We start from the raw sequence: 144179 nt of genomic DNA on the forward strand, positions 1-144179 counted from the left end.
CAGGAGGGTCTTGACAGACCCTCTGGGAGCTCTTACTTTTTACTGGACACCCCTACCTCGTGAGAGGCATACCACTTACTATGGCGATTGTAAACAGTCTCCAAATCAATCACACAAAGCCTAGATTTTTTGGAGTGCTTTTGTGTTGCTGTTTGTGTTTCAGCAACACCGGCTTCGCGTAAAAGGCGATTGTTCGTCAACTAGACGAATGTGACTGTTCCGGAGAACAATCACAAAGGGCTCCAATGAGAGGCATAACTACAGGGGCCCACTACAACTTGTTACTATTCCTTGTACCGGTTCAACACGGTTTAGAAAGGGCCGTTCTGACCTGGACCGCACCAGTCTAGGACGGAAGGGCCCTTTCTAAACTATTTTGACCCGGCGCAGGGAGAAAGGAATGTATTGGGGTCCGAGGCAGACTGCACGACGTGCGAGCAGCTGGAGGCGAGAGAAGCAGGGGCATTTATGTATGTGCCTGCACGAGAATGGCTGTGTAATGCGTGTGAACATTAAGTGTGTTGAAATGAATGTGTACATGTGTTAGTGAGTAGGAGTATGTGTGTGTAATTTGTTCTTACATGTGTGTGTCAGAGTATGTTGGCAGGGGCAAGTGGGCAAAGAAGGCAGAGACAAGTTGTTTGGGGGCAACAACAACACATACAAGCCAAGACAATGATGGCACAGAGGCTGCATGGGGGCTAGGATGGCATTGATAAGCTGATTGGGGCAAAAGCACTCAAGCTGTTTGGAGCAAGGGTGGCGGTCACAAGCTATTAAGGGCAAAGGTGGCACTGTGCCACATGTTGCTTGGTGAAGTTGGGGTTAAACTGAGGAAGTATTTTGCGAATAAACTGATTAAGTCAACAGGCGGGCTTTTTGCCAAGATCAAGTGAGTACCTGTGAAACAGAAATCCTTTGTACCCTAGGTAAGCCTGAGGTGCTTACAGAGCCCCAGGGTATGGTCCACTGAGAAGCTGAGCACAGTGTGGTGTACAGTGTAGGGCAATTGGTGTGTTTTTGGTGTGGGGCTTGGCTGTCATCCCCCATTGAAGACTTTAGTGTGTGTCTCTTTTATAGGGAGTAAGCTAAATCTGGTGCTCCCTTGGTTTCAGCCAGGGAGCGAAGAAAGGTGCTTCCTATTAGGAGCAGAACCCCAGAAAAAGATTGGGGACCTGGTATCCATCATGGCTCTATCACTGCACCGGTATTCATTATTTTCTAACAATGTGAAATACAAGGCACCTCAGGCTAGAGCCTAAACGTGGCTTCTGTCTGCCTCCCTCTAGAAGCACATCTGCACACTACAAATGCATTATCCCATAGCAGCAGGGTTCAGGGTTTTACTAGTGTGCTAGCCTGTTTAATCAAGGCTAACACAAAGTATCAAAGTCACGTTGCATAGTTACACATGGAAACATAGGGGGTAAATAAATTTAGTATAAATCATCATCTACATTAGCTTGCTTATCAAAACAGAGTTAATATTCTTTAATCAAGTTTTTTTCATATGGAGAAACACACTAGATCTCCTCTAGACACCCCCCCCCACCCAACACACACAAAATTTAGTACTATTTAGCCTGTAGCATTGAGATCTTCCCAACGATGTGTTGAAAATTATTACCGTCTTCCTGTTGGGCCGATAAAGCATGACAAACTAGCACTATGAAAGCTGTTCCCACTTCTTTGCTACAATGCTTGGCTAACCTTATCTTATTTAATGATTCACAGATCCCATTCCTCTGTTTCAAGTGAAATGTCATCCATCACAGTGGCTTAATTTGGAGAAAAGATTAAAGTACCACACTTTAAAAGCTTCCTGTGACAGCCTTGCATATTTCTTTAAAAAAAGGCACCAGTAGTGTGAGATACCTTGTTCACTCTTGTATATGTACTTTAACGTACTACTCTGTCAACAGAATTGACTATATACACAGCTTTTACCATAACTAAATTCACCCCCCCCTTTTACTCCCAAGCTTGTACATTTCTTAGATATACCCGTGGTTGCCCAAGTACACGCATGTTACCTGCCCGTGCAGAAAGCATTGCCACTGACTGATATGAATGATTTCTTGCCACTAACAGGAGCCAAAAACTAAGCCACGGGAGGGGCAGTGAACTGCAGCTTCTACTCAAGTTTTGTACGTTATCGGTTTCTTCCCTACAAATATGGGACACTGGACTGTTCCTTTACTGAGCTGGTATAAATCATCAGGGGTGTAACTAGACGCCTCAGGGCCCGGGTGCGAGAATCTGTTAAGGGCCCCCCACCCACCCCCTCACCCCCCCCAAAAAAACATGATTTTTACCCAACAATTTTTTTTCAACAAATTCAATTTACATATTGAATCATATCTGTAAAAAAATCAGAGAAAAAGGGGCGAATGTACAAAGGGCATAATCCAGGGGCGTCCAAGTTTTTTCTGCAGTGGGCCACTTCATCAGAATTGTATACGTGCGCGGGCCGCACTCATTTTTCACTCTGACCTTTATTAAATATGGCCTTTAATAAAATATGCAGATTAAAATAAAGTAAAATGACACAACCTTTACTCTTCCTCTCACTGATTTCTGGGCCTTGAAAGTTTTGCGACTACAAATTCAGGATTCCCTAGATTTGTTCTAGGGATGAACTAAAATGAAAATTCTGGACCAAAACATTCAGGGTTCACTTAGCCAAAACCGAAAATGACCCCCACCTTTAAAAATAATAAAAACTCACATGTTTAATAAAAGTAGGTAACACACAATTGGACAAAATTAGCAATATGACTTGGCATGATAGGAGTGTGATTGCTAACAGCAATCACAGTCCCATCATGCCTAGGTTCCAGCACTTACACATCCATCCAGTAAATGCTGGAACCTAGGCATGATGGGACTGTGATTGCTGTTAGCAATCACACTCCTATCATGCCAAGTCAGCCAGTACATGCTGGTACAGGGTGGCTGTAAGTGATGTGCAGACCCCATACTGCTGGCAGCATCAATACACAAGGGGGGCAGCTAGCTAGGTTTCAGCATGTACTGGCTGACTTGGCATGATATGAGTGTGATTGCTAACAGTAGTCACAGTCCCATCATGCCTAGGTTCCAGCACTTACACATCCATCCAGTAAATGCTGGAACCTAGGCATTATGGGACTGTGATTGCTGTTAGCAATCACACTCCTATCATGCCAAGTCAGCCAGTACATGCTGGTACAGGGTGGCTGTAAGTGCAGACCCCATACTGCTGGCAGCATCACTACACAAGGGGGGCAGCTGGCCAGGTTTCAGCATGTACTGGCTGACTTGGCATGATAGGAGTGTGATTGCTAACAGCAATCACAGTCCCATCATGCCTAGGTTCCAGCACTTACACATCCATGCTATCACACTCACACACACACTCATCTATTCATATAATCATTCATTCACAGATTCACTCCCTCAATCACACACACTCATTCAAACACCCTCCCCACCCCCTTACCTGCACTGCAGCTCCTCGATGCCGCTCACAGACTTCAGCAGGGGGCGCGGCCTCCCTCTGCCTTCTCTGCTAAAGCACAGAGGAAGTAGGATGTCACGTGAACTCCACTTCCTCTGTGCAGTCCAGAAGACCCTCCCACAAGTAAGTAGCAGACCTCGAGGTCCGGCCCGCGTAAGATCGGCAGCCGGGGCAACCGATCTTACGCGGGCCGGACCTCGAGGTCTCGCGGGCCGCATGTTGGACGCCCCTGCCTTATTTAAAAAAAAAATAAAAAATAAAAAAACGGTAAAAAGATTTCGGGCGGCCCCTTGGCTTGGGCCCCCCTGCCGCCGGGGCCCGGTCGCAGTCGCGACCCCGGTAGTTCCGCCACTGTAAATCATATAGGTCCTGAAGTCAATATAAGCTTATGAATATATGATGGTAAAAGGCAAGTTTTATAAATATATTGCTGATTTAAACATAAGCCAAGATGTGTTCTGTGTGGCCCATCCATATCGCATAACCTGTGTGGATACTTCCATTCGTGCAACAAAGCACACACAAAAAGTATTCCGTCTCTTCAATTTTCTTTCAAACCAGGGGAAATGAGGAAATGTCTACTAGTCATTACTACTGGCTACACTAAAAAATGCTCATAAGAGACTGCTTCTCATCTAAATTACTCACAACTTAATTTTACCCCCAAGAGACAGACCCCCAATGGTACAAGTTAGATACAGGAAGGAGTTCCTAAACTCATGACACTTTCTGGTGTAAACCGGTATCCAGCACATCGTGTTATCCAATCAAGTGTGGATGCTTACTGACCCAGGCTGATTCTCCTTGTTTTCCTGTTCATTGCTTCTCTCGGACCGGAAGCGCTTAGATGCCAATGCCTCTTCACATCTCTCCAGCTCTTTCCTGCGCAATTCTCTAATAGCTGAACGTATCTCTCTGCGCTCTGTCAGATCCAGGGTAACCTCCAGCTATGAATGAAAAGACAAACAAAAAAAACAAAAAAGATAAATGGGAGGTTATGGGCGAAGCTAGATGAGCAGCAAAGTCATGGTTGAGGCAGAACCTGTGTGGGCTTCATGAGGATTTTTATATATTTTATGTTATTAAGCATTGCAAAATAAACACTCAAGATTTTCCATGGCTAAAACAAAGGACTTTTAAATTTCAACACAGATTTGTTTATGGAAAACTGCATTTTCCCTAGTGCAAAAAAAAAACAAAAAAAACTTGGGACCCTTAATCCTTTTGCATCTGGACTGAAATACCATGTGCGCCAAACTAGGTCTGGAGTTTATATTTTCTACATTAGTTAAAAGACTGTCAGCAACCAGCTGAACAACTTACTGATCTTAATATGGATTGCAATCCTAGCAGCAGAAGATAGCAAGCTGTCGTTGGTCCTTCCTGCCATAGATGGCTAAACTAGGTTTGAGGAGCCCAGGTATAGTAACATAGTTCATAAGGTTGAAAAAAGACCAAAGTCCATCAAGTTCAACCTATATACATATTGTGTCCCTTCTGTGTTGATCCAGAGGAAGGCAAAAAACCCTTATGAAGCAGATGCCAATTGCCCCATACCAGGGGGAAAATTCCTTCCCGACTCCAAATATGGCAATCAGAATAAATCCCTGGATCAACGTTCTGTGCCTATTAATCTAATATCCATAACTTGTAATATTATTGCTTTCAAGAAACACGTCCAGGCTCCTTTTGAACTCTTTTATTGAGTTTACCATTACCACTTCCTCTGGCAGAGAGTTTCATAATCTCACCGCTTACTGTAAAGAACCCCCGTCAGTGCTGCTGTAGAAACCTTCTTTCCTCCAGTCGTAGAGGATGTCCCCTTGTTATAGATACAGTCCTGGGTATAAATAGGTCCTGGGAGTGATCTCTGTACTGCCCCCTTATATATTTATACATAGTTATTAAGTCCCCCCTAAGCTGTCTTTATTCCAAACTAAATAACCCCAATTCTGATAATCTTTCTGGGTACTGTAGTCCTCCCATTCCCCTTATTACTCTGGTTGCTCGTCTTTGAACCCTCTCCAGCTCCACTATATCTTTCTTGTACACTGGTGCCCAGTACTGTACACAGTATTCCATGTGTGGTCTGACTAGTGACTTGTACAGTGGTAGAATTATTTCCTTGTCGTGGGCATCTATGCCCCTTTTGATGCACCCCATGATTTTATTTGCCTTAGCAGCAGCTGCCTGACACTGGTCGCTACAGGTAAATTTACTGTTAACTAAAACTCCTAAGTCCTTTTCCATGTCAGTCGTCCCCAGTGTTTTCCCATTTAATACATATTCCCAGCCTGGATTTTTCTTCCCCATGTGCATAACCTTACATTTATCTGTGTTGAACCTCATCTGCCACATCCCAGCCTAAGCCTCCAACCTATGCAGATCCATTTGTAACCGTGCACTGTCCTCTATTGTGTTAACCACGTTACAGCGCTTAGTATCGTCTGCAAAGATTGATACTTTACTATACAATCCCTCTACAAGGTCATTAATAAATATATTAAAAAGAATAGGACCCAAAACTGACCCCTGTGGTACCCCACTAGCAACAGTCACCCACTCAGAGTATGTACCATTAATAACCACCCTCTGTTTCCTATCACTGAGCCAGTTACTTACCCACATCTCCCCCAGCCCAAGCATTCTCATTTTACGTACCAGCCTTTTATGTGGCACCGTATCAAATGCTTTGGAAAAATCAAGATATACGACATCCAGCGATTCACCCCGATCCAGTCTTGAGCTCACCTCCTCATAAAAGCTGATCAGGTTAGTTTGACAGGACCGATCCCTTGTAAACCCATGCTGATATGGAGTCATACATTTATTTTCATTGAGATACTCCAAAATAGCATCTCTTAGGAAACCCTCAAACAGTTTACACACAACAGAAGTTAAACTAACAGGCCTATAATACCCCGGGTCACTTTTTGTCCCCTTTTTGAATATTGGCACAACATTTGCTATGCGCCAGTCCTGGGGAACAGACCCTGTCACTATAGAGTCCTTGAATATTAGCAATAGGGGTCTGTCTATTACATTACTTAACTCCCTTAGAACGCGAGGGTGAATGCCATCTGGACCTGGTGATTTGTCTATTTTGATTTTTTTTAGGCGGCACTGCACTTCTTCCTGGGTTAGACAGGTGACATGTACTGGGGCAGTTATCTCATCCTGCTGTATATTGCCTGGCATTTCATTTTCCTCTGTGAATACAGCAGAGAAGAATATATTTAATAGATTAGCTTTTTCATGATCCCCATCTATAACTTCTCCCTCATTACTTTTTAAGGGGCCAACGCTTTCATTTTTAACCTTTTTACTATTTATATAGGTAAAGAACATTTTGGGGTTTGTTTTACTTTTTTGTAAAACAATTGGCATTGTCTAAAGAAGATTTGAGTCCCTAGCAATGTTGATACCCCGTTTGTAAAAGCACTACACAGAGCCGACTACGTTTTCACTCCACGCGGGACAGAGCCTTTTTTTTTTTCTTTAACAAATGCTTATTGCTAACCTTTAAGATAGAGAGATCATGGATATACATTGCATGGAAATGTATTGCTGTGATAATAGTGTAGTAGCACTGGCTGCAAATGGCAGCACGTAACATCTTAAGGAAGACAATTAAAAACATGTTTAAGCAGTTTATACTTCTGCAGCTGTTTGCAACATATAAGAGGGTCCTGGCATCAGAGGAGTTTTAGTTGATGTATATTACGCTAGTTACTGTTTGTCTTATTTTTAACCAAAGCAGTAGGAAAACAGGACATGTTATTAGCATGATAGATGGATGGAGAAGATGTAAGTATACATGTAAGCAATATGGCCATATAGTGTGATGGAATCTGGGTTTGTCTATTCGATGAGTATGCACTGAATTTTTTGCTTTGTGTACTTTTATTATACATTATTATATTGGCAGCAACCAGGGAATCTGAATGTGTATGCCGTTTATGTTATGCGCTCACCTATTTTTTAATATTTTATTATGTTATGCATATTTGCAGGTTACAACAAAATCTTAGGGTAGAGCAATCCCTCCTGCCACACAGGTGCCTCATTAATGTCAAGAGAAGGCTTTACATAGCTTGAGTCTTTTGGGTTAAAATGCAGTGCAGTCCCACTGTTTCGTCTCCGTGGTAACCAATATAGCAACGAAAAGATTAGAAAGGACCAAACTTGGGGTTGCTTTGATGGCCGTATTGTGTGACTAAATGCCCAATAGTTGTGTGTGATAGGCACTCACTAGGCATGCGTGGAATTCGTGCTTAGTTTTGTGTAAAACATGTAAGTTTTAGAAAGAACAGTCTTAAGAGTATAACGCAGGGGTGTCCAACATGCGGCCTGCTGTACATCAAGGTACGGCCCACATGAGACCTGCAGCAGTAACCGCAATGCCAACCATTGGCAGATCCTGGGAGTAAGGATAAAGTCCCAGCACCCAGACTTACCTCTTTCTCTCTAATTTCTAAGAGGCGGTGGAGCAAAGTCATACAACATTGCATTGCCTGTCCCCAAGTAAGCAGTACGGCAACACGCCAAGCAAGCTGCACTAAAGACCGGCTGAGGCTTCGCAAGGTAAGATGCATGCATGTGTCTGTGAAAGTGTCTTTGGGTATGTTATTGTCTGTCTAGTTGTGATTGCGTACCTGGCTATGTTTGTGTGTGCGCATGTGTGTTAGTGCCGAGTGTCTAGTTGCGTTGGTGTAAGTGACTGGGTGCGCGTTGGCGCCAAGAGTCTAATTGCATTGGTGTGAGTGACCCTCCCGAGGTCCGGCTCTAGATCCGCTCTTGCCTTCAACTGCCAACCACATCCGTTAGTTGGAGAGCATGCGGTACTATGATACACTCATACAGATTATTACATAAGACAATTTAACCAACTCTACCTTACAGTATTATCCCCTACCACCCATTATAAAACTATGCCAAGCTACTGGTAATTAGTAAGGTATGACTGGGCAGAACCATCAAGCCTCCGCTATAATTGCCTGCCCATGTTCCCTCCGCAGTTATAAGCGGAAAAATAAAAGCAAATACAAAAAGATTGCGAAGCGAGCAAGATTTTTTTTTGTTTGTTTTTGCCAGCAGGTTGTTTTCAATGCTACTTATAGATCAGTCGAGGGAGAAAACCTACTTGGCAATATGTGCAAAACATGCCAAGGCTATGAAAGACAGAGGTCAGAGTTGATCTGACATACAGAAATGTGTTTAGATTATGTCTAAAACGTTTATTGGCACTTTTTCGCAAAGTATAAATAACCGCAAATCAGCTGTCAACACAAAAACTACACATTTCTACCGAAACAACAACGTTTTCCCAAGTCAGGAAAATGTCTAAATGCAGCCACAGTAAAAACCCTTAAAAGGATTTTTTCCCCAGAACTGTATTTAGTTGTAGTTTTATTTTAAGAGACTCATGTTGTTAAACCAAAAAAAACACAATGCACATGGATGTTTGCAATTTCAAATCTATCCCTTTTCAGAGTCTCAGTACCTCGTCATGTAGCTGTGGCGGCTCTCTTAACAGTAGTTAGGGTTTAGCATTATCGGACGTAAGTAAAGTAAAATGGCCTTTATGTCTTGCCAGCAGGTGAGGTGTAGTGTTTACTAACCCAGGAGGTTGTAAATGAGGGAAATATTTTAACTCCTAGACCTCACAATGAAGGCCAACCCAGTGAGCTCCCCAAAGCAGACATTGCAATGAAATGCCTCTAAACTCTGTTTACTGAACTCGCCTCATATTCAGAGACCGTAGCTATATGTACATTGTATATGTACTGTACATTGTATCAACCAGCGACGGACACCACAAGAGGAATTTCTTGCAACTTAGTGACGGGATGGTTTTCAACAATGTGACTATGGCAATCTATATGAACTGAGATACCGATGAGAGGATACAGTAGCAACAAGCAAACCATCCACTAATGGTGGACTGGTGGATGTGCGAACAAACTGAAGAGACCTAACGGATTTAAACTATGCCAGCCAAGATGTATAGCGAGGTCAAGAAGGTGAAACCACAACTCTTCTGTCAACGCTCCCTTTAGTCAAACCACAATGTGTGAAATTATGATCTCATCGCACAAATATATCCACATGAAATACGGAAAAAATGTCTTGGTTGTCCGTTTGTGAACTCCTTTAAATTTACCGTTGCAAATTTAAACTCTACTTGAAGCCATTTTATGCGAATGGGAAGAACATTGTTTATTTTATATGAGACCAGACAATTAACAATGGTTAGCATTACCCCTATTAATTATTACTATCTTGACCAACTTGTGTGCTGCATGCTGGAAATATTTAAGCTCCCTGCTAAATTCCTTTCTGTAGGAGGGATACATCGAGGAAGAGTGTGATGAGGAGGCCTTCTCATGAAACGGGAATGTGACCCATATGTGCAATGAGTGAGCGTTGCAGGGGGCGCAAGTCTTGCAACACAAAATGTCTTTGTATTGTGAGGAATGCATAAAACTCCTGTACATTGATTAAAAGGAGAGAAGTGAAATGTCAGACAATGACCTATAAAAATTGGAATGAGCCCATGAAAGTTCACTGCATCAGATGTAATTAAACTGTTCGCTGCCAAAGCAAAATGACAGGCAGGAATCTTTCCAGGTATTAAGAGTCCTCTCCTTTCTGTGGAACAGATGTTACACATTTGGAGGAGAGGGTGCAAGTGGATGAAGGAGCAATGGAATATTTCTCACCATTTTGAAGTATTAAAAAAAGTTTGTTTTAAATACTTTAAAGGCACGTAATGTTTGCAACGGCCTTAATATAGAAACAAACCAAATGTATTTTCAGCGGGGAAAGCAAAACCCCATATGTTACGTTGTCTGGTACTGCTCTCCTGGGAGGCTGTTTGGGAACACTTTCCACGGGTGGGAAACTGACTTTCCAGGTGTACCCTTTACAAGCCTGACATGGTACATGTGATATTTTGTTTATCCACCAGCTGCACTGCTGTGCATGACACGTGTCCACGTGTGATTTCTGTTTTAACGCCCCATATCATTATGCGTCAAAAGAGAGCACCACAGGATTAAACACTGACAAAATTAGCAGGTAATTTTTCTTTTACGTAGTAGATTTACAGAGCAGTTCACCTGCTCACACCATTGTGCACTGTGGTAGTTATATATCACATTGTGACACCCATAGGCAAGAGTCTCAAAACAAGAAATTATTTCCAGGCGCCTCGTGTGACAGGTGAGCACGGGGTTAACTGTACAATTTAGCACTTGGGTGCGGATTGTACTGTGTCCAGCGGGTGCAAACCAGAGCCAGAAATGCTGACCCCCCCCTCAGTGTGTGTGTGTATAAGTGTTACTATGTGTATGTAAATGTTAGTATTTGTGTGTATGTTATTTGAATGTGTGCGTAAGCTTGTTTGTATGAGTGTTAATTACCACCCTGTGTAAAATAAATAAATGGATTGCAATTTCCTATTTTATATATTTCTGGTCTATTAAGAAATACAGCTGCAGATAAGCCCCCACACACTGCCAAGGATTAAGGGGATTCCAATACACATTTAGATGTCTGCACCACAATTAACTATTGCAATGCAGAAGTTATGAATCAACATAATACACTTTTTATTACCAGGCTTCTGCTGCTAATAATGGTATGCAAAGAAAAACCTTGGAGGGGGCAAATACATATGGGGGTAGATAAGCATTTCTCTTAAATAGAATTATACCAATGTTTCCTTTTCTTAGCTCATATGTTCTGTAAATATCTGTCATAGATAAAATCTGCAAAGATATAGTCAGAGATCAACATTGGTAAACACACTACTAGAATATATCCCGTGAGAAGACGACTTAAGAGTCGTTACCTAAACTATTCGAGTAAAATTAGGTTCATATACAACTCATTTTGGGATTTGTTTTCCTGGAAAGATTGCAGCCTATGCCGGGATATACTCCATTTTGCACTAGATATTTGCAGGCCGAGCAGTATCCTGTAACGTTCATTAGCAAAGGACGCACCGCAAAAATGAAAGGACCACACAGCTATAACCTGCATTAAAGTGTGTATGATGGCAGGAGAGTCCCTTTAAGATCTGCTTTAAGAAAATAAAAGAATGGTAAATATTTTATATTATATATATATATATATATATATATATATATATATATATATATATATATATATATATATATAACACTTAGTAGTGTTCTTTAAAATCCAGAACTCCTTCCACCAATACACCGTACAACAGTCATGTCCAATATATTTTTTCCATACCCATTTGAACTCAGGTTCACATGCAGACCCTTTATGTTAAATAGCTCCTGACAATTTAAAAGGTATTTGCAGGGTGTTCATGATACCCTGGAGTAATTCACAAAGTTCTGATATCACTTGCTTATTAGAAAATCTGTATACTTTGGCTTTGCGTGCACCATTTACACACCAATAATCACAACCGATGGATTCCAACAAGGCAAGCTGTAACAGATCTGAGTTAACTTCATTGGATGAACTTATATGTATAAACTGCAGGCCTTTCCAGACATTACAGGCTCTCTGGCAGTGAAAGGGACTACACTGCAGACCTGTTAGGACAGCTCCAGAGTCATTACTCTAATGGTACTCCATTATAACTATTAATAGGAAACTGTCATCTAAATAGTATCGAAAAGTCTGTAGGTTCTAAAAAGTGATATATATGTATATGCAGAGCTAGCAGAACTATTACTAAACAATATAGCTGAGGGGGGAAACAAGGTTCTTATTTGTTGACCCCACCATTAAGAGACATCACTGCACAGTGGTTTACATTTGGGGTAACTTAGACAAAGCACCATTTAACTTATGTTCTTTATTCTTTGTCTTTGAAAGTCGCTCGAGCATAGCCATCACGTTTGTTAAACTACCTTGAATTAGGCAAGAAGACATATTTCATGGCCCGTTTGCAGCTTCCGTAGACTGGAGCTATGCTACCCTGTTCTAGAGCCACTTCATTCTGATTCAATACTTTGGGTGTAGCTACTTTTGTTCTGATCCTATACATTATTCAAGCACTGCCATAACCTCATTTCCATATCCTGTGACTTCATACCACGTCATTACCTGGCAAAGGAAACACTAATAAAAGTAAAGCAATCAGCAGTTTAACATTAGAGTCTACCATTAAGAGACATCACTGCACAATGGTTTATGTTTGGGGCAACTTAATGTACGTAGACAAAGCACCATTTAAATATGTTCTTGAACTGTAGAAAACTCTCTAAACAGTCAAAGCTGTAAATGGCAGGAAGGATTTTGAATTCAATATGAACCACACAATTGGATGTACAGCAGAATTAAATGGGAATTTCAATACGAAATGTAACGTTTCTCCATAAAAACACTTTTATGGCTCTCATTAACCCCTTAAGGACAATGGGCGGTCCCAAAACCCATTGAAAACAATGCATTTTGAGCCTGTACATGTACGGGCTTTGTCATTAAGGGGTTAAGCTATTTGTTGCTGCATTAGGTTAAATAGACTGACTGCTTTAACATCATTCCCATCCAAACACCAGTCAAATTATTTGGACAAACTATCAGTGAATCTGATGAGGAAAGAAAACACCCACCTTCCCTATGATAAAATCCATCATTAACAGAATGTGCGCTCCATTTTCTGGGCACACACATGCGCAGTCCAATGTGACCACCGCCATGACCAGGGTGCTTTCCTGCTACTGACTGGCTGGCTGCTATTAGTCAGGATCTGTTAATGAATCTGTTCAGTGAGCGGCACCGTAAGGCAACAGTAAGAAAAGGGCAAAGACATGAGCCCCAAGCTTATAAAATAAGTAATATCAAGATAGCTCCTAAAACTGTATGCCTGGCTCCTAAATTGTAGGTGTGTAATAATGATCAATTAGCCTTTTGAACTTAAACTTGGATTTGCAAAGACAACTTGCCGTTTGAACACAAGAGTGATGATTGCGGCTAAAGGGCCTCTATATGCATATGAAGATATTCCATAAAAGTGAAAAACCGTTTTATTTACAACATTACCAGTGTCTCAAAAACTAGGAAATTTCTAAGTGACCCCAAACTTTTGAATGTTTATACACACACACACTGTGGGAAGGGAAAAATAAGGTTGTATTTATATCTGCCACTCAAACAGAAAACATTTGGTTGAGTAGTTGCGTGTCCCACATCACTTTCTCTGAGGTCAGACAGTACTCTTGGCAGCACATGTGGTTCACATCTGGATGCTGTTTGTGGTGATTATTTTTATTGAGTATTGGAAAAAGCAACAAGGGACAGAAAAACAGCTTAAAGTCTAGTATCCACAGTCTACTTACTGGAAAAGGAATATATGATAGTATATATCACAATATTACATAGCTACGTAATATCAAATGGCATTCTCATAAACACATACTAGGGGCAGGATGAAAGTAGTCCTGCAAAGCCCAACCTGCGGTTTCGGGGAAGATTCAGCTACACATACCAACTGCTTTGCTGTTCCTAACAGATGATAGATATATATATATATATATATATATATATATATATATATATATATATATATATATATATATATATATATAATAAACTTGCCTGGTAGATCATATAACAACTTACAGCATATATTACTCCTTTGCACCGTGGTTTTGTGTCCTGGCTTAATATATTTATCTTAAACATATTGTTCTGGGGTACAGCCTATATAACCAGAGTTTGGATATTCTCATTATCTTCCTCCTAATTTTTCTGCCGACCACTTGCGCGTCCTTGTCTTTTTTTCCTGCAGCTTTGCTTCCTCTTGCCCATTGTCTTCTGCCGCTTCTCCCTATGTCTTCTGCCGCTTCTCCCTATGTCTTCTGCCGCTTCTCCCTATGTCTTCTGCCGCTTCTCCCTATGTCTTCTGCCGCTTCTCCCTATGTCTTCTGCCGCTTCTCCCTATGTCTTCTGCCGCTTCTCTGAACCAGGACTCCTGGAGCACTTGTGCAAAAGTGCAGACCCTCCAGACATACCCTCTCCCCTGATTTAATGAACAGGGGAGAGGCAGTCATCGTGACTCTACTTTTATGCAAAAGTACCCAAACAGGACAGAATAATGTAGACAGATAGTGGAGAAACGGAGGCACAGAAACCCAAGGGAAATGAAAAGTTTAACAGTTTAAGACAACCAACATCCAAACATTGACATGGATGACAAAGCTGTGTGAGCACAACTGTCTTCATTACAGCCTTTTTACGTAGCAATGTGCTACGATGACAGAAAATGAAGCACGCTCTGTTAATGTCAACCAGCAAGGACCAAAACACAGGAAGAGTATTTGTGGCAACACTGCCCCCCTTGAAATACCAATAAGTATTTTAAACACACAGCTAGAAGTCGCCATCACAAATTTCAATATATCATTTACGACACATATACATTGTGGGGGTTTTATAAAAGTATGTGTTGTAGATAAGGGAATCTACCTTTGATGGCATGTGATTTTTTTATGAAAGCGTTATGCTTGCTTTGCTACAGGAATTCACTTTGGAATGGCTCAGGGAAAAGTTATTAGGTAGCTTTATCTGTTAAAGTCAATGATCATGATTACTGGTCAGTCTTTAGTTGTCTCAAGACTGGCTATGAGTCAGTATATCTGGTAACTTACAAGTTGGCTACCTCTGGCTTCTGCTATGTAGCCGTGCTAAGAAGGTTTCCCCATGGGACTAGAACAAGTAAAGCACTTGCGATAATTCTAATACGAAAACGTCCAATTATGTATTCCAAGATAAAAGTCATGTATGCCCTCTTCAGGAAATGACGTTTATACTACAGCAAGAAGGGGTTAAGCAAGCAAGATAGAGAAAATTAGTTATACACAGAAACATTTCCGAAAGAAACTAAACACACCATCGTAAAAAAACAAAACAAAAAAACCACACATTTAGATAAAATTCCTCAATTTGTGGCAAGCATGCCGAGAATATCGATTTCATTTCACTCCACAGTCTACGTCAGCTTTCAAATACAAAGGAATTCTGAATAAACTACAAGAAAATTGCTTTTCCTTCTGTGTAATGATTTAAACCTGGCTTTTAAGGATTACAGCTTCTGGAAACTCACAACACCCTAAGGCAGCAGTAGCTAGAGTGACAGAATGTGCTTGTGCTTAATTCTCGTCGTGTTGAAAAACCCAACGTTAAAATGAAGTAGGGTTTCCTGGAAGAGCAAAAAAGTGAAATTGAGTTGTGTGACGGGGAATAGTGGAAGGAAATTAGCGAGTGGGAAAGAATGAGGGGGGAGAGGAGAGAGATGCTGTCAGATATGCGGAGTTTCTCCTTATATGGTTTAATCCTTAGTCACCGCACCGTGTCAGAGAACGGCGAGCTTCAAACATGTAGACAGGAAAAGTAATGTCTCAACAAAAAAAAAAAAATTCTATCAGGGCAATCGGAGATTAAAGGAGATGACGTGGGAAATTTGACAATATATATAGTAACTGCTTGGCTGTAACATATACTAAACACTACATATGTATCCTTAAAATGTGATGTTAAAATTATTAATGATACACACTAGTTACCACTAAATAAGCCCATTTATGGTGGAAAGACTTTTGATCAATGAAGATACTAAAGAAAGAGGATAAAAATGCTTTGAAATTGTGTAGCTTGTTTCAAGACTCTGGCAATATAAATGATGGGTTTTTGACATAGAATTGTTTTGTATTCTTTTCCATTTAAATAGGTTCAAGAACAAAGGTGCCCAACTCTAGTCCAAAAGCCCCATTTTTTTTGCAGCTTGAGCAAAGGCTTAACATTTGTTGAACCACCTAAAATTAGGCAAGAACACACATTTAATAGCCTTTTTCAGCGGGAGTTATGTTACCCTGTCCTGAAGCCACTTCACTCTGATAAAATAATTTGGGTGTAGTTCATTTTGTTCTGATCCTATACATTATTCAAGCACGGTCACATCCACATTTCCACATCCTGTGACTTCATACCATGTCATTAACTGGCACTTCAAGAAGGAAATACCAATAAAGTAAAGCAATCATCAGTCCCTTTCAACCTTTATTATTTAGTTCAGACGAGAAATTCACTGAAATCTGCTCTAGAATGGGATGTTTATCATAAACAGTGTCATATAGAAGAGTACTGTTCCTTCGAGACACAAAAAAATACATCTTGGGAGTAACGAGTGTTGTACTATTGGTGTGACAACGCAGAGAGCTTTTGCAAGACCAGCAGTATAACATTCATTACTCCCAAGTCAACATGGTTATACAGACCTATATTATACAGCCAAAATGTTATTGATCCATAGAACCCCGTGTTACAAGTAGTTTCTTCTAGTTAAGGTAGGCTGCAAATCCCATGGTAATCAGGCAAGCTTTCTGAATGTGTGTTGCCCCATGTCAAACTCATGTCCCTGCCTCCCATCGTTGCAGTGTCTCTCTACAGTATATTGTTTTCAGAACTGTATTGTTATACGTTACACACTTACTGACCACAGACTGTGCCCTGAAGATAGGGCTCTGGGTGGCTATAGTGGAATCTTGAATAGGCAAAAACAAAGATATAGCTGTCTCACAGGCTGTGTGCGCGTTAGTGAAACTACTACATTAGCAAACAACCATCCCTTCTGCAAGTTTGGGGACCCGGCCTTTAGATGACCACCATCATAAAGTCCCTTTTGTATCAATATTCAAATTGTTGGTCAATGGAACAATAGTTTAATTGTTAGAATACTGGTCTTATTTCTTTTGCAATGAAAGAAAAAAAAAAAGATGCATGGCTTTTTTCAAACCCTAGAGATCAATTTAAGGTCACACAAGTTTCTTCATCGGCCAAAACGAATTAATTTGTCATCAGGAATTATGTTGCCAAATGAAATGCTCTTGCGGTGTTTCACTTGCTTTTGGACATTTAAAGTCTGTTAATCATAGAAGTTCTAGGTCCTAAAATGGCAATTGTTCTATTAACGAGGGAATGGAAGGTTTCACTTACTGAGACAATAAACACCTGATGCGAGCTCTTTGAACACATATCCATATCTGATGCAGAACAGCACAATTTTAATGGAGTGGTATTTTACTGGATCACAAAATATTTTGTTTCAGCAAATCCACAGGTGTGAGGGAAAAAAAAATGGTTTTTCAATATTGACAGATATCTACTCGCGATACCAGCACACAGTAGGTGCTGTTGCACAATTTACAAGCTGTTGTGTCATTTATAGTCCAAGGTATTTAATTAGACCCAGATGACCAAAAGCAGAACGACAATACATTTTGTTTAACACAGTTTACTGGTTAAAGGTTGTGGTTTATATAAATGTATCCTGGAAATAGGTGAGATAGTTACAAGGCCATGGTACATGGTTAGTGAAGTGGGTGATGTCACCCTGAAGTGCCATTGAGCACTTCCAGTAGAGAAATGGAAAATGAAGCCAAGTAGAGACAAAGTACTAACTAGGGATATGGGGAGGAAATCGAGCCCTAAACAAGAAGTTCTAATATATACACAGACAATATGTAACAAACAGCGACAGACCGATCATAAATTATGTATATTTACATATGACACATACACAATTTGTTATATAGTAGGTGCCGCATGGTACATAGGAAGGATTCAGTGGCTATTCTCACACACAGGATCCCATTCCCAGGATACTACAGAAATGTCAGGCTTGGGGTCAGCGCACAGCTAACTCACCATGGAACAGACATTATGGGAAACAAACTACCCAGGAATGGGTTCCCTTAAGGGCCTGTGTGTTATACACTACAAACATTTCCATTGAACAGGTACCAGATTACATGAAGCAATGGTACCCGACCAGCAGAATGCACAAACAAAGGATAGAACATGCACATTTATTATTGGGGAGGACAATGTTAGATTTTGCAGGGTTAAAAAAAAGAAATAAAAAGGCTTAAATGATCGTTTGTCTCCCAAACAGATCTATATGATCATTGAAACCAAACTGTGCTCTTGCTCTTAGAAGCCGTACTTACTTGAGTACTGAACTATGACAGTACATTTTGGTTAGATCATTTGGTGGGTTGCAGTAATACTATATATAGAGACAGTATAAGACATGACAAAGTTCAGTGTAGGGCTGCAACAACGAATCGATAAAATCGATAATAATCGATTATGAAAATCATTGTCAACGATTTTCATAATCGATTAGTTGAATCGATTTATAAAATTATGTTTTTCAGAGCAAACGCTCTGAAAAACTCCTGTCCTTCTATAATCCGATCTCAAATAGAGATTGGATTATAACTGTAGAATGCAGACCCCCCGCAAAGCTGCAGGAGACCTGGATCCTCTCTGCCAACCGGTGAGGGTCTGTGCAAAACGCGCAGATATCCTCCGCTTCTCCCCTCCCTTTCTGCTTCTCCCCTCCACTTCCGCCAGGGCTTCTATTACTGAACCCGGCGTCACGTGACCTTCTGGTGCGGCTTCCATCATGGAAGCCCCAACGGAAGCGGAGGGGAGAAGCGGCTGTCTGCGCGCATCGCACAGACTCCTACCGGCTGCCGGAGAGGATCCAGGTCCCGTGCAGCGCCTGCAGGGGATTTGGATTTTAGTGCGCAATGTGCGCAACCTCATTACCACTTCCACCTGCCCCACGAGGGGTTAATATATCAACAGAAGAAAAACAGGACAAGCAAGCAGCACTGGGTAAGTATTATCTTTATTTTTATGCTCATTTGCCCTGTGTTTCTTCTGTTGATATATTAACCCTTGGTGGGGCAGGTAGAATTTTTGCGGGATCTATTAATTATGTGCATTTGTGTGGTTTTTTTTATGTCTATAATATTTGATTTATTGTCCATATATTTATATTGTATTGTGTATTTTTTGTCTATATTTAATAAATATAAAAAAAAAACAATTTTAGTGATGTCAGTTTCTTATATCGGGGGGGCATAAGACATTTCAGGGGGCACAGTGGCATAAAGGGGCTATAAGGCATATCAGGGGGGACAGTGGCATAAAGGGGCTATAAGGTGTATCGGGGGGACAGTGGCATAAAGGGGCTATAAGGCGTATCAGGGGGGACAGTGGCATAAAGGGGCTATAAGGCATATCAGGGGGGACAGTGGCATAAAGGGGCTATAAGGCATATCAGGGGGGACAGTGGCATAAAGGGGCTATAAGGCATATCAGGGGGGACAGTGGCATATAGGGGGCTATAAGGCATTTCTGGGACAGAGGCAAGCTGGGGGTGAGATGTGCATAACTGGGCAAAAATAGTTTACATGAATATTTACTAGTAAAGCTTTTTTGGTATTTTTGGGGTTGCTGTTAAAATATAGCTTTAATTATTATGTCAGTAAAATAAGGAGGCGAATCGTGAAATGCCATTGTAAATTATACGTTTTTATTTTAAATAAACGAAAAATGTGCATATTGGTTTTTTTACCCGATTAATCGAAAAAAATAATCGGCCAACGAATCGATTATGAAAATAATAGTTAGTTGCAGCCCTAGTTCAGTGTTCAAATGACTTCATTTTCTCAGCAAAGAGTCTTTACACGTGAAAAATCCTATACCCTATAAACTCAGCCTGATAATAAAAAATAAAAAAATTAGGGTCACATATTTGAAGAGCTTGTTTAAAAACAATCAGTCCTGATTGGGACCAGTCTTGCCCAATATACATTAGACTAATATTAGTATTTTTATTAATATTAAAAATTCAAGACCAAATTAAGATCAGAGCGTTTGAACTGCAATGTATTAAAATAAAGTCACACAGGACAGGATTACAAATATATGATATGAAATTCAGTAATACAAGAGTACTGGTAAAATGCTATGAACACTTCTACAGGGTACACGTTCTTTATGAAAAAAAGAAAATCACCACGTCTCATTATCAGACCAATCCTGACCATGTTGTCTTTAGAACATAAAGGTCTGCTGTAAGTATTTGTAGGTCTACAAGGATTGAAATATATACCTCAGAATGGATTTTTATTTAGGAAATAAAGCATTTATTGTTCTTGTAAACATGACGCTTGCACCATTACTTAATTTACTTATTTTGTAAACTATTCTTAAATAAAAGATAGACAACTAAAGTTTGCCCAATACACGCTTCCTGGCATTTTTAAAATAAACAGCAGGAACTTGGACCACAGTTGATAACACATGTGGTTAAACGCTAGTACCTTCTTTGGGCATATAGAAGAGAAACTAGTCTCTTAATTCATGTCAGTTATTTGCTTTATTACATTAATGTTAGGAATATTAATATTTTTTTTAAAAAAAAACATAACCACAGGGTACTTTAACTAAGCAAAATCTTCATCAAGTCAGGAGGCAACAATGACCAAGTTAACCAAAACCATGTATTTATAGACCTATGTCTATCAACAAAGGATCTGACACAACCCAATAATGATTATCTTTCTTAGTAAACTACCTTATACCTTATGAGGAAAGAACATAGTGCATAAAATGCCCCATAGTAGATGAAAAGGCTGAACTGTAATAAAGCATCACGCACATCTCAAATTTAAACATTGCAAACCCATAATCAGTGTAAGCGTCTTTACATTTTGTTTACGTTGCATGCTACTGATCGGTTATGCATATAAGTAATGCTAATTATAAGCTTACATAAACAGACAGGTCAATAGGCCATTGGATGTCCACATATTCGTGAGAATTGAGAACTTAAACTATTTTCAGTATATGGCTGTAAGTACAGGACATTTAAATGTATCTGACCTTTTTATATTTGGATGCAAGAGTTCCATTAATAACTATTCATACTGCACTGCCAAATGACAGGCTGATCTTTGGTAAATAATTCACCACTTAAGTCCAAGAATGTCCGCCTCCCTGAAGTTTGTGATCCCCTTTATACTTTGATAATGAGATTTACACTTGGCAGTAAAGAACTGGCTGCTGGTCTGAAATTCTTCAAAAAGTGCCAGCCCCACGTGGACCAGACAAGTCACGGATGTGGGAACACAGAGGTAACAACGCTGTGGGACCCCACAGTAAATGGGAACCTGTTTACATATGTTGGCATTAGTGTGTACGTGTTTGTGTGCCAGTGTGTGTGTGTGTGTGCGCCAGTGTGTGTTTCAGGGAGGGGGCTTTACCTGCAGCCCCAGAGTATAAGAAGCCAGTCCACCCATGATGCTTGGATATTGCATTATTTCCTAGGAATAGACACATATGAAGCTATTCACAAAACACCTAAGAATTTCTTTTACAATGTAAGGTCCACCATTATGTCAAGCTACCTCAGGTTTGGCTGTATAGCTTACCAAGTGAGCTGAATCAGTGGGACAGCACCCAACAGAGACTCTCAATCTATTTAAAGCCTTCTCTGGACACCATTAATGGGCCACCTGTGTGTAGGAGTGCACAACTTAAAAAGCATAAAAATATATATTCATTTTAATGTCTTAAGACTGAATATAGTCACTAAAGGGTAACAAAGTTAGCTGCTTCAGTTTGAGTTCTTCTGATGATTCCACACATATTCTTAATGGCTTATATAAAAATGTTAAACATAGGACAGAATCTGACTGCAGATGGGAACCATTTGGTCCATCTCGTCTGCCCACTTTTCCTGTTGTGAAAACCTCAAACCTTATTTGGTCATGTCTTAGATTCAGGATAGCACCATGTCTATCCCATGTGTGTTTATATTACCTCACTGTATTAACTTCTACCATTTCTGCTAGGAGGCTGATCATTTTTCACTCTCTCAGTTAAGTTTCCTCACATGATGTCCTAGCCCAGGGGCGTCCAACGTGCGGCCCTCCAGCTGCTGCAGGACTACATCTCCCATACTCCTCAGCCAGCCCCTTAGCTGAAAGAGCATTATGGGAGATGTAGTCCTGCAGCAGCTGGAGGGCCGCATGTTGGACGCCCCTGTCCTAGCCTCTGACCCTCTACTTTTAACACTGACCTCCTGCCTTAATATTTCTTTTCTTTCGACATTTTCTTGCCTCTTTGCTCCACAATACTGGTCTTATTACAGCATCCTACTTTTTCCATTCAGACACATCACAAATATTAACTTGGAGCATTCACACTGTTCCATAAAGCATAGAAGAAAGTGTCCATAAAAGCTCTTTATAGAGGAAAGAAGAAATTAAACACCTGCACGATATGGTGTTTTATGAGGTACCAGGGTACCATTTCTCTGTTGGATTATCATACACTGTACTTGTTCACAAATGTTTCCGTTAATGTCATACTTTTATCCTCATTGGACTACGACAAAGTGGCAAAGATGATGTCATTATTTAACACTGGGAAAAACTGACTGTAAAGCTGAATGTCATATTGGTACTGAAAAAGTATATTCATATATAGATCTAAAAATACATACATGGGTGAAGTGCTTATATTTCCTTAAAGTATTTCAGACTCAAGGAGATAATGGTTTGTTTTGTCATTTTAAAATAAAAATATTTGGCAGTAAAAGGGAAAATTTAGGTTGGGGACACAGTTTTTTTTTTCTTCTATACAAGTTTGGACCTTTTGTTTTTAACATTTCTATTTTTCGTTTTTCATTACCCTTATCCCCATTTAAGTACTTTTTAAAGACTAGAGATCCTTTGAGTTTCAATAGATTTCTGGGATCTCTCGTAACTAGACATGTTGACATCAGGGTTCATATAATTAGTTTTATTACTTTAAGCATTACATCCAATTTAGCCGATCACACAATCAGGAAGCAGAGATATGGTGCTCTAATAGCCATGTATTGGGATGTACCGTATTAGTATGTCACAATGTTTTTAAAACACAAGAAATATCAGTGATCATACGATCACTGACTATTTCATTTATATTTGCTTGATAAAGAATAACCCGTGACTGCAAACGTAGAATTTATAGTCAGTAATTTCAAGATGTTTCTAAATTGGAAGTGATGTTACCAATGTTTGTTAATGATGTATTTAAAATAATCAAGACAACTTAATAAAGATTGATGGTGCCAAAAAAATTTATCTGAAATCTACTGTATTTTACAGTATGCAAAAACTCTTAGTATAAAAGGTAGGATCATCTGTAGTAGCAAATCAGAGGTTATTTGCTTTATAGAATGTAAATTGTGGTACAATTCAGCCTGCTTTGTCTTAAAAAACAGTTTATGTTCTGTCTATACATTTATGTCTTATTTTTGTATAAAAAAAAAAACAGACCACACCATGGTTACTTCACTATGAAACATCCAGCACATGCAGAGTACAAAACATTCACAGATTCCAGCTAAGTAAATTCTATGCAAAATATGTCTGCTAATATTTTACTATGTTCAACCCCTGGGGTTAACACCACAGTGATTTATGCAACCTTGGTGGTTTAGAGGGTACAAGGTTGATCTGACTCTAAATTTCATTGCATCCGCCAAAAATATTTACAGTAAATTGATGGGAATAAACCAAAAAGGTGCCACAGTGAATTTTTAAAGCTACAGGAAATTAAAATACAAAGAGGCTACAAAAGATTTCCTAATAGAGATCACCACTTGAGTTTACATATTTACAAAATCAAAGTTCAGTCTTGCGCAAACAAGAAAATGGAAAAAAAAAATAAAAAATATATATATATATATATATATACACATTCATGTTCATTCAAGAAGAGAACCAATGGACTAAAAAAATGGAAATAAAAAGAAAAGCTATCCATTCACATTCATTCAGTAAGAGAACCAATAGTCATAATTAGAGTGATTCCATAAAAACTGAGGATGCTTGACTACACCATTTCCAGAAGGTGCATTAGGGGGGCCAATTAACTCACACATCAGTTCACTACGCCCATCAAGTCATGGATTGACTAACAACTGATGCCTTTCTTTGGAAGAACAAAAAAAGAAATAGAAGCCGTCATTACTAGATTGAAGAGCTCAATGAGGAAACCCTGGTAACGGGATAGTGGTATGTATAGCTGAAAAATGTCTAGACATTAAGTTCACTGGAACAATGCGAAATGCGAACTCTAAAACCAGCACGACCATTAACATGCACCTACTGCCATAATTACTAATTTACATGTGTAAAACTAAAATACGAGGCAGACGGTCTTAATTAAAGGCTTCTATGAGGACCCAAAAAGGTGTCACGTATGTACAATAAGGAAAAGTACTTCCTAGGGAAAATAGTTTAGTGTATATATTTAGGTCACATAGAAGTTTCCATTCTTTAGTCCTGTCAATATCAGACTCTGGGTGGTTAATACAGGTCACACAGGCTTTTCTAATGACATAATGTGTACAGGTAGATCTCCGCTGTTGACAAAGGGTTAGAAAATTGCCTTGATATGAAGGAAGGTAACTCAGACAGCTGTCAATAAGATATCGCACTTCATCAATACCTGGATGAATTCAGACGGAAAGATAGCTTTTGCAGACAGTGATTCATGCATTATAACCTCATAGGCAATAACAACAAGACGATTATTTGATCACCACTTTTAGCAGTGTTCAGTGGTGCAACATACACACATAACTCACTGACTCACTTTGGAAGCAGACGGTAGAAGAAGGTCCCTTCTAATCAATCACACCGTGTGATCTTATGACTGGTGATAAACGTGTAACATGAAGGATAAATTGAGACTCCGTGATTTCTGAGAAATCTCATCCATTTAACCTAATAGCCTCGACTTTCACTGTTTGCTACCAGAAAGTATATTTTGATCGTGCAACGAAGATGTTTCAAAGGGACTTTCACTCAATCACATATCACGCATAAATTTCACTAAATACATTAAATACAACAGTGTGTATAAAAAAACAAAAAACAATCTGAACTCATTCCATATATGTTATGTATTTTGCAAAGAAAAAAAATAATCACAACTGGAAGACAGCATATTTGATAAATTCTTATGATATCAGAAGAGTTTAGAACCTTTGTGTACAGTATAGTTCGGATTAAAAAAAGAAATAAAATTACTCCAAACTATGCAGACCCCTATGCTTCACCTAGATTTCAACATTTCCTTCCAAAATGATGACCTCACAAGAAAAGCAGGAGGTGCCTCCCAAGCAGCGATACTATGGCAAAGCAGCGTCTGGGATGAATGTATGCCACAGGTTAGTCACTTACACATGAAACTGCCTGGAGATGACATCCGTGGAGATCTACAGGGCAAAAGGGTGAGTGCCAACACACCATGACAACCGATCACAATATGCCATTGTTAACATAAGTGTAAAAATATTTTGATTGGGAATATATCAACAGCGTAAGGTCTGCCGATATGGCATCAAGTCAATAGAAGCTGATAGACACTGAAAGCTATCTAAAAGCTCGCTAAATCCTCAGCACCAGACCAGAGAGATTTCTTAGCACTTGACAAGCCAGAGGTACATGCGAGCCATTCAGTCACACAGAGACAACCCTACTGTGTGTGTAAGAGACATCAGTGGTGTTGACCAAACAGTCCACAAAGTCTATGACTTAAGGTAATAAAACCCATGGTTAAAACCACACAACACTGGAAGGCTGTACTCACCAACTTGCGGAGGGAGCTTTCGTCCATTGCGGAGAACCTTTCCCCCGACATGACTCTGTGAACCAGCTCTGTACCGCCCGTATCCCTATTCGCAGCGGCCACACAGCGCTTTCTTTCACCGCGCTCCGCAAACATCTAAGCTATAGCCTGGTACAACAGCTTCAAATCACGGCGTTTCCGGTGCTTGATCCACCCCTCTACCCCCGCCCATAATATCTTAACCATTCACAATAAGCGAATACACGTCTTGCTGAATACGCCGGCTGCCATTTGATATATTAAATCTTAAGACCCGCCCCTTTTACGAGGCACGCCGGGGTTTGTAGTTCAAACTAAGGGAACGTGCAACTGCGAGCAGGTAAAGCTACTGTAGGTTTATTTCAAACTGGAACTGTCATTTCCAACGGCTTGTGGAGCAAATCATAGAGTCTTCTGTGTGAGTGGGATCAGGGAGCAGTAACGGTACTTTTTATGACCATAAAAGCGCTACTGTGTCCTTTTTCCCCCAAAAAATGTTTGGTTAATTTATGGCTATGGATGGGTGTGGGGAAAAAAGTGTTTCATTTTCGCACTAAGGGCATACTACTTGGAATGTTGTGTCATTGTGCTGAAGTTGGCTTCTTATTTGGCCGCCGCCGTTTTCAACGTAGACAATACTTTATATTATAAATCAACACCTCAACAGTATTTTTGTACAGAAAAGATACTAAAATACACCCTTTGTGACAAGACTGTTTTATTTTTTGTACCCTCAGTAACAGTGACTGTTTTAACATTTTTGTGTGTTTAGCTGTAATTTTCTTCTTTCTCATTTACTAATTAAAATATGGCAAAAATATAAAATTTCTGACTTTAATGTGAAAAACCTTTTACATCTTTAAAACCGGCCAATTAAATTTACCCCCATCAAGCTATATATTTTTGAAAATGAGACGCCTCATGGTATGTCAAATGCTGGTATTTTAACTCTTGCCATGCTGTAATTCCACCACCAGCCTTTGTCGATTTTGTGGTAGTATCTTTTTGGGGGTTTTCTCACACATATTATACTTCAGGTATGAATTTACAGCTCCCCAATATGTGTTTAGCAACATCTTCCGAGTACAGTCATACCAACCATGCATGGGTTTGTTGGGCTGCTTGGAGGCTAAAGGCCACTTTTGGGAGGTGTGCGTTTTCCAACATGGAATTTTGGCATCCTGCACCCATGTCCTATTTGGGAATTCATTGAAGCCGGCCATTACCCCACCATCATATATTTTTGAAAACTAGAAACCCTAGGGTATTAAAAATGCTGGTATGTCTTTTAACTCTTTCTATTCCTGTGTTTTTGTGAAGATACAGCACCAATTTTAGGACTCTAGGATTTTATTTTTTTATTGTATTTTTAAAAATTGTTTGGTCATTTCTTAATAAGGTTTCTTACAGCAGGATGGTTTCCCTTACGGTGACAACCCTGGAGCATTACGGTATTTTTAGGTTTTGTTTTTTTACATGTTTTTTTAATATTTTACCAAGCACGGGCATTTTTTTTGTGTGTTGCTGAATGCCTTGATATCTAGGCATTCAAGCAACTCCCAGCTGAGTTACCACTCTGGCCCAAAAGCATGTTTGCTCATAAAAAGCGTACACCCCATGTATTTACCATTTTCAATAAGTAATGATAATTTTAAGGGGTGAAAATCCATTGAGCCACTCACATTATAGCAAGGGTCCACTCCCCTACATAAAACCCATGTGTTTACAGCCTGGCCAAAAGAGGTTTTGCCTTTTAGAATAGTGCCCAGTGTGCCACCGCATAGCTTTTAACATTTTTGAATAATGTGAGTGCCCCAATAGATTTTTTTTTTTTTCTCAATTCTCCGTTTATTGAAAGTAAAACATAACATTGCACAATGTCACAGTAATGGAAGGCACAGTGGAAATAGGTACAGGGCACAACTATAAGAACAGCAGCCGTCTTTACAAATGTAATCCCAGAAGATAGGTACAGCGGAGCTCCAGAGGACACGGGATCACAATGGTCGGACCAAAACACTTAAAAAATGTGTCAAGTACATAGTGCAGCGCATTATAGGAATGAAGCAACCAATAATGGAGACCACAGTAAGAATAGCACCCAAAAAAGCGGAAAACCACAGAAAAGGCATAGACCAGGCCGTAACAAAGCCCAGCCGTGAGACCTGGGTACAAGGGGTACTTGGTCCGAACGAATTAAACCCAACCAGACCTTGTGTGGCTTGCAGTCAAAACGAATAAGAAAAGAAAACAACAAAATGGTACGTGAGCATAGACCTGAGGAGAAAGGAAGAAACAACAAACAGACTTAAAGCAGAGGAGAATCTGGGCGAGCATCCAGGGAGGAAACATAGGAGCGCCAGTAGAACCATTTAAGCTCCACCGTATGGTCCTGCCCCCTAGAGGCACCCGAAAGGACCTCCATCTGGTAAATGAATTCCACCCTGTTGAACCAGGCAGAAATAGAGGGGGGGGGGTGACGGACTTCCAGGATCTAGGAAGGGTGGTAAGCGCAGCATTAATCAAATGAAATGTAATAGAACCCCTATAAGCATGGTACGGGACCGTGGTGTAATGTAACAATATAGAAGCCGGGGTGGCCGAGAACGAAGGGTCAGACACCTCCCGAATAACCGCAGCCACCTTGTGCCAAAAAGGCTTAATGGCAGGGCATTCCCACCAGATGTGGAAAAGGGAGCCAGAATGGGAGTTACAACGCCAGCAAGTCGGAGAAACTTGGGGCAAGAATCTATGCAAATCAAGGGGAACTTTATACCAACGGGTAACAATTTTGAAAAGAGTTTCCTGTACTCTGCTGGACACAGTTCCCTTATGAACAATCATTAGCATCCGTTCCCACTCCTCCAAAGAGAAGGATAATCCCAGATCACTTTCCCATAGGCTGAAATAGTAGGGCTTAGTAATGACCGCAGGCGCAAGTAGGAGGGCGTATATGGCAGAAAGCAAATGCGGAGGCTCCGTTGGCTCGAGACACATTTGCTCAAAGGCAGTAGGAGGGTGGACACCGCCCACTAAGACCCCGGTGGAGGAGAGAAAGTGTTGCAGTTGGTGGTAAAGGAAAAGAGTCAGAAAGGAGTTAGTCGCAGTCCCCGTCAGTTCCTCCAAGGGTTTAAGAGCAGGGCCACGCATCACGTGGCAGACTCGAAGAACGGAGACGTCCGTGGGCGAAAATGGCACCAAGCGGGCGGCAACACGTCCCGGGGCAAAGTCGGGATTACCCGAAACGGGGAGCATGGGAGAAGGGACCGACGTAAGACCCCCCGCCCGCACCACATGGCCAAGGGCCTTCAAGGTGGGGCCAATCAGGGGATGAGGAGCATGCGTGACCCAACGCTGTGGGTTGGGGATCCAAGGAAGAACCGCAATCGGGCAGGATAAAGCGGCTGCCTCCACAGATACCCAGAGGCGACTCGCACCAACAGACCACTCAACCACGCGACGGAGATGAGCCGCCCGCCAGTAAAGTTCCAAATTGGGGAGACCCATCCCACCCAGCGTCTTGGGCCTCGTCAAGTAAGAGAAAGAAATTCGAGGCAGTTTGCCCTTCCATATGTAGCGGAGAAAGGCACCATGACATTTACGGAAATAGGAACGGGGAAGAAAGATAGGCAGCGTTTGGAAAAGATACAAGAAGCGTGGGAGAATGTTCATTTTCAAAACACTAACCCTCCCAAACCAGGACACATGAGGGAAAGCCCACCTGTGGAGGTCAGCAAGGAGGGTATCTAGGAGGGGATCAAAGTTGAGAGCCTTAATCTGAGACAAATCCGCTGGGATAAGGACCCCCAAGTATTTAATAAAGTCTTCCTTCCAACGAAAGGGCAAAGTGGTGCGGATATGGTGGGAAAGTTCCGGGGTCAAGCGAAACCCCATCACCTCAGACTTGGATAAGTTAATCTTGTAGTTAGATATGAAAAGGAAGCGATCGAGGACCGATAGCAGCGCAGGGAGGGAACGACCTGGATTAGTCAGCGTAACCAGGACATCATCAGCAAACAGGGAGATCACATGGGAGCGACCAGCAACCTCCACACCGGAGACGTCCGGGTGAGCACGGACCGCTTCCGCAAGGGGCTCAACCACCAGGAGGAAGAGAAGGGGGGAAAGAGGGCACCCCTGCCGCGTGCCGTTAGCGAGAGCAATCCGATCAGACTGGATGCCATTAACTGTAACCCGGGCAACCGGTGATGAGTACAAGGCCCGCACACACGTCAGGAATCTAGAGCCCAGGCCAAGACCCTCCAGGACCCGGAATAAAAAAGGCCAAGAGACCCGATCAAACGCCTTTTCAGCATCCATCGAGGCCAATACCAATGGGGTTCCGGAGTGGTGGGCGTGCGCCAACAAATCAATAACCTTAATCGTATTGTCCCGCGCCTCTCTCCCCGGCACAAACCCCACCTGATCCGGGTGAATCAGGCCAGGCAGAAGAGGCCGGAGACGATTGGCGAGCACCTTCGCAAACAGCTTAACATCGACGTTGATCAATGAAATCGGCCGGTAGCTGCTACAGAGGTCTAAATTCTTGTCAGGCTTAGGGATCACTACGATACTGGCATCGAGCGCTCTGGGGTCAAAGGGCTCACCCCTGGCAATAGCGTTAAAATGGGTCACCAAATGAGGGCCGAGGAGTGGGAGAAACTTTTTATAATAGATGGCAGTGAAGCCGTCTGGTCCCGGGCTCTTACCGGAGGGGGAGTTTTTAACCGCAAATTCAATTTCCGACAAAGTAATCGGATCCTCAAGGGCCGCCCTATCCTCCGCTTGGAGAGTCCTTTTAAGGTGCGCGGATAAAAAATCGGAGGCGGCTGCGTGAACGTCTAAACCAGGGTGCGGGTCAGAAGGAAGGTTATAAAGAGACGAATAGTATTGTTGGAAACATTCAGCAATTTCGTGGGAATGAAAGTGAAGCTTATCATGGCGATCCCGGATCCTAGTCAGGTAAGTCTGAGCCCTTTTCGCCCGCAGGGCACGCGCCAATAGTTTGCCCGGCCTATCCCCAAACTCATAGAATAAGTGTCGCGTTAGCAGAAAATTGCGCTTGATGCGCGTATCTAACATAGACGCCAGGCGAGCGCGAAGGGTGGTCAGTTGCAGCTGTAAGGTCGGGAGAAGAGTAGCTTTATGACGCAATTCAAGGAGCGCTATTTGTCTAATCAAAGGGAGTATGGCATCCGAGTGAGCGCGCTTAGCAGCAGCGCCCATACCGATCAGGCAACCCCTCACAACAGCTTTGTGGGCCTCCCAAACAACCGTCGCAGGAACATCAGGAGTGGAATTTTCGGAGAAGTAATCAGTTATGTGAGAAGATAAAGCAGACACATTATGGGTGTCATCCAACAACGACTCATTAAGCCTCCAACTCCACCGAGGTCTAGGGAGAGCAATCAGAGAGAGCCTCAGAAACACCGGAGCATGATCGCTGATAGTAGAAGGGCCAATCACAGCAGAGCGCAGAAAGGAGAGGTGGAAATGGGAAATGAAGAAGGTATCGATCCTGGAGTACGTAGCGTGGGGGGCAGAAAAATGGGTATAATCCCTCTCCCCAGGGTGCAAGGTCCTCCAAGCGTCTATAAGTTGGTTGAATTTAAGGTGCTTGAGGACCCTACGAATGAGAGAGTACGGAAGATGCGACCGACCAGAGGAAGTATCCACCAGGGGGTCAAGCACCATATTGAAGTCCCCACCCAGGACAGTAACTCCCTCCTGGAAGTCCGCCAATTTATTGAGTATTGAAATTATATAACGGCCCTGCGACTTGTTAGGGGCATAAAGATTAGCCAGAGTAACTTTCTGGGAGCCAATATAACCTTTCACAAATATACAACGCCCCTCATCATCCTTCCAGTCCTCCAAGAGGTGGAAACGGACCCCCTTATGTATAAGGAGAGCCACACCCTTAGTTCTCGAGGAAGCGGAGCTGGAGAAAAAGGAGTGGGAAAAGTTCCTATCCAAAAGCCTATGCTCATTGCCCTGCTTAAAGTGAGTCTCCTGAATAAAAGCTATGTGAGCTTTAGAGGAGCGAAGAAAGGAGCAAAGTTTGGAACGTTGTTCCGGTTTATTTAAGCCCCTTATATTAAGTGTCACAAATTGTAAGTGATTAGAAGACATAGTGAGGTCGAATAATGTACCAAATTAAGCGAAAAGGCCACCACAGGTCAAACAAACCAAGAACAGAAAACAAAAAAATACAACAAGAAAATAAACACATATGTGAAATGTAGTGCATGAGGTGTAGATAGGCCACAAGATAACCTATCGTAGCGACACGGAGTGTCGATAACGGTGAGCCGAGGGACTGCAGAGAGTCCCCAAGTCACTGTCCCAAGGAGGACAGGGGTGCTCGGGGGGGGGAAGGCCCACGAGAGCGATAGAAAAGAAAGGCTAACCGGAGAGGAGGGAAAGAGAAAAGAAAAGCAAGAAAGGAGAAGAGGGCAGCTACTACACCGTCCGAGAGAGCAGAAACAGAAAAAACCCCAGCCAGACACAAGGGTAGAAGACAGTGAGCCAAGAGGAAAAATGAGCGAAAGGAAGGGGGAATGGGCGATATGTCCGGGCACGGATAATTAGAGAAAGCCCAAAAGTAAGGACCCGGGCTAACCAGAGAGCTCGACCAATACAGCCGAACAAGGCACACAGGGCCGCCGAACGTCCCATATGCGCGTAGGTCGTGCGAGCGAGGAGCAGGTAAGTATCGGGCATAAACGGCCGACAAGAAGGCGGTCGCCTCTAAAGGTGGCGGTGCCTCAAATAGTGGAGACAAAAAATATAGGCGACTAGCGGAAAAAAAGGGAAAACACTGAAAAGAAACATAAAGGCCGACACGCAACGAAAACCGGCGGAAAACAATAAAAAGTACGAAAAACCCAAGCGGGGCAACAGAAAAGGCGAGTATAAACGACGACCGGAGTCGGGTGAAGTTCGGTAGGGTAAAGGTCCAAAACAAGCCAGAGCGGAGAACGTCTCATGGTGAAGAACAGAGCGTCCAAAGACCGCTGATGGAGAAGACGCTCAGCCGGTGTCAACTGGAGCTGCTGGGGCACGACGGGACCTCTTCCTCCGGTTGGAATGCTGGATCCATGAGGTAGCCGGGTCTGACAGAGGTGGAAGGATAGCAGGAGCAGCTTCCCAGTCGGGGACATCCAGAACAGGTAAGTGGAGATCCTCCAAGAAGAGCTGCAACTCGCCCGGGTGCCGCAAGGTGAAAGTGTTGCCGTCCCGGCGGGCAATCAACATAAATGGAAACCCCCACTGATAGGGGATGGCAGCTTCCCGGAGCGCTGCTGTGAGGGGCCTCAGCGCCCTGCGCTTCTGAAGAGTGAGTGGGGAGAGGTCCTGATAGATGGAGAGTTTGTCCCCTTCATATTCCACAGCGCCGGTGGTGCGACAGGCCTTCAACACCGCCTCCTTGACCGTGTATTCATGGAAGCAGCACACCACATCCCTGGGAGGGGAAGATGGAGAGCCCCTCGGTCGCAGAGCGCGGTGGGCCCTGTCGAAATGAATAGGCGCATCATCCGGCAGCTTAAGGAGCGCATTGAACACCGACTGCAGCGTCTGGCGAAGCATCTCAGGAGGAACCGACTCAGGTAGGCCGCGTATGCGAAGATTATTTCTCCTACCCCGATTGTCAAGGTCCTCCAGCTGATGTCGGAGTTGAAGAATGGATTCTGTGTGTGTGTGCAGAATGGATGAGTGGGAATCAATGCGGTCACAGGTGGCCGAGTGGTTTTCCTCGAGCGTGAGCACGCCGTCTCCCAGCTGCCTGAGATCATGCTTGATGACCACGAGGTCGGCCCGGACGCCCTGGAGGGCCTGGTCCAACGATGCATCGATCACGGCCACCAAATCAGCCTTCGTCGGGAGTGCTTTTAAAGCCTCCTGCCACAATGGGCCAGCAACCAACGAAGGTGGGCAGCTCGAGTCCTGGTCGCGAAGGCTATCATCCGAGCACTCGCTAGCTTGACTAGCGGGAGATGGCGCCATCTTGGGCTCTGAGTCGCGGGAGTCCTGGTCGTTTGGGCCGTGGAAAAACGACCGGACAGAAAGGTTAGACGTTCTGTCCCGCATCCCGGAGGATCTGGGGGTAGTCCCCTCACGATTAGTTTTCCCCATCGGCTGGGTCAGGCAGAGGAAATAAGCTTATAAATCGGACGGTGAGCAGAGCTATCGGCTTATGCGGCCATCTTCTTTGAGCGCTAGCTCCGCCCCCGCCCCAATAGATTTTAACCCCCTTACAGTCCGCCTACCAAGAAAACTGATAGGTTAGTTAGCACAAGAGAGACCAATCAGGACGCAGTGACACATTGTGCGTCCTGATGGGTCGCTCTCCCGGTACCCTCCAGAGCCGGTCTACCGCAGAGGATGACCAGGGCATAGGTACCGGGGGTCAGAAGACCATAAGGCAAGTTTGGTAGTGGGGGCGGAGCAGTGGCCGGTGACATCACCTTCCTGAAATGATTTTTTTCAGGTTGGGATGTCTGAAAACATATGGTAAAAAATGACAAATATTTTGACCCTTTGGTTATGAAAACCCCTAGGTCTGAGTGGGGTTAAGAAAAGCATACCAAATCTACGAATAGACATTCAGGCGGAGTTAATTCTGCAGATGAGATGGTGGATGCTCATAAAGAAATGTTAGAGCAACACACTATTCTGCAGTATGATGTGGAGCAGCTCCGAACTAAATTTAATGACCTGGAGGAAAAAGGATAGATTGATGCAAGCACATAGGAAAACCTAATCCTTACCAGAGAAATATGCCTGCATTCATATGTTCCAAGATCTGTCAGCAGGTAACATGAAGCAGAGAAGAGTTTTGGCCCCAGTTATAAGATTACTATGATAGCATAATGTCCCCTATAGATGGGGTACCAAGCCAAAATTGTGTCCTGAAACTGGGAACATCAGACCATCTTAATAATGGAGGAAAGTTGGTGCATGCGCGACATGTAGAAGGGGGGGCAGGCTGAACAGGCCTCAATTGGATCTAAGACCACAGCAGCTTAAGAAATTCTGGAAACTGGTGACAGGTAAGAGATCTACTAGAGACGAGCCATGTACACCTGCCACAGCAGTTTTCACTGCGTTTAATATCCACTGTTATGAATATATATGCCAAAGGTAAGGTTCGGAATAGTGTTACATTAGGTGCGACCTAATTACATTAGAGGTGTAAATTGGACCTGGTGGTCCTCAGACTGGACCAGTGTGAGGATGAGGGCTTCCAACCAGTTCCTTGTAGTCTGTTTTACAAATACTGTTATGCTTTGGTAATATAAAATGGGCCTTTAAATATTGTCATTAAATGTAAAAGGACTTAAGAGGAGGCTAGCTATGGAAGAGGCTGATAACTCGAAGTAACATATATTTGTAAAACTGGAGATTTCTAATGCAAAATTCTACAAGTACCTTCAGATTCAACATGTTCTGGCTCAACAGAGAACCCACTTGGCAAGAAATAGGACTCCTCATGACCTGTAGGGTCTCTGCTTCTACATACCTGACATCAAAAGGGAGCTTCGTTATGCTATTCCCTCTTACAGAAATTAAATAGTACAGGGGCGTCCAACATGCGGCCCCATTCCTGCTTCCTCTGTGCGGTTCAAGAGAAGTTGCTCGCACAGAATGCGAACAACGCAGAGGGAAGCAGCAGCCCCTGCAGAAGTCTGTGAGCTGCACCGAGAGAGCTGCAGTGCTGGTAAGGGGGTAGGGGAGGGTGTATGAATGAGTAGAAGAATGAGTGTGTGATAGCATGGATGTGTAAGTGGGGGAAAGCATGGCACAGGGAGGCTGTAAGTGATGTACAGACCCCATACTGCTGGCAGCATCAATACACAAAGGGGGGGCAGCTAGACAGGTTTCAGCATGTACTGGTTGACTTGGCATGCTGAGGTTCCAGCATTTACTGGTTGCCTGGGCATGACAGGAGTGTGATTGCTGTTAACAATTATATATATATATGTGTATATATATATTCAATTTTGTGTCCAATTTTGGTGTGTTAACCACGCTTTTATTTAAAGTAAGTAACACACACCAAAATTGGACAAAACAATACAATACCAACATCAATTTATATATAATTGTTGACAGCAATAACACTGCTATCATGCCCAGCCAACCAGTACATGCTGGAATCTGGGTATGCCTGAGATTGCTGTTAACAATCATATATATATATATATATATATATATATATATATATATATATATATATATATATATATATATATATGTTAATGTTGTTGTTGAATTTGTTTGTACAATTTTGGTGTGTTAACCACATTTTTAATAAAAGTATTTTTTTTCTATTGTGAAAATTGGCTAAGTGAATCCTGAATTTTCAGTTTCGGTCCAGAATTTTGATTTTGGTGCATCCCTAGAATAAATAGAACTATTTAATTTTTAGTTATCCCGAATTCTGAATTTGTAGTTACTTCAGAGGACAAAACTTTCTAGGCCCAGAAATCAGTGAGAGGAAAAGTAAAGGCTTTGTGTCATTTACTTTATTTCAATCTGCATATCTTATTAAAGGCTATGTTTTCCCTCTGTGAAAAATGTTTGCGGCCCACGCACATATACTTTTCTGATGAAGTGGCCCACTGCAGAAAAAACTTGGACACCCCTGGAATAGTACATGGAAACTGCCATATGGCATGGGAAAAGGAGTTGGGTGCCACATTTGATAACATGGATTGAGAAAAAAACATAACAAACATCTCAAAGGTGGGTAAAACATTTATAAAAAACAGGGGTTTTATGTAGGGGAGTTGTGCCTTCATATCCATTCTGTAATGTGATTGGCACAATGGATTATAACCCCTCAAAATCCACAGTTACTTATTCAGAATTTACATTAATTCATGGCAAGTGTGCCATGATTTCAGAAGCGCTTGAAATGGCTACTGTACTGTACTGAGGATGTGTTTCAGCGTCTATTTTGTACAAAAATATTGTTGTATTGCTCTATAAGATAAAGCTTTGAATAAAAAGGTGGTCAAGTAAGTAGTTGTTGAGAGGAAATAGGTAGAAGAGAGAAAACGGCTGAGCTGTAAATGTTTTTGCTATTTTTAAGTTTATTACATCTAATGAACATACCTGGAGGGGTTTGCCAGCAGCCACGCTCACTTTTAGCATTCACCCCCTTCATGCATTTTCTGTTCACCATGGGACCTATCAATGGCATTGGGCACAAATTATCATGATGTAATTCCGCAGCACTGTAGATATGTGTGTGAGGGATAGGCCTAACGGAAGGATGAGGTGGCATGCTGCAGCTGCTCCTAAAGTTGAGTACTTTATTTTAATTTTTTTGCAAGTTTAATGAATGCATATTAAATCGCCAACAAGTACTTTAGTCTGCATTCAACGTTAAAGACACAGAAGTGTCCCTTTAAAAAGAATCCTAAGATGTTATTTACACTATGACAGGCTTGCAATACTGTCAGGTTATTATGACATCTACGTGCTTGACAACCTTTATTTCTTGGTTATTAGTGTCAGTTTGTTTATCAGCACTATGCTTCATTAAAAAGCAGAATGAGAATGTTTCTCTTATCTTAGTCAAAAGTTATGGGTACATAGAGCTGTTCACTCTGACTTTTTGAAACTCTTGTTGTTCCCGTTTGGAAAAATGTGTTGAATGAAAAATCATACAACGGGCTTTTCACTCCATAATAGGTGATATTGTGAGACTTGGACTAAAGTTGATAACATAAATTAAATTTCTGCCCTTACTGAAACACCATTGTGCTAACTGCTCTGTGATATAATTTATAAAGAGTTTCTTAAGACTGTTCACAGATTAATGTGTGGTCAATGGCAATTAGCATGTTAATATGTCTTAATTATACCTGGAAACTCTGGATTTGACCCGGAGTCTGTGGGTGAAGCACTTCTTCCCCCAATCTCTGGATCACTTTCTTTTTTCTGTGGTTGTGCCCACATGCTGCCCTCTTACCCTTCTAATCTGAATGATAATTGGCTTCAAGCAGCCAATCAGTGCCAAGAATAGTTGGACAATAGGGAGAGAGTGTTGCTATAGGGTAGATTCTTAGTGTCAGGTAGGAGCTCTATTTTATTTTATTGCTTTGGAATGATAATCTGATAGATCTACCTGTCCAGATTGTCTCTAAACTGATTGACTATCCAGCAGGGTGACCACATTTTATTTCTGCCATTTAGGGACACACTATGAAGCGGATAAGATTGCACACAAAGGCATATATAGTATATATAATATACACAAATCAGCCATAACATTATGACCACTGACATGCAGTGCAGTGAATAACATTGATAATCTTGCTATCATAGCACCAGTGGGTGGGATATACCGTATTTGCTTGATTATAAGACGACCCTGATTATAAAACGACCCCCCAAATCTGAATATTGGTTTAGGAAAAAAAGAAAAAGCCTGAATATAAGACGACCCTATAGGAAAAAAGTTTTACCAGTAAATGTTAATTCATCTAAACTATTTTTTTTAAATAAAAGCTATGATTGAGAAAAATATTTTGGTTTTATTTCTTTCTATTTTCCAACCTGCCCCCCAGTTATGCACATCTGCCCCAGAAATGCCTTATTCCCCCTATATGCCACTGTGCCCCATGATATGCCTTTTAACCCTCTAAATGCCACTGTGCCCCATGATATGCCTTTTAACCCTATATGCCACTGTGCCCCATGATATGCCTTTTGACCCCCTATGTGCCACTCTGCCTCCAGAAATGCCTTATACCCCTATATCCCATTCTGGCATTTAGGGGGTTAAAAGGCATATTATGGGGAAGAGTAGCATATAGGGAGGTTTAAGGCATTCAGGAGGCAGAGTGGCGTATAGAGGGTTAAAAAGGCATTTCTGGAGGCAGAGTGACATTAAAGGGGTTACAAGACATTTCACAGAGCACTCTGCCTCCAGATATGCCTTATGCCCCCCATTTAACACTCCCCCCCTCCTCCAAACTTACCAGTGCTTCTGACTTCCCTGTCATGTAGCCGGGGCAGCGTGTAGATCCCACGCACTTACGCTGCAGCCCGAAGGAGGCCTGGCTAGCTGTGGGGGTTGTCTGCGTCCATCGCGCAGACCTTCCCCGGCTGTCAGAAATCAGACTCTGAATTCTGACAGCCAGGGAAGGTCTGCGCGATGGACGCAGACAACCCCCGCTGCTAGCCACACCTCCTTCCTGCTGCAGCGGAAGTTGTCTACGCGAATCACGTAGACATCTACACGCTGCCCCAGCTACACACCGGGGACTCAGAAGTACCGGTAAGTGGGGCGGGGGGGGGGGCAGGAGGATCGTCTCATAGTCAGACCTATTTGAGGTCTGATTATAAGACGACCCCGATTATAAGACGAGGGGTATTTTTCTGAAAAAAACCTCATCTTATAATCGAGCAAATACGGTATTAGTCAGCAGGAAAAATGTAAGGATCTGAGCAACTTTGACTAGGGCCAAAATGTGATGGCTAGACGTCTGGGTAAGAGCATCTCAAAAAACTGCAGCTCTTGTGGGCTGTTCTCAGTCTGCAGAGTCATAGGCAGCAAAGGCTCATTGATGCATATGCAGGTCAAAGGCTGGCCCGTGTGGTCAAATCCAACAGACAAGCTACTGTAGCTCAGATTGCTGAAAAAGTTAATGTTGGTTCTGATAGAAGGGTGAAGAAAATGAATAAAAAATACAGCGCTTAATATGTGGGGAAAAAATTTATATATATATATTTTGTTGTATTGTCTGCTACCTATAAGTCCTCAGAAATAATTACTCCCAAATTTCTCTTCTCAGTTGCTATGCTATATTTTGTGCTATATTTAGCTTTTGGATTTTTATTTCCTAATGTACAGCAGTCACCCAGGAGTATAGACGGTGTTTTGGGAAGTTGAGGTGCAGGGCCTCGGAATACAGGTAGCCAGGAGAGTGATGATAAAATGTAACTAGCTGAGGACAAGGAATCCTCTACGCTAATAGGGAGGCTAGGGGTAATGATATAGGTAGAAGTCAACAGGGTGCCTATCAACCTAAAGCATAGATTAGAACCAGGAAGTTGGTCCTAACAGGGAAGGATGACGGTACTTGAAGTAGACAACAGGGGGCAGGTCCACAGAGTTGGTCCACATAGTAAAGCTGAGGCTGAGGGTACTTGAAGAAAACTACAGGGAGCAGGTCAATAGATAGGGCTTGAAATGTTTGTAAGCTCACCCAATGTTGAGTAGGTTTTATTTTGCTAAAGTTTTGTGATGCCTAAAAAGGGACAGCATGCACAACTGTTTCTGCTGTGGAGAAATAAAACCACTTTTTGATCTGAAACTACACGTGTGGACTATTGTCTGACCTTAGCTGCAGGCCGTCCTGCCACACCCAGATTTAACAATTTGTTTACTTTAACATGATTTTCATTATTTCCCAGCAATTGATGTAAGACTTACCGGTCTATAGTTAGCCCATGTCTTACCTGCTCTTCCTAAGACACCCCATAAAGCAATTAAAAGAATGCACATCCATTATAAATGGTAAGTAAATCTAATGCAAAATTTGAAGAGCAGTGTTATCACCATAGCATATGTTTAATATCAAATAACATTTCTGCTTATTGGATCCTTTCATTAGTTGCTGACACAACAAGGGCAACTTGTTTTAATCATATCCGTACAACAGCCCTGATATTCAAGCATTGTCCCACTGAGGTGCCCTACTGTATCACCACCGCGGGCAGTAGTGATCACGGGTCATTTGGGGATATCAAGGGATCTCCTCTGACTGCCCCACTGAACTGGAAAAGCTATTGAGTCTTGTGCTTTTGTGGCACTAATGACAACGGCCCAATGAAATTGTCTGGTTTTGGTCACTTCAAATGTGGGTGTGGAATGTTTATACATAACCCCCACTAGAAGTCCATCCTCACTTTTGCATACATTTTTACCTCAGTAATAAATACATGACATAACAAAAAAATGTAATTAACTTAAGACACATGGGCACGTCATAAATTCTTCAGCCTTGTGCTGCCATCTGCTGTTGGTTGATATGATTGCATGTTGAATTATACATTATGTTTATTAATTAACTGAAGTGTTTATTCTAAGGCAAAACATATACCGTATTGGCTGGATTATAGGCGGCACCCTTAAAGTTTTGTGCTATTTTAAAGAAAAGAAAAAATACACAAATACATAGATATTCCCCTCTGCTCCCCTGATATGCTACTCTGCCCCCCGATATGCTTTATGTCCCCCCAGATATGCCACTCTTGCCCCCATGATATGCTTTATGCCCCCTGATAATGCCACTCTGCTCCCTAGATATGCCACTCTCCATGCTCCCTGGACATGCCACTCTCCCCCTCCCCAGACTTACCACTGCACCCCCAGACTCCCTGGTGGCCTGCCGGTGGACGTCTGCACGCAGCCTCCGCTGCCAGCACTTCCGCCGGGGCCTTTATGACGGAGAACGGTTGCGTGATATGCGTAAACAACCTCTGCTGCCGACACTTCCGCCGGGGCTTCTATGGTGGAGCACCGGTAGGTTATGTCACGTCGGTGCTCCACCATAGAATGGAGGTTGTCTATGCGCATCGCACAGACATCCACTGGCTGCCGGAGAGGAGGATCCAAGCCCCCTGCAGTGCTGCGGGAGATCTGGATCCAAACCCTGCTGCTTGCCCGCAGCAGGGCTAGATGAAAATGAAAAAAACACCCAACCAGGACTGCATGTCCCAGGCGTCGGGAAATATGAACTGCACATCCCTGCACTAAACCCCGATTATAGGCTGCACCTCCACTTTAAAGACTTAAAGTGGGGGGGGAAGTGCGGCCTATATTCGGGCCAATGCGGTATATCATTTACAAGGTAAACTGTGACACAGCACAGAACACTATTATCAACAGCATAATCAGCTAAGTACAGGCATAGCATGTACAGTCACTAATATAAACAGTACATATATTATCTTCAAAAACATCTGCAAGTACAGTACTGTGATGCAGCACAGTATAAAGAATTAAGTATGCATTGACAGAAGACATAATACATAGGTATAGATCAAAGTCATGGAAGCTCTAAATTGCAGACATGGATCACAGGTCACCCGCTCCAGAAGCCGGCCCTAGCACCCAGATTGCACACACAGAATTTGTATCCACATTATCTCCCGAGCACCCAGATTGGACAGAGAGAACTTCTTTTTTCACCAAACAGTATGTCCCTAAAGTGACATAGCTTTAAAAAGGGTCTCTTATCTTAAATGTGTTTTTCTCCTGGATTTAGTTTTTTTTTTTTTTAATAACTGGAAGTTAATGCCTTCTTATATATGCCTATCCTGCAATTGCATGTGCAATATACATATATGTACAACCATGTATATATTTGATGACTATACTAAGGTCAGTGGGGCTTTAAAAAAATATTCTGTTTACTTTTACTACTTAGTTTGGCATATATGGGTAAAAAATGGTTGGAAAATGTTTTCGTTTTCTATTAATGCCTTTATATTATGTGATGGGATGCATATATAAAAATAAGTATTATTAAACTATTACTATTTGTGACAGACCTACATTGCTGGGCCAGACACATCCCGTTCCTAAGAGTTGCAGTCTCGTGGACACTTGCCCACATTCAGCCTGGACCTTTGGGCCATGGTTCCTCCTGTGGGGGAAGTGTGGGGGGTCACTTGTAAAAATGTGAAATGTACAAAGACTCACACCATAGGAGGCCCCTACAGGACGTGTTGGTGTGCAGCAGAGTCGCGAGTTACATGAATGCCTGGATGGAGGCTCTCGGAGAGGACCAGGGTGTCCGGGGAATAGCCGTCCCATCCTCCAAGAAATGGTACGTGCTACAACTAGATTGGCAAATGCCGTACCAGTTTGATGGAGGTAATTTGCATTGGTCGGCTTCAAAGATGTCCCTCTTTGCTTCAGCTCTGTTTCCTTTATAAGGTCTGCCCCACCCGTTTGTTATGTTTGTCCCAGTCAACAGTCTAAAGGTATGTCCTTCTCGGTTCTGTGTTTGGATTCAACGTTTCGTTTATTAGTACTTCAGTAGGCAGGGTTTAGCGCTAGGAGCCACCGAATATTGGAGTACTTTGCCGTAGTGGTGGGCTAAGCATACTATGGCCATATGATGTGACAGAATCTCCAATTGTTATCGCATAATCCTATTCTAGTTCCTGTATTCATGTTTGTCTCTTATGTGCCTTTGCCCTCTTTTCCCTGAATCATCTGAGGATTTCGGTTCCTCTCTCCTCTCCCCATGTCCCAGTTAAGATGTCCTATCCTTGATTAAAAGAGAAACGTCCGAGGATTCCGGCTCCCCAATCCCATCCCCTGTGTGCCTTGCCTTGTTCCCTGTCCTTTGTTGTGCCCTGTATCATATATGTCTTGTCTGGTTATGTTTCTTGCTTGGTCTCCCTGTCCCTTGCGCGCTATGTTTTAGCTGTTACTCTGCTTAGCTTCCATACTCCCAGCCTGCACATGATTCTAGTGTTATGTCTCATGCCTGCAAGATATCACTTTGTTTTGTTCTGGACAACATCCGCTGCTATGTCAGGGTGCTGGTATGTGGCTGCACAACCCTAGGTGATCAATACCTGGGTGAGTGCAGTCGCCCTGCACCAGGTCCTGTGGCTACGCTTCTGTATGCTGAATCCCTGCATTTCCCCATCTTTGGGCACTCTGGGTCATTACAGTCGTCTGTATGGACCCAGTTCCTGCATAGATTAGTTGCTGCCTGCTGCTGCTGTTCCCTCTCCACGAACACACAGAATAATGGCACTTCACACCTTGCGTTAGCCCCACCTCCCCGTTCACGTCAGTCACTGGAGAGGGCGGGGAGTGGGTTGGCTGGGAGCTGACAGAGTGTCTCACTGTCACAGAGAGATGTCCCAGGCCTAGCCCTTAGTATCACATACACACATACTCTTAACATACAGATATCATTGTGTCCTCAAGATGACCCAAACCCAGCATAGAAGACCATCACCCTAAATTCCATATCATAGGGGAGGCACCACCAGTGGTCACTGAGGCTGAACCTGGATGAATTTATGGCAGGGCTCTGGTATGTAAAAGATGTCAGTCAGTGTGAGTGGCTTAAGAGGGCAAGTTGGCTGTAAAACATATCTGGCTAGGTCAGGGGTGTCCCAAGTTTTTTCTGCAGTGGGCCACGTCATCAGAAATGTATGTGTGCGTGGGCAGCACTCATTTTTCACTGAGAGAGAATATGGCCTTTTTGCTTTATAATGCATATTAATACAGGGTTAATTTGGTGATAATGAAAAAAGCAGTGGAAAAGTTTTATTGATTAACTTTTATAAAACACACACACACCAGGACAGGCTCTGCCACACTGAAACCCAAACACACACACCAAGACAGGCTCTGCAACATAGACACACAAACACTAGGACAGGCTCTGTCACACCAACACACACACACAATCAGGACAGGCTCTGCCACACTGAAACCCAAACACAGACACCAGGACATGCTCTGCAACATAGACACCCAAACACACACACTAGGACAAGCTCTGTCACACCGACACCCAAACACACACACCAGGACAGGCTCTGTCCCACCTGTCATGATTGACTCATTGAATATAGTGGATGCATGGAAGGGTAACCCAGCAGAGGTGGTTAGTTTCTTTGTTTAAGCATTCAATGAGTTAATCTGAGGTTGATTTAAATGTGTTTCTTTCTGCATGCTCTCTGTATCTGTTCTGGCAAGAGGTGTCGTGTCATCTTCCCAAAGGACCTCTGTGGTGATTCATGGCCTAACAGATAAGGATCCTTAGTTATAGGAATTCCATTCCTATTTTAAGTGGAGGGGTTTTCCATAACCTTTACCCCACCATAACTTATCGGCAGATCAAAGATGGGAACCAATTCTTGGGGAAGGTGTCATATAATTGGCCATGTGGTCAGAGGGATGTTTTTCTTGCAAAAGAGTCTGATTTAGGGGCAATGCAGCGACCTCAAAGCAGAACTCCATGATATACTCGGATCGGAACAACATCATAAGAAACCCTCTGGACTTAAGGAGTTCCCACAGGCCTACTTATTGAAGATACTTGTGAGTGAGCGTCCTGTGTTTAAGTCCCATTGTTTTTAAGAACTGTTTGCTGTTTTATTTTTCTTTTGCATGTCTTGATTTTTGTAATTGTGGCACTGTGTAATCTTTGTATTTTTGTTATTAAAATATTCATAATCCAAGTCTGTCTTTGGGCTCTAGTATTGATATCCACAAACCCTAAGAGAGGATAACACGTTACCGTATTGTTATTAAGTTCTACAGGATATATATGTTGTTTTCCCGAGGTGGGTTGATATATATAAATATATATAAATGTTCGAATTCGGATTTCTCACGAATCCGGTATCAAAATCGTGACTGGTGGCAGACTACCTGGGGGGATACAGGATTTGGGGGTTAATTTGGTCTTGTGCTATTAACCCCTTCATGCCCACGCCCTCCACACAGTCAAGGCTAGACTTGGGCCCCAGGGGGCTCTTCGTGTTCGTCTTCGGGGGGGAAAAAACCTTCGTATTCCGCGAATATTCGCCCGTTCCTGTCTTCTCTTCGGGCGAATATTCGCAGACATTCTTCGTGCTCGCTTAATCTTCGTTTCCTTCCCTGTTGCCTAGCAGGGGTTAATACGGGGTTAACAACACATCGGAGCAGCAGCAGCTGCCGTGAAGGAACGTGTGTGCAACTCTATTGGTCGTTTCGGCAGGGGGCTGGTCTGGCATCAACGAGTGAATTGCAGAACGCACTTCATTCGTTGATGGCAGGCCAGCCCCCTGCCGAAACGACCAATAGAGTTGCACACACGTACTGAGGTGTACTGTACACAAAATGACCTAGAGACAAATGCTCCAAGGAACTTGGCCTCCGTTTATCATACACAATCACACATCCATAGATGTTTAATAAAAGAATAGGGATTATTTTACATTTTTAAATTGATTTTGGACCACTTGTAATACATGCCTAACATTTGCTACCTATTCACAATGGCATACTTTGCAACAACCCAACTTTTACTGGACAGGACTGGAAAAAAGCAGGACTGTCCACCAAAATCTTGGGTGTGTTGGCAGGTATGCGGATGGAAAAATGTTGGACAAGAACTAAAAAATAGCTTAGGGTTAATGTACGGTTATGTTTAAGATTAGTAGCAGTGCAGTGGTTTGGTTAAAGATGTATTATGTCTAAATAATTTAATTTTAATGGGTTTTAAAAAATTAAGGGGTTTATTTAAATGTATTTTAAAGTTAGATTTATTATTTAGTACTTTATTATATTTATTTAATGTTTATACTAGTGCTACCTACCGAGCTATAACTACCAACGTGTATTTGCATACCTAGATAGCTAAATTAGATGGGACAGGACTGGAAAAAAGCAGGACTGTCCCTGAAAAAGTTGGGTCTGTTGGCAGGTATGTGGATGGAAAAATGTTATAGTATGAAGTGTGAGTTATAGCTTTAATGCTAGTGAGTGTAGAAGTGAAGGCCAGGACAAATAACAAGAGGAAAGGTCCTTGTGATTTGTGCATTGTACGTGTATGTGTTATGTGTGTTGTCACTGTGTGTTATATGTGTTATGTCACTGTGTTATTTGTGTTAGTGTGTGTTATGTTTGGTTGGTTGGTTGTGTATCAGAAGGAAAATAATGAAATGGAAATGGCTAATGAGTGGGCAATTGGCGACCCACTCACCTGTTTTACCCCAGAGCAAAGCATCCAAACACTGTCAGTCCTAGACGTTTGGCAGCGGACTTCCAGAGCTCAGACACAAGGCCCTAGCGTAAGCTGGCCACTCAGGCGGAGGTAGCAGGCGTTGCCACACCGCAGACAGAGGCAGCCAGGGGGGAGAAACTGCCCTTAACATTAGGGACATTTTGGGCATGACTCTAGCCAGGAAGCGAACTGGCACAGAAGAGATGCTGGCACAACCACCACCACAACCACCACCACCAGCAGCAGCATTGAAAAATGGGAAAGGCGAATGAGTGGGCAATTGGCGACCCACTCACCTGTTTCACCCCAGGGCAAAGCACCCAAACACTGTCAGTCTTAGACGTTTGGCAGCAGACTTCCAGAGCTCAGACACAAGGCCCTAGCGTAAGCTGGCTACACTGGCGGAGGTAGCAGGCGTTGCCACACCGCAGCAAGTGCAACCAGGGGGGAGAAACTGCCCTTACCATTAGGGACATTTGAGGCATGACACTAGCCAGGAAGCGAACTGGCAGAGAAGAGACGCTGGCACCACCACCACCAGCAGCAGCAGCATTGGAAAAGGCAAATGAGTGGGCAATTGGCGACCCGCTCACCTGTTTCACCCCAGGGCAAAGCATCCAAAGACTTTCAGTCCTTGGCGTTTGGGAGCGGACTTCCAGAACTCAGACACAAGGCCCTAGTGTAAGCTGGCTACACTGGCAGAGGTAGCAGGCGTTGCCACACCGCAGCAAGTGCAACCAGGGGAGAGAAACTGCCCTTACCATTAGGGACATTTGAGGCATGACACTAGCCAGGAAGCGAACTGGCATTGAAGAGACGCTGGCACCACCAGCAGCAGCAGCAGAATTGGGAAAGGCGAATGAGTGGGCAATTGGCGACCCACTCACCTGTTTCACCCCAGGGCAAAGCATCCAAAGACTATCAGTCCTTGGCGTTTAGGAGCAGACTTCCAGAACTCAGACACTAGGCCCTAGCGTAAATTGGCTACACCGGCGGAGGTAGCAGGCATTGCCACACCGCAGCAAGTGCAACCAGGGGGAGAAACTACCCTCTCCATTAGGGACATTTGAGGCATGATTTCAGCCATGAAGCGAACTGGCAAAAGATACTGGCACCACCACCAGCAGCAGCGTTGGAAAAGGAAAAAGGTGAATGAGTGGGCAATTGACGACCCGCTCACCTGTTTCACCCCAGGGCAAAGCATGAAAGTCTGTCAGTCCATGGCGTTTGGGAGCGGACTTCCAGAACTCAGACACTAGGCCCTAGCGTAAATTGGCTACACCGGCGGAGGTAGCAGACGTTGCCACACCACAAACACGTGCAACCAGGGGGAGAAACTACCTTAAACATTACAGAGAAAAAAATTTTACTTTCCAAGCTAAGAGCTGGGTAACCCAACTTGGGCAGATTGAATTTAAGAAAGGCAATCTGCTCCATCAGATGAGGTGCCATGCGTGAGCGCTGTGGACTCAGTATGTTTCCAGTCATAGAAAACACGCGCTCACTTTGAACAGTGGTTGGCGGACATGATAGTAGCTGCTGCGCAACCCATGAGAGTGCAGGCCACACACTCTTCTTTTCATCCCAGTAGCTAAGAGGATCAACATTAGGCGCAGAAGGAACTTCACAGAGGTAAACTTTGACCATTTCAGCAGCACTACTCTCCTTTCTGCTGCTAGCTCTGTCAGATGGTCCAACTATACTCCCAAGTGCCTCTTCCCAAAACGCAGCTGCTCCACTCAGCTGTGTTGTGCTGCTTGTGGCACTGCTGCTGATGCTGCTGCTAGGAGTAGCAGACCACATCATCTCTTCCTCCTCCTGCACCTCTCCCTCCTCGGACAGCATTCCCATTTTACGCTGCCAGTCACGCACCTTGTTGACCAATTGCTCCCGGTAGCTACTGAGAACATTAAATTTCAAAGCTAGCTTTCACTTAATTCTTGGATCGCAAAGGCACGCTAGCATCATTTCGGGACTCTCTTCCATTCGTTTGCGAAGGTGTACTTTTAGCAGATCCTTCAGCTTCCTGGCTATGGCTGCTACGTCAGGATGTAGAGTGCCACCTTGAACAGCCTCACGGTTTCCAAGGAACACATCCATCTTGCTGCCTAGATGGGAGAACACTGGGATTACCTGGGCCAGACCGGCAGTGTTTGAGCTTAAATTTTCTGTGGCATCCCTGAATGGTTTAAGGACTGCCACTAGCTGGGCGATCGCTGTCCAATCCTCCCTATTCAATGGAGAGGTAATCCCAATATTGTGCTCTGAGGCAAGATTATGGATTGCCCTCTGCTTCTCCAAAATCCTCTCCAGCATGTCTAACGTGGAGTTCCACCGTGTACTGACATCCTGGCGTAGGCAGTGTACGGGAAGACCTGACCTCTCTTGCTCTTCCCTCAAAAGTTGGCTAGCCTTAACACTATGGTGAAAGTGCCCAGCGATCTTTCTGCAGCGGGACAGAACTACTGCTGCCACATTAGTTCCTTCTGACATTGCTGCCTTCACTACAAGATGGATGATGTGGGCTGCACAGCGCACACCAACAATATGACCATCTCGCAGCGCTTTCACCATATTGGCACCTCCGTCAGTTACCACAAAACCAACTTCAACATTGGTGCCCGCCTCTGCTCCCACCCAAAGGCTAAACATTATAACAATATTTTGGGAAGTGTGCTTTTCATCCATCACTTCTGCATGGAGAAGGAAAGATCGGTAGCCTGCTGCAGCAGCTTCCTTAGACACACCGGGCTGCCACCAGTGTGCTCTCAAAGAAAGAAAGGCATGCTGGCCGCTAGGTGCACTCCACAAATCTGTAGTGAAATGAACAGACTGACCAGCAGCCTTGGAAAGCTCCTCTTTCACTGCTGCAACACAGGACCGATACAATGAGGGGACAATGTTCCTGCTGAAAGTGGAACGTGACGGAACTGTATATTGTGGAGCCACAGCCGCCATCAATTGTTTGAAAGGCTCCCCTTCGATCATAGAGAAGGATGCCCCTCCAACAGCAATGAACTGACCAATCAGTTGCGTTACTTTATTGGCCTGCTGTTTGGGCATTGATCTTTTGGATTGGAATGCCACAAATTGTTCCAGGGTGGGCTGGACATGCAGTGCTCCAGCCTGCCTTGGTCTCTGGCTGCCAGCACTAGCTGCTGCTGCTATTGGCTCAGAAGAAGAAGCTGTTGGGGTTTTTCCACGGCCACCAGCTATGCTGCCTGCACTAAGTTTTACTTCTGCATCTTTCCCCAATAGCACAGCGTTGTGTTGAGTGCTGAGGTGAGGCAGAACTAGTGGTGGTGGGACTGGTGGTAACAGTACTGGCCATAGTGGGAATGCTAAATGCTTTAGATTTGCTAGGTTTTGCTGCTGCTGCTGCTGCTGGTGATGATCGTAACGGAGAAGGTGGAGGCTCAGGGGAAAATTGTGCACTAGTCATTTGGACACTGCTCCCTGAGGAATCTGATTCCTGACCACTCATCTCCTCTACTTCCTCTGGCTCATAGTCTAGCTCTTCATTAGCCAGATCGAATGGAATTCCTGCTAGGCTGGAGCTAAGACGATATCGTCGTGAGACTCGTGACTAGTAGTAGTGCGAGCAGGAAGAATAGACTCTGCACTTGGCCTCTCAGTCTCAGGCTCCTCTGCTACCTCGCTAGGTGGAGTTCCACTATGTGTAGCCCTCTAACTGTCTTTACAAAAATTTTGTAAGGACTTGGTGGCTTGCTAGAGGTACTAGGAGGACATGGCGTGGCGGTACCAGTGGGAACAGTAGGCGCAGCACTAGTGGTGGTAGAGGCGGTGGGGGTGGTGGTGGTTTTCCCTACAAAGGAATGAGATCGCTTTTGTTTGGGACCCCGCTCAGTCTTGCTGCTAATTTGGCTCTGCTTGGTACCTTGCATGCTGCTTGTGGATGGGGAAGATGCTGCTTGGGGCAAAAGGCACTTCTTTTTAGTCACTGGGCTGGTACTACTTGTGCTACCCTTTAACTTTGAACGTGCTTCTGGTGCTTTAGGCTTTCCGTAAAAAAACATAGAGCTTGTGGGCCTAGCCGCACTAGTACTGCCTGCTTTTGGTGCCTTTCCTTTACTTGATGATCCTTCAAGCAATGCTTCCCCAAATGATAAGCGAGAGCTTCGCCTACTTGGCCGACTAGACTGACGCAAAGGCTGCATCTTAGAACTGGTGGTGGTGCTGGTAGATGGAGCTTGTCCCTCCTTAGTCCCAAAAGGAGGATCCATTTCAAATTTTGTGTTGTGTGTGTAGTGTAGTGTAGTGTTTAAAAAACTATAAAAAAATAAAGGAAAAACTAATTAAAGACAAAAAAATTAGAGGAAGTTCTCTTCAGTGCTACTGCTTAAAAAGTAAAACTATGCACTACTGCACTGTGCTGTTGTGTGCAATCTGGCAAAGTGCTAAAGTTATTTTAATTATTAACTCAAGATTAACTATTTAATAACTAGCAGTATTTTATTTTTAATTTGAATTTACACGGGCCTAAGAGCTTAGCCTACTACTATGCTAGCCTAAAGCTATATTTCCTTACTATAAGTCTACCTCTAGGCAGACACTCTCAAACCCACTAAGCTAAAGTGAGGTTAAATCAGATTCAGTATGATTTATTAATTAATATTAAGTTATCTAATATTAATAGATTAGAAATAATTTACTTATATATTATGTATATATAAAATGTCACAGCAAAACAGTTAGCTTCACTGCTTGCTGAACAAAAACACACAGCACTTATGCGGCTGCACTCACTAGCCCAACAAGTTCACTTCACTGATGGACTGAGGTGAGCAAAACAAATGAAATAAAATGAAAGATTATTAAGAAAAATTGACTTGGTCTCTTGCTGTTGCTAAAACAAAGCACAAACTATAGAGCTGCAGCACCAGTACTAATAAGATTAGCTGAACTATACGCTAGTAGTAATTAATTAATATTATTACTTTTATTTATAGCTAATTTAATTAACTATTAAGATAAGAAGGAATTATAGAATTATTGATATTACTGATTTTAGATTAGACACTAGTAGATGTCTTGAATGTCTACACTAGTATACTATTACTAACTATAACTGACAAATATATATATAATTTTATAATGAATTCAATTATTAATTATATTAATATTACTGATTTTAAATTAGACACTAGTAGATGAATGTCTACAGTACACTCTACACTAGTATACTATAGTATATATATATATATATATATGACTGACAAATATATATATATAATATTATAATGAACTATTAAATTATAGACTCTATTAAATTATTATTTATAAATTCTATTTAATTTATTTAAGCAGGACAGGCAGTATTCACTAGTGCCAGCCCAGGGCAAGGGCACCCCAGTGCCACTGAGAGCACTGTCAACTCAACAGCACTTACACTACAGTTGATGACAAATTAAATAAAAAAAAAATAAATCAAATTATTATTATTAATTATATTAAGTAGCACTGAAGTGAGGATGAAGTACACTGTGAGAAATGGCAGGCTAAGGCTTACCAGTCTCACACAGAACAGAACAATCTCTCTGTAACGCTCGGATGCAGCACAGCAGTGTTGCCAAAGCAGTCACAGCGAAAAATGAATGGATCTCTCAGGCAAGCTCTGGTCTTATAAAGGCGCCTTCAGAATTCAATTGAAGATTCTTCGTGATCGTCTTCGTTTTTGCCGCGCAGCCGCCAAAATTTCAAACAGGAGTGAGCTGATCTCGTCTGTCCAATCAGCAGCACAGGCATTGGACGAGACCCTTAGCGTGACGTCACAAGAGTGAGCTGATTGGACAGACGATCAGCTCACTCCTGTTTGAAATTTTGGCGGCTGCGCGGCAAAAACGAAGACGATCACGAAGAATCTTCGATTCTTCGTGGTTGTGAGTCTTCGTCTTCTCCTACGTTTTGCCGGCACTGTATTCTCTTCGGCGTGTCTTCGGAACGAACAAAAAAACACACACACATCAGGACAGGCTCTGCCCCACGAACACCCAAACACACACAGAGATCAGGACAAGCTCTGCCACACTGACACACCCACATACCAGGACAGGCTCTGCCACACCGACACACACAAACACACACTAGGACAGGCTTTGCCACACCGACACACACAAACACACACCAGGACAGGCTTGTCACACCGACACCCAAACACACATCAAGACAGTCTCCGCCACACAGACAACCAAACACACACCAGGACAGCCTCGCCACACCGACAGCCAAACACACACACCCCAGAACAGGCTCTGACACACTGAAACCCAAACGCACACACCAAGACAGGCTCTGCAACATAGACACCCAAACACACGCACACCAGGACAGGCTCTGTCCCACCAACACCCAAACACACATACACCAGGACAGGCTCTGCCACACAGACACACCAAACACACACACACCAGGGCAGGCTCTACCACACAGACACACCAAACACATACACACCAGGGCAGGCTCTGCCACACTGTCACCCAAACACACACACACCAGGACAAGCTCTGCCCCACCAACACCCAAGCACACACACATCAGGACAGGCTCTGCCACACAGACACACACCAGAGCAGGGTCTGCCACACCGGCACCCAAAAACACACACCAAGACAGACTCTACCACACTGACACCTAAACACAGACACCAGGATAGGCTCTACCACAACGACAGCCAAACAGACACACCAGGACAGGCTCTGCCACACTGACACCCAAACACACACACACCAGGACAGGCACTGCCATGCTGAAGCATAAAAAACACACAGTGCTTTGTCATTAACTGCCCCTTTTGTATTTTTTCCCCCTTGTGTATTGATGCCCAGCCCAGCCCCCTTTAATATTGTGTCTCCCTTCACAACCTTGTGCATTGCCCCCCTTTGTGCATTTATGCCCCCACACCCTTGTATATTGATTTATGTGATGCCCCAGCCAATCCCCTCCCTTGTGTATTGATGCCCCCACCCTTTTTGTATTGGCTAATGCCATGTGTATTACCCCCAGCCACCCCCCCTTATTGATATTGTAATGCCACAACCCAGCCACCCCCCTTTTGTATTATTTATTTAACCTCAACTATTTTTTTGGGTAATACTTTGTTTCCCTGCTGTCTTTTGACGTGAGGATCCTCTCCCTGTCAGGAGGAACTCTTCTGTGAGCCCATCCCCTTGAATGTCACATCTTAAAAGGGGCAGGATGTGTACATGCCGGCTGATTTAACTTCGCTGCGGACTCTAAGTTCAAAGCAGCCATCGTGCGGCCGATTTGAATGATGGTCTGCCGGTCCACCCCACGTTGGATGCCCCTGGGCTAGGTTAACCCTTCCAATGCCAAACCCCTGTGTTAGCCCAACACAGGCTCTGCATGACACCGCCCCCTTTAAAGGTGACAAAGGGATTAAGCCACAAGCTGGTCTCTTTGTCTACCTACACTCTTGTCTCCCTCTGACAAGACAAACTGTTAGCATTCCCATGGAAGCGGATTTTCCATGCTGCCCATTAACATTAATTACTCTTCCTTTGGCAGCAATGTCCTATTTATTACTGGATTTAGGGTCCCATCCCTCATTTTCCCTGTCCTGCTTGAGATAGCTAAAAAGCAGTCCATTTTCAAGCAAGGCAGCAAACAGGTGTCCATTGGACTGGGCCTCCTGTATGGATCCCAGGCTCTTGGCCTCACTTGGCCACTCTGCGTGGCTAGGAGTTCGTTGCTGATGGGTCCACGATTTTCTCCTCTCATCAACCCATACTATATCATACGCTATAGCCCCACTGCAGACTCCCTGTTCCTGAACCTCTAGTATAGCAGGGGTTAAATTACTCCCTCCCTTTAACATTAATTCCCTGGGACTAAGCCCCTGGTGGGCATGCAAAAAACCTTCTACATCCCCCACAACCGCTTTGGGAGAAACGGTCTCAGGGGCTGGGACAGACAGGCCTTCCTTTACGTTCTGTACCACTCCAAAGCCACTCATTTTCCCCACACTGTCACACAGTACCTTAGAGTGCATATAGCCATCTTTCAGCCCTTCAGGTTTACAGGAGTTCTCCTCTGGCAAATAGGTCGCCCCAAATCCTTGCCCAGCAAAACATTGAACAGGAATATCCTCAGACACTCCCACAAACCTTTACCCACACCCCAATCCAGGTACACACGTGCAGTTGGGACTGCAGGGCGCACCCCGCCAACTCCTTTGATGGCCATGGTTTTTCCAGGGACGAGATCTTCAGATTTCACCACCTCAGGCCTCACCAGAGTACATGCAACCCCGGTATCCCTTAGTCCCACAATCACCTTTTGTAGGTTGTCACCCCCACTCCCCCCTAGTTTAGACACAAGCAAAACAGCTGGATGTCCACCAGCCGTTGATGGAGGTTTCTTCTTCTTGGGGCAGGTACTACTTAGATGCCCAATTTGGTTGCAGGAGAAACCTGTCCCGATGTGACGACTGTTGCTGTGGCTTCTGGCACTCCTGCTAGCTTGGTAGTTGGTTGCTGAATAGCTGGTCTGTTCCAGATCGGGGCACCTTGAGATGTACTAAAAAGCTTTGTGGCTAGAGCTCTGTTCGCATAATCATCTGCTAGCTTTGCTGCCTCAGCTGCTGTTTTAGGATTGTTTGTTTTGTGGGTCATCTTAAATGTGGTTTTCAACTGCCCCACAGTGTAGCTTTCATTTCTAGCCTTTTGCATGGTGCAAAACTTTTTCCTGTAGGCCTCTGGGTGAGGTTGAAACTTTGTAACAAAGCAGATTTGATAATATCAGTCCTGATCATTCTGAACAGGAAGTGAAGCAAACACATCCAGGGCTCTTCCACACAAGCGTTGTGTTTAGCCCACTCTTGCTTACCTAGATGGTACTGCCAGCACACCTTTTCAAAGCTCGTTAGAAACACATCCAGATCCCCATCTTTCTCCATCACAGGGAAATGTTCTGGATGGGGGTCGCTGCTCACAGAGGTTACTGGCCTCCGGCTGATGCTGTATAGCCATTGCTTCAGGCGTAGGACTTCCAGCTCGTGTGCCCTCTGGGCTTCAGCTATCTGTTGTGCTGCCACCCTTTCCTGATACTTAAGAATTAGTTGCAGTCTGAGTTCAGGATTGTCAGTTCCCAAAAGATTTAGGGCAGCTTGTAAATTAGTATCTGCACCAGTTTGTGAATTAGTGTTGTTAGTTACCCCAGTATTTAACAGCTCTTAGGTTACAGGCTCCTCTGTCATAGCTCCATCATTGGGTACAGGTCTACATGCATCATACTGGACAAGGGCAGTTATGAGGTCTTCCGTCAGGGATTAAGTTTCTGGCATTGCAGAGCTACCTCAGATCCGCAACCTTCATCCGTTGATAATTCTCCATTTTGTCAAAGATAGATACAGAAAAACAAGAAGTAGGGAAGGGGCACAAACTGTTTTGTATACTGTGTCTATAGGAAGCACTGAGTTCAGTCTCTGGAAATTGCCCAAACTATACAATTTCTTTAGTGCTCCATTCCAACAAAAATAAGCAGCACTAAAAGCTCTAAAATAGAACGCCGCTGCCACCAGTTTGTCACGGATAGCTACCAGATGACCGGACACACAGTGTGTGGGTATGCAAGGGTTAACGATACTAGCCCTCTGGTCACTCACTTAACCCTCAAAACACGCCACAAAAACCCACACCAGACTGGTAATACACTGCCACAGTTTGACTACAGCTTATGGATGCCCTTAGCATCACACACGCATAAATATACTCTTAACATGCAACAGATATTATTGTGTCCTCAAGATGACCCAAACCCAGCATAGAAGACCATCACCCTAAATTCCATATCATAGGGGAGGCCCCACCAGTGGTCACTGAGGCTGAACCCAAATTAAATTATGGCAGGGCTCTGGTATGTAAAATATGTCAGGTCAGTCTGAGTGGCTTAAGAGGGCAAGTTGATGCCCAACATCTGAATACTTTCCTTAGTCCCTGGCCTTATCCGACATCTAGCTTAGCCTTATGCCTATCCCATGCTTGCTTAAATGTCTTCACTGTATTAACATCTACCACTTCTGCCTGAAGGCTATTCCATACATCCACTACCCTTTCCATAAAGTAATATTTCCTGATGTTACCTTTAAACCTTTGTCCCTCTAGCTTAAGCCTATGTCCTCTTGTTATGGTAGTATTTTTCCGTTTTAATAAACTCTCCTCCTTTAAGTATTTAACTATTTCTATCATATCCCTCTTGTCACGTCTCCCAGGCTATATATGGTAAGAACCTTTAACCTGTCCTGTTAAGTTTTATCCTGTAATCCATGAACCATTGTAGTAGCCCTTTTCTGAACTTCTCCAACATATCTATATCCTTCTGGAGATAGTCTCCAGTACAGAACACAATACTCAAAGTGAGGTCTCACCAGTGCCCTGTACAACAGATTGAGCACTTCTTTCTACAGCTAATACCGGTCCCTATACAACCAATCATTCTGCTAGCATTCCCTGCTGCTCTATTGCATTGTCTACCTACCTTTAAATCCTCAGAAATAATTACCTCTAAATCCCTTTAATCACACTTTGAGGTTAGGACAGTATCAAATATTGTATACTTTGTCCTTTTTATGCCCATAGAGGTAATGGCAGACTGCTCTCCCTTGTACCGTAGGATGTAACATTATGTAGTTGGTCACCTAGGGCTTGTTACTAAGGACGTAATATTACAGACCTTTAAAAGCAAACACCACCGCAAACTAGTAATACGCTGCCACCAGGTTATGTTTTAAGCTGACTATAGTTTATGGATGCTTTAGTAAGGCCCTGTTCAACACTTAATCAATTGTATAAAACAGTTTCAGTAATGTGGTTTATTCAGGATCTCGGAGGGTAGAGCTCAGTTAGAGAAACTGGATTAATATATAGTTTCATCTGACCAATGTCACAGTGCTCGTGGACAGAAATAACGTGAACAAAGGTGATAATTTAGACAGATTATACAACACGGTTTGTGAAAATAAAGGAGAAACACAGACAACCCTAATTATACAAAACTCATAGAACATCTGGGGGAACCTCAATGTCCTTGTTAAGTATGATGATTTTCAGAGGTGTTACAAATACATGGAAAGTTCCAATTTTATCCCCTGGTCAGATGTTCCATACCTTCAGTGTCACAGAAAGACACACCAGGCCTAGCCCTAATATCAAATTATATCTTTAACATACAAGTATTAAGGTGTGGGTCAGTCTGTGTGGCTTTAGAGAGCAAGCTGTTGGCTGTAAAACATCTAGTTAGCTTAACCTTTCCTATGCCACACCCCTGTGTTAGCCCAACAAAGGCTCTGCATGACACTTCTACCCAACTCTAATTTCATATTAAATGCATACTGCAGTCAAATTTGCTTTAACTCATCCCTAAGGTGCCTGCACTGGAAGTTGCAAACATCTATCAGTACAGGTCTTACATAATGCTCAGTAACACTCCCTTTCAAGTCAATAGGTGTAGCAGTAGCCAATGAAATCTTTGCTCTCCATGTTAATACATGGTATTGGCGTCTTCTACTAAATATTTCAGTGGGAATGCAGCTGATCACATGCAAGACTACATACTAATGCTTCTTGATTTCATTAGAGGTGGCCAGGGGAAGAGTTAAATGAGACAGAACTTTCCTTTTCCAACTCCAGTGCCTAAAGAATGCATGAATCAATCGATATGCATAAAAATTTGCAGAACTGGACTGTTTCTTTAAAAATATGGTTTAAGGTTAACCCAAATATTCATCTACTTCCTATGTCCCTTTTAGCAATAAAATGCATTTATTGGCTGATCAAGACTATCAATTATTAATACGGGTATTTATATGGCGTTGCCTCTCCGTCTTGTTGCTTTAAGTGCCTACAGTCCTCTAAGGAAGCTTTCCACAAAACGCTTTGGGGCATGTATGTTGGTATTTGTGCCCGTTCAGCCGAAAACACATCAGGTATTGATAGTAAACAAGCAGGCCCGACTTGCAATCAGTGTTTCAATTCACCCCAAAGGTGATCAATGGGGTTAAGATCAGAGCTCTGTGCAGGCCACTTGAGTTCCCTTCCCACCAAATCTTAATGGACCTTGCTTTGCGCACATGGGCAGTCATGCTGGAACAGGAAAAGACATTCCCCAAACTAGTTCCACAAAAGTTGAAACCACACGATTGCCTAAAATGTCTTTGAATGCTGTAGCACTATTACCCTTTGCTGAAACTAAGGAGCCTAAGCCCAGATCCTGAAAAATAGCTCCAGATTATTAAACTGCATCCACCAAACTTTACAGTAAGCAGCTGCCAAACCCAGATTTCTCCATCAGATCTTGTGTTACGTGTGCTTCACCAATGCAGTTTCAGACGACGCGTGGCATCGCATATAGTGACCTTCTGCTTGACCATAGAAACCCATTTCATGAAGTTCCCGCTACACCGCACTTGTGCAGTGCTTCCAGAGGCTGTTCAGAAACTTGTAGCGAAGTTAGGTCAGGTGAGTCATACATGCTATACTCTTCAGCAGCCCCAGTCTGTGCATAGTCTACCGTTTCAAGGCCAAGCTGTTACTCTTAGACACTTCCACTTCACAATAGCACTTGCAGCAGGACCAGGGCAGAAATTTCACAAACTGACTTGTGGCAAAGAGGGCATCCTATGACAGTGCCATGTTTAAAGTCACTGACCACTTCAGTACAACCCATTCTACTGCCAAGGTTTGTCTATGGAAAGCGCGTGCCTACTTGGACCAGGTCACAGTTGTTATATGGAACCTAATCCACTTTAGTATTATACATACCATCTGGAGTTGGAGCAGCTTTATTGCAGGCCGCCAATTGTAATACCCCCCCAAAAAATAACCTGTTGCCGCTCACCATCTTAACAGTCAAGTAGGCCAAGGTAACTGCCTTTCAGCCCTGCCTTATGTGTGGACAGTAAGGTTTGTCCCTGTTGTTAAGTGTTATTGGTAAAACATACTTGTACCTCAATAGGGGCAAATTGCCACAGTTAATTTAATTAGGAACCTCAGTATTCCTGTGTAAATTTCCTCTCTTGATCTTTCAACCAATAAATATGTTGAACATTCCATCTACCCGATTAAACTTGTACATTTGTTTTAATTAGTTTTGATCTAATCTATCTCGCTGTAGAGTGACTTGGTATTAGATGCCAAGGGAACAGTTCAATGGAGGTGATTTGAGAAGTTTTCTTCAGAGGAGCCTTTTGACACAAAGTTGATAAAATATTTCGATGTCCTTTGAAATACATCAGAATTGATACGCAGCATATGAAGAACTGGTAAATGTGAACTTAAGAGCCAATTTAGCAGCAACTTCCTTTTTACAATAATACATACAACACAAGGATGCTTTCTTGTGCAGTCAGAAAGCTCAGCTTCATACACAATGATGTAGTCCGCCTCAGTTCCAGCAATGCCACTCACCAGTGGTTTCCAAGGTCCAATCAAGCTTGAAAATATATAGAACATTTAGCTTTCCTTTGTGTGCCATTTAGGCATAACCCTGGTTTTTAATCACTTTAATATATCTTATTGATGAGGTCTTCAAGTTGAGTTTTATGGTTGCCATACTCGTGTCCATATGTTTAGTTGTATAGTCAGTGACAGCATGCTAAATTTAGGCATAACCATTTTAAGCAATGGCAAAGACACAATCACCACTGTGTCACATAAGCCCAAAAATGAATCCCCTTGAGGGCCAGTGAGATGGACTTTTAAGTGTCTTTTCAAAGAACACTCTACAAAGTCCAGTTTGTCACACAAAAGCGATGAACCGGATGAACACATGGGCAAATTCCATGACAAAAGCCGCCGCATTAGCTACAATTCTTTCTTCTTCCAATTGGTGTATGGCAAATGTGTTTTTCATTAATATAATTTTTTACTACACTTGCAGTTTTTCTGCTTGTCCTCTGATGGAATTCTTTCCCTTTCAGTGGTGGTGGTGTTCATTTTTCTTTTGTTGACATTTTGTTTGTATCACACTATCATAGCCAGGAGCTCATGCAATACATAGTTTAAAAAGTCACTGAAAGAAGGATAAAAGCAAAGATCAGGATTACATCTACTCAAAAAGTGAAAGTAGGAGTGTGTGAAATTATAACCTATACCTTTTGTTAAGCATCATGAAGTAGGGCAATGTAGTGGTTTTCCCACCACAGCAGATTCAAATGAATGTTTTGCCCAGCTCTGAACAGAGTCACACCAAGTGTTTACAGAAAAAAATCTGATACACCAAGGTGAAGCTCACAAAAGATTTGGGGAAAGAGCTTAAAAATGCAGCCATCCCAAAAAATATGCCACAAGAGGCAGAGACTCGCTGATTTCCTTATATGCTTCTAAAGCAACAGCGTGGGTGAGGCACAGCAGGTTTATTACTGCACCCATCTACAGAGAAGAAGAAAAAAAAGCATTTGAAATGAGTTAAAAATTGTCTACACTTTTTAGACTGAGCTAAATCCTAGCATAACCATGGCAAGAATTCTTACCAAGTCCTTTCAAAACATGCTTCTTTGATTGCCACAAGGTAGGGTGAAGCTGGGCGATTTTTCTTTACATTGCACTTCCGGGAAGAAGCGTTTTTTTTTTTTGTTTTCAAACGATCAATTTACCATCAATCCATTAAAAATAACTACCTCCAAACATCGGTAAAAATGCCCAGCACAAAATAATAAAAAAGACGTGAAAACGTCAACAAGCGTTTCTGCTTGTACCCCTCCTCCACATCCGCCATGTGAGGATTCGCTTCCACTGCAGCTTCACCCTAGGACCTCCCTCACGAAATGTCGGACTAAGTCACTCGTTGGATGCGAAACGAGAAACGGCATACTCACTAACGTTTAAGACGGAATGCAAAACACCCGCTACCTTAGAAAAAGCTTATCGCAGCTCTTACCCTCGCCGTCACCTTCCTCAACTTTTAAAGCAAAAATGACGCCGAAGACTCCGTTTTATCCAACTGTCACGACACACCTATCGCGATACGCCAATGAAAGCTCACAACCCTTTTGGTATTTGCGGCAGGGAAGAAACCGCCAGTGACGACAGAGCCGTTCAAACCTCCCGTTTCCCCTTAAACCCAAAATCATCCAAACACATGCCTTAGTAACAGGTCACATAGAGGTACGATTGGTTGGGAGGTCTGGGTTTCCGCCCAATCACGCGCCAGAAGGTGGGCATCTTCAGAATAAGCCGCTGTTCGTAGCGCGCACGAGGCGTTTTCAGGAGTCGTTGAACAAAGAAAAACGCGGGATCGTTCAACTAACCGCCTCAACCGCCACTAACTGGTTATTCTTATGGACTGCTTAGCGAAAGATCGCGCCATTGAAACACCTGGGCGTTAACTGCTGGTCTTAGTTTGGCGCACCGAGGAAGAGGCGGGTTATTTTACCGGAAACTGTATTCTAATAGAAGGAGTGGAGCGCAGGAATTAGAAGAGAATAGCGATGTACAGCGTGAAGAGATAGGCTAGTTGTGATAGTAGATTGGTTTTGTACGTTACGTTTGGGATTTTTTTTGTTCTTTCTTGTGGTTAGGGTTGTATATAGGAACTTGTGGTTTTGGTGTATTTAAATGGAGGCAGTACAGGGGTTAAGTCACGTAAAGATTGGAAGATAGGTACAATACCATGCAATATGGTTATGTAAAATCTATTGATGCTATGTGGGCTAGGAAGCTTTTTTAGCTTTATTTGAAATTCATATTGTAACAGAAATTTGATTAGTTTTATTTGTGAAGGAAAATGACACCTCTTGGCAATTTACATATTTAATTTCTATTTATGTGAGATATTGTCATATATTACAGAACAGTGGATGAAACTGAGTAGTAGAGCTTGTGTTAAGTAATGTCTGTGTTGTATGGATATCTAGACAAAACCAGCGCTTACTAGCAAACTAAAATTGGACAGGGAAGTACAGGTTACTCAATAGAAAGGATTTTTGTGTCGCATGTTAGATTTTATACAGACTTTATTGTCTGAATTTTAGTAAATTTTTAGTTCAAACATATCTTTGCAGTATCAGCTGGAGACATGGCATTTTCAAATTATAGCAGCTTAAATCGCGCTCAGTTGACCTTCGAGTATCTACACACTAATTCGTGAGTATGCTGCATGTCAAAAAATTTTTAGGGAGTGAATGTTCATTTTTAACATAGCCGGTAGCTATATATTTATTTGTGTGTGTGATATTCACGCACACTATATGACCAAAAGTATGTCGACTCCACCTAATTATTGAAGTTGGTTGTTTCGGCCACACCCATCGCAAGCTGGTGAATGGAATCAAATACATAGACAGTGCCTTTGGAAGCAACATCAACACAAATCACTGTGCATCAGGAGCTTCATGGCTGAGCAGCTGCGCACAAGCCGAAGGTTTCTATATGAAATGTCAAGCTTTAACTAGAATGCACTCCGCAATTGGACTCTGGAGCACTGGTAAATGTGTCCTCTGGAGTGATGAATCATACTTCACTATCTCCAAGTCTGATGGCTGAATCTGGGTTTTGCATATGCCAGGAGAACTCTACCTACTGGAATGCACAGTGCATACTGTAAAGTTTGGAGAAGGAGATATACTAATCTTGGGCTGTATTTCAGGGTTCATGCTAGGCTCTTTATTTCCAGTGAAGGACACAAATAAATTTAGGCAATAGTATGCATGTAACTTTGGGGAAGGCCGTTTGCACGACAGTGCTTTCGAGACAAGTCTTCTCATCCAAAATGATTGCCTGATGTCACAAATGCTCGTTTGGCTGAAGTTTCTACATACAAACTCCAATATCTTGTGGAAATCCTTCCCAGAAGAGTGGGCTCTGTTCTAGCTGCAAAGGGGCCGGGGGAGGGAGTTAGAATGGGATGTCCAACCAGCTTATATAGATGACTTTTGGTCATATAGTGTGTGTATATATAATCAATGAAAATAATTCGCCAACTTCCAAAGTACAGGAACAAGTATCTGTATAATTGCACCATGCATTTTGTTGTTTTGTGTATGTCAGTAGTGCAGACAACGTTCCCTTGTTGCAATTTCAAATTATGCTTCGTGATATAACAATAGCCCAATGTCTGAGAAAGCTCTGAACACATCTTCAGTTCAACTGAACTCAAGCTCAGTGTGAACATATCTGATTTCCTCGAATATAAGACAAGCTTTTTTTCCAGAGCAAATGCTCAGAAAAATACCCCTCGTCTTATATTCATAGTCCTCTTTTAATCAGACCTCGAATAGAGGTCTGACTACAAGACTAAAATCCCGATCCCCCGCAGCGCTGCAGGGGACCTGGATCCTCCTCTCTTGCAGCCGCCGTTGCTGCCCGGCACTTCTGCTGGGGCTTCTAAGACGGAGCACCGTTGTGACCTGACCTTCCAGTGCTGCGCCATTGAAGCCCCAGTGGAAGTTCCGGGTAGCTGCAGAGGTTGTCTTTGCACATCGAGCAGACGTTCACCAGCTGCCAGAGAGGAGGATCCCCCGCAGCGCTGCAGGGGACCTGGATCCTATTGTATGGCAGCCTGTCAACGTATGTGCGATGCGTGCAGACAACCTCCGCTGGGGCTTCTACAACGGATTGCCCGCATCACATGACCTTCCTGTGCGCAGTCATAGAAACCCCAGGGGATGTGCCGAGCAGAAACAGAGGTTGTCTATGCGCATCTCACAAACGTTCACCGGTTGCCCCCTCTAGACACCAGGTAGCCTGAAGTACGGGGGACAAGGCATTGGTACGTCTAACATTACTTATATTAGTTACTTTAGGAAGCAGACTCCTGAAGAAGGGACCTGAAAGCTTATTCTAAAGTCTAGCCTCTCCGTCGTTAATCCTTCTAGTGCCAACCATGTACATTTGTTCTCCTGTCTGCGGCCACTAAAATGTTTTGTTGAAAAAAACGTTTCCTGTTAAAGAGAAAATCCTTGTGTATACAGTTAAAACATGGAGGCTTTCTACCATCTGAAGAGAGTTGCTCATTTTCAGCTTCTCTCACTATAGAACTCAATGTTAGAGCACTGCCAATAGGTTGCGATTATTCCATGAAAATGGAATCCTGTTTCCATAGTGCAGCATTCTGCCAGCTGATTTCTGTGAAAGTGCTGTACTTGCGGACACATATTTTCTACCTAGAGTAAGATGTCCATAAGACTTTCACTTAAAGATATGATTTATCTTGATGTCTAGTTACTGGTTATCCTTTTATTGTGTTTTGAAACTGAATAATTAATGGATTAAGCTTATTAGACATACCAATACAAAAAAATGTGTATAAAACATAACAAATATAATTTATAATTCGAGCCAGTAGTGTCAGTAGTACATGCAGATTTTGTATGACTGTTTCCTTTCCACCTTTGGTGTCGAAAGACGTGTTGTCCATGCATGCTTTGGTTTTATGCTTCTTTTGACAGAATGTAATATGTGTGTTTTTTTTTTGTGTTTTATTAATATAGCACAACACATGAGTTTCTCTTTGGTGCCTTGGCTGAATTAGTCGATAACGCAAGGTATGCTTTATTTTGTTTTTCATCATATAATTGATGTATAGATTTTATATGGGAAATTTACTGACTGAGTTTAATACATAAGATAAATTTAAGGGGTAAATAAGTTAAATGTGAAAAACGATGCAAAGCAGAAAATGTCTAGGTTTGAATGACCTTGTTTGAGTTTCTGTGTAAATAAAACACATTATTAAGTAATCAGCTGAATTCTTCTTGTATAGAAACAACCAGAATCGTATGCATTTCAAACTCAATCAAATGCCTTTCATTAAGTGACTTTTTTTTTATAGGGATGCTGAGGCTACACGAATTGATGTTTTTACAGGTGCGTTTTAGTAAACCAAGTATACCAAACTGTCTTTTCTTTTTTCCGGTGGTGGTGGGGTTTCAGTGTATGTGAATTAATAAAATGCATTATAAAATATATCATAAACAGGTTTTACAGTTAGAATCCAGGGTCATCTTTAATGTTAGTGGTCTTTAAAGCTGCTTTAAATTGTAAAGTATGCCCGTGATTGTAAAATCAATTGTCAATTTGTAGTGGGTAACTTTTCACCTATATTATCAAGATGAAAGATACACATTTAAACAACATTGCATTTTGAATTTTACCGCCTTCATTTTTCATTCTTCTGAGTTTGGGAAATGAAAGGTGGTCCTTTCTGCATTTCAGTTTGAAAGGTTGTCTTTAAATGGTCATTGTACTGTTAACTCTGTAGTGTAGTGTTGCTACAAATATATGATGTAGCTGAAGTTTCCAGTGTTCTCTAACAAGTTTATTTTTTGGCTATATATTTTTTGCAGTACAAAGAGAAGACTTGAGAGGTGGCTTCATGCTTTGTTTTCTTGATGATGGTGCAGGAATGGATCCAAGTGAGTAAAAGGCAACACATTGGCTTTGTGGTGCAGCTGTTTTCATGGAGCAACTTATATACTATATAATTCTTAATGTATTTGTTTCTTGGTCTTCTTGTTCATCTAATATGTAGGTTCGTCATCTGTTTATTATTGTTTTTAGATGAGGCTGCCAGTGTTATTCAGTTTGGTCGTTCTGCTAAAAGAACCCCTGAATCTATCCAGATTGGGCAGTATGGAAACGGTTTAAAATCGTAAGTACTGTACACAAAATGTGTTTTTGAAATGCCAAACATACAAAATAGCAGTTTTCCATTAGTTCTGAATTCATGTCTTTGTTAATGGTCTTTAACACGCTCAAAAAGAATGATTTCATACTGAGGGCTAATCAAGTAGGGCTTCTATGCTTCATCGCTTTGTTCTGTCCATTATGCATTTGCTGTGTATTTAGAGTTTTTGTATTTTATTGGTTTCTTGATGTTTGGTGCACTGATTGTTTTACTGCCTGCTATCATATCAATAATTAATCTAAACTCTGCATAATCTCTTCAATAATGGTTTTTTCCATATATATTCTTTGGCTTACTTTGAACTGTCACCAGTGGCTCTATGCGAATTGGAAAAGATTTCATCCTGTTCACCAAGAAAGGAGGCACAATGACCTGTCTGTTTCTCTCTCGTACCTTTCACGAAGAAGAAGGCATTGATGAGGTTTGATTATGCTCTTATAACAATGTTATAATTCATGTTAAAAATAATCTGTAATGTTAATACAAGTAAGACATAATGTAAGTACCTATTTTTTTTTTGCCTAATTTCTGTTAAGAAAAACTTCTGTCTGGCTCATTTCATTTGCTGTAATATTTGTACTAAAAAAGAAAAGGAGCATCATTGTGCACAGGGTGCAATTTTGCATTATTAAGCAGTGATCATTTGTTTCATATAAGTGCACATGTACTGATCTGTGTCCATGCTCTGAAAGCTATCCATGTATTGCTAATGCATTAAGACTTGCTTTGGGGTTGTAAAACTGGGTGTTTTAAGCATGCTGTGCCGTGCCGTGCCAAACTGTATTGGCCTTATTCGGTGCTCACCATTTGTTTCTCCCTTAGGGATAAATAATAAATATGTAAATAATACATTTTTATTTAGTCACCACCTCAATTGGTCTTTCCTTCAGTAATATGCCTTACTAAGTAAGCCATTGCAGTTTATGTTAAAAAGTGATCTTTGTGTAAAGTTTGAAAAATGGTTACACCAGAGCACCCAGTGGAATGGTCCAATCATGTGAGCTTGAACATGCAATTGAATCACATTTTATATAGAATCACCAAAAACGAAAATGTTTCAGAGATGTTTTTATTAATTCAGTCTTAATAACCTGAGAGCATTGTATAAATGTAATGGAAATTGTAGCTTTATTAGCATAGATACGTATTGAACATGATCTTTATGTGGTTTTTGTCTTTGAAGGTTATTGTCCCTCTTCCCACTTGGAATTCTAAAACCTTTGAGCCACTGGCAGACAACATGGAAAAATTTGCCATTGAGACAGAACTTATATATAAATATTCTCCTTTTCACTCTCAAAAGGAGATCATGGAGCAGTTCAAAAAGATCTCTGGTGACACAGGTAAAAAATAACTTTTAAGTTATGATGATACCACTGTAATTGACAAGATACCACAATGTATGTGTTTTCTTTTTATTACTCCCTTTTAAAATATTGATTTGTTGTAGCCCTTTTTTGAATACAGAAATGAGGCAGTCAAAGAGAGATTTTACACATTCCTTTGGAATAAACTCCCTCTAATCATTCAAATGTTTCCATCATATCTGATTTTTTTCCTCCCTCCTCCAAGCTATACACATTGAGTTCCCTTAGTTTATCCTTCAGACCATCCACTATTTTGGTAGCCCTTTTTATGCACTTTCTGCAGAGATTCAAGATCTTTTTGGAGATGGAGTCTCCAGAATTGTACACAAAACTCCTAGGTGAGGTATGAGAAGATATCTTTAAAGTGGCAGAACCACATTATTCCTGCTACTAATGACAACCCAGAACCCTACTTGCTTCTTCTGCTGCCTAATTGCTTTCCCAGCTTACCTTTAACTCACCAGAAATAATTATTCCCAAGTCCCTCTCTTTTTTTGTTGTTTATAGATAGAGCAATGCCCTCGATACTATATGCTTCCTGGGCTTTTTTTATGTCCCAAGTGCATTATTTTACATTTTATAACATTAAACAGCTGCCACACTCTCGACCATTTTGATTTAGTTAAATCATTTTTTTTTTTATATATATATATATATATCGCTGGTGATATTAAAAAGAATGGGACCCTATAAAAATCATTGAGGTGCCCCACTAGTACATCCTCTGAATAGAAACCAGAGGTTGTTGTATTAGACACCTGATTGTGAATTCCAGTATAAGTTAATGGGGTGCTTAATCATGCAGGTCACAAGACAGTTGAAGGCAGGATAATGAGGATTTTAATTATCATCAAATCCTTTTTTTCTGGTTGGTCCATTGTTGATGCAGTCCCAAGGCTATATTCTAGGTCATTTTTAGATGCCTTTAGGCTAGGTTTCCACTTGGGTTTTTGTCCTGCGGTTTTTTTCTTGATGAAAAACGCCAAGAAAACTGCCACTGCATTTACCTGCGTTTTGGCGTTTTTTCTGGAGTTTTTTCTGGCGTTTTAGCCTTTCTGTGGAAATTGCTTTTTTTTACCTTAGGCAGTTTTTCCAGCCTTTACAAGTTAGAAGTTTCACCCAGCTAAAAGGGATTAGGATAAATGGCAAGTATCTGCCCCCTCCTGATGTCCTTTACTTAGTAGAGTTCTACTTAAACGCCCCGGCGGACCCTTTTGTCTCTTTTCTGTGGTTTGTAAGGCATGCTTTATTCTGAATGTCTGCTCCTCTAGGAAGATTGGCCCCAAATGATGGTGCAAATTGTTTTGCTGTTGCTTTTGGCACGCAGGGTCCAGTTGGGTATGTTTGTTTGTAATGGCATGTTTGGTCCAAATGGTGTAAAATTCAATATGAACTTTGTTTTGTGTGAAACTGTTTGTTTCCAGCCTATTTCTCGTAGGACACACAGATACTGGGTCCATCCTCTGCATTGTAACTGTGGAAAAAAACGCCAAGGCAAAAAACCCACATAGCTTTTTCATGGCGTTTTTTCTCTCCCATTGACTTCTATTGGAGAAAAATGCCAAGATTTCCTTGCAAAAGACGCCAGAGTGTCAACATGCTGCGATTTTGAAAAACTGCCACAGAGCCCAAAAAAACGCCAAAGAGGACTGAAAAAACGCCAAACAAAAAAACGCCAAGTGGATATGGCATTCTGCGATTTCCTATTGAAGAACAGCTAGCATCTGGCTGCAGCGTTTTTTCACTAAAAAAACGCCAGGTGTCACTATTGGCGTTTTTATGGGCGTTTTTAGCAAAACAAAACCAAGTGGAAACCTAGCCTTATGGATACAATCCCTACCTGCCTCCAAGTATCTCATTTGACTTTTAGCAGTGCCAGAAAATAGATAACGAAGGCAAAAAAAACTTGAAAAACAAAAACAAAGGAAGTGGCATCCTTCATCAGCTGTGTGCTTACCAGAAATATTTTTTTTTTTACAGTTAGTAAAATTCACTCACATCCCTAGTCAGTATAGAACCAATACAGATACCAGAAACATAGCTAGTAAGGGAGGTAATATTAAGGCCCACTACTTCATGGAACCTCTAATGAGGCTAAACAATGCACTCATAGAAAGTGATGTCAGTGATGCTCAAGTTGTCCATATTAAATTAGCAGAATGGGCCTGTAACGGGACACTTAACTCCCGCTGGTGGGTTTTCTTTCTGGACGGCTTGAGGTTATGATCTGGGATGTTGATGATGTTGATGGTTTTGTGCACACCAACTTCAGAGTTTTGTAGAGGCTGCACGTGCCCACAAGTGATTTCTGGTCTTCTAAGCACTTCTGTGCAAGAAACCCCTGAGTGATTCCAATTCCAAGATCTGCTTTTCCAGTTCCAGAACTAGAGAACATACTAGCAGTTCTGTTCTGAGCTCTAGAATAATTTTAAGCAATTTAGAAACCAGATTTCTGCTTATCCAGTGATGGCTTTACCATCTGGTTCAAGGGGTTTTGTCCATAAACTGGATCCCGACTCTTCTGCCCCTGAGGCACCATCTTTTGAAGCCTTTGAAGGTGAACTCAGAGAAGACGCTAAAACTCATGATCTTGGAGTTATCCTGAAAACAGACTTTTTACCTCCAGAAAGATTAAACATCTTTTCCATTTAGAGAAGAGATTAACATAGGTCCCTAGGGTTGATGCTGCTGTGGCCAAAGACACTATTCCTCTAGAAGACTCCTCACTCCTTTGACCGCATGGGCATGGAGGTAGAAGGGGCAGTCAGGAAAGTATTTTTATTTTTTTTTTTATTTTTTTTTTTTTTATTTTTTTTTCCTTTTTCAATCCCCTCTGTCTGGGTTCTTTCCATTCAATGGGATTTATGGCTACAGCAAGTGGATGGTGATTTATCCTTAAGACTAGGTAATGAGAAGATTGGCTGTACTCTTTCAGATATCTAGGCTGCTGTGGACCTTTTGTGACTCAGCGATTGAATACATTTGTATGGTGGCTAGAACTTTTGCTTATCTGTTTGTGGCTTGCAGATTCCTCTGGCTAAAATCTTTCAAGCTCCTTTCATGCTTCAAGGCGTGTGGGTCTTCCAGATTGTGTGAAGACAAAACCTTACGCATGTAGAGGGAAGTTGTCCAAGCCTAAACAAAAAGGAGATTTACCAGTACCCTTGGGGGGCTGATGCCAGACCTTGTGTGTGTGTGTGTGTGTGTGTGTGTGTGTGGAGGGGGCTTCTTTTCTTCGATCCAGTCTCAGGGTTTTTCCACTACGGACCGTTGGGTAATAGACAATGTTTAACATAGCTACGTCATGGAATTTTTTAGATGTTTTTCCCAGGAGATTTGTGACTTCTTCCCTTCCACTAAACCTGCACAAAGGTTAGATTTTTTAGAACATTATTCAGATGAAAGACATGCTAGTCCCTGTGACTACATAAGAGGTCAGACTATGAGTCTATTCACCAGTATTTCTGGCCACTCTAGATTTGGAAGACGCTGCACGTGTCTATTGCTGTCGACTATCAGAAATTATCTGGCTATCCCAAGCTCTCAGGGTATTCTTTGCTTTCAGTTTTGAGCAGGTTTTTCCCTGTTGGCCTGTTATCGGCTCCTCGAGTTTCTACCAAATACTCGCTGCAGCAGCAGCTCATTTGAGCCTTCAAGAAACCAAGATGATACCTTCTGGCTGCTCATACAGCTGCCACCCTTCAGTCCCAGGTCAGTCCACAGGATTTCAGCTGGATAGTACCCAGAGAAGGACTCCACTATTGATCTCTGGAGACATCTTTCCTTTTCCATCAAACAGATTATGATGATATTAGGACTCGTGTTAGCATCCAAGATGTCCATTCCTTGTGTTCCGCCCTGGCTGCGTCCCCTATGGACATTTGTTCTCAGAGTGTGGCTCCACGGCTTTTCAGAGTTTCTCTTGCTGCCAACATAAGATCTTCTCTTCGATTCACTACACAGGTAGATCAGACTAAAGCAGAATCAGTAAGCAGAAGAGTAGTCAGGCAATTCAAGGGTCAATGTCAAACATGAATACAAGGTAACAAACGTAAGGACCACAGTAGGATATCTTTGCTGAGCAGGTCTGGATTTGTAATTCCAAATGAGAGTCTATTCTGATTGTTGTGTGCTGTGGAGTTCTTTTTGTGAATCCATTCCAGTTGAAGGGTTTTAGTAAAGAAACATGAAACACACAAGATATTTGGAGAGGGAGGTAGGAAGAAGCAGTTCATAAACCACAGGATTAATCTAACGCAGGACTCGAAAGAGAACCGATATAACAAGGAGCAAGCTTCATGGATGGAACCTTGAGCTTAACGGTCTTGGTTAACTTGGTTAACTGTGGGTAGCTTAGAAAGTGGACAAACATTAGAAAAATGATCCATCGAGACCAGTATGACCATATTTCCTTCTGAAAGAGGAAGTCAACATTAAAGTCCATAACCAAGTGAGTCCAAGGAGAAGCAGAAACAGGAAGAGGCTAAAAGAGTCCAGCAGGATGAGAATGGGACACACAGGCCCACATGCAGCAATGAACTTGATACAATCAGCTTTCATCTCGGGCCACCATGTCCTGTGTGCAACGGGCACTAGGGTTACCTGAGGATTGGGATAAATAAGCCCATGTCAGAATGTTGCTGCTTATTATTTCTGGAAGAAACAAAGCACAGGTGGGCCATTGCTGTTAACTGGGGCATTACACTGTGATTTCGAAATACGTTTAAAAAATGGAGATGACAACTGAGTCAACCGTTTGAAAAGAGGGCATAATGGTTGCAGGAGAGATATGTTCATTGATGTCGATGAATAATTTCCTAGATAAGGCATCTGCTTTTAATGTTTTTGATCCCGGATGATAGGAAATAATAAAGTTGAATTTTGAAAGAAATCATGACCAACAAGCCATTTAATATTTTGGCTTTACTGCGGTAGTCCAGATTTTTATGATCTGCTAGGATATTAGGGTTTCTAGCTCCCTCCAAAAAAAAACCCACAGATGTAATTTGCCTTGAAACTCCCTCCGCTGGGACAGAATGGCCCCCAAAGGCATCCACCTCAACTACAAAGGGTTTTGTAGATGGATGCCTAACCACCGGCTAAAGCAAAAGTGAGTTTGACTGGCTCTTCGGACCAGTGTTTGCAATATGCTCCTTTCTAAGTCATGGCAGTTGGATTTTAGAAAAGTTATTTATAAATATCCTATAATTGTTGGCAATCCCTAAAAAGCATTGGGGGAGCTTGAGAGCTTGGGGTTCAGAAATGGTAGGAAGTTCCTTCTGGGTCCATCTTAAAACCAGAGGTTGATATTATATATTCGAGAAGAACTTCACATTGATGCTTCTCCAGTATAGCATAAAGACGATTCCAAAGGCATTGGAGTGTCCAAATTATGAGCGTGTATTATGTTGTCGAACCAAAGTGAATGGCAATATCTCGAAAAATTTAATTGATAAATTCCTTAAAAAGCACAGGTACATTACACAGTCCAAATGGCATCACCGTATACTCAATGCCCAATATGTGTATTAAACGAGGTCTTCCACCCATCCACATATTTTTTTTGGATGGATGTTAAACAGGTGAAAATAGTGGAATCTGCTGATCAAATAGTTTTGGTATGAGGGTAGTGGATACTTATTTTTCATAGTAATTTGGTGAAGTCCATGGCAGTCAACGCAGTCTCAATATTACATCTGTTTTGGAAACTGAAAAAAAAAACCTGTGCCTGTGAGAGATGTGGACCTTCAAATAAAACCCCTTTTCAGATTGTCCTTGATATACTCTTCTTTGTAAGGGTGATGAGAAGGCAATACTTCAATTTTTTTTTTTTGAACATTGTGATACTCTCTATTTGCATTGGGCAACATGTATGACATAACAGAAGAGATAGACGTAGACTTAATCTTTGTAGGCAACGTGAAATGGAGTAATCACCCTGGGATTGTATGTCACCCATTTGCCAATTGATTGAGGGGTTGTGTTACAACAAGTATCTATATGATATTATGTGAAACATCAGAGTCTTGGTATAGCAATCCCGCACATGGGAGCAGAGGAGTGGTTCGCTGGGTAGCGGTAGCAGGGTGTAATAGGTGGAGACACTGAAAAGTGGCACCTCATACTTCGAAGGAAACAAAATATGAGTCAGTGAAGTTACTTGTTGAGTTACAAATGGTGGATGTGGAAATGCTGATACCCTTCTATTCAATGGAAATGGGACAAGGAAATGTTCTTTTCCAGTGAGGGGAACAGCGATAAGCTTACCCAGACAAGGCACTGTTACTTGGCCTGGGCGTGGGAGTTTTCCACCTTATTAGGCAGGACTTACCGTACGGCAAAATTACCATTCTGGCCACAGACCCTCCGAACTTCTGTAACCTTTTCTGCCAGCAATGGTTTAGTAGCCTCCAACTGCATGGGGTTTTCAGACAATTAAGCATGGACAGCTAGTCCAGGAACTGCTATGGAGATCAAGTAGACATGTTCAAATCTTTGGCCTTCTCCTTCTGTCTGTCTCTTATTTTTCAGACATTGACATTGATACACAAACACTTGGGATTCAATAAGGTAGTCTCTGGTGGACAGTTCATCTGTGTCAGAAAGACCACCATAGAGTACCACAATGAGAGCCTCGGCAGCAATAGTTTTAAATACTCAGTCACTGGACTGGATCCTTGGAACACATATAGCAGAGATAAGGAGGCTGTGGTGGCTTTACTGGGTACGTCAAAGTACAAAAGGAAGCTATGAAGAAAAAATGAAGCCCAATTCTATGCTAATGGATAACCCTTTTCCCACAGTGAAGAGGCTACGGCCTTACCGGTCAGAATGGAGATAAGGTACCCAACTTTAGTCCTCTCGAATGGGAACATTTGAGGGGTGAGTTCCAACTGGACTAAACATTGGTTCAGAAACCCTCTGTGTAATTCAGGTTCCCTATTCTACCTGTTAAGTGCTTGTAGTTTAAGTACACTGGCACAGGAGTTACGGTAACAGGAGTAGCCCCTAATACTGCAGATATAGGTAAAGCAGAAGCACATTGAGGGACATTGGAGACAGGAGCAGATTTGGAAACCAAAAGCTGGATAGGCCGGGCAACTTTGTGAAGCTTTGTGAAACTTTGTGAACCACCCCTTGTCTGTACCCCACCACCTGTGGGTTAACTCTACAAAAGAGCGCCCTGATGAAGATTAAAAGGGCTTTCTTGCTAAACCATGAAGTTTCCCATGGAGTTGTAGACATTCTGTTTGAGAGAGATGCTACCATCTGGAAAGCCTTTTCAGAATGGTGTGCCCTTAGAAACTATTCTCCATGTTACCTGTCAGTTCCTGTAGCTCTAGATTTTCCCCATTCAGGATTTTCCAAGGGTATGTGTCCAGCTGCTATGAAAGTGAATGCTGCTGTCCTTTGTTTCTTTCTGGATTTTGATTTGACCTTTTGATATGGCGTTTCATGAGAGCATTGGCCAGACTTAGACTTCAAGCTGAAAACCATATACCTCCTTAGGATTGAACTCTGAACTAATAAATGTGCCTCCAGATCAGATATGTAGAGGGGCAGTTTGGTCTTCATTTCACACCATTGCCAAATATTATCGTCTTGATATTTCAGCACCTGAAATACTATTCTCTCATGGATATCAAACTATTACAAACACAACACAGGTTTATAAAAATAAATGTTATATGTATTCCACAATTATTGGCACCTCTATGAATTCATGTGAGAAAAATGTATTTGTTATTTTACATTTTTTAGTACATCTGGGTGAATTGCTGAACCATGACTTCCTGTGTCACAAGGGTATAAATATTGGGTAGCACATAGGCGAAGTTACCTTGTGTTCATCACAATGGGTAAGACCAAGGAAAATGGCTATAACGTGCGGCAAAAGGTTGTTAAGCTTCACAAAATGGGAAGTGGCTATAAGGAAATCGGTACAATAATTAAGATGTTCCATTGTGTCTATATTGTCTAAACGCATTGTGAAGAGGATGGTTTAAGTGGGCCAAAAATCTCCAAGGGTCACAGCTGGAGGATTACAGAACTAAGTTGCGTCTTGGAGTCAGAAAGTCCCCAAAAATACAATTTGACGTCTCCTACATCACCGCAAGTGTTTTGGAAGAGTTTGAAGAAAGCCTCTACTCTCATCCAAAAAAACAAAGTCAACTGTCTTCAGTTTGCCAGACACTAATGGAACTTCAAATAGACTCGGGGTCTTTGGTCACATAAAACCAAAATGCAGCTTTTTGGCAATAAACACCAGAGGTGTGTTTGGCGCACTCAGAGAGGTAGCTATATGGAAATGTAGCTCATGCCCATGGTTAAAAAAAGTTTGGGGCTCAGGAGCTGTTTTTCTGCTAGAGGACCTGGATATTTTGTTAGGATACGTGGAATCATAGACTCAATAGTATATATCAACATACATCAAATGAAGCTTGACTGCTGGTGGTTGGATCTTCCAAGAGGACAATGATCCAAAACATACATCAAAATCAACACAAGAATGGTTTATAATGCAGGTTGTAGTGTCAGAAATTTTAGGTCAGAAAATATTTTAGATTTTGAAGCATATTATATGTCACACAAAAACAAAATGGAGCCAATGCCACTATCTTTTCTATAAAATCATATAAATAGTTAAATTCTTTCTTAAACCCAGAACAAAGAAGTTCTTGATGAAACTAGATACCTTATCGGGTATATCCTAATTTAAATTTATGGCCTACCTACTCCAGTCAGGAGGAGTTAGATGAGTACAAACTGTTTATCTCAGGAAAGTTTTGTAGAATCTGGAACACAAATGGCTAATCAGCCAATCACATGGTAGCAACTCAATGCATTTAGGCATGTAGAAGTGGTCAAGACAACTTGCTGATGTTTAAACTGAGCATCAGAATGGGGAAGAAAGAGGATTTAAGTGACTTTGAACGTGGCATGGTTGTTGGTTCCAGATGGGCAGGTCTGAGTATTTCAGAAATTGCTGATCTACTGGGATTTTCACGCACAACCATCTCTAGGGTTTACAGAGAATGGTCCGAAAAAGAGCAGTGAGCAGCAGTTGTGTGGACGAAAATACCTTTTGACGTCAGAGGTGAATGGGCAGACTGGTTTGGGATGACAGAAGGGCAACTGTAACTCAAATAACCACTCGTTACAACCAAGAATACCATCTCTGAACGCACAACACGTGGAACCTTGAAGCAGATGGGTTACAGCAGCAGGAGACCACACCGGGTGCCACTCCTGTCAGCTAAGATTCCCACAATTCGCACAGGCTCACCAAAATTGGACAATGGAAGATTGGAACAACGTTGCCTGGTCTGATAAGGTCTTGTTTCCAGCTGTGACATTCAGATGGCAGAGTCAGACTGGCGTAAACAACATGAAAGCATGAATCTGCCTTGTATCATCAGTTCAAGCTGGTGGTGGTGTAATGGTATGGGGGACATTTTCTTGCACACTGTTTAAACACGACAGCTTACCTGAGTATTGTTGCTGTCCATGTCCATCCCTTTTATGGCCAAAGTGTACCCATCTTCTGATGGCTACTTCCAGCAAGATAATGCACCATGTCACAAAGCTCAAAAACTGGTTTCTTGAACATGACAATGAGGTCACTGTACTCCAATGGCCTCCACAGTCACCCGATCTCCATCCATTAGAGCACCTTTGGGAACGGGAGATTCGCATCATGGATGTGTAGCCGACAAATCTGCAGCAACTGTGTGATGCCATCATGTCCATATGGACCAAAATCTCTGAGTAATGTTTACAGCACCTTGTAGAACGTATGCTCCGAAGAATGAAGGCAGTTCTGAAGGCAAAAGGGGGTCCAACCCAGTACTAGCAAGGTGTACCTAATAAAGTGGCCAGTGATTGTATTTCCTTAGGCACACATATTTCTAGTTATATGGTATCTTAATTATAACAATATCTTAGGAAATAGATAACATTCTTAAGATACCATTTTTTTTTTTTAATGTTCATTAGAAATCTTTCATTTAAAGACAAAAATGGCATCACTCTTTTATGATTATCATTTTTTTTGATTATCCATTTTATTATTTTCACTCAACAGTATTTTTCATACTTTCTCCTGGCTAATTGAAATTGTATGGCAGCTGCTTAGAAACTTATGGCAGTTTATTTCCACTTAATCTTTTCTACTAAAACTGGATTGCTAATTCAGCAGAAACCAGTTGATGGTAAATAAAATTGTATTTTATTTTTTTTTAATCAAAGTGAATTTTGTCTTCTTCAACATTTACAATAAATGTATCCCTTTTGGGTGGAATATAGTGGTTTCTGAGAGCTGCCTTTTATAACCTGAGCATATAGCAATAATGCTTTAGGTTTAGTCCTGTAATTGTAGGATATTCATTTGTTGTAGGAAAGGAATTACTTTAATCAATTATTATAAATCTCCCTGATTGCCCAGTTGCAGTTACAAAATGGTATCTTAAAGCTTAAGTGATTATTTGAGTACTTGTCCATCTTTTTTAAGTTGTTAATAGTAACATGGCACAGTACAGTGAGATATATTGATTTTTGCTACCAAGCTAATTAATGCATTCTGCCTTTTGTCAGTTTGCAATTCCAATGTGAGACTGTTTTGTTGTTGCTGAGTAGAATGGAAAAAGTTCCTTTAGTTTTATGGAGAAATTTGTATAACACTACTAGAAATTGTGTAAATTACTGTTTTCATGGGGTAAAAATTTATGTGTATGGTGATTATCTATGGAAAAATAACATTGCTCTTTGTTAATGCACATAAGTAGTTTTTTTTTTACATAAGTTTAGTTGTAAATAGCTATTAAATGCATAAATTGTGTGTTCATTAGAAATGCATATTACTGTGATTTCATATTTGATTTACGTGGAATGTCTCTTTAAACCACAGCACCCATTGTTCTGTTACAACACAACCAGTGAGTTCTGTTATTTGAAGTTGAATATAAATATGACATATCTGTGTTAAATTCATAAGCCAAGAGAATAGACTGTATGTCTTTAATTAAGTTGGATCTTAGTGAGTGCTTAAAGTTAAACTAAGTAGGAGTCTGATAGAAGGAGGTAGGAATTCCAGGAAATAGGTACAGCCCAAGTAAATTGCTAAAAATGCAGTAAACTGTTTAAGAAGTTGTATAATGTTTGAGGAGAGATGCAAATACTAGGTAGAGTGGAGAGGGCACCTGCGGTGAGGTACAAGAGATACAAGAAATGTGTGTTTTAGGCTGGGTAGGTAAGTGTCAGGAGAAATTCTGAAAACAAAGTATGGTTGTATGGCCGGATAGAGAGCAAAGATACAAGAATTGTCCCCTCAATATATTTTCTTGTACTCTTTATTCTAACTACAATTGCATGTAAAAAAGACAAAAAGTGAAATCTGACTTATTTTGTATGAGTAACTAATTTTACTTCATTTTGCGAGTAGGAACCAGAGGGTTAAAAACAAAGATATAAATTACTCAGGACTGCAGTTTATTCTGTGTTTTAAAATTCTAAACTTTTTTTTTTTATCGTTTCATTATATATTGCTTTTCTATATGTTCGATTAGGTACCCTGGTTGTTATTTTCAACTTGAAACTGGTGGACTCTGGCGAGCCAGAGCTAGATGTAGTATCTGACCCGAAAGATATTCAAATGGCTGGGACTCCACCAGAAGGAACGTAAGTGTTGGACAAAACAGCAACTCAAAATGTTTATTTACCTCCAATCACTTTTTATAATTATGATTGTTGACTGTATTTTCTTACTAACGACGTGTACTGGAATAAACCTAAAGGAATATTATACTGAATTTAGACTGAGAATTATGCCAGAGCGCTATTAATCTCATGCAGTTCTGGTAAGCACACAAGTGCAATGCTATTTTTGTGCATGTGTAATGTGGGCAAGAACCAGTTAGCAATGCAAGCAGGACATGGCATAATATGCTGTTTCATAATAATATGGGCAGAGTGTGAAATTACATTGTTATATTAGCTATACAGGTCAATGGCAAAGTCAGGGTCGGACTCTTTTTTTAATTAACATTTTAATTTGATATTTCCCATTAATTCTATTTTATTTTCTATACTTTCATTCTGATGGTGCCTTGGAACTGTCTCTTGTTTTATTTCAGTGATGCCAGCAAAAGCTGTGTTCTTCCAATAATTGTAATTATTGTATGTTAGCAGTGTATGGTCACCTTAGTCTGTAGCACCTTTGAACTTAGGTTTCGATCTCATTAGTTCTACAGCTTACATCCAGTCATGGGTAAAATGTCACACACACAGGAAACCATTAGCAGAAAATTCCCCCCATCTGTTGCTAGGGTCGTGCCTAGGATGTGCATATTGACAGCTTCCCTATAAATAAATGTAATGTAATCTGCTAAATGAAGCCAAAGCTCTCATTCCATTGAAATGGAAATCTCCTCATCCACCTACTTACACAGACTGGGTATATAAAATACATTTTATTCGCATTATGGAAGACATAGTACAGAGGGACGGGTTCAGAACAAAATACGGTGGATGCCCTGGCCACATCACCTAAGGTCTAATATTCAAAATGCCCTTTCACTATGACAAGATATATCAACTTACTATAATACGCGGACAGACGACAAACGGAGTAGTCGAGCAACGCCTCTCCTACTGGTGGACTGAGTGTTCCCAAACACTGAATTCATATCACCCTCACACATATTTTCTCCTCCTTTCCTTTTCTTCCTTCCTTCTCTCCATGTAAAAATGTATATCCATCACCCTCGGTATGAAATTATGTTGCTAAATGTGAAAAGCCTGTACTGTATCACAAACTGCACCAATAGTACATGACATAAGATATCGATTGGCTTGTATAACATTTCAAGATATGCTGTGTGTTGTATGCAGTTTGACTTGTATGGATAATCAAAATAAAATGAGAAACAATTAACTTAAACCAAGGCAAGGACATTTACCCTCAATGCTGAAACTCTTTTTCAAGTTCTTATAGATGTTAATAAACCTAATCACCACAGACACAAGTTTCTAATCTAAGTTAGCTACATTTCCAGAATTATTCTGGGAACTCTACCAGCTCTTCTAAGTGTTCCATTAATGATCTGACAGAGTTCCTGGGAATGTAGCCAACTTAGATTAGAAACATGTTTCTGTTTATGTCTTTCATTTGTTTTGATATTCTCACAGCGCATGTTGTGATGATGTTATGGTCCTTTCTGGGATTTTGATTCTTGTAGTCAAGAGCATTGAATTGCTCTGCGTATTTGTATACGGATGTAATTGACTCCCCCACCAAAAGTTAAAAATAGTTAAAAAAAAGTCTACAAGGCAGAAGAATTCTCTGAAATGTGATGTGTTAAATATAATTTACCAGAAGCAAATTTATATCATATATCATTGTCCAATTATTTAAGCCATTTTGGGATCAGATGGTAGATTATGTGAATCCTGGAGAAAAAAATAGCCAAAAATATGCTTACTCCAGAATGAGTCCTATTGGGTATGCCATGTTCAAGGAATTCTAAATGTGGAACCTACATGTGTTATTCCAGTGACCTCTTTAAAAAAAGACATTTTATGATAATGGGTGAAGTGGACAGGCTATAAACCATACTAAACAAGGAATCTAGAATGTGACTTTTTCAGAAAATGGGGCACTTTATTAACTTTCTTGACAACAATATGGCTTGGTTTTCACTACAGTTGCTGATGATCAGACTTCTGATCCTAACCTACAGATTCTTTAACAACTCCAACCTCCCCCCATATCTCTACCCTTCCATCCAAATACACCCCTAACCAGCGTCTTCATTCCTCTAAGGACCTTCATCTCTCTTCTACCATCATTACCTCTTCCCACTCCTGCATTGAGGATTTTACCTGTGCTGTACTCCTTCTATAGAGTTCCCTTCCTTGTTCCGTCAAACTTTCTCTCCTGTACGCAACTTTCAAAGGCTCTCTAAAAAAAACATACAACTAGGGCTGAAACAACTAATCGATAAAATCGATAATAATCGATAATGAAAATTGTTGTCAACGATTTTCATTATCGATTAATCGAATCGATTTTTATTGATTATAAAAAGAGGTTTTTTTCAGAGCAAATGCTCTGAAAAACTCCTCTCCCTATATAATCCGACCTCAAACAGAGATCGGATTATAACACTAGAATCCAGATCCCCCGCAACGCTGCAGGGGACCTGGATTCCCCTCACTGTCGGCCGGTCTCTCACTTCCGTCTCTCTCCCCCCTCCCATACATCTCACTCCTCCCCCCTCCCATACATCACTCTGCCTCTCTCCCGACTCGTTACTGACAGGCACTTTCACTGCAGCCTCAGCGTAAGTGAAGGGCAGTAACGGGGGCTGGCTGTGCGCATCGTGCAGACCCCCACCGGCTGACAGAGAATCATCCTCTCTGTCAGCCGGTGGGGGTCTGCATCGCACAGACAGCCTCCGTTACTCACCTTCACTTACGCTGAGGCTTCTATGAAGCTGCAGTGAAAGTGCCTGTCATTAACGGAGCCGGGTAGAGAGGCAGAGCGGTGTATGGGAGGGGGGAGGAGTCAGAGGGATGTATGGGAGCCACCCTCCCACACACCACTCTGCCTCCTCCCCCTCCCATACGCCACTCTGCCTCTCTACCCGGCTCCCTGGTGTCTTGTGAACCTCCGTTGCTGACAGGAGGCAGAGTGGAGTATGGGAGGGGGGAGGAGGCAGAGTGGAGTATGGGAGGGGGGAGGAGCCAAAGTGGTGTGTGGGAGAGGGAGGAGCCAGAGTGGTGTATGGGAGGGGGGAGGAGGCAGAGTGGAGTATGGGAGGGGGGAGGAGGCAGAGTGGAATATAGGAGGGGGGAGGAGGCAGAGTGGATTATGGGAAGGGGGAGGAGGCAAAGTGGTATATGGGAGGGGGGAGGAGGCAGAGTGGAGTATGGGAGGGGGGAGGAGGCAGAGTGGAGTATGGGAGGGGGGAGGAGGCAGAGTGGAGTATGGGAGGGGGGAGGAGGCAGAGTGGAGTATGGGAGGGGGGAGGAGGCAGAGTGGAGTATGGGAGGGGGGAGGAGGCAGAGTGGAGTATGGGAGGGGGAGGAGGCAGAGTGGTGTATGGGAGGGGGAGGAGGCAGAGTGGTGTATGGGAGTGGAGGAGCCAGAGTGGTGTATGGGAGGGGGAGGAGGCAGAGTGGTGTATGGGAGGGGAGGAGCCAGAGTGGTGTATGGGAGGGGAGGAGCCAGAGTGGTGTATGGGAGGGGGAGGAGGCAGAGTGGTGTATGGGAGGGGAGGGGCCAGAGTGGTGTATGGGAGGGGGAGGAGCCAGAGTGGTGTATGGGTGAGTTATAGTGGTGTATGGGGGGTATTATGAATTTCAGGGCATATAGGGGGTATAAGGCATATCGATATTAGGCATATCAGGGGGGCATAAAACATATCTGGGGGTAAAAGGTATATCAGGGGGCTCAGTGGCATATAGGGGGTATAAGGCATATCGATATTAGGCATCTCAGGGGGGGCATAAAACATATCTGGGGGTAAAAGGTATATCAGGGGGCTCAGTTGCATATCACTGGCATATAAGGAGTATAAGGCATATCAGGGGCACAGTGGAATCTGGCATATAAGGCATATATGGGGGCAGAGTGGCAAGCTGGGGGTCATATGTGCATAACCGGGGACAGTTTGGTAAATAAAAAAAAAATTAAACAAGGCTTTCTTCTCATAGTTTTTATTAAATATGAAAAATAGTTAACATATGAATTAATATTTACTAATAACTTTGCATTAAAACCTGGTTTGAGAAACACAGTGTTTGGGTTCTTGTGGCTTTTATTATGTCAGTAAAATAAGAAGGTGAATAGAGAGAGAGAGAGGCCATTGCAATAAAGAGATTGTACGTTTTTTATTACATTATTTTAAATTTTAAAAAAAATTGCATTTTTTTTTATCCGATTAATCGAAAAAATAATCGGCCAACTAATCGATTATTAAAATCGAGCCCTACATACAACCTTTCTTCCTGAACCTCTACAGATTTCCCTGACTCAACTAACTTATCCCAATCCAAGCAGTCCTCTCCTTCTGTTTCAGTTCCTCCCTCAACCACTGACTAGATTGTATGTTCGCAAGAGCAGTGCCCTCTTCTCATTTTGTACCCATTTGTTATTGCTTGCCTTTGCTGTAAAACAGATTCTAATGGAGTCTATTATACCCCAAAGTTATATGTCAAAAATGTAAAAATGTTTACATGTCCTATATCCAGTAGAAATATCCAGTAGAAATAAAAATATGATATAGATTGAAAGCTCATTTGAGCAGGGCCCCCCTCACCTGTTGTTTCTATATGCCATCTTGTTGTGTTATATACTAATTGATATGTCTCTTCTACCCCTTGTACAGTGCTGCTACCCCTTGTACAGAGCTATATAAAAAAAAATAAATAAATAAATAAAAAGCTACCCCTGCAACCCCCCCCACTATAAAAAATAATATAAAGATTATAAATTATAGCTAACCACAGAAAGAGAAATTGTTAAAACAAGTAGCCTTTAGGGTGTGAAATACTCCTGTTGGAAAGGGTCGCAAGATCTGTATTTATGAACCTTTATATATTTTTTCACAGAAAACCTGAGCGCCGTTCATTCAGAGCTTACGCTGCTGTTCTCTATATTGATCCAAGAATGAGAATTTTTATTAATGGCCACAAGGTTCAGACAAAAAGACTTTCTTGTTGTCTCTACAATCCCAGGTAACTCCATTAATCCAAATCATCTCTATCATATAATCACTTATGACAAGTGATTGCTGTTTTTGGAAATATTTCTTACTTGTAGGTAATGCTCTAGCTTATGCATATAATTTCACTTTTCGATTTAATATCATTATTTTTCCTCAGGGTGTACAAGTATACGTCAAACAGATTTAAAACACGAGCAGAACAGGAAGTAAAGAAAGCAGAACACATGGCAAAAATAGGTACGGTATGGATGTAAGGATGGGGGTTAGATTATGACTAGGGTTGTCATACTTACCAAATATGCAGAATTCTACATTGGCACATTATTGCGCTCATGATGTTGTGTGGTAGACTCCACCCATAACACATAGTTGGTGGAATGATGTTGTGCTCTACTCGTGTTATGTGCAAGGGATCGTCAGATTACAAAGTGTAGTGTCCACAGGTTCTGTGTGCTAATCTGCCATCATTCACAATAATTGGGACACTTGTCATGACATCCAACAGCTGGGACAGAAGCCCAAATGTCATGAATATCATAGTGTCTTAGGTAGGTTGGTAGGTATGGCTATATCTACTGAAAGTTTATGAATTCTCATGCAATGTAAAAAAACAAAACACATCTGGTTCATTGTTGGATCATTTGATTTATATTGCTCCTGTCCCCCCAAGCAAGGGAGATGCAATTCTATTTATAAGATGAATGCAGCAAGTAATCCTAAACATCATCCACTACAGCAAAAGCAAACCCACCACAAGCTTCAGTATGTTTGAATTATGCAAATTGTCTCTTTTCCTCATAGCCTTAGTAAGTGTAGGACACGTGGTTTATATTCTTGTTGACCTCTCAAGGCAAGACAGCGGAATAATCTATTTTGCTCCTCCCTCTTCTGTGGATGCAACCCCAGCCTGATCAGTTTTTACTCCTGCAGTAGGCTAGACCCCTTGTCCTATGGTTGCCCTCTCGAGAACGTCACTGTTTTAGGTGTACTTACTAGAGACATGAGAGAAAAAGGGCCATTTTCTTGCAGGATGTCTCCTTTTTTTGTTGGTTTTATTGTTCATCTTCTACCTGTATCAAATGTACTTCCTGTGAATATGCAGGGGTTATATCTACAGGGTTGTAAAGAGCAAGAAAAAGTTATCCCTTTGTCCTGAATCCAGGATATAACCAACCTAAGTAGCAAAGGATGTATCAGTCAGTAAAGATTCATTTTTAACCATTATCAGCCTTATATTGGTAACAGCTGAAAATCCGTAACACCTTTTAATAACATAGTACCATAACATTAAATTAATACATTAGTTCAGGGGCGTCCAACATGCGGGCCAAATGCGGCCCGCGGGACCTCGGGGTGCGGCCCGCGTGAGATCGGTAGCCAGGATCACAAGAGCCCTGCTGCTTACTTGTGGGAGGGTCTATTGTCCTGCACAGAGGAAGCGGGAGGCCACGCCCCCTGCTGAAGTCCGTGAGCGGCATCGAGAGCTGTAGTGCAGGTAAGGGGGTGGGGTAGGGTGTTTGAATGAGTATGCGTGATTGAGGGAATGAATCTGTGAATTAATGAATTTGTGTGTGTGTGTGATAGCATGGATGTGTAAGTGCTGGAACCTAGGCATGATGGGACTGTGATTGCTGTTAGCAATCACACTCCTATCATGCAAAGTCAGCCAATACATGCTGAAACCTGGCTAGGTGCCCCCTTGTGTATTGATGCTGCCAGCAGTATGGGGTCTGCACTTACAGCCACCCAGTACCAGCATGTACTTGCTGACTTGGGATGATAGGAGTGTGATTGCTAACAGCAATCTGCTAACAGCAGTCACAGTCCCATCATGCCTAGGTTCCAGCATTTACTGGTTGCCTGGGTATAAAAAGAGTGTGTTTGCTGTTAGCAATCACACTCCTATCATGCCAAGTCATATTGTTGATTTTTTTTTTTGTCCAATTGTGGTGTGTTAACGCACTAAAATTGGACAAAAAATACAATATTCATTTATATATGATTGTTGACAGCACTCCTATCATGCCCAGCCAACCAGTACATGCTGGAATCTGGGTATGCCTGAGATTGCTGTTAACAATCATAATATATAATTTTTTTGTACAATTTTGGTGTGTAACTTTTATTAAAAGTGTGGGATTTTTTTAAATTATCTTTAAAGGTGAGGGGGGGGGTCATTTTCGGTTTCGTTTAAGTGAACCCTGAATTTTCGGTTTTGGTCCAGAATTTTCATTTCGGTGTATCCCTAGGATAAATAGAACTATTTCATTTTTACTTATCCAGAATCCTGAATTTGTAGTCACAAAACTTTCTAGGCCCAGAAATCAGTGAGAGGAAAAGTAAAGGTTTTGTGTCATTTACTTTATTTTAATCTGCATATCTTATTAAAGGCCATATTTTCTCACAGTGAAAAATGAGTGCGGCCCTCGCACGTATACAATTCTGATGAAGTGGCCGCTGCAGAAAAAACTTGGACACCCCTGCATTAGCTCATAGTTTCTTGATAGTTCTCCCAGTTTAAGATATTTTTTTGGAACCTAAGATTGTTACATGAAACTCTTTTGTAGTGAATACCTTCTAACTTACACTTTCTCTTCTATGTTAGCGGAGGAGAAGGCACGTGAGGCAGAAAGCAAAGCAAGAGCAATAGAATTGCATCTTGGAGATGACTTGAGTCGGGAGTCCAGAGTAAGTTAAGTCTTCCAAACGTACAGAGATTCACTGGTTTCAAAAATAAATGTTAAAATTTTATAAAACATGACTAAATCAGTTGCTTGCCTTTAAGAAGAATAATCCAATTAATCACAGATGGTAAGCCCAGTAGTCTGTTAAATATTAACTCGCTCCACACTACAGATCCCCCGACTGATTTCATTCTTCCAGTGAAATAAATGTGATATAAAACACGTGTGAAATAAGACTTTCCAAGACTCCTACTAAGTGCTCAACATTAAAAAAGAAAACATAGTTACAAGCTGAAGAGAAACCTGTAGGGCAAATCTTGGACCAAATTGAACCCCAAGTGAAATAAGTACACAAAAAAATTGAATAAGTATAAAAAAAAAAATCATTAGATCAACACGGCATAAAGGCTTCATGGTCCATCACTTCCTCTTAAAATACATAAATCCATAACAAACATACTTCCAGAGCACCACCTCCTTCTTATTTTCTGTGGCTCCCTTACGGTTGGTTGGGCAAGAGTCAGAAGCACAATGTGGCCATGCATCGTTGCCTTCACTTAGGTGCATGTCCTTAGCATGGCTGGCTGCTCTCTTTCAGCCTATTTGCAACCTCCAAATCTCCAGAACATAAGAGTACCAATCTGTGCTTGAACCCTTTTTTACCTTTGTAGCCAAATTCTCGGTTTTTCCATAACAATTGGTTTTCAATAGACAAAAAGAAAAACTTTTCATAGAAAGTAGATGAGCTGATGAATAGAATTAATTTGGCTTTCATATCAAGATTATGGAGTGGTGTGTGAAGTAACTCTATGCTATGCCTGATGCTGTCGGGTATATATGCCACAGCTGACACTGGAAATCAAATTATTTTGCAAGATGTGCACAAAAAATATATGCATATGTTTTGTTCTTTGTCAGGCATCTCTCAGACAAGCACAGAATCTGGCGATAACTTTCCGAAGAGAAGCAGATGTGAAGAAGCGGCTTAAAGAAGCCAAACAGAGGTGAGCAAAGAAGCTAATTTAAGAACTATGGTTCATAATAACACTTAATATGTTTGAATTGTCACATGCCTATTGTGTATTACAGTGATGTACACCCCAAGGTTTTCTATCTGGCTTGTAGATTTGTCCATACCTGATTTTGAATGCTGTAAACCTGTTTTTATTTGTGTGGTTACTTTTACATGATTTGCTTGCTTGTTGGGTAATAAAAGTTTTTTTCTAATAATACTTGCAAGTTTTGCTCTGAATCGGTGATGTCTGGGAGCAGGCAGAGGCTCTTAATTGTTAAGAACACAGTGGCTCTCATAAGCTACAATGGGCAGCCTCAGATCATGACATGAACTAAATAAGGTAACAATAGGAAGCAAAGCCTGCTTTTTAAATGCTATACTACATTGTGATGCCAACCTTACTTATTGAGGTTAGTCTTGGTTTAATGTGGGTTTCCAGGCATTTTTTTCCATCTTGACATTTTTGGATACTATTCAATAAAATTGACCTTTGCTGTATGTTCTTATTGTAGTTTTTCTTTTTATCATATAGAGCATTGAAAGAGCCAAAGGAGTTAAATTTCATCTTTGGTGTGAATATTGAACGTCGAGAATTGGATGGAATGTTTGTATATAACTGTAGTCGGTTGATAAAAATGTATGAGAAGGTTGGACCTCAGCTGGATGGCGGAATGTAAGTGTCCTCTTTGCAAACCTACATTTTTTGTTATATTATAAGACTATTACTTTGGTTAAAATCTACTTTGGTTACTGATCCACTTACAAGCGGTCAAGGTATGGGTTAAATTTATATAAACCCCGTGAGAGCAGTACTGCATATACAGAATAAAATATATGTGGGGAAAGACAGTCACCTAAACTAGTGCATTCGTATTCTGGAGAACATGAAAACGAACACGAATAGTGCGTTTTCGTTGTTCAAACTGAATACCAAATAAACTAATATGGCAGCGTGTAAACATACACGAAGACAAGGAAGCACCTTGAATCTTTGTTGATATCTCCTACCTAACCTCCCTGGTCCATTCCCACTGCCTCTAGCCTACCTTCTCTACACAGCATTGCAGGGGTTAATGGGAACAAGAATCCGTAGGTTAGCGCCAGGAGTTAAAGGTCCGTAGGAGCCTCCTCTGGCATCACCCAATGAAGGGCCGGCGTCCAATAGAGTCGCTTATATGGATCTCTTAACTCCTGGAACCTCGCCTGGCCAATATAACAAGACAATCGCTAAATTGCTATTCAGATGTAGTCGTATTCTATGGTTCACATAGATTGGACGCATTGGCAGAATTTTTAGCCTGCCCAAAATAAGCCTTGAGGATGAAGGTACTTTCTTAGACACATTCTGATTTTCCATAATCTTACCATAGAACTAGATATACTAATTTGCCTTATCAGAACAAATCTGCATCATTCATACATGGCACACAGATACATGAAAAATAAACTAGCATTTGTTTCTATATTCACAAATCTATTTGCATGCTCAGTATCCTTTTTGTCTCCTGTATTCCAGGGCATGTGGAGGAGTTGTGGGGGTGGTGGATGTCCCATATCTTGTTCTGGAGCCCACACACAACAAGCAAGATTTTGCAGATGCCAAGGAATATAGACATCTTTTGAAGGCTATGGGCGAGCATTTGGCACAGTACTGGAAAGATGTGGGGATAGGTGAGCTTTTCTTTGTTTTTATGAATGTTTGCTGTGTATTAACTTGGCACACTAATTGTCAAACTCTTGAAAACCGAAAGAGGCAAGTTATCTATCCAATCCCTATAGAAAAATTAGTATCAAGTTTGGACAACTGTATGCAATTTACCAACTGCAATAAGGCACAAAACTGAGGGGGGAGACATTTTTTGTGGGGCCTAAATTTCAAGAATTAACAGCTGAAAAGTCATGACAAGTGGATTGGACTTTATAACTCACACAGCTAGTCTTTCAAATGGGCAATCCATACCAAAATATGTCAGGGGCTTAGTAAATCCCCTATCCTAACTTTCATGCCACCAATTTACATAGGTTTGTGATTTAAAGTAAAATACAAAAAGTATAAATGTTGGTAATTTCAAATTAGTTTCACATTTCCAGATGGAAAAGACACTTGTCTTCTTAAAGGTTAAGTCACATGTGCTATTTGAATACATCTCAAATAATATTGATGGATAGGGTGCATTTTCTTATTAATTTGCTTTTGTTGTATGTTTTTTTAGTATGAATAGAGATGCATTTTTTAAACATTTTAGTAGCTGGTTCTAGTACAGATCAGTGCATTTTTATACTAAGGTATTTCATATATATATATATATATATATATATATATATATATATATATATATATATATACATACCACACAATTTTATTTAAAATATGTGTCTTTTTTGCGCACAAGCATGCTGAATGTTCCCAACTTAGGCATAGTAAACTTGATGAATATCATGAAGATAAACATAAACCTAGCATTGACCTCATGGATTTGTAGTCCTCTGACATGTTTCTTAACGTGTGTGTGTGGTGTGTGTTTCTATGTATGTGTGTGTGTGTGTGTGTGTGTATATATATATATATATATATATATAATATATATAGAAATGTTTTTCTATCTACAGCACAGAAAGGAATTGTAAAATTCTGGGATGAGTTTGGCTATATATCTGCAAACTGGAATCAGCCTCCTTCTAACGAGCTGCGGTATAAACGCAGACGTGCAATGGAGATTCCCACAACTATTCAGTGCGGTAAGTGACATGGAAGTGCTTGAAAACAAAGTATAATGAACACGTGTCATTTTTAAATACAATTCAGATATTTTAAAATATACATTAAAAGTGGTTTCTTTCTTTATCTGAGAAATTTTGTATATATAAAATATATCATCCTTCAAAAATTAACTGATACTCATTCCTCCTTTTGAACCACATATCTAAGAACTAATAAGCTGACCACTGAGATGCCAAGAAAATGTATTACAAGACATTTTAAATAATGGCTTGTCAGGAGCTTTGATTTATTGATTATGAAACTAGTCCTTATAAATCTTAAATGCACTAAATGCTCTGGACAATAGATCCCATTTCCCTTTCATGTTCCCCTTTTAGTTTGTGTACTCTTAAAACTTTCAACTAATTTATTTAATCATTTTGAATACTTCAGATATGTGTCTTAAGTGGCGAATGCTCCCATTCCAGTTGAGTTCTGTAGAGAAGGCATATCCTGATACATGGGTCTGTACAATGAACCCTGACCCAGAACAAAACCGGTCAGTATGGTCCAATCCATCTAAACATTAATATGAAATGAAGTATCTTTTTATATGGGCTGGGCGCAAAAAAAGCTTTTCAGTTATACTTTTCACATTTTCTCTGTTTTCTTATGTATTTCCCATGGAACCTGAAATATCTTGAGTAGACATGAGCTGAAACTGATGGTATCTCCCAGAACATTGGAAAACAGTCTATATTTTTATTACCATTGAAAACATAGCAGTCTATGAATTAGAGACAAGTAACCCTGGGCTATGTGAAAGTCAAACATGTGCTTTGCATTCCTAAACCTCAGTAATGCCTTCAGAAAAGCATTAATTATTTTCATCATGTTGCAAAACTTATTAAAATCATGCAGAAATTGTTATGTTTTTTAAGTCATCAAAGCCAAATTTTACAGGTGTGATGCTCCAGAGCAGAAACAAAAGCTCCCTGTTGGGATGTTGAAAAAAGACATAATGTCCCAAGAAGACAAGAAGAAGCAGTTGGCTGACAAGATCCGACAGCAACAGGAGAAATTAGATGCTTTGAAGGTTAGTTGCAGACCACCTTTCCTGTGTGGTTAAAAAAAAAAAAGGCTTTACAAGGGTACCCGCGCTCACCAAGACACTTTATCTTTGCTGACAGCAAAAGTATAAACTGTGGTACTGGTAGCTGAGAAAGTGCTTTCCTCTTTGGTAATGCCAGTGCTGTTTAAGGACAGTGAGGAATATAAGTGAAATAGATTACACTCCCTGGCTAGTGCTCTCTCTTTTTTTTTTTTTTTAATTATTATTTTTTTGACGATTTCCAGCCCAGTTAGTGGTTGCATCTGGGATTTTTTCACAGTGGAGATTACAAATTGAGCATGTTTAGCTCTTTCCAAAGATCAAACAAAATTTACTGCTTAAAATTGCTAGCTGTTAAATTATGATTTAATAGTCATTTATGACCTGGGCTGTTGAGTTTAAGTGTTTTAACTACGCCTATGTATACATATGCTAACATATGTATAAAATCACATAGACCGCCAAACATCAGCAGTAGAATAAATCATACTGGAAGACTTTAAACGTGGCACCGTCATAGGATTCCACCTTTGCCACTAAGTCAGTTTGTGAAGTTTCTTATTGTGTTATTGTGAAGTGGAATTGTCTAAGGGTAACAGCTCAGCCCTGAAGCAGCAGGCCACGTACATTCAGGGAGAGGGTGCTATATGCTGAAGTTCATGGAGCGTGAAACTCACATGTCCTCTGTAGCGTCATTTATGCTTCATGAAATTGGTTTCAATGGCCGAGCACCTGCAAATAAGCCGAAGATCACTATGCGCAATGGCGCGCGTTTGGTGGAGTAGTGTAAAGCACACGGCCAATGGGAGTCTGGAACAGTTTTTTGGAGTGAAGCTTCACTATCTGGAAGTCTGATGGATGAATCGTGCGGATAACATGGGAATGCTACCTACTTGAATACATAGTGCCAAATGGTTTTCAGCGTTTGAACTAGGCCTCTTAGTTCCATTAAAGGGTAATGTTAATAATACTACAACTTACAAAGACATTTTAGACAATTCCAACTTTGTGACATTAGTTTGGGAAAGGCCTTCCCTGTTCCAGCACAAATGTGCCCCTTTGCACAAAGCAAGGTTTATAAAGACATGGTTTGACAAGTTTAGTGTGCAGGAACTCAAATGACCTGCTAAAATCCCTGACCTTAATCCCACTGAACACCTTGGGATGAATTGGAAAGCTGATTGTGAGCCAGGCCACTTGAACAACATCAGTGCCTCAAAATCTCTCAAATGCTTCACAGAATACTGGAGGCTGTTATAGTCGCAAAGGGGGAGTTGTTTTCTGTGTATTCCCATAGTTTTGCGATGAGATGTCCAACAAGCTCATATTGCTGTTCCTGGGGAGATCTAAAAATTGGGGAAATACAACATCAGATGAACAACAACACATGGCATATTACGCCGTGTTATGATTTATTGAAGAAAAATTATGCCAAAGTGGAGAAGCCCTGTGTGAAAAACTTACACACTTACTGCTTCCATAGGAATTAAGATGCTAAGTAGAAGACTAACCGGTGCGGGGAACTCTGATCTCTGACAGCCATTGTCATGAAGGGTACAAAATTTAAAAAAAACGTCTGGTTAAATATAGCCACATTCAACTATTTAGGTGCCAGACTTCCTTCCACTAGCGACTTTAGGCTCACTCCTGACAGACAAACTCCATCGGGACTTCATTCACTGGATGATAAAGCTGCTAAGGAATATTAATGTTTTCATTGCCTACACAATCCATACATAATACATTTTGTGTTTGGTGTAGGTAACCACTTAAAAACTTGCAACTACTTGAGGTACCAGTAAAAACATTTCTGTTTTCCGGGTTCAGTTAAGCTAAAAATATATTATTTTTGTGAAAATGTAATATAACTTAATTGTTTTGTTTATTGCATAACTTTAACTTGAATATTTTGTTGCAGAAAGTAACACCTGTGCGTTCCAGTGCAGACCTAAAGAAGCTTCCTTTGGAGGCTACAACACGTCCAGCAGAGGTAAAAAACATCTTTCTTAGGCTGTTTGTCATATGTGTCTCTCACAGTTATTGATCCTGTCTCTTTTTCTGTATCAGGCCTCTCTATCAGACAGCCGGCCACCCCGACCAAGGTCACCGCCATTGCCTGCAGTACTGAAGGAAGTGATAAAACCGCCCACACCACGTAGCAGCTCGTTAAAAACGTCAAGAACAGTTACTGTAAACCGTGAACCAGCTAGCACTAAATCCCAGCCTCAAAGTATCACCTCTACAAAAACAAACCATGCTGCTAAATTTACCAACAGAACAACTCCCATATTAAAATCTCCACCGCTTCCTTCTCCTTCACCACCTGCAAGACTTGCCAGGGCCACCCCATCTCCATCACCATCACCAAGTCAGAAAAACACAAGGACAATGCTGTCAAAAAGACCAGCTCCAAGCAAAACTCCTCTGGTAGGAAAGCTGCTGGAAGTACATTAAAGCTGGGCTACACCCAGAAATGAATATTTCTATCACTTTAGTAATGGTTCGAAGGATCAGGTTAATCTTTGTTTTTGAGTCAAACTTGCAATTAACTAAGGCCATCTCAAACATCAGTTTAGAGCAAATGTTTAACGTGTCAAGTCATTCTTGTCTTTCTTTAAATTCTGTTTTAGTGTCCCTCGCTACATCATGCCAACAAATCTTCAATACAGAATCAGTGCTGCTGTTTTAACTTAATAACTGATGGGTTTGTTGTGCAATTCAGGTGAGCAGTGTGAAAAAGAGAAGCTCTCAACAGATGGTGATTGAGGAAGAGGAGGATGTTGAACCAGTTGAAATTCATAAACCTGAGAAAGCAAAACGCTCAAAAGCAGTGGATGTGAAACAGGAGAAGAGAGAGTCCACTGACATAGAGATGAAAGTAAGAATGGAGATTTAGAACATGGTGCTATGCTTCTCGACACCCTGACTACCTTGTATAAAACAAACCTTAATTTAAACTGGAGAGCAGAATGATATTCTAGAGGGGCTCATCGTTCTGTAGGGGCAATGAACCATTTTATTTTTGTCATAGTTAAATTACTTGAAACGGCTGTGTAGAGTCATTATATATGTAGGTAGTCTTTGAAATTGTTACCTGATAAAGCATTTCCCTATGCTATAGAAGCAAGTAATGTGCCTTCCTTGAACAGACCTTTTAGCATCCCACTTGTATTTTAACTGGCACTACAATTCAAATGTGTACCTTTTCTGTCAGGCTCCTCACACACATTCTGACACTACTGTGCCATTGCAGCTGGTGAGCAGCCCTGCGGAGGAAGTTGTTCAAAATACCAAATCTCCTCAAAAAGGTGAGTAGGTGGGATAAATCGTTTGTGGGTATATTCAATATTTAAAGAAATGGATGTTTGACTACCCACAGCGAAGGTGTAATACACATTTTGTTAATGCTTAAACGTAGTATTTATTGATGTAGCGTATTGTTTTGTGTATAAATTGTGCCATGTTTTTATTCTGTTATATTCATGGATTGCCAAGTCATCTATTCTGCATGTTACAGCCATGGTACCTAGAAACATGATTTGGGTATATCATATTTGCTCATCAGCAATAAATATACCTTGCGCTTACTATTCAGGGCAGAAAACTCACTCCTCAGTGGCATACCATTCAGACAACACTTTTTTTTTTTTCTTTTTTTTTTCTGTATACAGCACCGTAACTCTGCTACCAGTCTACAACTGCTACCACCTCAAGCACACAAAATCCTCCCCTTTAACCTTCGACTTTCACTGTCTCAGCCAAACTCACAAATCATGATATTTATTATCACTAGCCTCCCAATCACAAGTCTTGCCCAACAGGACCCTAAACATTATGTAGTATATCATTAAAAGGATTTTCTTACATCTAAATCCAAATAGATAGGAGTTCAAAAGCATCAGTGGCCAAAAAGTATTAATTTAATGAAAAGTATGAGTTGCCCAGATGCTCAGCTAGTTATGTTGAAATGCGGCAGACTGTCAAAGGTCACTCCAGTAACAACCAAAGATTACAAAATATATTGATAAAGTTTCCTTGATTTTATGTTGTGCATTGATGATATATTCTGATGAATGTCATGTGCAGGTTTCTGAGCCTAGATTTCATGTCATGATGTTGCTACCCAGGCTAAGACTTTGGTAGGCCCCTTCCTGAAGCTGATAAATTTGCAGAGGGCCCACCAGCAGACAATCTGATCGAGGGTCCAGACTCCTACTGTCTCCAATCACAGGGAGAAACACACAGTCCATGATGCTATAATCATTAGTAGCCTGGGCTTGACTTGCTTTTTTAGATTTGTTACTTTCTCCAAATAATCTCAATGACCCTGTGACCAAAACTGTAGCCCAAACCTCCGTGAAATTAGGGAGGTAAAAAGATAAGTCCAGGACTCGGGATTTACCGCTCTTTCGCTACTCATTCCCTACCTAGACACCCCTTCTGACCATTCTAAGGGGTGTCCTTTTGTGGCTTATCCGTGAGAATGTACTGAGTATCCCTAGGGAAAGAAGGAGTCAAGATAAGCTATTCCTTTGCAGGAAAAGTATGTTATATCCCAAGTTATCTTTGAAAGAAGGGCACTGACTTTGGGCTTTAGGGATTAGGCAATTAGATAAAAATAATCTCTATTATATTCGGTGATATTTTACTTTGAAAATCTTACACATCCTCTACAAAGCAGAACAGATTTATAATTTTTTGTTAACAGTAAAACATATATTTTAAGATAGCATACAAATATTTATCTTGCTTACTCTGTAGACAAAGGCTTACATGTGGAAGTACGTGTTAACAAAGAGTGGTTCACTGGACGGGTGACTGCTGTAGAAACAAGCAATCAGGGTATTCGCTGGAAGGTGAAGTTTGATTACGTGCCTACAGATACAACCCCACGAGATCGATGGTAATGTGTTTTATGCAAGTACAACATGTAGATATGACTGGGAAGCTAAGAATGTGTTTGATATTGTAGTCTGTTGTTTGGTCAATTATAGAGGAAGTGGAACAGTAGCAGTAAAGGACAAAAATAAGTTATTTTCTTTGTAGTTTTATCGTGTAAATGGAAACCAAAACTACAACTAATATAGAAATGCAATATGTTCTTATTAAACCTAAAATGAGTAGAGATACTTATGCTGCATTGGGTTTTTCAGGGTTGAGAAAGGAAGCGAAGATGTGAGACTCATGAGGCCACCCTCCCCAGAATACCAGATACCAGACACACAGCACGCAGAGCCTTCCACCTCTGACAGCACCAGAATAGAACCAGACACAACAGAGCCCAATACCAGTCCTACATCACTGGAGTCGCTTGTACAGGTCCTTAAGTAAGTTGCTTCCTGGCCAAAAGAGAGCTGTCCCTATATACATACAAAAAGAAAGTGGATCAGAGTGGTTCCAGTTGTTTCAATATATCACCAGCTCTGCACGTAAGAATACTTTTTTAGTGTGAGTACCAATAAACTTAGTGTTTCCAATAAATATACACTATATGGACAGAAGTATTGGGACGGCTCTCTTAATTATTGAATTCAGATGTTTCAATCAGGCCCATTGCCACATGTGTATCAAATCAAGCACCTAGCCATGCAGTCTGCATTTACAAACATTTGTGAAAAAAATGGGTCATTGAGAAGAGCTCATTGAATTAAAGCGTGGTACTGTGAAAGGAAGCCACCTTTGCAATAAGTCAGTTTGTGAAATTTCATCCCTGCTAGATATTCCACGGTTAACTGTAAGTGGTATTACTGGAAAGCGGAAGCATTTAGGAACAGCAGCAATTCAGCCACAAAGCAGAAGACCGCATAAAGTCCCAGAGCAAAGGCACCGAGTGTTGAGGTGCATGGGGCATAAAAGTCACCAATACTGATATGCTGATTCCATATCTGAAAAGTTCCAAACTTTCACTGGCATTGATATTAGCACAAAAACTGTGTGACGGGAGCTTCAAGGGACGGGTTTCCATGGCCAAACAGCTACATGGAAGCCTCACATCACCAAGTACAATGCCAAGTGTCGGTTTGGGCGGTGTAAAGCATGTTGCCACTGGACTATGGAGTGATGAATTACACTTCTCTGATGGGCGAGTCTGGGGGATGCTAGGAGAACATTACCTGCCTGACTGCATTGTAAAGTTTGGTGGAGGAGGGATAAATGATTTGAGGCTGTATTTCAGGGGTTGGGCTAGGCTCCTAAATTCCAGTGAATGGAAATCTTAATGCTTCAGTATACCAAGACATTTTGGACAATGCTATGCTTCCAACTTTGTGGGAACAGTTTGAGGAAGTCCCTTTTCTATTCCAGCATGACTGTGCCCAGTGCACAAAGCAAGGTCCATAAAGACATGGTTGGATGAGTTTGGTGTTGAAGTCCCTGTTGGTGTAATGGTCAGGTGTCCCAATACTTTTTTTCCATATGTAGTATGTAATATTAGAGAAATTCTTCACTAGGTAATTTGGAGTACAAAGAACCCTGGTAAGGTTTGTGGCCCAAAAGCATCAATGGTCTGTGTGCACAGCAGGTAGCAAAACCAGAGACCGATACCCACCATGTTTTGGTATCATGCTAAGTTGTTTCATCTGTTCTTTTCTGTGTTTCCACAGGAATTGTTTGCGGTATTTTTTGCCACCTAATTTTCCCATCTCTAAAACTGAACTAAGCGGTATGAATGCAGAGGATCTCATAGCATTTCCATTGGTGAGTGCAAGGATAGTATTAGTTATATATAGTATACAACAAGGACCTTTTGAGACATATAGAAGACACTCAAAGCCACACATACTAGCAATGATCAATTAGTTCCCATCCTTCTGGAAATGTATTTGCACAGGAGGTTGGTCCCAATATTAGTGAGACTGTGGATCTAAGGTTATCTGTTATATATATTGTTATACATTGTGCTGCTTGTGGTTGGTGCATTTATGGTTTTTATAATTTATTTGTGCCCTACAGAAAGAATACTTCAAGCAGTACGAAGTTGGGTTGCAGAACCTGTGCAACTCTTACCAAAGCCGTGCTGATAGTCGTGCAAAGGCCTCAGAAGAAAACCTTCGCAACTCGGAGAGAAAGCTTAAAGAAACTGAGGAGAAGCTTCAGAAACTGAGGACCAACATAGTGTCCCTTCTGCAAAAAGTACAGGAGGTGAGGGGGATAGACCTAAAATTTGACTTAAGCCTTATACTCTGAATGGAGGTCAGTTGTGCCTAGCGGCATCGTGTTAAGTTCTTGTGCAGCGGCAGCTTTAATCTGAAGAATGTTTACAGCGTAGGTGCTTAATAATTGTGCCTTTTAATTGTTTTTAAATGTTACTGTACCTTTTATTTTGTTGTTTTAATGCCGTATTTCAATAGTTTGTAGCTTAAGGAATAAAGTTGTATGCAAAATATTCAAAGCAAAAAAAATAATGTTTTAAGGTCCTTTACCATCATGGAGCTCCTATCATTTTTTCACACTCTACACTTCCCATGTTTTGGTAAAATATTTTCATCTCCCCATTTTATTTGTGCCACTTAGCGTTTCCACAAAAAAAGTTCTTATGATCATAAGTGATGACATATTGGCCTTTCATGTAGCCTAGCGTGTGAGTAGCACAGAGAGGCCACTAGGGGTTGGTAGAATGTCTGTCCATTTCCACACATATTACTCGTCATGCTGCCTGACTGATGTCACGGGACAGCTTATGGGAATGTAAGTAAGCAGTGTTTATAACTTTATTGATGATCGAAAAAGGGAGCTGTTTCATAATTAAGCTTTTAAGATCACTATATTGACCCACCCACAGTTCTTAAACAGCTCCCTTTTGATATGAAAGATAAAAATTTGTTCTGTGTTTTTTCGACTATTTCTATGTATGGTATGTATGGTACGGGTACGTGTGTATGTATGTATGTAGGTTTACCTCTGTTTCCATGATACCTTATGCGTTTCCATTTTTCGGTTTTCTACTTGCTCAGTACCTCAGCAGTGAGAACGGTCAGGACGTGCATCCTATGGTTTTGCTGAACAGTTATATCTGACATGCATGTCTTACAATCCAGTGAACATAAAGACCTATGTGATAAATTCTAGGATGCCTCCTAAGAAAAACTTTTGCCAGCAATTACTTTGTGCAATAATACATGGTGACACAAGCTGATGTAAACTATAATCTGCTCCTCTCACTCACTTTAGGATATAGATATAAATACAGATGATGAGTTGGATGCTTATATTGAAGACTTGATCACAAGAGGAGACTAAACTGCTCAAACCAACTGTTTAAGAAGAGCATGGAATCCCTGGATTGGGTCCTGCAGTTCCCGCAGCAAAGTGCCAGCCTCTCTTAGCAGGAAGAAACGGCGTACAGTGTAAATTTTTTGATGTAAAATTTTTGGTTTTTTTACATACCAGGCATGTGCTGTTGTAAGCAAACTTTTAAGCATTGTGGTTGAACTCATTTGTTTATAAATATTTATTTTTTAAAAGAAAGTCAAGCCCTGTGTGAGTGGTTTGTCTTATAGATTTGCAGATCCTTATCCTACCAGTACAGTGTTTTTTTTCCCCAGTAAAATGTTGATCCAAATAACACAAATATTCCAAACAAAAACCTGTACTTATTCAATAATTGGCCAATTTGTTTAACCCTTTGGGGAAGAACTAGTGGACTATCATATCACATTGCAAATGATGAATGGATCTTTTATAGCGTTTTATCTGAATGTTGTGGCCGATTGCATTTTTTTCTGTAGTATATTTAGGCGGACCATTTTTTTTGTATTTGTGCTGTAGGCTATTGTTTTGTTCCTGTGGCTCTATTTTCTGTATCCTGCTGCCTTATAAGTCTAGCATCTTAAACTTCACGAATCAGCTAGAGTTGCTGATTGTGAGAATCTCAAGTCTATGATGTAGCTTCTTCCAACCACTGTGTTTGTACAACCCTAAGGCTTTTAGTCTTTTTTTTATTTTTGAGAATGATTTTTATTTTTTCTAAAATTACATACCTTGCTAAGTGCTGCTGTTTGACTTCTGCATTGTTTCATTGTGCTGTTGGTTTCTGTACAATGTTTCTTTGTCAGTTAAGACAACTGGAATTACAGGCTGATGATTGGTGCCCATAATTTTTTTTTTTTTTGGCCAACAGGTGAACTGTTTAAAGTGCCAATGTTATTTATTCACCTTTGGAAGTTATTTAATCCTTGAAGGACATAATTTTGGAGAGATAAAGCCTTACTTTTACATAAAGTAGCACTAGCATTCTAGCTACAAAGCCAGATGCTGTTCAGGGCACCTGCATTGTAGGGTCATTTAAAAAAATCCATTGCTTCATGCAGAAGAATTAAATAGACTATATGTCTCACCTAAAATTTTGTTACATGGTCTTGTTCACCACTGAGAAAAGCAAGCTTGTAGTGACCTCCAGCACTACCTAGTGCTACACTGGAAAATTCCAAAGTGGACCCTTGGCAAAACAGCCAGAAAAGAAACATCCATGAAGACTGTCACATGGGACATAAGACCTTTTGATTTTCGTTAACACTACAATGTAACACACTTGACTGAACCCCTAGTGTCTGCATTTCTAAAAAATTTCCATCTATTTTAGTAGCGGACAAGCAACTTCTTGAGTAACACAGTTTGGATTTATGCCAATAACCACCACTTTCTCCACAAAGATGCTTTGGTGAGACTGCGCTGTACCCTACTCCCAACCAGAGTGTTGCACTCAATGTTTTAGATGCCGCAATACCACCTCTTTATTTGTTCCTTAATATAGCAATGTGTTTGCTTGAGAATAAATCAGTTTCCATTTTTGAGGGAGTAACTAACAACGATGGTGAACTAAGTGATCAGTGCCCCTCTTAATTAATGATTTATATGTTTAGCACTGAGCCACATCTATCAATGGCAAGCTTTGGGTTCCTCAGACTAGCAACTGGCCTTACACCTGTTTGGACATATGTACGCAACTGGCCCATTCAGCAAGTTTCCATTTATAGAATAATGCCAGCAGGAAGCTGTGGTAGCTGGTATATATAAATCCAGATGCCATCTGTGACCGATTGGGATGGGTAAATAACCCAGAAATGAAAAATGTACATATCTTAATATAATACAAAAGATTACAGTGATAAAACAATTCACAATCTTTAAGGAAAACCACATCAAACCTCTGTAGCAGTCTAAGTATTACAATAATGTGGACCATTTAATAACTGAGCAATAAATATCCTTCATTGGTTGGCTTATGTCAAAAAAGGGCTCATAGCAGCTTTGAGACAAGATGATTATATATGTGTTCTAAGCAGAATGATTAAAAGTAATTATTAGTTGTGGTTTGTTGAAGTCCATTGAGTGGCCAAGGGGAACCTACAGATGATTTCCTTAACTTCTCCTTCAGTGGCCAGAGACCAATCGTTCAGCTCTCTTCTCAAACTCTCTGTCGTTTGCAATAGCCGATCCTGTCGGCTATGAAGTTCCTCCAAGAGCTTTTTGTTGTGCTGCATTTGTTGTACTGCATCTTGTTCTATTTCTAATTTCTGATTGGTGCCGACTTCTCCGCTTTGCTGCATCATCTGAGTGAATTCCTTATGTGTAATACCAAGAGAAGAAGAATCCAGCATCTCAATGAATGAAACAGCACAGCACTTGAAGAACGGAAGAAAAAAAAAAAAAAAAAAAAAGTAAAAAGTTTATTCTTTTCATGATCCATCAACATGGTAAAATTTAAAGACACCCTATGCTGAACCTACAGTGAAAACTACTGCAAGATTTCAGAAGATTTGTTATTTATCATTGAGCAGGAAGGAGCATGAGGACGACCAGCTGGTACATTCACATCTTGATATAATCTTGTGTTGCTTTTTTTAAATTGTGCATTTCTTAGGACCCTAAAATTCACCTCAGTAAATCATTCACATTATACATTTAATAAATGAGCAGGAAGATAGTCACATTGGGCTTGATTCAGTGATCCTCTAAAACCTTAAAATGTTTAACAAGTTAAACATTTTGCCCTGTACATTTTAGCCTTGAAAACCTTTTTCTAATCGCAGGACCAGCCACATATACATGCAGCAGGTGACTGCAGTAAATTAATACAGAGCATTATAGGCAGAAGGTCATGGGCATAGGAACCTCTAAAAATCTAGGGAGGGGCAGCATTTTCCCCCATCAGATCCCCACTTTCTCCCCATCTCTTTTTTTGCAAACACGTACAATAATATATAACTTGAAACACTGGTAAAAATAATGTACGTTTAATACATTAAATATAGGAAAAAAAACAGCTAATCTTTGTAACAAAAACATTTTTTTTAAATATTGAAAAATTGGACCCTAGGCAAGCATTTCCTTTGTCCGTGCTCCATGCTCCCTAGCATGCAATCACTCCCTCCGCTGCCACACCCAAAAAAATATATGTGCCACACTGACCGTAGATTAGGGGAATACTGTGAGAGTCAGTGCAGTCTTCCCTCCTTCTGAGTACTCCGTGACATTAAATCGAAAATAGAGAAGCAGAGGCTCAGCACCGAAATGGTAAGGTGAGTTTATTTCACACAGGCAATGTTTCGACACACAAGTCTTTCATGTTGCCTGTGTGAAATAAACTCACCTTACCATTTCAGTGCTGAGCCTCTGCTTCTCTATTTAATGAAGGACTTGGTGGTACCCTGGCTCGTGCACCATCTTACAACTGAGTGCTGGATTCCAAACTTTGTTTCTGTGTCCTTCATTCACTAAGACACACCTCTCTTTTACTTACTCCCTGTAGTTCAGGTAAAGATCAAAAAAACAACACATGGAAACAGTACGTGCATGTATAGATTAACTGAATAAAACATACAAACCCTATATTTGCAGGTATATATGAATAATGTATGGAAACAAAGCATAGCAGATATGGATCAACAGAATAACATATAAGCCCAGCTTTGCAAGTATAAATCAACTGGAATTCACACATAAACAAATAAATCTACAGGCATAGATCACAGGCCCCAAAGGCCAGCCCTAGCGTCAACGTTCCCAACATAGAACCTGACCTGATTACACAAACAAATTACAGTCCAGAGTAAGCCAACTTTGTCCCCAAACAGCCCAGCATGAGCCAACTTTGTCCCCAAACAGCCCAGCGTGAGCCAACTTTGTCCCCAAACACCCCAGCTCACAAATAATTAAAGCAATTCATCCACACATTTAATTCATTATTTCACTCATTCGCACAATTCATCCACACGTGGATTAATTAATTATCTTACTCATTCACACAATTCATCCACATATTCATTCTCATCAATATGCTTACTACCCCCTTTTGTTACTTTTATTCCCCCTTCTCACACCATCTACCCTCTCCCTACCCCCCTTCTCACACCATCTACCCTCTCCCTACCACCCCTTCTCACACTAGCTACCTTCTCCCTACCCCCCCTTCTCACTAGCTACCCTACCCCCCCTTCTCACTAGCTACCCTACCCCCCCTTCTCAGGTGAGGAGGCCCCGGCACACAGGAGCTTACATTCTAGCTAGGTCACTTACCGTGCAGTCCTGTGGTGGGAGCGCAAGGCCTCTGTCTCGATGCTCTGCCGCGATACACGCGGCTTCACTGCTGAGCGCCGGCATATGACGTGAAACGCCGGCACCAAGACAGACGCCTCGCGCTCCCACCACTGCAGTCGGGTAGCTGCAGGGAGCAGAGGAGACAGAAGGACGCCGAGCGGTTGCTGAAAACGACTGCTCGGCACCTCTCTCTCTCTTCCTGCAGCGTTTCTATTGGGGGGGTTCCTACGGCCCGGCGGGGGGGGATTTCTTTATTATCGGTCCCCCCCACATGAGTTAATGGGGGGGGGATTTGTTCCCCCCCTGGTTCCTACGCCCATGCAGAAGGTAAGTAAAAGTTGGCTTAATTGGTTTTTACCTTGTAGTTGTACAAAACGTGTATCAATGTAATAAAGGTGCATATAAGGCTTTAGTAAGTCTTACTAGTGAGAAATCACATTTTCTTTAAAATGTGACATCTAATTAGATACTGTTTCCTTAACAACTATCAGTAAACCTATATTAACCCCATATGGACACAATAATACATCCTAAAAAGACCACCTGTTAAGGTGTACACTTTACAGCATATTCTGTTTCAGTGCAATAGGGAGATCTTCCAGCCAACACAGGAAATATGGCTGTCTATATTGGTGGCATTTCCATGTTTCATTTATAGTCCCTTCCTGCAGTTTCAGCCCTGAGAAAATAAGACCCCACCACAGACTCCACATGGGTCTCTGCTGACCCCTCTGCTGCTGATCACAACAGTTGGGAAAGCATGTGTAAACAATGTTTACATAAAAAAAATACTCAACTTTATAAACATTAATACATTAAAATAAATTAGCTATTAAGGGACCTGTAATGTGTTTGACATCAGGAAGGGTACCTTTTAGGTTGCAAAAGTGATCCAAGTGGTCAAAAGGTTGTTAGCATTTTTTTCAGGACAAGTAGGGCCTTTTTTAAACCATACGCCTAAAAAGACCCAAAATTTAGTAAAAACTAATTTAAGGAAACACCTTACATTCCATGGTAAATCATGCTTTTGGATGTAGTGGGGATGAAAGGGGATAACGTACATACAATAGTTGTCAATAAAGAGTAATAAATTAAGCATAATTTTGCTTAGACAGACAAAAAAGGGGAGGTGTCCCTTTTCCCCTATGTCTGTCAACATTCATGTCAGCACACAATGCAATAATTCATGTACACTGGAATCAGATCTCAAAGGAATCTATATAATTTCATAATCATAAAACGTCTATCGGATTTGTAATACAGCATAACGTATCAAACAGAATTATAACAAAACAGGCTTAACTAAAAGATGGATATTGATTAAATCATCCCTGGCATCTTGGCATAGAAAAAATGCAAAGTTCACCTAAACTTCTACCCTTACGATTAAAATATCATTGTGAATATTGGCTTGCTACATGCAAGTTATATATTGAATGGGATAATTTTTCCGTTGTACTGATTTGCCTCACAATAACTTCCAAACCTACATATATGTTGAAACTGCAATCATGCATGAAACATTCAACTCTAATTTCCGTGTTTTGTAGAGGCTCTAGAGAACATTTTGTTTAATCTAGTTGGCACTACATACCACCCTTTTCATTGCTCCCAGATGACTAACACTTGACATCTTAGACGTATTTGGCCTACCAATCTTCATCTCTCAACCTAACTTCCACTTCCTTTTCCCATGCCATCATGTAAGGAAACTTCCAAGCCAACTTGAGTCTTTGTAATAATAAATGACATACTGGATTTTTTTTTACATTTGGGTCCATCAACCACAAACATTAGGAACTCTATTTGTTTTTAACAGGTTAGTTGCAAATTAAAGAATTCTGAACAAGCTAGATGGTATGTGTTCTTTACGTCTTGGAAACTCTCCAAAGATTCACCTTTAAAGAGATCTTTATGGTCCTAATGGACCAGCCCTCTATTCCAGAAAACTTGCAGTTGTCCAACAGAGCGAGAGGCATTCCTCTCAAAGAACTCCACCAACTACACCTAAACAAGCACCTGTTAAACAATGCAGAGTATCAAAAACAGAGCAACAAAAGAGGCATATCCAAGGAGTCTATCTACCACTGCTCTTCCTGTTCTTTGCCAGGTTTGTATGTAGAATGTTTTGGCAAATACCACACACACAACTGGAATATTGATAAACCAATATTTGCATGTTAGGTTGAGCATTATAAAAAAAAAAAAAAATTACATTTATAGTTCAAAATGTGTTCAAAATGCCCCATAGGTGGCTTATGCCACTCTGGTTTTGATTATGCAATTGTTCTTTTCAGTATTTTAAAGTTAAAAAGTTCTAGTTTGTTTACATTTCTAAAATACCTACTAACCTTAAGCAACATTCAGTTACCTAGGGTACAGAAACAAAAATATTCCTTAGTCCAACAGAAAATGGTGCAAGGTGAGTGAATAAAATTCCTGGAAATACTCCTGGGTTATCTATTTTTAAAAGTATATGCTTTTGTGGAGATGTCGGCAGCTGTAGTGCTAAAATGGGATATGGACCCCAAAAACAATTTTGTGAATTAGACATTTGGAAACTATTTTTGGCCTGTAAGGCACCTATACATATGGGGTATTCTTGTAATCTTGACATATAACTGCACATTAAGATGCTCAAGAAATCGTAAGCAACCTAGAATACACAAAAAATGCTGTAAAAATACTCCTGAGTTTGGCTGCATGAAAGGACACGAAATAAAACACTCTGGGTTTATACTTCTCAAAAAATACATGGGTTTGATGGGGCAGACTGAATTGGCCGGTTCCAAAGATGCCCCAAACAGGACAGGGGTACAGGATGACCAGATGTCAAAATTATGTCGAAAAAGTAGAATTTGCACCTCCCAAATGTGGTCGTTAAGCCTCCAAACAACCCAACAAAATTTTACATGCATGGTATCACTGTACTCATGATATGTTGCTGGACACATATTGGAGTGTTTAAGGTTTTAAGTTTAAAAAAAAACAAAAAAAAACGGTAGAATTGCATGTCTTAAAGTGCTCAAGTAAACTGCTTCAACCATGCTTACGTTACCAATACATGAACATGCACATGAAACGTGTAAATATGAACAGCAGAAACAAATGTGTTATCAAATACTACTTACGGTGTTTGTGAAGCAGTACCCCTCCTCACCAATCACAAGCTTTTTAGGGTTACAAAATTTGGTGATATACTGCAGATTAGAGGACAAGCGAGGTGGATTAGCTTTCAGTATTGTGTAAACAAGGCAAGACAGAAAATCATCTGCTGTTGCAGGTTCCTCCTTGTAAGCTCTAATAGCTTTAAAAAGAAAGTTGCTAGCTCTGGAAAGACAGGCCAGTTTGTCCTGTGGGGCCCTCTTTGAATCCAGTTCCAATAGAGCTGCAAAGAAACATAAGTGATATAGCAGCATGTATAAAAACTGTCAAAAACTGGATGATTATATATTTATATAATGTAATTGATAACAATTGTGTACTTCATAACTACATAGCTAAAAGAAAAAATCAAAAATAAAGAAAGAATATGGATAATAAGGCATGACATTTTGAATTCCACAGCCCTTATCATTAAATTAGTATATACCGTATTTGCTCGATTATAAGACGACCCCCCAAAATCTTATTAATTTAGGAAAAAAGAAAAAGCCTGAATATAAGATGACCCTATAGGAAAAAAGTTTTACCGGTAAATGTTAATTCATGTAAACTATTTTGTTTTTATTTCCTTTTATTTTCCAACCTGCCCCCCAGTTATGCACATCTGCCCCCAGGCTTGCCACTCTGCCCAGAAATGCCTTATACCCCCTATATGCCACTATGCCCCATGATATGCCTTTTAACCCTCTATATGCCACTGTGCCCCATGATATGCCTTTTGACCCCCTATGTGCTACTCTGCCTCCAGAAATGCCTTATACCCCTATGTACCAGTCTGGCATTTAGGGGGTTAAAAGGCATATTATGGGGCAGAGTGGCATATAGGGAGGTAGAAAGCATTTCAGGAGGCAGAGTGGCATATAGAGGGTTAAAGGGCATTTCTGGAGGCAGAGTGGCATTAAGGGGGTTAAAAGGCATTTCATAGAGCACTCTGCCGGTGCGGGGAACTCTGATCTCTGACAGTCGTGGATGCATGATGGACGCAGACAACCCCCGCTGCTAACCGCACCAACCTTCTACACGCTGCCCCAGCTACACGCCAGGGAGTCAGAAGCACCGGTAAGTTGCGGGGGGGGGGGCATAAGACAGGAGGATCCAGGTCCCCTGCAGTGCTGCAGGGGATCTTAGTCTCATAGTCAGACCTATTTGAGGTGCAGGGGACACGGAGCCTCCTCTCCGGCAGCACTCTATGCAATGCAGACAACCTCTGCTACTGCACTTCCTCTGGGGCTTCTATGACGGAGCGCCGGCATCACATGACCTTTCCGGCGGAAATGCCAGCAGCAGCCGACAGAGTTTATAAGGCATGTCTGGGGGGCAGAGTGGCAAATAGGGGGTCAAGAGGCATATCTGGGAGGCAGAGTGGCACATAAGGGGTATAAGGCATATCTGGTGGCAGAGTGGCATATACGGGGGGTATAAGGCATATCTGGGGGCAGGTTGGCAAATAAAAACAAAAAATGCATTTTTCTCAATCATAGTTTTTAATATGAAAAAATAGTTTACATGTCAATATTTACTAGTAAAACTTTTTTTCTTATAGGGTAGTCTTATATTCACGCTTTTTATTTTTTCCTAAATATTCAAATTTTGAAGGGGTTGTCTTATAATGAAGCAAATATGGTATATTTTTGTGGGGGAAAAAAAGCACATGGGGATGTTCGTGGGCATAAATTGCATTCTTTGTTACCAGTGGCACCAATCTTACAGATGAAATCAGAAATACACAGGGTGTGTAAAAATGCAGTTTTATTTTTGCCACATACTTTAGAAGAGGTTCACAGGGAAGTGGCTGCTTGATAAGTGGTAGAGTAAATAATTTAGATTGTCTGCTTTTCAAAAACATTATTTTGTGGGGCAGTTTTGCAGTACGTGAGCACTATTAAGGATACAGTCCTAGCAGATCAATTTTGAAAAAGGATGCTCTTAAAAATGATGCTTACCTGCTTACATTTGCTTGTAAACACCAAAGATAGATGAGAATTAAAAAAAAATTTTTTATCACGAAATAGTTTATATACAGTACTGTGTAAAAGTTTTAGGTTATGAAAAAATACAAGAATTAACCAAAGACAGCTGTGTTAGAGGAATAAAACTGGGTTAGGAACACCCAACTAACAAGGTAAGGACGGTTTAATGTCAAAAGTCATACACCATGACAAGACAGAGCACAGCAAGACATAAGATAGGTATAAGGCAAGGTCTCTTCCAGGCAAAAAAGGTTCAAGGCAGATGGGTTTTCGGATGTTCAGTCCAAGCTTTTATGAAGAAGCACAAAGACACAGGGAATGATAAGGATGCAGTGGTCAGCCAAGGAAACTTAGTGCAGCAGGTGAAAGATACATCATGCTTATTTCTCTTAGCAATAAGAAGATGGCCACCAGCTCAGCACTGGCAAAAAACAGTGGGACCCTGGTACACCTATCTACTGTCCAGAGAAGTCTGGCCAGAAGTGGCCAATCAACTTAACTATTCACAAAAACACAGGAACTGGGGTGCAGAAAAATTTCAGCAGGTGCTCTGGACTGATAAGTCAAATTTTGACAGCCGAAGGGCAAGAGAATAGTACAAGAATGAGTGTTTGCAGGCAATGGTGAAACATTCTGCAAATGGAGTTGGGGATGTGGTCAAAATGAATGATCACATCAATGCTGAGAAGTACAGTCCTATAATTATCCATCATCCAACACCATCAAGGAGACATCTGATTGGCCTCAAATTTATTCTGCAGCATGACCACAAACATACAGCTGGCCCTAAATAACATAGTTTTGTTCAAGGTTGTTAAAGTTTATGCCTATACTCTCTGTCAATGTCTCCCTACCTTCTCCACCGTCCGCTTCTATGTCTCTGTCTCCTTTTCCGCAGCTCTGCTTCTGATATAGTATTTTCTTGTGCTTATTTTTCTGTCTTCGTCTGCTTGTCCCCGCATCGTCTTTCTTGGTCTGTGTCTCCATGAATTAGGCCACCCAGTGCGCTTCCGCAAAAGAGCCGAGTCACGGGGTCAGCCCCTCCCCAGTTTCTCCAATCAAAATTTCATTATACGTTGTTTCACTTTAAAGTAGCAGGTTCCAAGAACCTATCAACGTTATTAAGCAAGGACTAGCTTTACAGTAAAGTCATTAAGTCATAGCACGTTGGCACCATAATCCTTAGTCATAAGCTTAAGGTGCAAGACACGTCAAGTGATTTCACTAGTTCTGAATGCATGTTTTGCACTCTGTGGATTTGGCAGTAGTAGGATTAAGTTTTGTTGTAGTTCTCCAAGATGTTTGGAACAACATACCTTAGAAAACTGTGGGCAAGTGTTACCTAGAAGGATTGATGCTGTTTTGAGGGTGGCCACACCAAATATTAATTTGTGAAAATTAAGCTGCTAACATGTCTTTTTGTGAAAGCATTCTTACTTTACAAGATTTTTTTACACCTACTTGTCCGGAAAAAAAATAAATGGTTTGTCTGGGTACACTTAATGAGAAACATGGGTTGAACATGGGGCATAGTGAAAACAAGGAAACAGAAAATGAATGTTGCAACCTGAATCCTCAAGTATAAAATAGCCTGTATGCTTAAGGGATTAACAAGGCCTTGTAGCTACTGTTGGAGTGCAACCCATGGTCAGGGTGATGGCTACTGGCCTGAGGAGCCCAGCTTACCCTGTCAAGGACATTTATGGCAAACTTTACACATACAAATATTAGCACTTTCACCCACCGGTGATAGCAGAGAAAATCCAGTCTTTGACTTCTAAATTATCTTCATCCATTGGAAGTTGAAGCATTTGCGGGGTAACCCATTTCAGTGACCTAAAGACCATAAATAGTTTTTTTTGTTATATATTACAACCACTCTGAGACTATGCTTCTTTCCAGCACTATACCATTTGCTTTACATAAACAGCTATTACTTGCAATTGCCTGCTGTGCAACATTTCAGCTTGTCAACAGTGCTTGCTGTTACTCTTAGGACACATAAGATTTTCCTTATATATAAATATTTTCTCAATGCTTGTACTATAGTTGCACAAACAAAAGTTATGACATTTGGGACTGAAAAAACTACATGGTGTGCAGTCCAAGAATACCTATTCAGTACTGATGTAATACTGTGAGGTAAACAGAGCTGTCAGCCCATGTACCAGCCATAAAGTACACAAGAAGCTAAAATGTGTACGCAACAAATCTGAAAAACAGTGTTTTTCATAAGTTGCCCCCTTTATACATTAAATTATTCTACAACCTGGAATTAAAATAGATTTAATTATACACTAGTTTGTATGGAACAGTAATATCTTAACTTCAAAATCAGAGGAGAAAGTCAATGTATTTCAGTCACCAATATTAAAGTGAAAGGTCTTAAAGTTTTCGGGTGCTTGAGAATTTCCTCCTATGCTGTAACACCACTATAAACATGTCACACAAGCATACTTTTCAAGTGCAACACCTACGTCTTGAAGGCCCTAGTAATGAAATGTTAGAACATCACAAGCATTAAAACCATTTCAAAACAAGTTCATAATAATGTTTTTGAGAACCAAGGTAGGGATACTAAACAGTGTGAAAGGTATCATTCTTTGAAGTTCATTTTAGCTGAGATTTACATCTGCGATGTCTTAAAAACTGGCATATGGTGTAATAACAAATATTAAGACGTATCCTCTCTTTATATTCCATGATGGGGTCAGTTGCAAATACATGAAATTAACGTATAACTTCTCTGTGAGATCTTATTTTCAACCAAATAATAATAAGTTAACCCCTTAAGTACAGAGCGGTTTTTCATTTTTTGTACCCCTTGTGATAATGGCAAATTTTAACATTTGGTGTTTAGCTGTAATTTTCTTCTCTCATTTACTGTACCTATATAAATTATATTTTTTTCCAGGACAAGAAAGGGTTTATTTAGAAAATAATCAAATTATAGATATAGAGACTTTCTGACTTAAAATATTTTACTCATCTACCAAAGCTAATGAAACAAACCTGCTAAATAGATTCTAATATTTGTTGAGTTTTTATGTTGTTTTTTTTTTTACTGCAAGTTATTGAGCAACAATTGTAAAACTGGTCATTCTGCCCCATATCCTATTTGGGACATCTTTGAAGCTGGTCAGTATAATTTACCCTGTCAAACCATATATGTTTGAAGACTAGACACTCCTCAACATCTGAGTAAAGGCATTTTCTAGAATAAACAGAAGATGGATCATCTTCCAGAAGACAGCCATAAACACAAAAGCAAGCGTTACAATGGGCTGGTTTAAACACATGAACCCGAGTGTCTTAAAATTGCCTAGTCAAAGCCAAGACCTCAATCTAATTTTTAATAAGTGGAAAGACTAAACTTAAATCATCTAAAATCAAGAGAGTAGAAACCAAAAAGGCTTGGAGCTGCAATTGCTGGCAAAGATCCTTTAACTAAGTACACTCAGTTCGGAACATGCAAGTAACCAGGATTTTCAAGGATTTGTGCAAGATAAATTCAAACCTATTTTTTGCTATTCACTTGAACCTTTTGCGTATTCGCAGTTAAAAGGCAAGTTGTGTTGGCGAGTGTGCCCAAATGCAAAAAGTCAGATGATCCTCATGTGTGTGTAAATGTTTTCAATGTTTTCCTGGGATTTTGTAATAACGTGTGCGTGTTGATGTGTGAATAGTTACAGGAGAGTATTGGTACACCAAAAGATTGTGCATACTGTAAGTTTATAAAATACACAGTATAAAAAATAAGCTGTTTTAAGAGAAGGGTACACTAAATGACGAGTTTACGGTGATCAGTAGCAAAAGTGTATGGTAAACAGGAACCCTTTTTGACATAGGATCAATGGTTCCATATTCATGATTTCTGCATTCACAGGGTTGTAAAGAAGCCTAACCTCAGGAATGGCGAAGATTGAGTGTAATAACTCTGGGGGAATGCAAGGCATTGTATGGTGGCACACAGCAGTTAAACTGATAGTTAACATAAAAAGAATATAGGCCACCAAGCAGCAGTCTACTCAAAGGTTACGGATAGGTCTTCAGATGAATGATCCAATGTGCCATGCAGCAAAGAATGCATATTAAAGTACTTATTATTACAAACAATGTATCTCCCAAATCATCCCATGTAAATGGCAGCAATGGTTCTGTTAACTCACCTAATCCGCTTTTGGAGGGAGATATCCTTCTGTTCATCAAGTGAACCATCCAAGCAAAACACTGACTTATACAGTTGTGTCATCACAAGCTTCTCAATGTTACTTAGTAGCTGGTCCCTCTCCTCCGTCAATTGATCTGCAAGAATTGGAGATTATGGCCGTCCCAAAACCCAGAAACCCACAACAGACCTATTAACCTACTCACGCAATTTAGCGTTTACATCTTGGACATATGTATGACAGCCAAGCATCCCAGTACGTATTAGGGTCAGAAGCTCTAAGTCACTACCAAAATGCTGGTAGATGTTAGCAATGTCTTGCTTCACATTGGCATTGAAAGAATATTCAAACTGGTTGCTTTTAGTGGCAAAGCAGTTAAAACTGGATGGATAGAACTGATTGTGTTACTCGAGGGAAGAGGATCACTGCTATCTTACCAGGGTAACGATCAGCAATTCTACAATAGAATTCCTGCACACGGTCTCCTTTGCTCTCCAGACTCAGGTCCTAGAAGACAGACATATTTATTTCCAAAACCATTACAATATTTTTACTAGTGGAAAAGAAAACCAGAGCACAAGCGGGATCCTCCTCGCTCTGACTGCAAAGCCCACATGCAGTAGCAATGGATGTAGAAGCCATAAATGATTTGCACTGTTTAACTTCAAAACATACCAAAAAGGGGGAAACACAGACAACCCCTTACATGTTTCACATCCATAGATTCTGGTGAGGAGGCTCCTGATTTATTTTCCTGTACATGCTCTGGCAAAGCGCAGTTGGGACTCTGCTATCTACTCCAGCATGAGTGCATTAGAGACTATTTTTATGCTGTATGAACTTTCCTTACTTTGAAATCGACCCCAAAGTATATTATACACAGAGAAAAGCTGGATATTATTATGTTAAAGAAGATATTTAGTTTCTCCCACAAACCTTTTAAGACTAGGTTTAAATATAAATGTTGCTTTTAAAGTATTTTTATACAGAATTCCTTAATAAAAAATATTTTTTTCAGAAAAAACCTGAAATGTTTAATTTATCCAAATTTCAGATAAAGTTTTCTAATTAAATGTACGTTTAAACATAATATATCATATTGGTGTCTTTTTATATTAACATCACCTCTGCGTTCTGCAGCCACTGTATGAATTTCGTGCAAAGGGTCATTAATGGCTGTGCGTCAGGTCTTTGCAAAGCTTTGAGAAAGTCCGAAAAATCTCCCTGAGCCAATGTGCGGAGGCTGGATAAGGAAAGGCAGTAGAGATAATCTATGAGAGAAGAATAACAGATCCAGTTAATACATTCTGTAAAGCAACAGAACAGTCATGTAGATTACAATAATCAAACGTGTTTAGGCTCAATGAAGAAGAAAAAAAACTAAAAAATATTAATACAAATAACTTAAAATTGATCAGTAAAACATTATTATGGCAAGAAATTATCACTTTCTCTGCCTAGTTGTTTGTGTAATCTGCAGCTAGCTGAAAGAGATGCTCGGTTTTCATGGTTGTCATTGGTTGAGTATTCTAAATAAAGAGACATCTTTTGGTATTCCCGGCATGGGTATTCCCTGAAGCCTATTACACATGCAGCATACTATATAACATGTGCCACATAAGAGGATGGTGGGTCAAACCAAATTTCATTGTGTCAGGCAGCGGAACGTGGACTTTTAGGCAGAATTTGGCAACTGTGCCAAAACTACATGTGCCTTTCACGACACGCGGATTCACATTCAGAGAAGTAAAAATGTCAGGTATACAAAAATAAACAAACCAACCTGGGATATCTGTAGGAAGCAAAGTTTTGCAGGTAGTCTGTGGATAATGACGATTGTTAGTCTTTGTACTACAGCAAATGTCCCTAGTTGTATCTAGTTTTTCACTCTTTTCTTCAGTTCTTCCTTTATCTGGTTTTATCAGGGGAGTTCCAGTATGGTGCCTAAAACTGACACAGAGATCATGTAAACAAAAACATAACTTATGCATAGTTCTTTTGTAATGATAAGAATTTGTCTTGGAGACAAATGGGTAATTCAAATGTTCCAGCTTCTGATTAAGAAAAACTCCCATATGCAATATGGTGAAAGAACTATTACAGGAGCTGTGCCTCATGAAACCTTACAGGAAGGCAAGATAGACACTTATCTTGTAGAGAGCGATGTTCCAGAAACTCAAAGAATATTTCTGACTCCCATGTAAAATATTTCCCTCTAAGTGTTAGAATGACCAGTAAAATATAATTTTTAAATCAATTCTCTAAACCTTTTTTATCTTGCTTTAAGTTTTTTATCCAGGTAGAACAATGTAACACCCTATAAAAACGTACTGTAGATTGCGATTTTTGTTATTCAATTCCTGCAACAGCTGTGATTTGTCTCAAAATCTGACTGAACTATAATTTTCTCTCTCCCTTCTCTAACTTCCACTCATACAATGGTATCAAGAACACATCAGCTCCTACCAAAGGTGGGCAATAGCTTAAAAAAGCAGAAGAATAAATGTCAAAATAACAGGAAAATCTCTGTTTAATTAAACTTAGATTATTTATGTGCTTCAAAGAAATCTATTGTCGTTGGACATATTACAAAATAATAAGAAAACATAGTTTAATTTTTTTGTACCCATCTGTAAGAGGTCGTGCTTGAGATTTTTGTCTTTGCATGATCCAGCAACTGGAACAGTACCCATGCCAAATAGGGTTACCATAGTACCCACAGCCCTTTCTACACATCTCTGGGTGGTAGGCAAACCCTTTAAAGTTGAAGGGTGTCTCATTGAGATGACTGAACAGTTCTTCATTGGAGGCTCCAGGATTCATTGTAATCTATGCAAGATGAGAAGAGAATAATGAGTAAGTAACCCATTTGAGCAGGGCCTTCCTCACCTGTTGTCTCTGTTAGTCAATTTGTTATGTTTCATACTACTTGTTATGTCCTGTCTACAGCGCTATGGAATTTGATGGCGCTATATAAAACAATAAATAATAATATAGAAAAATACATTTACTCTCTTCATTACCTTATTTCTTGACTAACTGGAGTTATTGAGGACATGTCTGTGTTTATACACATATAAATGTTATCTGAAACACCTGGTCACCCAAGACTGATTGATTCTTTTGTTAGCTTATCAATATCCTTATTGTTGAGGGACTACAACTTCCACGCGTGAGCTCTGAATCAGTCAGAGGTCCGCAAGATTTTTCACAGGAAGAAACAAAAAAAAAAGCTCAGGCTAGGCGGCTGGAAGCTAATAAAATAATGCTACTGAGCATGTTACTTTTGACAAGCAGTAAGTCAGAAAAAGGCTGAATTACTGCAAACAATTACCAGGCCACTAACTGGACAGCCAAGTAATAGAGCAACATAATAAACTAGTACAGGGATAGAATACATTCACTTTCTTCATCCATACTACACAATTACACTAAAACACAAAACCGCTGACATGTCACACAATTATTTTATGTAGGGAGGTTGTGATAGAGTGACTTCTAGATGACACAGTTATTTGTAGCTATTTCTCAAAGTCATTAGAAAGGACAAACACTTTTATGCTAGGAAAAATAATTTGGTATGTGATAGTTTATTAGTCTAATTAAATCTTGTACTGTGTTACTAAATGATGCAAAAGCATATAATTAGCCATTCACTGTAAAACATGGATAAGGTATTAAAGCAGAATAGAGTGTTACTGGAGTGTTATTTCTGTTTCAGTTTGTGATACATTCACACACAACATATATTTTAGGTTTAACTTAAACAAGAAATACTTAAGTTGCTAATACAGAATATCCCTTATAACATAGGGACTCTGCTCCACCTAGGTGCTATGTAGCTGCAAGAGCAGCATTAACCAGCCCCCCGGGGTATTTGACACGGAGAAGAATAACAAACATTAGTGAATATGCGTATCAGTGTTCCAAAACTATACCGACAAACACGTGATTCCGCTGTAAACTCTGAGAGAGCCGCCAGAACACAGGCCTGAACTGCCCATACATCTTACACACAATTCGGCATATTATACTGAATAACGGGGTCAGAGGTCAATAAATCTTTACCCGAAGGACCACGTTGAAAACCTTCCATCGAGAGGTCACGTGAAGAAACACCCAGCTGATCAGCCGCTTCCGGGTCCACCGCAAACCGCAGCTTAATGCGGAAGTATGGATCGGTTGCTATGGAAACCGACCGACAAGGGGGGCGGGATTTAGAAAGACAGGTTCAGTCTCGTGCCTGTTTTCTCAGAGCTCCGTGTTACACGTCTTCGTTTCATTAATGAACAGTTAAAGTGAGCGGACTGTTACTACGAAAATGGCGTGATACGTACCTGTGTTCTTGTCCCTTTAATGGGACAATACTGTTCATAACTCATAAAGCCTGGCTTTTCTTAGCTTCAAGAGGACAGACAATACCACACTTCTAGTAGCATTTTATGGAGTTACTAGTCCTCACCACAGAGGACTGACATGCACCTAGGACAAGAGACAAGAAATCAATGGAGTCAGAGCATTAATGTTATTGTTCATTTAGGACCAGACTGTTTTTACTTTTTGTACCCTTTGGGACCAAAGCTGTTTTAACACTTCTGTGGTGCTCGTGTTTAGATGTAATTTTCTCCTCACTTATTTAGTGTACCCACACAAGTTACATTTACCATTTTTAATCATGTTATCTAATTCCCTATAAAAAAAAAAAAATATGATGAAAAATTGAAAAAAAAGCAAGGAAGGAATTGCTTGAATGTATCATGTCGGTTTTATTGGTCATCGTGGCATGTACCGATGTTTTGACATAAACAACTTTGCACCAATAAAAAAAATCTTTTACCCCCATGACGACAATTGACGGTCCTGGGACACGTCACACATAACTAACAACTAACATTGTTAGTGACAATTGACATGCCAGGACCGTCATGGCTTTAAACTGGTGTGGAAAGCGATCCACATTTGATGTTGAGGCATTCAGCAACACTGAGATCGGCATCAGGGGCCATGTCTGGCCCCTCTCCTGGGTGTCAACATCCGCCATACAGTGTACGCCGGCTGACGCCTGTTTTAAAAGAGTTTAGAAGGCAATAAACGATCGTCTCCTAAATTTCAATGGTGTCACTGAAATGCCAGCGGGCGTCTGTAGAATGCACACAGACATCCTTCGCTACTGCCCTCCACTTTCACCGGGGCTTCTATGATGGAGCACCAGCTTCACATGACATTCCGGTGCTCCACAATAGAAGTACCGTCCAGCAGGTTGTCGGCTGCCAGAGAGGAGGATCCACCGCAGCTCTGCTGGAGACCTGGATACTCCTCTCTGGCAGCCAGTGGGTGTCTGTGCAATGTTCACAGACAATCCCGGCTGCTGCCGGCACTTCCACTGGGGCTTCTATGATGGAGACCCGCGTGGCGTGACCTTCTGGTGCAGAGATTGTCTATACACATCGCGCAGACGCTCACCGACTGTCACTACTAGACAACAACGAGTCTGGAGCATGGGGGGGGTAATTCTGGGGGGGGCAGAGTGGCATATCTGGGGGTATAAGGCACATCAGAGGGTACAGTGGCATACAGTGCTGTGTAAGGCATATCTGGGGGTATAAGGCATACAGGGGGTATAAGGCATGTGTGAGGTTTGTCTTACCAGGAGGAATCCGGAATGCAGGAATGGAACACACTTGCTCAGAACAGAACACGCACAAGGGGCCTGGTGAGGGTAACAGGGCGCTTGGCAGTGTAGCTGTAAGCACGGGTGGTCAGAACGAAGCCGTTTAGTAGACCAGGGTCGGGATGCCGGAGATACACAGGAGCCGTTGAGATAGCCGGGGTCAGGATGCCAGAGGTACACGAAGTCGGAATGGAGAGCCAGGGTCAGGATGCCAGAAGTACACGGAGTTGTTGGGAGAGCCGGGGTCAGGATGCCAGAGATACACAGAGCCGTAGAATAGCCAGAGTCAGGATGCCAGAAGTACACGAGAACCGTTAAGCAGACCAGGGTCGGATACCGGATAAACGAGACAAAGCAACTTGGAATACTGGAGGGGCTCACGAGATACAGGAAGCACCAGTATAACTGAGGACATGGAGAGAGAGGTTTAAATAGCCCGGGGGGGGGTGTTCCCCGACGTCCGGGATGTGATCGCGGAATCCAGTCGGCGGTCAGCCTCATAAATATTCATGAAGCGGCCGCCCGTGCGAGCGGCTGCTTCATGTGCCAGTGAGCGGTGCCGGCGTTTCTGCCGGGAGGGAGAAGAGGACGACCTGGAGCCGTTTAAGGTAGGTGCCTTACAGAATCCCCCCGCAAGACGTGACCTCCGGGGACGTGGATGACCTGGCTTGAGAGGATGTAGCTTGTGAAACCTTTGAACACACATGGGAGCGTGGACCTGATTCGCAGGTTCCCAGGTTCTTTCGTCCGAGCTATACCCCTTCCATTGTATTAGGTATTCTAGGCGTCCTCGATGGATCCTAGAATCTACGATCTCTTGTACCACGTATGCTTCAACTCCATGGATGACAACTGGAGCCGGAGGAGGAGGTACCCGATCAGGAAAAGGATTGGCCACCCATGGTTTGACCAGTGACACATGAAACACAGGATGGATCCGACAGGTAGAGGGTAGTTTCAGTTGTACTGTCACTGGATTGATGATCTTGGTGATGCTGTAGGGGCCGATGAACTTAGGTCCCAGTTTCTTTGATGGTACTTGCAGGCGCAAATTACTTGTGGATAGCCAGACTTTGTCACCGCAGCGGTAAGTAGGTGGACTGGAACGATGGCGATCCGCATATAACTTGTAGGCCTTACGAGCCTTGGTCATGTGTTGTTTCAGGACTCAAAATTGCCTTGTTAATGCGGTGACTCGGTCTGTAATTCCGGGGACTGTGGGTTTGGGAGGCAGACCAGGAATCATGGTGGGGTGGTAACCATAGTTAGCAAAAAATGGTGATATCTTTATAGAACGTTGTTTTTGATTGTTGTAGGTGAATTCTGCGGAAGGGAGGAACTGGAGCCAATCGTTCTGAAGGTGCCTGGTATAACATCTTAAATAATGTTCTAATATTTGATTTTGCCGTTCCGTCTGACCGTTGGTTTGCGGATGAAAAGCTGTGGACAAAGTGGGACGAATGTGCAGATTGCGACAGAAGACCTTCCAGAAGCATGATGTGAATTGTACCCCACGGTCCGAAGTGATGGTCTGTGGTAATCCATGAAGCCGAAACACAGTATTCAGGAACAAGGTGGCCGTGGTTGATGCGGAGGGAATGCCAATGGTGGGAATAAAGTGTGCCATCTTGGTGAACCTGTCAATCGCCACCATAATTGTGTCGTGTTTCTTTGAGGGTGGTAGATCTACAATAAAGTCCATAGAGATCTTAGAACAGGGAACTGAAGGAGTAGGTAACGGGCGGAGGAGACCCACCGGTTTCATGCGTAGGGTCTTGGTACGAGCACAGGTGGTACATGAGCGGACAAATGAGGTCACATCTTGATCCAACAAAGGCCACCAGAACTGGCGTCGAACGAGGGCTGGGGTTTTTCTAACACCTCCATGACCGGAGAGGAGGGAATCATGGCAAGTTTGCAATACTTTCAGACGAGCCGGAGTTGGTACAAATATCCTATTGCGATAATATAACAGGTTTCGGGTACCACGAATAGGAAGATTTGTTCTTGGGACTGAAACTCTACGGGATAAGGAGCGGATGTAGTCCATGAGAGATGGCTGGTGAGTGAGGAACAAGCTGGAGGGAAGAATAGTGTCTGGCTGGGTCTCCGGGTGACTCAATACGGGTGGTAACCGAGACAAGGCATCCGCTTTCGTATTACGGGATCCAGGACGGTACGGGATCCAGGACGGTACGTGATGTGTAGGTTGAATCTGGTGAAGAAGAGAGCCCACCTAGCTTGCCTCGGGCATAGTCGCCGTGCGGAGCAAAGATACTCAAGGTTCCGGTGGTCAGTATATACCGTCACCGGGTGTTTCGTTCCTTCCAGCAAATGACGCCAGGTGTCCAGACCCTGTTTTATGGCCAGTAATTCTCTGTCCCCCACATTATAGTTCATCTCAGGCGGGGTGATTTTACGCGAGTAGTAAGCCACGGGGTGTAATCTTTGTTTCTCCCCGTGTCTTTGGGACAGGACTGCTCCTATCGCTAGATCTGAAGCGTCCACCTCCAAATGAAAAGGTTCGGCCACCTCGGGTTGAATGAGGATAGGAGCAGTAGTAAAATGCTGTTTCAGAGTGTCAAAAGCATTCTGTGCCTCTGGTGTCCATGCGAAGCGAGAGAATTGGCGGGTCAGTCTGGTGATGGGTGCAATAAGATGACCGAAATTCCGAATAAATTTGCGATAGTAGTTCGCAAAGCCGATAAAACGTTGGACCCCTTTCTTATCAGAGGGCACCGGCCACTCCAGAATAGCTGACACCTTCTTAGGGTCCATTTGCAAGTTTCCAGGCGTAATGATGAACCCCAGGAATTCGACCCGATCGGCTTCAAATTGTCATTTTTCCAGCTTAGCGTAGAGGTGATGTGTGCGTAGGCGTTCGAGAACCAATTTGACCTGGTCACGTTGGTCAGATAGGGCTGATGAAAATATGAGGATATCATCCAAATAGACCACCATAAAGATATCAAGATAGTCCCGAAAGACGTCATTTAAAAAGTGTTGGAACGTAGCAGGGGCATTGCAAAGCCCAAAGGGCATTACGAGGTATTCAAAATGTCCATATCGACTTCGGAAGGCGGTCTTCCACTCATCCCCTTTGCGTATGCGGACTAAATTATAGGCCCCCCGGAGATCAATCTTGGTAAAAATCCGAGCGCCTTTGAGTCGAACCAGGAGTTCCGGAATGAGAGGTAATGGATATCTGTTTTTAATGGTGATTTTATTTAGTTCCCGATAGTCTACACAGGGGCGCAGACTCCCATCTTTCTTTTCCACGAAAAAGATCCCTGCACCTGCTGGAGAAGTGGATGGCCGGATGAATCCTTTAGCTATATTTTCTTGAATATAGTCCTTAAGGTTATGTAATTCAGGTTCAGATAATGGAAATATTCTGCCAAAAGGAATGGGAGCGCCTGGGAGGAGATCAATGGGACAATCATAAGTCCTTTGTGGAGGAAGTGTATCAGCTCCCTTCTTGTCGAACACGTCGCTGAAACCTGCATATTGTTTAGGAAGACGTGGATCAGGAGGAGAGGATGAACAATCAGGAAGCAGCAGGAGTGTTGGGTGATCCGCCAGGCAATGATGGCGACAAAACAGAGATTGGAAGGAGAGGGTGCCCTTGGACCAGTCAATTGTAGGATTATGGAGTCGTAGCCAGGGTAGGCCAAGGATCACCGGAAACATGGGCGATGGGATAAGGTCAAAGTTCAGATATTCCGTATGAATATTCCCCAAAAGTGCATGGAGTGGTGATGGTTCTTGTGTAACGGGTCCGGAGGATAGGGGAGACCCGTCGACCACTTGGATATGTATGGGAGATGACTTGATCAAGGTTGGTATGTGCAGTTGCTTGGCGAAGTCCTGATCCATGAAGCAACTGCTGGCTCCAGAGTCGATGATGGCGGAAACGGTAGTAGAGTTATTGGTCCACTGTAAAAACAAGGAGATGTATAGGTGAGGAGAACCGTCTTTAGGAAAAGAACTTAGGCAAACTTTATCGTGTGTGGGCTTGCCCTTAGGAGTGCGTCGTGGACAGGAGTAGATCAGATGCCCAGGTTGACCACAGTATAAGCACAAATTGTTCTTCCTACAACGAGCTTTCTCAGTCTCTGACAGTGGACCACGTGCCAACCCGATCTGCATTGGTTCTTCCATGGGTACGGTCACCGGAGGTTGGATTGTCGGAACAGCAGGAAGGAAGTGGCGTCTCGGGGTAGGGAAGGCTGAAGCCGCGCGTTCCAGGCGTCTCTCGCGAAGTCTGCGGTCTAGCTGTATGACCAAATATATAAGGTCTTCCAATGAGTCAGGAATGCCCACACGGGCCAGTTCATCCTTCAATCCCTCGGACAGACCCAGACGAAATTGATCCAAAAGTGCTGGTTCGTTCCACTTGCTTTCGAGAGCCAGGCACATATTCCTCTGCTGGCCTCTTTCCTTGACGTAAGGCACGTATGGCAGTATGTGCAGAGGTAGTGCGAAAAGGGTCGTCAAACAAAGTGTCCATGGCATGACTGAAATCGGCCCATGAGTTCAGGATAGGATTATTGGTGCGTAGTAAATGATGAGCCCAGATTTGCGGTTCACCCGAGAGTAGGGAGATAACAGTTCGTACCTTAACATGGTCAGAGGCATAGGTTCTGGGTTGGAGCGAGAACAATATTTGGCAGGATGTCATGAAGGTACGATAACAAGTTCTGTCCCCTGAGAAACGTTCAGGAAGAAGTACCTTGGGTTCAGGAGCAGCAGCAGCAAAGGCCCCCTCCATTGGTGGAAGTGGTGCGGTACCGGAAGATAGTCCCCCAGAAGCAGGGGGATTTGTCTGAAGTTCATGAAGCTGGTGCTGCATATGCGTATGGCTGGTTTGGAGGTCCTGAAATGAACGAGTAAATGCGGTAATCTGTCCAGAGATCGCCGAGAGGGCATCAGCAATACCTGCGGATTCCATGTCAGGGCTCAGTTATTCTGTGAGGTTCGTCTTACCAGGAGGAATCCGGAATGCAGGAATGGAACACACTTGCTCAGAACAGAACACGCACAAGGGGCCTGGTGAGGGTAACAGGGCGCTTGGCAGTGTAGCTGTAAGCACGGGTGGTCAGAACGAAGCCGTTTAGTAGACCAGGGTCGGGATGCCGGAGATACACAGGAGCCGTTGAGATAGCCGTGGTCAGGAAGCCAGAGGTACACGAAGTCGGTATGGATAGCCAGGGTCAGGATGCCAGAAGTACACGGAGTCGTTGGGAGAGCCGGGGTCAGGATGCCAGAGATACACAGAGTCGTAGAATAGCCAGAGTCAGGATGCCAGAAGTACACGAGAACCGTTAAGCAGACCAGGGTCAGATACCGGATAAACGAGACAAAGCAACTTGGAATACTGGAGGGGCTCACGAGATACAGGAAGCACCAGTATAACTGAGCACTGAGGACATGGAGAGAGAGGTTTAAATAGCCCGGGGGAGCGTTACCCGACGCCCAGGACGTGATCGCCGTAGCGACGCAGCGGAATCCAGTCGGCAGTCAGCCTCATAAATACTCAAGATGCGGCCGCGCGCGCGAGCGTCTGCTTCATGTGCCAGTGAGCGGTGCCGGCGTTTCTGCCGGGAGGGAGAAGAGGACGACCGGGAGCCGTTTAAGGTAGGTGCCTTACAGCATGTCTGGGAGACAGTGTGGCAAGCCTGGGCTCAGATGTTCATAACTGGGGGGCAGGTTGGGAAATAAAAACAAGAAATGCATTTTTCTCAGTTTTTTTAATCTGCTGTTTGTTTTTAACACCCAGTTTGTTCATTGAATTATTTTAAATAAACGACAAATTTACATAATTTTTTTTTTTTTTTTTTTTTTTATTAGAAAAGTATAAAATATACAGACAAAAAATTCATAAATATACATCTATTTTAGAGACATTCAGAGACTAATATACAATCGACATACATAAAGACAGACGCAAATATAAATATATAAATATATTGTTTCAAATAAGCATTGGGGGAGAACCTCAGAGGAGAGAAGAAAATTATTTCCATTGTATTAATTATTGTTTTTTATTTTTTTTGTTTTTTTTTTATTATTTTTGTCTCGCAATGTCCTGGGCTTTTTTTAACCAATTGAGGTAAGTCCATGTAGTTCTACCCGTTATATCGAAAGACCAGCTAATGTCCTTTTCCATATTTAGTTGATGGATCAACTGAGATAAGTAGTGGTCCATATGAAACAGCTCAGTAGATTTCCAGTTTCTAGTTATTATTTTTGCAGCTGCTAGGCAGTGTATCGCTAGCGGTCTTTTTTCTTTTGGTATATGTGCTATATTTAAAAGGAGCAACGCAGTCTTGGGGTCCCTATCGACTTTTATATTCGTTAGTTGATAAAACAATTCATAGGCGTATTTCCAAATTGGAGAAACTAATTTACAAAGCCACCACATATGTAGAAAGGAACCGTCTTGATCACCGCATCTCCAACAATTAGGGGCTACATGAGGGTACATTTTATTTAATTTTTTGGGGGTTAAATACCATCTATATAATAATTTATATTGATTTTCTACTAAGTTTAAACAATGAACTACCTTGTTTATTTGGTAGGCAGCTGTATTCCATTCTTTTAGAGATATTTTTAAATTTAAATCATTTTCCCAGGATTTTAAACTTGTAGGTGTAGAAATTTTATTGCTTAATCTCATTAATTCATTACATTTAGTAACAAGTTTATTTAATTTTTTATGGGAAAAGATAACCTCAAGAAGATTATTCAGAGGGCTAGTAGACAGTAAGTGTTTTCTCAGAAAACTTTTAATACGTAGATATTGGAACATATCTTTATTAGAGAGTTGTATCCTTTCAACCAAGTCTGAAAATAGACAGATCTCATTATTTGTCATTATATCAGAGAAGGTTGAGGTATTTAGAATTGAACGTCGATCTAATGTAAAGTCCTCAATAATGTAATGTAAAGTTTTTATATGTACTGTTTTTATGACTTTATTATGTAAACCTATTCTTTTTTTTATTATATTCCATTCTAATAAAGTTTGAGTTAAAGTCATAGATTTTAAATTTATTAGCTCGATGCTAGATTTTAGATTGTTCGTCCATAGTAAATATTCTAGGTCATTTTTAGAAATAGCATCAGATTCGATCATATACCAAGGTTCTTCTTTATTTTGTTCTATTTGTAAGTAGCTTACATGGGCAATTATATTGGCTTGATATATCCAATGTATGTTGGGGTAATTTAATCCACCTTGCTTGGTTTTCTTAGAGAGAATCAATTTAGCTATTCTTGGTCTCTTCCCTCTCCAAATATATGTATCAAATAATGATTGGGCCATATCTAACCACGGTCTTGGTATTTTGTATGGTAGCATTTTAAAAAGATATGCCCATTTTGGCAATATATAATAGTTAATCGTGTTAACTCTACCCCACCATGATATGTCAAGATATCTCCACTCTCTTAAGAATTTATTTGATTGTTTATATAAAGGCATAAAATTTATCTCTACTTGATTTTCCGGTTTTGCCGCTATCCGAATTCCCAGATAACTAAACTCTTTATTAGTCCATTTAAATTTATATTTTTTCTCTAGAGTTATTTGTGAATCTAAAGCAATATTTTTACTTTGAGCTATTGTTTTATTCTCATTTAATTTATAATTTGAAATCAGGCTATATCTATTAATTTCATTCATTAAGTGATGCAGAGATGTAAGGGGTTGGGTAAGGGTAACTAAAATATCGTCCGCGTATAGAGAGATTTTTAATTCTCTTTTACTGGTTACAAAGCCTTTTATATCTGTGTTATTTCTTATTTTTATTGCTAAAGGTTCTATCGAAATTAAATATAATAAAGGAGAAAGTGGGCATCCTTGTCTTGTACCGTTGGTTAGATTAAACCAATTAGAACATATATTTGGGCCGATAGTTCTTGCCATGGGGGAAGAGTATAATGTTTTAATTGCCTCATAAAACCAACCTTCGAATCCAAAGGCTTTTAGTGTTGTGTTTAAATATCCCCATCCAACGCGATCAAACGCCTTTTCGGCGTCTAAAGATAGACTTAGGAGGGGTATGCTCGAATTTTCTGATTGTTCTATAATATCAAACATTCTTCTTGTATGATTACAAGACGATCTGTTCGATACAAACCCAATCTGATCGGTATGGATTATAGAGGGTATTATTTGTTTAAGGCGTGCTGCTAGTATAGATGCGTATAATTTTATATCCACATTAATTAAAGAAATTGGTCTATAATTTCTTATATTAGTAGGATCTTTTTCAGGTTTTAATATCGGTAAAATATTAGCATGGAGGAATTCGGCAGGAGTTTTAGAGCTTAATGCTATTTCATTAAAAGTCGACAAGAGACATGGTGAGAAGGAGTCTTTAAAGATTTTATAGAAGCTATTACCAAATCCGTCGGGGCCGGGAGTTTTTTGATTTTCTAAATGGTCTATTGCTTTTGTCAATTCTTTTATAGTTATTGGTTTATTTATAGTATCTCTTTGAAGTTCTGATATTCTTGGGATTTTTATTTCTTTAAGATATTCATCAATTTCTCTTACTGAAACTCCTTTACTTAGATTATAAAGGTCGCTATAATAATTATTAAATGCTTGGCCAATATCCTCCGGGGATAAAAATATTTTATCTCCTTCAATGATTTTTGATATTTTACTCGCTGATCTTTTATTTTTGAGTTTTTTGGTCAGAATCTTATCTGCTTTATTCCCCTTATAATAATTTTTTAATTTTAAATTATGAATAGCTTTTATAATCTTATCTTCTAATTTAATGTTTATTTTTTGTTTTATCTCCTTGATTACTTTTAAATTATCTACTTTAGGGGCGATTTTATTACTGGAAGTCAGTTTAAAATAATTCATATATAAATCAGACAGATCCAAGTCCCTATTTCTTTTATCTTGTTTACTTATTTTGATAAGGTATCCTCTCATTACTGCTTTATAAGAAAGCCAGATTGTAGCCGAATCTAGATCAGGAGTCATATTTTCTTTAAAGAAAAAATCTGACATTCTTAATAAATATTCTCTATTTTCTTCATTTTTTAAGATGAAGTCATTTAACTTCCATGGAGTCGCACCTACTATTCTATTACCAATCTCTATAACGTTAAAACTATGATCTGACCATGTATTCTCTATTAGAGACGCTTTCTTAACTCTCCTTATCATAGAAGCACAGCCCAGGCAAAGGTCGATCCTAGAATAAGATCCATATACTCGAGACAGATGTGAATAATCTTTTGTGTATGGATGGAGAGTACGCCAGATATCGAAAAGATCTTCTTTTTTACAAATAGTTGTCAATTTTTTGGCTTGTTTAACTAGATTTTTATCTACTAAACCATCATTAGGAATTTTTTTATCTAGAATCGGATCCATTATACAATTAAAATCACCCGCTATTAATAAACAGCCTTTTTGAATCTTTTCAGCTCTATCTATAATTTTTTGAAAGAGCAGAATGGGGTTTTTATTTGCGAGATATACATTAATTAACGTATATATAGCATGTTCTATTTTGCAAACAAGGATAATAAAGCGGCCCTCAGGGTCTAAATCCTGACCTAGAATATTTATTTGTAAATTTTCCGCAAAAACAATGGCTACACCCCTCTTTTTTTTTTCCGTTAAAGAGGCCTGGATTATTAATGGGAATTTCTTACCCCCCCATGATTGTTTCTCTGGCTTTTTCCAATGGGTCTCTTGAAGGAAGGCCACTTGAATATTATTTTTTATTAATGTGTCATAAAGTAGGCCTCTTTTTCGCGTTGAATTTAGCCCTTGGGTATTGAGAGACATAACTCTTATAGCCATTTATTAACTAATCCTCTCCTCGTTCCCCTTCCCAATTTTAGAATTTTATATAAGCAAGACAATACTCCTGGTATAGACTCCCTATCGCGAAAAAGGGAGTGTTGTACCAGACAAAAAACAAAAAATTTGGAGCAAAAGCTCCATCTAAGTTCTTTCCTAACCATTGTATTTGGAAAGAAACTAAGGTGCTCTGCGTTTAAAGCGCAGTAGGCGGAATTTTATACGGTAGGAGCCTCTACTTTTGATTGTAAATATCCCTAACTCAACGTGTGGACCGGAGGGGAAAAAAAAAAAAAAAAAAAAAAAAAAAAAGTGTCTAGTGTACCCCCCTAAATTATTTAAACTAGAAATTTGTACTATTTCTCATATAATTTTAGCGTGTATATCTCTGCACTACTTTAAACAAATCAGAATCTAGTGAATAATTAATTTGAGAGAAAAATTCCGTACTATTATAATGTGAATATATAATAAAATATAATAAATGTGCCCCTACAGTGATTTTAAATTTAGTGTCACTTAATTCCAGCCCTTTTGACTGGATATTTAATATTCTCTATTTCAAATATATATATAAAAAAAAAAAAAAAGTGTCTAGTGTACCCCCCTAAAATATTTAAACTAAAAATTCGTACTATTTCTCATATAGTTTTAGCGTACATATCTCTGCACTACTTTAAAAAAAACAGAATCTAGTGAATAATTTATTTAAGATAAAAATTCCGTACAGTTTTTCATATGGATATAATATATGTGACCCTAAAGTGTTTTAACCCTATTAACTGGATATTTAGTATTCTCCAATTCAAGTGTATATTTGGATCAGTGTAACCCTAAAGAGATTTATTTAAAGTAATAATAAATTTATTAGTTTGTGTAGAAAAAAAATAAAAAAAAAATAAAAAAATATATATATAAAAAATAAATAAATAAATAAATAAATTCTATTTGATACTTTTCAGCTTTAGCCATTCCTTCACTTCGTCCGGAGACGAAAATTGTTCTATTCATCCCCTTAATTGCGATTCATTATACACATATGTTCAATATAGTTATAGCTATTATATCCCTTCAGTTGTAATAACCTTAATTTACAGCTTTAATTACTTCCACTTGAGTATACCTCAGTTTGTATATAGCAATAACTAATGTATCACCTATAATATGGCACTTATATTAAAAAAATATATTAATGAATCAAAAAAAAAAAATAAAAAAAAAAATAAATATATATATATATATAAAAAATAAATAAATAAATAAATAGATTCTATTTGATATTTTTCAGCTTTAGCCATTCCTTCACTTCGTCCGGAGACGAAAATTGTTCTATTGAATTGTCAAAAAAAGTGGCAATTTTTGCTAATGGGCGCCAACTGAATCTAATTTTGTTTCGCCATAATATAGTCGTGACAGTGGAGTATAGTTTTCTCTTCATTCTTGTATTGTATGAAATGTCTAGTAATGGGATTACACCCTTAAATTTGCCTTCGTATATACTCTTCTGTTTACTAGCTTTATAAATTTGTTGTTTAAAATAGTAGGAGTGAAAGCAGACCAGTATATCTCTCGGGGCTTCCCTAGAAATTGATTTAGGTCTAGGGATCCTGAAGCAAATGTCAATAATTTCCTCGAAATTTTTAAAGTTTACCCCCAGATATTGGAAGTATTCTTTCATTATTAAGGAGAGATCTTCCGGGTGTTCTGTTTCTTTAATATTCCTGAAACGGAGATTCTTTTTGTTGATTTTATCTTCTAGGTTGCCAATCTTGAATTCCATTGATTCCATTTGGTTTGTAGCAAAATGTTTGTATTCAAGTAATGTATTGACTTGCATTTGAAGATCTTTAAGTTTATTTTCCATTTCTTTCATTCTAGTAACTACTGTGTTCATTTCTTTTTTGAAGTCACTTAGGTTATTAGACATTTCTTTTTTTAATTCAGTCACCACGTCTTGTAAGCTCAAAGTTAATAATTCTGGTGTAATTGATTCTTGAGATTTTACACGATCAGGGTCGGGGGAGAAATGTTCATCTGTAAGATCAGAGGATGATTTATCTATTGCTTCTTTTGAGCTTTGAGGCGAAAAAAAAGACAGTCTCTTGTCCAATTTTGTATCCTGTTTGCCACGTTTCGGATGGAGTTTAGGGTCTTGCTTTCTTGAGGCCATTTTAATTCCCAATAGTAACTTCCTTAAATGGTATCAGGTAAGTTTATATTTAAGAACAAGACATCAATTAGTGTTTTAGGGAATATACGTATTACCATTGAGTTTACACATCAGTGTAACAAGCAATTTAGCTTCAGAAAACCTCTTCAAGCACTCTTTAAACTCAGACCCTTCCCTTCTCTTCCTTTACCATTACTCTGTATTAAAGTATATAAGATGAAAAATATCCATTTAAAAAAAAAAAAAAAAAGTTTCTACTTGCCGGAGAGCAAATTTAGTCCTTCAAGCTTCGCGAGCTATGTTTATACGTAGTTGGTCTCGGCACTGTGATCTCCGTTGCTCTGTATTTTTCAGTTGCTCCGGTCCCCACAATGAGTATTGTAGGCGGGCAGCGTCAAGTCCGCAAGGTCAGCGAAACCCGCGAAACCCGCGGGGCCAGCGTTTACCCGCCATCATATCCCAGGGTCCGACCGCGCGTAGGATCCGCCTCCGAGAGCGTCAGCACGTCATCGCGTCAACCTCCCCATGACCCCAATTTACATAATTTTTTTATTCCATTAATCAAAAAAAAAGTGGCCAACTAATCGATTATGAAAATAATCATTAGTTGAATCCCTAGTCGCAAGATGCCGGCAAGTAGGAGTTGGCAGAGTTTCCAAGGGGGTCTCTGCAGACCCTCCCGAGAACTCTGCCTCCCCTTGCAGGTTGAACACAGATACTGAATTCAACCATGCAAGTCAATGGAGCCCAGCTTTTAAGGTGATAAAATTGACCTCTCCGAGAACCTCTCATGAAACTTTCTATGGATTTGGAACATCACCGAACATCATCAACAAACTCAACAAGGACATTGAGGTTCCCGCAGATGACCTAAATGGGTTTCGTATAATTAGTTTTTTCTGTGTTTCTCCTTGTTTATTTTTACAAACTGTATCGTATACTCTGTGTCTAAATTATCACCTTTGTTCATATTACTTCTGTACATAAGCACTGTGATATTCGTCAGATTAAACTACATATTAATCCAGTTTCCGTCTCTGTGCTCTAACCGAACTCTACCTTCCGAGAATGCCAGAATATACCAATTTTACTTAAATTGGGTTTTTTACATTTTTGACCGGTTCAGTGTGGTACCGAATCGCCCATAAGCTGTAGTCAGCTTAAAATATAACTTGGTGGTGGCAGCGTATTACCAGTCAGGCGTGGGTTTTTGTGGTGTGTTTATGGTTTAAGTGTGTGACCAAAGGGCTGGAATCGTTAACCCTTGCACACCCACACCCTATGTGTCCGGTTATCCGATAGCTAGCCGTGACAGGGGGCAACATTTCATCCTTGGACCCAGGCAGCAGAATGTCTTGGGAGAACCTTGTATGTAGTTTAGTTCTGTGACACAGTGTTATTTAACTTGCATACTGATATTACACATACATATGTTACATATTAAGGATTGTTTTGGTGTTTTGAGCTGCCTCGTTGTTTAGGAGGCACCACTGTGCAAACAGAGAGTCTTATGTAAAATTAAGTACAAAGCAGCGAGCATCCTTGTGTGTCTGCTGCCTTCCCTCTGCTCTATCTCTGATAAGAAGTCGCTCTTCCCCCAGCTGAGCTTTTCCTTTTCCTGACAGATAATCTTTGCAGCTGTCTGAAAATAAAATTAATTTCCTTCCTAGAAATGATTTTGGTTTGACCAAACTTAGAAAAGACTAGTGCATACGGTTAATTAGAGCAAGCTGTACACTCACTGGTTATCAATTGTCCGTCGTATATATTTATTTCCTGAAATTACCATGAAGCATCTTCCAAGTTTGAAATGTAGTTTAGGATGTGCCCCTCTATGATTTCTGACACATTTGTACATTTACATATTTTCTTTTAAAATCCAGTAACATCTCTTCCAAAAATTTGAAGAGCCTATACCATGTTAGCAAATAAGGTAAGGGAGGACTATTAAATCAACACTAATGAACCAAAAGAAATTGTGAATACCAGACTAGAAGGGTGCGTTTTCGGTGTTCAACCCGAATACCGAAGAAACGAACATGGTGGCGGCAAAACGTGTACGGAGACAAAGACACACAACACGAAGATCGATTGATGCTAGAGGAGGCCCCTCCTGGCAACCAATAGAGTCGCTCTTATGGACCTTTAACTCCTGGTGAACCTACAGGTTTTCGCTCCCGTTAACCCCTGCGATGCTGCGTAAATAACAGGAGCGGAAATCCGTATGTCGCTCGTATGGAGTGGGGAGACCAGTGGTCTCCCTAGGCCGAGTTTCGGCACCAGGATTTTAAAAGTCTGTACTCTATTGGTGCCAGTGCATTTTATTGGTTAATGGCAGAGGAGGCCCCTGCCAGTGACCGATTGAGTTGCTCTTACGGACCTGGCGCCAAAGCTGCTGCGTAGTGCGTACCACTAAGAATACAAAGATTTTTTCGCCACAAAGACGAACACAAATATATCAATATATTTTTAGATTCTATCTGGCTAGTCTCAGAATTCTCAACAGATTCAGCTAGGGGAACATTGAACCTCATAGATCCATGGGACTGGGTTGCAAATTTTTATACTTAGAATTTTATATTTTTTATACTAAAAAAAGAGACCTCTGAGATTCTCAAAGCCTATGCAGCTTTACATATTTTTCTATGTTGGCCCAATAAAACATATCAATATCAAATAATTTGTTCAAATCAACTCCATTTTCCCAAGGGTTAATATGCCAAAACTGTTTTTTCTCCTGTTAAGCTCTGATACCAAACTTTATGCAAGATTCTTTGCAAATAGATTAAGCCTAATGTTTCCCAGCCTGATTAAATTAGATCAAACTTTCAGATTATACCTAGAAACTTCTCTGTACTGTGGTTGGTACTTTCAATGATGATAAGATATGGTATATACTGTTTGGGATCGTCCCAGTAAATAGACACTTAGTTGTATTAGTTTGTGTTCTCTATTTAAGAATGCTTTACTGTGAATGCAGTAAATGATATGCCCTTAACTAATATGTTATATTTATATATAAACATGCACAAAACATAATTCATATATAACATATCACAATACTGTATACATATATCTATACCCATATGTTATTGAGTGAAATGTGTCCATATTGTTTGCTTAGCACAAGTTTTATAGAACAATAGAATTTCAAGTTCAAATGGGCCAAACGATTCTGACAAATTTTTCAGTTTTTTCTGGCCCATTTGTTTTCGTGCAACAAATTACGTTCCCTGTATATTGGTTCTCTTGGGGGGGGGGTGCATTTTTAATTTGAGAATTAATTTTAATTTGAGAATGAAATGCGTTGTCTGCTGCCCACATTCACACTCACTCACACTCTCTCACACTTTCTCTCAGGCTCTCTAAATGTTTCCCTACCTTCTCTACTGACCACTTCTGTATTTTCTATCTTCAATCAGCTATCTTTAATCTTCTATCTTTGTGGGCATCTCCAAGGACATAACCTAGTGGGATGTGATGTTCTCTCCTTCATCCTCCAATCGGGGGAGAGGAAATCACAGAAAGCACCGACATTTTGCCCTGAGGTGAATTTAGGGAAATATGGCGGAGCATTTACGGGAACATCATCTCCTTGATCCTCCAATGTGAGTTTTAAGTCATCTGTTGCTCCTTTGAATTGTGCCACTCAAGTTATGTATTGTGGTGACATATTTTATTTAAGTTTATGTAAGTTTATTGTTAAATAATAGTTTAGAACACACTAAAATAATCTGCTGTGAAATGATCAATGATATACAAATAGGTATGGTGCAGTAAATGTTGCCCCCTCTACCCCAATCAGAATAACCAGATATAAATTAAAATATAAGATGCATACCAAAATACAGTGTTTTATTCATAGCTTTAAAAAGTACAATACACATATACAATTTTAGACAATAAGAGGCCATTATAAATACCACTGCTGCACAAATGATCAAGGAAAATGAAAATGGCAGAGGGGGGTGACAGAAACATTAGAGGACCACGCCAGTGTCTGCTCATTAATCATTTGTGTGGTGGTGGTATGGATTATTTCCTTTTACAGTCTAAAAATGTATATGGATATTTATTGAAGATATATATATATATATATATATATATATATATATATATATATATATATATATATATAGCAAATAAAGTTGATGCACTCAGCGGGTCTTCTTTTTATAAAATGTATTGACTTGGTGAAGGTCCAACGTTTCGGCTCTCAATGAGCCTTTCTCAAGAACTATATATATATATATATATATATATATATATATATATATATACCATATATATATATATATATATATATATATATATATATACCATATATATATGGTATTTCTAAACGCTGGACAAACATTAGCATCTATTTAACAGTTTTTTTTCCCATTAGCTTCTTTTGTAGATGAGTAAAATATGTTTCAAATAAAGTAAGAAAAGGTCCTTTCTTTCACCATATTTTATTTTTGTTTATATGTAATATATAACTTGTGTGTGTACAGTAAATGAGAAACAAGACAATTACAGCTAAACATGAGCACCGCAGAAATGTTAAAGCAGTCATTGTCACGAGGGGTACGAAAAATTAAAAACAGCTCTGTCCCTAAAGTGGTTAAAGAGAAAATAGGTTTTATCACTAATTATGCACAGAAGTACTGAACAAGAATTTATCAAGAAGTTCCTAAATCTGTTTTTCAAAACATTTTGTAGTTCATATTGATTGTCACTAGATGGCAGCAGAAATAGACAATTCTCCTAAACTAAATACTGTTTGTTTACAGTTTGAAAATAAATAAAAGTGATACTAATAGTCTGCACACCCCTAATTATTTTGTTGGCTTATTTTAACCCCTTAATGACAAAGCCCGTACATGTACAGGCTCAAATTCATTGTTTTCAATGGATTTATGGACCGCCCATTGTCCTTAAGGGGATATTCTACAATCACTATTTTAGGCTTAGAGTTTTAAATCGCAAACTATGAATTTTCACAACCATTAGCTCTAATTAAGGTTTAGACAGGTCATTGTATGACTAAGTCCCACGAGCATTTTAATAACCTAAATAAGGCAGGATATGGCAGGAATGATTTCACCTTGGAACTATAATTGTTTTTGTAGGAAAAACATAGGTTCCAGCCCAGACACACACAATGTGTTTGATATCATCCCACTGGCTTATTTATGTGCAAAACTGGCTATTGTTGTATGCAACAATTTCATGAAGTGGGTAGCGGCCAAAGCCAGTACACAAGTATATTCATAGAAGTGGCCTGTAAGGGGGTGGCCCAGCATTCTGTTCGTTGGATATATCACAAATCTGCCCATCATAAAACCTATACATAAACCTTGCAACCAGGTCAAATCAGACCTGATACTTCATTTTGTCAAATAACTATGCAATGAGCTTCCAGAGCGTCTTTGAATGCCTTGGAACAATTTCAAATAAACAAAGAGAGGAAGCTACAGTTTTAGAATTTCAGCCCACTGCTATTTATAATATATTTAAAGGTTAATGACAAAACCTTGTTAAGAAAACGTGCTTAAAAAGATACATAGGTAGGGTAAAGACAATATTTTAACCCTGGTTTAACACCAAGGACTATGTAGGTGGTTTGTATTACATTTTTAGTATTTATATATGTAAGGATTTATTCACTAAACCCAGAATTTCAAATAAACTACTACGTTGGAAACATGAGACTTCCACGTGTGCGTTCAAACAAAAGAGACCAAAGAGTTCTGTATGAGACAGTACTGCCAATCAGGTAAGTGACCGCTAAGGAGACATGTCAACAGAGTTCAGAATGCAAATATACATTAATGTATTGGAGTATTAACTGTGTTATACAAGGGACCCATTTTTTTGATTTTTTTCCAGCCTTGTTTTTTATGGGGCAGTAATTCCCTATATTTGGCCATAATACAATGTCTTCTAACATAAGATGGCATCTGGAAAAGGCATTTCATTGTTTTATCCTTATAACATCTGCTTTTAAGAAAAGTCAAGTCAACCTAGCATAAATCTGTGAAAAGTATGTGTCTAGGCATGAGCATAACAATACATGTGACAGAGTACATGAACAATGGGAAAATCAAATAAATAAAAACACTGTTTGTGTGACAGTGACAGGGTCATGGAAGGCCAAGGCTTAATGCTGGAGTCCATGCCTCGACAGGTCAGGGCTGTTTTGGGTGCAAAAGGCTGATCGGTGTATGTTTTTGAAAAGCTAACAAACTAAATGGAAAACTTTTAAAAAACTTTTTAGAACTGATAACTGACACAATTAGTAAACAACCGGAGAAGTTTGCGGCACACAGCAATGTTCTTTACCAATACTTTATCAGAGTGTGGTAGTCACTGAAGCGGTTTATGCAACGGTCTGGCAGCGCAAGATGGGCAGTGGTAACTTAAATCTTTTCTAATACAGACTCCTTCTCTAGTAAGATTTTCAGGCTCCTGCAAACACATTTTAGCAATTATTTGCATTGGGAACTCTAGGAAGGTATATTTCTTCCCTATGCTGGCTTTTTTGTACAAAACATAGGAATTTTAACTTGTCATTTGAACAAGGTAAATGGCTACCTTTTCATACCAGGTATTAGTTTTGTTGTGGACAAGGTATGCATTAATGATTGGCAACCTAAGTGCACTCCCCATGTGCCTGTTTTGCACCATGCAGAGGTTTGAAATTTTTTTAGATGTTCCTTTCACATGTACGCTCTCATCATGTATTGTTGTTAATATATACACCTCTTTTTTGTTAGTATATCTTACAGCAAGTAGCTCCTTATGACCCAAAGCTGCTGGGGAAAACCCTCCCACAAGCAACACCGCTCAGGCAATATAAAGTTTTTAAATGGTCAATGCCTCTATAATAATTATCCACCTAAGAGTGGTAACCTTTACTTAATAAAGGGAAGAGAAGGTCCCACACTATTTTTTCACTGGTACCAATTGAGGGCAGCCTGGATGAGGAGAGTATTTCCCCTGATAGATTCTCAAAGTGTAGCCTCAGCTGCTCTAACAAAACTTGTAGAATTTGATTCCATTGCTTGGTTGGCAATTCCATTGATTAGATAAGTCAAGACCGAATCGAGAGTTTTTTGTCAGACCCATTGCTAGGGTCAAGACAAAGATTTTTTTTTATTTCCAGCAGGTAAGTTGCATCTTACATAAAATGAGTTGGGGTTAACTGACAAATATTGAGTAGTGTACAAATTTGTTTGTGCAGCAATGTCCTCAGAGAAGATGTTGACATTGCATGGGGTTAACAGGGGAGGATAACCCTCTGAGTTTGGAAGTACCAATGTATAACTTTCATGGATAGGCACAGGATTAGTATGCTTTCTTTTCTTTTGGACTATGGATGAACAATAGTGTCATTGGAAGTGACACGTGATATGTCAGATATGGGCTCCACATGTGACGCTGTGAGTGTTTCGCTATCTGAGGTTAATGCCAAAATGGCATAAGCCTCCTTAGTCTGATTGTGATAAGGCCTAGTGCCTATGCCTAGTGCAGAATAGCAAGCTCAACCCTAAATTGGATTTAGATTGGCAATTGTTTTGGATGCTTTCCGATAAAGCCTTTCTTCAATTGTTGAACTGCTCCAAATAATATGAATATAATTGTACGTGCACGGAGAGAGAAATAAGTCACACGACACAGCTCTGGGTCAGGTCCAAAATCACTCTGATTTATTACGTTTGTGTTATAGGTTATATAGTGACCAAAAAGAAGGACGTCTTAATACGTGCATCACATCAATTGGTTAAATCCTTAAAACTATGCGGATATAGGCAGAAAAAACGTTATAAACAGACATTACACAATGTTAAGCAATTTCCCTGTAACTAGAACATAATGCTAGCCGGGCATCTTTGTGGTTAGTAAAACATAGAGTACTTATTTGTTTAACTGATACTGAATGTCCTAAAATACTGCTACTTGCGTCTCTCGCATATTTGCGTGAGGTTTGACCCTTTATACTGGTCAGAGCCAGCTTATATTTATTAAAGCCATAAACGTTTCTTGCTGATATATATATATATATATATACGTATTTTGGTTCCATAACACAATCACATGGCCAGAAGAGGTGTGGATTCTCCGCCTCTGTTGCAAGGCAATCTCCGACGCTCGGGAAGAAGAAACCATGCACTATACCATCAATGAAGGAGGTGCTATGCTGTCCTTCCGTCATCAAGGAACACTTATTTCTGGACGGCATAGCACATCCTACCGTCGTGAAGGTGTTAAGTAGAAGAGCATAGAGATGTGTAACTTTAGAATTTGGAAACACAGATGTATGAAACATAGATGTCCCAAACAAGCAGGTGAGTTTGATCATCTACTAGCTGAAGAAATACACTATATGACAAAAACACGTAGACCCCCTTTTGTTTCTGTCACACTCATTGTTAACAGGTGTATAAACATGTTTTTTGGAAATCATTCGCAGAAAAGTTGAGGCTGTTATAGCTGCAAAGGGGAAGGGGCACTCCATAATAATGTCCATGGTTTTGGAATGGGATATCCAACAACCTCATATAGGTGTGATGGTCAGGTGTCCACATAGTTTTAGTCAAGTATTGTACATTTTGGCTTTGGATGTGTCAAGTGCATTCTTTTACATTTTCCAACATTAAAGTGCCATTTGACTTATTCCACCAAGAGCGTCTGCCCTGTGGCAGACTTTTTTTTTTTTACAGTTTTCAAAAAAACATTCTTTACCTTTGAGACCATTTGTAATATCATTAATACAAATATTAAAAAGTATGGTTCCCCATACTGATCCCTGAGTCTCCTATTAGGGACAGTGTTTAATACCTTACCAAATTCTAGATATAACTACTGCTTCTCCTCTGCCTATTATTTAAGTGACCAAGTAAAAAAATAAGTACATTTGACAATGACACATTTGGTACAATACAGTGTTACTAAATTACTGTCAAACTGCTAATTCATGCACTGTACATGAGTTTGGTACCTAAGTCATAAAAACAGCTAAAGAGTTTCCACTTTCAAGAACAAAGGCAATATAAATGCACTCTTTGTATGTATATGTGAACACATTTGTCTCATGACAGTATACCTTAACATGTTGTCTGTGACAAAGTCAGCTGTATATGCAAATTCTTACTTGCTGTATTGGGAAATGAATGAGTATAGATGGAAAACCAAAGTATCATATATCTTGGATATGCAAAACATTAAGTAAACCTCTCAACCTGGTGCCACAAGTAAGGTTGGAGGAAACAATGGAGATGGACACAGATTTAATGGTTTAAGGCATCTGAAATCTACCTAGCATTGCCTCAGCCATGAGACCTTATCTGTAAAGTGTCCAGATGTTACATTGTGTTTCCCCTTAGTGCTTAAACATTAATTGCACATTGACATATTGTAACAGTTACATATTTTTTAATGATTAAGCACCAAGAGTGACATTTTTGAGGATGTATGGCTCCCTGGTTTGTCAAACCATGATTTATACAGAATGCATACAGAATGCTTTTTTTTAAACACTTTTTTATTCAAAGAGGATATGACACATATAGAGTACATAAGATAGGCAAACCAAGTGGTGGCACATAGCATACTTTATTCTTTACTACAGCCAGAATCTGTTTTTTGTTTTACTGGACAACATAAAACAATCAATATTCTATTTCAAATATTTGATATATTAAAACTGAGAACTTGTCATTTTACAGAATTATCAAAATCACAAATTTTACAATTTTTCATTACAATCCGGAAGATTGATGAGTAATAACATGAGCCCCTCATCGTTATTGGTATGAAAAAAGTACAACAGAGTAACCAGGAAGATGTTTCAACATGCTGGAATAATTAATTTACTCAATGTCAAACAAGGGAGTTACCAAATATGCCTAAAACAAAAGAACCTTAAGAATATGAACATTTTAAATAGACCAATTAAAATACCAGCTTTAAAAGAAAAAAGATGACTGAGAATTAGGAAACATCATGCTTCCACAGCAATACATTTATGGATTGGTAATTGCATGGTATAGTTGCCCAATGCCCTGCTATAAAAGGTACTAAAGAGTACTGTGCATCATTCAGTGGTTTGCCAAATAGAGGGTTTTTTCTCTTTCATATTGTTGAGCACTGTTGGGGTTGTTAAATATTATAGAAACAAACCCTCTGGTTCAATTATGGAACAGTATGCTGGTATAGGGCACAGCTCATTGTTATCGTTCCAATGTTAACTTTGTGCCCTCCATTCTTCCCTGTCCACCCAGCAAGTTCCCCCCTTGCTGCCAAGCCACAATAAAGCTTCTAGCCACAGCAGTCAGAGATTCCCCGTTCCCATTTTGAAGACGGTTGCTCTGAACTGATACCTTTCTGATTGGTCACTACTGACAAACATTCAGTAAGACGACCCTGTGTGAATGGACCGCCTATATCATTTAACTTTAAAGGATCCCTATTGACTCCCATTCTCTGCAGGATTGCTGATTTGGACCAACATGGCTACCCACTTGTAGCCAGCTAACAGAAAGGGAAACCCGCCAACCGTGGTCAGGGGCTTATCAGGTCACCTGGTTCCTGTTAAAATTATTAAAAAACAGAGTTTTATAATAACACCATTTAAAGTGTAGATTGTCTTTGTAGCAAACGTTGTGATTTATCCCTTGCACTTTTTATTAAAATGTATCAAAAGAGAGACTCCAGAATGGTTTTTCCCTTAAGGTTCTGAGAAGCCCCCTTTGTTATGCCTTGGAGACTTTAATTAGTTGATATTTCTCAATTAATTCCGAGCTGTGAAACACTTCATTAAATTCCAAATCATCTTCCTCATTATTGTGGACTCCTGTATCTAGTTTTTAATTCTGGATGTATTAAAATCAGAATGTCTTTGATAGGCAACTGAGCTTTGCTGACCCAGACTAAGTGCCCTGCTTATTTTCCACCTTATCAGAAGCTTTTCTGCATACTTTCTTTTATACTACTGTTTACTCTATATGATTCATTTTGGGGCTTACAGTTTACTGCAGATTGCAGACAGTCAATGCTTTCAATACTAAATTGTATTGCTATACTTAACCTTAACTTTAATTAAACCACCCTGGCCCATTTATGCTTTGCAGAAAATAAATATTTTTTAATGCTGCCCAAATAATATAATCAGAATATATACCTATGCAATATATATTCTAATAAGACTATATGCATGTTGACAGACAATGAACCTACAGTTTTAAGCAATGGCTTCTACCTATTGCATAAGATGCTTGTTTTCAGTCTTTGGACTATATGGATATTATGCATGGGAAAGGCACATTAGACTTCAATATACTCCATAAACCAATGGACTTTATACTTTCCTGGTAGCTAGGCAATGAAATATGTATGTGAGCACCATCGTGGTTTGTCTGATAGCATTTTGCAGGTTATGTACTAGTGTCCATCTTCCCTCATAGCTGGAAAGTTTTGACATTTACTAGGCTACTAAGCTGTACATAGCATTTTCTTTGATTAATATATATTTTAATGCAATGTCTGTCCTAGGGTGTAAGCTAAAGGTAAAATCTGTGTCTGATCTAGCCATCACAATGCCTTGACCAAGCCTTTTCATAATTCTGTGAATTGTCTTCAAAGACTAAAATTGGACATGCATCCATCATAAAATAAATTACCCTTTAGGTCAGTTAAATGGAGGATCAAGCAAAACTGTCTTTAAGTCAAGTAAACATGCCTCGAGGAAAAGTCATATTAAAGTGAGATTATAAAGGTCCCGGCCCTTCCAACCATACAAGTTAAAACATACCTGAATAGTCTGAAATATGTATATCTTGAAGGGGAGATGACATACGGATTATGTGACAGATAATGTCAAATAAATAAATGGGCTTATTAAAGCTCAGGTCCAACAAGTTAAGGTAAACACTAGTAACAAAATAACATTTGTTTCCACCAGTAACGATGGAAGATGCTTGGGAAAGACATTTAATAGAGGTCATTAAGGCAAATACTAAAGTACAGTTTGAGAAATGTAAGATTCAGGTGGTCGGGTGGCGGTAGCAGGTGGAGGGGGTTCTCAGTGCAAAAAGAAGGAGCTCAGTGAGTCAGCAAAGCTGACAGACACACACTCACTCAGACACACACACACACACACTCAGACACACAAACACATTCAGACACACAAACACACACTCAAACACACACACACACTCAGGGACACATACACTAATTTTATATATTGCCAATATTGCCAGTATTTGAGGGGCCCATCCAGACTCCCTACCTTTTGGGAGGTCTGGTATGGGTCCTCTTTATCTTCCAGCGTTTTACTTTTGTGCGTTTTACTTTTTGTGCTGATGCCGGGGCCGGAGTGACGTCATTACCCAGCTCCCGGCATCAGAGAGGGTGCGCGAGAGAGCTGTGCAGGGGAAGATGTGCAGCTCTAGGATTTATTGGTGTATAACACGCAGGGAGGGTTTCAGCTTCATATTTTAGTTAAAAAAAGTGACAAATACCGTATTTGCTTGATTATAAGACAAGGTTTTTTTCAGCGCAAACGCCAGGGGGTCGGAAGTACGAGGAACAAGTCTGGGGAAGCATTGGTAAGTCGGGG

The 144179-nt window shown here is 40.8% G+C and overlaps 2 protein-coding genes across 2 annotated transcripts; one reads left to right on the forward strand and one right to left on the reverse strand.

The window, feature by feature from the left end:
• Positions 1-62835: 62835 nt before the first annotated feature.
• On the forward strand, positions 62836-100287 carry MORC2 (MORC family CW-type zinc finger 2). The gene is made up of 26 exons (XM_089502466.1): positions 62836-62903; positions 65249-65302; positions 65590-65624; positions 66104-66172; positions 66318-66408; positions 66757-66865; positions 67628-67787; positions 79376-79487; positions 84423-84548; positions 84696-84775; positions 87144-87226; positions 88141-88226; positions 88770-88910; positions 89754-89908; positions 90848-90976; positions 91392-91497; positions 91902-92034; positions 93968-94039; positions 94117-94476; positions 94772-94927; positions 95303-95357; positions 96811-96952; positions 97203-97376; positions 98652-98745; positions 99001-99189; positions 100219-100287. Exons 1-26 carry the CDS (start codon positions 62836-62838, stop codon positions 100285-100287), a joined length of 3048 nt encoding a protein of 1015 aa, XP_089358592.1.
• Positions 100288-102350: 2063 nt separating this feature from the next.
• LOC149277975 (rab5 GDP/GTP exchange factor-like) lies at positions 102351-120714 on the reverse strand. The gene is made up of 8 exons (XM_089502471.1): positions 120320-120714; positions 115674-115840; positions 115016-115161; positions 114328-114397; positions 113891-114026; positions 111466-111557; positions 107718-107974; positions 102351-102671 (listed from the first exon to the last, which is right to left on the reverse strand). Exons 1-8 carry the CDS (start codon positions 120712-120714, stop codon positions 102351-102353), a joined length of 1584 nt encoding a protein of 527 aa, XP_089358597.1.
• Between the last annotated feature and the right edge of the window lie 23465 nt (positions 120715-144179).

This window comes from Sceloporus occidentalis, unplaced genomic scaffold, assembly GCF_023333645.1.
Source record: "Sceloporus occidentalis isolate IW3139 unplaced genomic scaffold, rSceOcc1.0.p SCAF_204, whole genome shotgun sequence".
Classification (NCBI taxonomy): domain Eukaryota; kingdom Metazoa; phylum Chordata; class Lepidosauria; order Squamata; family Phrynosomatidae; genus Sceloporus; species Sceloporus occidentalis.

What these genes read in the sequence shown, in the direction of transcription:
- MORC2 (XM_089502466.1), top strand. Translation starts at nt 62,836, where the DNA reads ATGGCATTTTCAAATTATAGCAGCTTAAATCGCGCTCAGTTGACCTTC. An exon ending in ACTTGAGTCGGGAGTCCAGA is followed by an intron (nt 87,227 to 88,140) that starts GTAAGTTAAGTC and finishes GTTCTTTGTCAG; the next exon opens with GCATCTCTCAGACAAGCACA. An exon ending in TCCCACAACTATTCAGTGCG is followed by an intron (nt 90,977 to 91,391) that starts GTAAGTGACATG and finishes TGAATACTTCAG; the next exon opens with ATATGTGTCTTAAGTGGCGA.
- LOC149277975 (XM_089502471.1), bottom strand. Translation starts at nt 120,714, where the DNA reads ATGACCAAGGCTCGTAAGGCCTACAAGTTATATGCGGATCGCCATCGT. An exon ending in GCTTCCTACAGATATCCCAG is followed by an intron (nt 115,162 to 115,673) that starts GTTGGTTTGTTT and finishes CTTCTCTCATAG; the next exon opens with ATTATCTCTACTGCCTTTCC. An exon ending in TCCCTCCAAAAGCGGATTAG is followed by an intron (nt 111,558 to 113,890) that starts GTGAGTTAACAG and finishes TATGGTCTTTAG; the next exon opens with GTCACTGAAATGGGTTACCC.